The sequence below is a fragment of the Rhamphochromis longiceps genome, linkage group LG7, assembly GCF_057381845.1.
Source record: "Rhamphochromis longiceps isolate RC_006_pf linkage group LG7, R_longiceps_female_GT1.1, whole genome shotgun sequence".
Classification (NCBI taxonomy): Eukaryota; Metazoa; Chordata; class Actinopteri; order Cichliformes; family Cichlidae; genus Rhamphochromis; species Rhamphochromis longiceps.
In genome coordinates this window covers 876,672-1,020,850 of record NC_140563.1, presented here as the reverse complement: position 1 = coordinate 1,020,850, position 144,179 = coordinate 876,672, and the positions used below count along the sequence as shown (strand labels likewise).

Below are 144,179 nucleotides of genomic sequence, written 5' to 3'. Positions count from 1 at the left end.
CTTCATTTCTGCCTTTATGTGTGGACGAGATTATTTTTTAAAACGAAAACGGAAAATCTCCGTTTTCAAAAATACCCGTGTACGTGTGGACGTAGCCTCAGTCTCTGACTGGAAGCGCTAATTCGTCATTCGGCTTTTGTCAGACTAAAGTAACTGTTAAAACTGTTTGAAAAGCTCAGCTATACAACAAGGAGAGATTGAGAATTTCCTTTTAGTTCTCAGTTTATTTGATATTGACAAAAGTTAGTCAGTTTTGTCTGTTCTTCTGTAAAACAAACTAAGATTTATTTTTAGAATTAATATTTTGTTTCTAAGTGGAATTGACAATTTAGTCTGTTTCGTTTGTTCTGTTTTGAAACTTAAACGCTTTAGCGGCTGCCTTTTGTGTAGTTTGCAATATTTGCCTTTATTTATCTGAAAAAGTCTCATGTTCCTTAAGTACATCTACCCTGTTGAACTTATTATGGGAAATAAATATTTAAATAAAAACAAGCTGCTGATTATTTCACATTTTACTTGTGAGCAACGGCACATTTAAATCTTACAAATATAGTTATTTGGCTGATATCGTGATATATATCGTTATCGCCTGAAATGAAAAAAACATATCGTGATATGAAAAAATCTCATATCGCCCAGCTCTAAAACCAAGTTAGTACAAACGTCACTAATGTCACATAACTTTGCCGACATGTGGCCAACAGGAATGTTTAATGTTCTTTGTTATTAAACATTCGCACATAAATAAGTGACATAATATTCAGTATGTCTGTGAAGGTTCTCAGTCATCCAGGTCATCGTAGTCAAAGGAGCTTGCAAAGAAAAGCGTCTGGACTTCTTTAAGTTGCTTGAAGACGTTTCACCTCTCATCCGAGAAGCTTCTTCAGTTCTAAGGTCAAATGGTGGAGAGTCCCAGATATAAACCTAGTGGGAGTAACCCCCACAGAGGGACAAAGGACCCCCTGATGATCCTCTAATCGCCTGAGCCAAGGTGTGAAACTGGGTGTGGGTCCCAATCAGCCAGGGTTTCGGGTGTGTTCATTGTGAAACCTGGTCCCACCTTATCATGCGAATTCCTGAGGTCAGATGGCCCAGGATGTGAGTGGGACACATCCAGGCTGTGTCCCCTGAATTGGGACACAGCCAGGGTCTGCACGCTTGAAGTACGCGCACTACGCGTACTACGTACGGTGCGTACTATAAGTACGAGAAGTGCGGAAGTGAGAGGCTTGTGAAATGGGACGGTATACGCTTCGTCGTGCTGTTCAGGTTGCCTAGCAACCATGATACTAACCGCGAGACACGTTACGTACGCTTTGTGTGACAGAAATGAAGGAGAAAAAAAATGTTTTGTTGGTCATTCATTTCTGTCATGACATCACTTTGATTAGTTGAATATCAGAGGCTGAGACCACAGGACTGTAAAACATGATTGTTGGGCTTCATTTCTGTGCTGAACAGTCATTTAAGATTAGCTAGTAAATAACAATTAGCTAATGTTGTTCATGAGACTAAAGTCATCTCACTGTGGTAATGTAAATATAATATGGCCAATATTATATATATATTTTATATATATTATATATATATATATATATATACACACACATTATATATATATATATATATATATATATATATATATAATGTGTGTGTGTGTGTGTGTGTGTGCGGTTTATCCTTCAAGCTCGGGTCCTCTACCAGAGGCCTGGGAGCTTGAGGGTCCTGCGCAGTATCTTAGCTGTTCCCAGGACTGCGCTCTTCTGGACAGAGATCTCCGATGTTATTCCCGGGATCTGCTGGAGCCACTCGCCTAGCTTGGGAGTCACCGCACCTAGTGCTCCGATTACCACGGGGACCACCGTTACCTTCACCCTCCACATCCTCTCGAGCTCTTCTCTGAGCCCTTGGTATTTCTCCAGCTTCTCGTGTTCCTTCTTCCTGATATTGCTGTCATTCGGAACCGCTACATCGATCACTACGGCCGTCTTCTTCTGTTTGTCTACCACCACTATGTCCGGTTGGTTAGCCACCACCATTTTGTCCGTCTGTATCTGGAAGTCCCACAGGATCTTAGCTCGGTCATTCTCCACCACCCTTGGGGGCATCTCCCATTTTGACCTCGGGACTTCTAGGTTATACTCGGCACAGATGTTCCTGTACACTATGCCGGCCACTTGGTTATGGCGTTCCATGTATGCCTTGCCTGCTAGCATCTTGCACCCTGCTGTTATGTGCTGGATTGTCTCTGGGGCATCTTTACACAGCCTGCACCTGGGGTCTTGCCTGGTGTGATAGACCCCAGCCTCTATGGATCTTGTACTCAGAGCTTGTTCTTGTGCTGCCATGATTAGTGCCTCTGTGCTGTCTTTCAGTCCAGCTTTGTCCAGCCACTGGTAGGATTTCTGGATATCAGCCACCTCCTCTATCTGCCGGTGGTACATACCGTGCAGGGGCCTGTCCTTCCATGATGGTTCCTCGTCTCCCTCCTCTTTCTTGGGTTTCTGCTGCCTGAGGTATTCACTGAGCACTCGGTCAGTTGGGGCCATCTTCCCAATGTATTCTTGGATGTTCCTTGTCTCATCCTGGACTGTGGTGCTGACACTCACCAGTCCCCGGCCCCCTTCCTTCCGCTTAGCGTACAGCCTCAGGGTGCTGGACTTGGGGTGAAACCCTCCATGCATGGTCAGGAGCTTTCTTGTCTTTATGTCAGTGGCTTCTATCTCCTCCTTTGGCCAGCCTATTACCCCAGCAGGGTACCTGATCACGGGCAGGGCGTATGTGTTGATGGCCCGGATCTTGTTCTTACCATTCAGCTGACTCCTCAGGACTTGCCTGACCCTCTGCAGGTACTTGGTGGTTGCAGCCTTTCTAGCGGCCTCTTCATGGTTCCCATTTGCCTGCGGGATCCCCAGGTACTTGTAACTGTCCTCTATGTCTGCAATGTTGCCTTCTGGTAGTTCAATCCCCTCAGTTCTGACTACCTTCCCTCTCTTTGTTACCATCCGACTACACTTCTCCAGTCCGAACGACATTCCAATGTCATTGCTGTATAGCCTGGTAGTGTGGATCAGTGAATCGATGTCTCGTTCACTCTTGGCATACAGCTTGATGTCATCCATGTACAGGAGGTGGCTGACAACTGCTCCGTTCCGTAGTCGGTATCCGTAGCCAGTCTTGTTAATGATCTCACTGAGGGGGTTCAGGCCTATGCAGAACAGCAGTGGGGACAGAGCATCTCCTTGGTAGATCCCGCACTTGATGGTAACTTGTGCTATGGGCTTGGAGTTGGCCTCTAGTGTTGTACGCCACATCCCCATTGAGTTCCTGATGAAGGCTCTTAGGGTCCCATTGATCTTGTACAATTCTAGGCATTCCAGTATCCAGCTGTGGGGCATTGAGTCATAGGCCTTCTTGTAATCAATCCAGGCAGTGCACAGGTTGGTCAGTCTGGTCTTGCAGTCTCGGCTGATTGTTCTGTCTACCAGTAGCTGGTGTTTTGCACCTCTGGTATTCTTGCCAATTCCTTTCTGTGTCCCGCTCATGTATTGACCCATGTGCCTGTTCATCTTAGCCGATATGATGCCTGACAGGAGCTTCCATGTAGTACTGAGGCAGGTTATTGGTCGGTAGTTGGAGGGGACCGCTCCCTTCTTGGGGTCCTTGGGGATCAGGACCGTCCGACCTTCGGTTAGCCATTCCGGGTGTCTCTCGTTAACTAGCAGCTGGTTCATTTGTGCTGCCAGACGCTCGTGGAGTGCAGTCAGCTTCTTCAGCCAGTAGGCGTGAACCATGTCGGGCCCTGGTGCTGTCCAACTCTTCATACTGGAGACCCTTTCTTGGATATCTGCCACTGTGATGGTTACTGGACCCTGTTCAGGGAGGTCGCTGTGGTCTGCCCTCAGATCCACTAGCCACTGAGCATTGCCGTTATGGGTTGCATCCTTCTCCCATATGCTCTTCCAGTATTGCTCCGTCTCCAGCCTTGGTGGTGCTGTTCTCTTATTGTTCCCTTGCCACTGAGAGTACACCTTTGCTGGTTCTGTGGAGAACAGCTGGTTTATTCTCCTGCCTTCTATCTCTCTGGTGTACCTCCTCAAGCGGCTGGCCAAGGCTGTGAGTCTTTGCTTGGCAGTTTCCAAGGCCTCAGGTATGGACAGCTTGCTGTATTTCTTAGGCACCTTATTTGTCGCACCTTTCTGCAACTCTGTTAGTTGGCTAACCTCCCTCCGTGCTACTTTGATCTTGCCCTCTAGCCTCCTTCTCCATGGAGGGTACTGCCCCTTGTGGCTGTTCAACTTGTAGCCAAGCATCTCACTGATCACTGCTGCCGTATTGTAGATCAGCTTGTTAGTGTCGGTAATCGTGGTTGTAGGTATTGCCCGTAGTGCTGCATTAACATCATCTAGCAGACCTTCTGAGGGTACTTCACGTAATCTTGGTAACCGGCTACGGGGGATCCAGGTTTCAAGCTTGGCCATGATCCTATTTTTCAGGTCAGTTCCTCTCGCACTCAATGATCCTTCTCCTATCGCACTTGGGGCTATGTACCCAATCTCAGGTGGGGGTGATGATATCTCCCCCCTGACCTGGCGTCCTGACTCCTCCTTGCCGTAGTATTTGTGTTGTACCTCGTCAATCTCTAGCTGTGAGAGCAGTCCCTTCTTTCGAATGTTGGAACACTGAGCTACTAGTTGTTTCGCTGTCATTGTGGATGTTGGGTATCGAAGAATCCATAGGTCCCTCATCCTATTCATGTAGCCCCTTCCGCCGGGGTTACTTGCGTAGTAGCATTCCAACAACGCCCTGTTTTCGTCCCTTGCCCACCGATGCCTTCTTGTTCCAGTAGCCCACTTTTCGTCAGGGTGCCCTGGTTCCTCAACACCTGACGCGGACCTTGTTGATCCGGGCGACGTCCGAGCCGGCATGCCTTCATATTTATCTGTCTCGCTCATGTCTGCGGTAGGCTTGCTTAGCATAGGGGGTCTAGCCTTAGGACCCTTACTGGATACAGACGCCCCAGGCAGGAATCGAACTTGCGATCCTCTGTTCCAAAGGCGTGTAGTTTAACCACTACGCTATCCAGCGTGTGTGTGTGTGTGTGTGTGTATATATATATATATATATATAAAAAAAAAAAAAAAACACCCAGCACGCCCCTGCGGGCGGTTTATCCTTCAAGCTCGGGTCCTCTACCAGAGGCCTGGGAGCTTGAGGGTCCTGCGCAGTATCTTAGCTGTTCCCAGGACTGCGCTCTTCTGGACAGAGATCTCCGATGTTGTTCCTGGGATCTGCTGGAGCCACTCGCCTAGCTTGGGAGTCACCGCACCTAGTGCTCCGATTACCACGGGGACCACCGTTACCTTCACCCTCCACATCCTCTCGAGCTCTTCTCTGAGCCCTTGGTATTTCTCCAGCTTCTCGTGTTCCTTCTTCCTGATATTGCTGTCATTCGGAACCGCTACATCGATCACTACGGCCATCTTCTTCTGTTTGTCTACCACCACTATGTCCGGTTGGTTAGCCACCACCATTTTGTCCGTCTGTATCTGGAAGTCCCACAGGATCTTAGCTCGGTCATTCTCCACCACCCTTGGGGGCATCTCCCATTTTGACCTCGGGACTTCCAGGTTATACTCGGCACAGATGTTCCTGTACACTATGCCGGCCACTTGGTTATGGCGTTCCATGTATGCCTTGCCTGCTAGCATCTTGCACCCTGCTGTTATGTGCTGGATTGTCTCTGGGGCATCTTTACACAGCCTGCACCTGGGGTCTTGCCTGGTGTGATAGACCCCAGCCTCTATGGATCTTGTGCTCAGAGCTTGTTCTTGTGCTGCCATGATTAGTGCCTCTGTGCTGTCTTTCAGTCCAGCTTTGTCCAGCCACTGGTAGGATTTCTGGATATCAGCCACCTCCTCTATCTGCCGGTGGTACATACCGTGCAGGGGCCTGTCCTTCCATGATGGTTCCTCGTCTCCCTCCTCTTTCTTGGGTTTCTGCTGCCTGAGGTATTCACTGAGCACTCGGTCAGTTGGGGCCATCTTCCTAATGTATTCTTGGATGTTCGTTGTCTCATCCTGGACTGTGGTGCTGACACTCACCAGTCCCCGGCCCCCTTCCTTCCGCTTAGCGTACAGCCTCAGGGTGCTGGATTTGGGGTGAAACCCTCCATGCATGGTAAGGAGCTTTCTTGTCTTTATGTCAGTGGCTTCTATCTCCTCCTTTGGCCAGCCTATTACCCCAGCAGGGTACCTGATCACGGGCAGGGCGTACGTGTTGATGGCCCGGATCTTGTTCTTACCATTCAGCTGACTCCTCAGGACTTGCCTGACCCTCTGCAGGTACTTGGTGGTTGCAGCTTTTCTAGCGGCCTCTTCATGGTTCCCATTCGCCTGTGGGATCCCCAAGTACTTGTAACTGTCCTCTATGTCTGCAATGTTGCCTTCTGGTAGTTCAATCCCCTCAGTTCTGACTACCTTCCCTCTCTTTGTTACCATCCGACTACACTTCTCCAGTCCGAACGACATTCCAATGTCATTGCTGTATAGCCTGGTAGTGTATAGCCTGGTAGTATATATATATATATATATATATATATATATATATATATATATATATATATATATATATATATATATATAATATCACTGACTTTCAGCTTGTTGTGTTTGTCGATATATGACTGACTTTAATTATTAAACATTCGCACATAAATAAGTGACGTCATATTCAGTACTTTTGACAGTTCACTCTTCGGCCGCTCCATCTTATTAGGGAAATTCTACAAACATAAATGTAAATTTCAAAACTCAACCCCATCATTTAATGTGTTTTTGATTGAAATTGAATATTACTTAAACTCTCTTAAATTAACTTCCAATAAAAAAGGTTTATCATTGATTGAAATTCATTCAGAAATGTTTAACGAATGAGCTGTCACAACTTTCAAGTACAAAGTTGTTGTGAAGTCTGTCACATTCCCCCCCCCCCCCTTTTTTTTCTTTTTTCTTTTCTATCCTTTATTTATTTATCCTTCTTATTTCATTGTACTGTATATTGTTACTCTTATTTGCCTTGTATGTCTACTGTACAAACTGAACTGGAATGACTGACTGTTCGCTTTGTAATTTCAATAAAGTTTTGAATAATAATAAAAAAAAAAAACTCTTCGGCCGCTCCCTTCTGTCGTATTTTGCGGCAAAATTATCCACACCCACCGCCGCGCTATGAATTGTGGGATATATGGGACCACGAAGCATGCACCGGACCACGCTTGATATTTGGGGAAATCGACGGCGCATTTGGAGTACACTTCAAATTGGGACACATTTCTGGATATGATCACTATGTTATACACTGATATTAATAGTTGTGTTTCTCTTTCAGAAGGCACAAGTCCCAGGTTCAGGGTGGAGAGAGGTATCAGGCAGGGCTGCAGCATCTCACCTCTTTTATTCATTGTAGCCACTGAATTACTTGCTATTACTGTCATAAACTCAAACATAAAAGGATTAGACATAAATAATCACAAATTAATAATAAGTCAGCTTGCCGATGATACAACAGTCTTTCTAAAAAATAAAGAACAAATTCCATTGGCCTTAGATACAATAAAGATCTTCTCTGATGCTTCTGGACTACGCCTGAACCTGGACAAATGTGAACTCATGAGTATCCACAATTGTTCTCACTCTTCTTTGTATGATATACCTGTCAAAAATGAAATCAAATATCTTGGAATCTGGATAACTAAATGCATGGCTGATAGTGAAGAAAAGAATATTCAGAATACAATTGACAAATGCAAAAAAACTCTGAACCATTGGCTACAGAGAGATTTAACGTTGTTCGGCAGGATAATGTTGACCAAGGTTGAATCTTTGTCCAGATTAATCTATCCAGCTTATTCCCTAGCCATCCCACCAAGAATTATAAAAGACATCAATAAGGTGAATTTTAATTTCATATGGAAAAATAAACATCATTATATCAGTAACAGGGACGTGATAAAAGACTATGAAGAGGGGGGTTTAAAAGCAATCGATTTTGAAATAATGAATGGCATTTTAAAGATTAATTGGCTACGATCTTTCTTGAAAAATGATAATGAGATCTGGTTCTTGATACCATCTCTTATTTTCAACAAAGTTGGGGGGATCCAATTCCTTTTAGTGTGTGATTTTGAAATTTCTAAACTACCCATAAAACTTTCCAAATTTCATCAAGTTTTGTTAAATTGGAAATTAATGTTTAAACATAACTTTAGTCCCCACAATGTTCCATTGTGGAACAATAGGGTGATATTGAATCGGGGGAAATCTATGTTTGTGGAAGAATGGATGACAAAACAAATTTGGTCTGTGACACATATAATGGATGAAAATGGAGATATACTTGAATTAAACAGGCTTAATGAGAAATATGACATGAGTTGCTCGTTCGAGCTCTATAAAAAGGTTTCACAGAATATCCCAACAGTCCTTGTAAATACGATAAAGAACAGTTTTTCAAATATACAGACTCCAAATTTGCATAAAGTTAAACTAGATGGTCTTGACTTGGTTAATGGAAAATGCAATAATCAGTTTTTGAGGAGGTATTTGGTTAACACCTTATATCCAGGTAGGACAAAACATTCACCCGTCTTTAAAGATTATGACAAATCTGAGATCTCGTTGATCAGAACCAAATATTTAACATTTCCAATTCCCCCCAAATTTAAAGAAGTCCATTTTAGAACTACAAAAAATATTTACCCCTCCAATGAATTTATGAGAGAAAGATTTAAATTTGTGTTAGACAACTGTTATATTTGTAAAACAACTTCGGAAACAACAGAGCACATGTTCTATGGATGTGTGACAATCCAGAATTTATGGAAATCTCTCCATGTCCTAATATTGTCCCAGTATGGAAATATTGATTTTTGGTCTTTTCAAAATATTCAAATTGGAGTAATCCTTAAGGACAAAAATAGTGAGTTTTTAATTAACAATCTCATTATTATAACAAAGTATTACATACATAAATGCCGATATGCTAAATCCCCCCCTTCATGGCCTGCTCCTAAAAACGACCTCTCCCTGTTCCGTAAATCTCTTAAGCTAATAAATAAGCCCCAAGCAATCAAATTGCATAGATTTTTAGAAGAGTTTGATTTTTCTTAGCCCCTTATTTAAGTTATGAGTCTTGTTTATGGAACCTCACTTTTAGAGATTTTATGATCCCCCTTGTCTTCTTTATTTCTGTTCCTTGTTTTTCTTTTTTTTAAATTCTTATTTATGTTTGTATTGGTTATTCATCTTTTTATATTATTATTATGTAGATGTGTGAATATGGATGTGTATGTATGCATATGTATATGCATATATATGTATATATATGTGTGTGTGTGTATGTATGTTTACTCTCAGTTACTGTCGATTTCATTGTGGTGTATAGGAGATGTGATTCTGTTCTGATTGATTTAATATGTGGCTTGTCTCTTTGAGATTGTCATTGTTATTGCTCTAAATAAAGTTCATATAAAAAAAAAAAATAAAAATTGGGACAGCCGTCGTCGCGTGGCGGTGACGTAACCGCACTTAAAATGCGTACTTCAAGCGTGCGGACTCTTAATTGGGACACAGCCCCTGAGTTGGGATACAGCCTACGTCCACTGTGAGCGACCATCTTTGAACAGAGGGCGGGGCTTACCACACCATGTTTATTTATTCATGTTTTTGGAAACTTGCCTGTAAAGCAGACTAAATAATGTTGGAGCATTTGTCTAAACACATCAGTATTTAAAATGTTTACCTGCTCTCTTTTGATTTGATATAAACGTCTCAAATCCATCTAGAAATAAACCCTCCCTTTATAGGTACTGTAAAAAAAATCAGCCAAAAGTTATAAATGTTTAAAATGTAATTTAATAACAATTTTTCCACAAACACAAAGTTACATGTGCACTTTCTGAATACAGTCTACAAAAAGTAAACAAGTTAGACAGTTTTCTTTGGCTACAAATGCCACACGAACACGCAGCAGCTGAGAGCCGAGGCCGAGCGTGAAGGTCCATGCCACCGGTGACTTTACGGTCAGCTGAATGAAACCGGCACACTCGTTTTCTCAGACTGTCTGGGACAGGTCACCACAAATGCATGAAATTGGCGTCATACTCGAGTCCTTCTGTTTGTCTTAACTTCTGACTAAAGTGAGTAAATGGCTGCTCACGCAGGTTAGTGATTTAGGTAAACTCCAGCGCACTAGCTGAAGCCCTTCCAATCAGCCCGACAATTTTGCACAAAGTCTGAGGTCACCATTATATTTGTGTTGGCTGAATTCCAATTTCAAGAAGCTGGTGCCAAATGTTGCTTAAAACTGAGTCGTGGATTAATGCCGCTTCAGTGTCTCTGCCTATCTCCTGCTGTTCTTGCTCCAAACGTACTCGCTGGCCTCATTACAGTTATTACACGTGCTGACTGTAAACTTCTCTAGTCCGCTCCCGCGTCCCTCATCCTTCCACTCTCAGGAGGATGCGGTGCCAGCCCTCATGATCCTGAAAAGCGCGTTGACGTTATTGCTTTTGATGGCGTCTCGACAGGCAGAGATCACTTGGTTCTTGGGCTTACCCACTGCAGAGAAGCATACACAGAGGCAGATACGCTTAATATATCATCTTCTCCCCTGGTTCAATTGGAGGTAGTTAACAAACAGTGCTGCTATGTTAAGAAGTAGTGCTTGTCAGACTTACCTCGAAGCCTGCCGGCTCGCTGTATGGCTTGGTTGACAGACTTGAGACAAGCCAGAAGAGCATTGTGGTTGTTTGAGCGGATCTTGTACTCATTGATTAGATCCCGGTTTAGATCATACAGCTCTCTGTAGCGCTTCTTCATAGTTGTCCTACGGTGGAAACGAACAAAGATGTGAGGAAAAGAAGGAAGTTTTTGCAGTTTCATGATAGAAGAACTGACATGAATGAAATGATACTGTAACAGGTTTTATTCTTCTGCGTTAAATCTATGCTGTAGGTATGTCAAGACTGCAAACCCCTGTGCAACCCTACGCCATAACCTATGCCGTTATCTGACGTGCACGTCCCTGGAAATGTAACGCTGCCTCGGTGCAGCGCTTGACTACCGCCATCGTCTCGGTCAGTGCCGTCAGTCCTCTGATCCATTTATGGATTTCTGTTTGCCGCGCTTTTTGAACGCATCAGTGAGAGAATAATAACTATCACCTTAATAAAGGACTCGTATCATTAGTAAATTCCTGAAGCTAGATCACCAAAACTATTAGATATGTTTACCTGTAGGGGAATAAAAACACGAATAAATAAATCAAACTGCTCACAACAAAGAGAGAGAACCCAGGATTTTATTTCTACCATGGCTGCAGTGAATGAAACACACGCCTTTCAGGGCACATACATCCATTCGCTTCCGCTTATCCTTTTAAGGGTTGCTGGAGCCTATCCCAGCTGTCATCAGGCTAACATACAGAGACAGACAACAATTCACACTCACATTCAATTAAGTAAGCCGGAGTACCCGGAGAGAACCCACGCAAACACGAGGAGAACATGCGAACTCTACACAGGTGGTGGAGACGGTGGAATTGAACTCAGGACCTTCTTGCTGTGCAGCAACAGTGCTAACCACCGCGCCACTGTGCTGCACATACAAGTCCAGATAATTCAACAATAATGTAGCAATATGGCTGCAAGTATTACGAAGTAAAATACTGAGATAACTCACATGTCACCCATTAGGCGCGCGTCCTCTGCTTGCACCAGCATGTTTCTAATGTAGTTGGAGTGGTCAGCCATAGCTGCAGTTAGTTTCTGGTGGACAGAATGGAACTCGTCCACCTAGGAAACACATTTAAACGTACAGGTCACCTTAAATTCAGCTGACCTATTTTTGGCCTGTAGTTTAGGAGATAGACTACAGGGACTAAAGTTTTGGTCCACACCTTCTAATCTCAAGAATTTGGACTTTTATTGCTACTGACCCAGGCTGTCCTGAACGTTTGACAGAGAGCAGATGAAACCTGAGCCAAACCTCAGTGAGCGTAGTGTGTAGCTCCTCAAAATATGTGGGGAAGTCCGCTTCTGCTGACAGGTCCTCAATTGCCAGGAAGGAGGCTAATGATTGGATCAGATCTCCTGCTAGGTCAATATCATCAGTTCTTATGGTGATCTGATTGGACACATTACAAATTATTATTGTTCTTAAAATACATATAAACTAATGACAGAGCAAGTCTCTAAGTTCATATAAGAAACAAATGAGTGCTGTGGATATTTTATTGTATTGTATATTTTTCACACAGCAGTGTTGATGTGTACCTGTCCACTGCTGGCCATGCTGAAGGACAACAGCCCCCCACCTCTTAGTGAACTGAAGGTAACATCGGGACTCTCCTCTCCCTCTGGAAGCAGGAAATTCTGATTCAGCCACATCACCACCTACACAAGAACACAATGACACAGAGCCGAGGATTAAACAGGAGACACATTTATAATCATTCAATATACAGCAAGTGTACAAGATAAGATAAGATAAGATAAGATAACTCTTTATTGTCATTGCACAGTCATACATAGTACAGTAGTACAATGAAATTGGAAAAACTGTCCTACGTCGGCACTACATATAACACAACACGACACGATATGACACATCACAACGTAACAAACAACACAACACAGTATATTAACTTATTACAAGGAAGGACATTTCACTGCAGCTGGCTCAAAACAGGATAAAAAAAGTGCAACATTAAACATGTATTAACATACGGAGCAGAATTAGATTTTATAAATGCAGATGATCGTGCGACAGCCTACCCTCTGCTGTCGATCGTTGATGCTGAAGGCGACCCTCCCTGTGGGCTGTGCAGCCGACGAGTCGACAGCGAGGTCGTACATGGAGAAACGAGGCAGCTGACGAGTGATTTCAAACACGTGGAACTGAGTGCTAACGAGGACGAAAAGAACAGGATGACGTGAGAATGAGAGCGGCGTTGTTAACTGCATTAGAAAAAGACTCATTACTCGCAGAGCTTACCTAGTTCTCCCTCCAACAAAGGCTTTGATGTGCAGATCCACTGGTATATCCTTTGGGGGCACAATGGGGACTCTGACACAACCAGACAGGCTTTGAGCACTGGGGTGGACAACGTGACTCTCACCCTCAAATATGCCTTCTGCAAAGATGAGCACTGCACGGATAACAGTCTCTGTAAAAGATCAAGGAGAGACTCAGCAACTTATACGCAAACACTCAATAAACGGTGAGACGCGCTAACCAACTCTACCATTTGGTGTTGAAATGCTGAGCTCCACATGAGCCTTCTGGGTCTCTGTAGCAGCTTTCACTGACAGTGCTGTCTGGAGCTGAGTGTTGGCTGGTATGACTCCCATCCCACTGTGTGTCTCTGACACACCCTGAAATAAGAGCAGAGTTTATGACTCCTCACACAGGCTGAGCCCAGAAATTCTTTCAGAACACACAGTTGTGACTACATTCGATCAGAAACGTTGCTTCCACAGATCAGACTTTTTATTAACATGGATAAATCAATAACAAAAACTCTTTAACACAATTACAAACAGCTGCCTCAAAGGTGCATGTTAAACTGTAGTGGCGCCTGTCTGCAAAGCAGTGTGCTCCAGTTCTAGGGTTTTTATAAAGATCTTTCGTTAACGTTTAAGAAGAGCTTTTTAAATTATTGGTACCATAAATGTAAAGCCACTGTGTGCCTGCTGAAATGTAGAACCCACAAACATCACCAGATGCGTGCCTCTTAAATCCCCGTCAGTTTATTGTGACTGAATAAATCACCTTGGCATTCTCCTCGTAGTTGCGAAGCTCCAGCAGCAGATTCTGTCTGCGCTGGCTGAGCTCTCGAACAAGGTCCTGCTCGGCACTCGTGTCCATGAGATTCCCTTTTAGGTCTTTACTGGCTGGCAGATAACCACGAACTACAAACACATTGACAAGTATAGCAACATCCTCTTATGAGCTCACAGTGTCAGTCTTTGAAATTATACCTGGCTTGTCCGTGTTCACAGAAAACACACAAGGAAATGTACAAATGTCCATTTTCAACCAGTTCTCACACACAGACTTACCTTCTCCTTCTGTAGAGGTGCAGATGAGTTGTTTCTGTCCATCCAGCCTGTAGTCTCCCTCCACTACTCCAGCCACAGAAGAAGAGAAGTTGTCTTTGAAAATGACCTCACCAGTGCGGTCGCTGCGAGCGTCAATCTGACATAAAAAGCACACCGAATCCTTGCCAGTTGTTGTCCCACAAAATCATTTTGAAAAAATCCCATGTTAAAACAGTAAGAAGTAGTTTGTGGATAACAGTTGTGTACTCACCTTTCCATTGGACCAACCAGTGATGAGCTCCACAACCCCATCGGCATTCAAGTCAAATGCAAAGATGCTCATTGCATGATTCTTGGACTAAGTGAGGAGAAAAGAGCACATTACACAGTAGAGAACTGAATTATTTACATTTAATCCCAGCCAAAACTGTCTTTACTCATCAGGTTCAAACTGCAGGTGAGCAATGCACTACTGTCCCTAAATCTTCATGCTGTGAAAGGTAACACTGAGAGGGTTCCATCGTTCATGGACGTCCTACAAATGACTATTAGTCATGTTACAAGTAGTATTTGTTACTACTACACTAATCCCCGTCAGAGACATTTATACTGGCAGACTTGAGCGGAGAGTCAGTATCATCATGGCACTCTGGACCCCCCAGTAAAGGCTACAGGTCGATCAGGTCAAAGACAAACAGACTCAATAAAGGGTTTTACCCGCACGCTGTCAAACATGCCCCACCTCCACCCTGACTCAAGGTCAACTGTGCTGCTAACATTTATTTACATTTTCACTGTAGTTATAAATAACATTCCTACCTGTATTTATAAAGCAGACTTATTATAGTATAATGCAACCGACATTCCTACCTCTTACTCAATGTGCACCACCAACTGTATATATCTGTGCATCTTTTATTCTAAAGTAACTTTAATGTAACAAATCTACATATTGCTAATGGAGAGATGCCAAACTGCCGTCCATTGTTCTTGTAACAGTGACAATAAAGATCTATCTCATCTAAACCACATTCACAGAACAGATACAGTTTGACATTATCTGGTTATAAATGAATTGAAAAAAACAAGAACATTTGGATTAATTAAATGTTTATTGCAGAATAATCTCAAAGTTTTGAACTTTTAGGAAACATAAAAAGTACAAAAACAAAATGAAAAGAAGGAGAGACGCCAAAGAAATGAAGAACGTATGAAGATGATTACGGTACCTTGATTCTCCAGTAGCGGGCAGCGCGGTCATACACACCGACAGTGCCATTAGCCAGAGCATAACCAAACCTGCTGCCGTGCATATGGCACAAAGATGTTACTGTCTGTTGGAGCAAGACACACAGATAAGAAATTGTACAACACATTAGTGCTACAAGTGCAAAGTGTTTTATTATTGCTTCTTGTGCACAAAGCACATTAAAAACATGTAACACAACATGATCAAGCTAGCAGTTACCAAGCTACGCATTGCACCCTCATTTTACCTCATTCTCAGTCATCTCTGACACAAGTTCATCCTCTTTGAACACTCTGATGTCAAAATCCTCAGACCCCACCAGGAGCTGTGAGTACAACAGCAACAACAGCCAGCTTTATTTATATGGCACCAAATGACAACAACAGTCACCTCAGGGCAGTTTGTATTGTAAGTTAAAGACCCTCCAGTCATATTTGTATGAATTAATTTCATACCTATATTTATAACAGAACTGTAAGATGCTCTGTTACTGAAATTGTAGTGTGTTAAGTGGAAAGCTCCCCGACTACTGGGCAGTCAAGACTTACCTCGTTTTTTCCATCTCCAGTGAAGTCACAGAGCACCAGAGACCTGACATTATCTCCAGTGACCTAAGAAGATGTAGTTTAAGATCAAGTGGAGCACAATTTTTTTATAAATATGTGAAAAATATGTAAACATTCATGATTTTAGACCAAGAAAACCAGATTTTCTTACCGTCCAAAAGTGGTCATTGCCCTGATAGTCAAAGCCTTGCAAGGCACAGTTCCCTCCAATGATAGCAAGAGGAGAGGGGATGTCCCCAAGTTTCCCCAACGCGATGGCATTAGCTCCATCTGTCACCTGCACACAGAGAAGAAGCACGTTTAAATACAAGCCAGCTTCACATCGTTTTGGGCAAAGCATTTATAATCGAGCCACTTTTCATTTTGTGACTGTTACTATGAAGTAGGGGTGGGGGGAAAAATCGATGCTGTGTAGTATCGTGATATTTTGTTTGCTAATAATGTATCGATACAGGGACGGCAGAAATCGATATTTTGTTACAAAAAGGTTTTTGTGCTCTGACTTCAGAGCATGTTGATCCTTTTTCTGAGCAAGAATCCTGACATTCCTTCACTGTCCAAATGTGTTTAACTTGTTTTTGGCAGCAATAAACGTGACAGTTTACTTATTTTAATTTAAGACATGTTTTATTTTAATTAAGTGTAAAACTTTTTTATTTAATGCAAAATTATATTTTGTTTTAATTTACTTTCAAATTCTTCAGTTGCTGAAGGGGCTGCATAGTTTTCATAAATTGCATAGTTCAGAATAGCTATAATTGTACCAGATGGTTGCATTCAGTTAAGTTGGACTAGACTGTAATACAAACCGTTCAGTTTGTCAACAATAAAACTGAAACGAGAGAAAGACTGAGTGCGAGACTTTGATATTAGATAAAATTAATATTGGTGAAGTTTACCTTCATGTACAGAATCTGAATATCGCAAATTTTTTTAAAAAATTGCAATAATATCGTATCGTGCGTTAAGTATTGTGATAATATCGTATCGTGGCATGTTTGGTGATTCCCACCTCTACTATGAAGCAGAGATTTTTACTTGTCACAACTGTATAATTAGCTGAGTCAGTCAGGTTGTGGCATCAGCTGGATTAATCAGTAATTCTGTCACTTTTTAAACCAAATTACATATAAAAAAGCTGAAATCAACAGAACTAATTAAGAATTGTTTGAATCCTGATTTAAATATAGAATAACACAAGTCACAACACCCAGTTCCAATGTCTTGATGCATTCTCAATCATCCAGGAAAGTAAATCTCCAAAAGTTGATACATTTCATCTGGACGCAGCGTTTTGTGGGAGAAACGTTTCGTCACTCATCCAGGTGACGTCTTCAGTCTCAGCTGACTGCAGGTCTCCCCAATCTTATAAACAGGACATTTGCATAATGACTGAAACCTCCTGATTCGAGGAGGGGGCCTAAGGGTACATCTGTCACCATCTTACAATGCTGTGATTGCAGCCATTCCCCAACTCTCTGTGAATGGTACTCATGGCCATTGATCAGTGGGCTTTGATCAGTGGTTATTGATCAGTGGTTGTTGGTCAATGGTCATGAGAATTTGCATAATTAAGATTAAGGAACTGACCTCCCAGCCCATTGTTCCTTCAGTGGGCTGGTTTCAGTCATTATGCAAATGTCCTGTTTATGAGATTGACACCTGCAGTCAGCTGAGACTGAAGAAGTCGCCTGGATGAGTGACGAAACGTTTCTCCCACAAAACGCTGCGTCCAGATGAACAGAATCAACTTTTGGAGACCCAGTTCCAATATTTTTCCTGACTTTACTCACCTCTCTGTAAAATATGTCAGCATTGTCATGGACATCATAAGCCAACAGGTTTGTCTGGGATCCCACCAACAGTGTGTCCCCAGTAGTATTTGGTCCCAGTCTTCCTGCAGCCAAACAGGTGACTGCCTGATTGATGTTGAGCAGAGAAATGTCAGAGTCTTGGGCACTCTGGCTCAGTCGGTGAGCCACAGGTCTCTGGCCACGGGTGTGGGGATTGTGAATGAAAACCTTTTAATGAGAAAGACAACAAGAGAGTAGGGAACTGCCAAATGCTCCAGAGAGTCAGCAGTTCTTTTCCACACAGAGCCAGATAAGTTTGGGTAAATGAAATCATCATTTGAAAACTGCATTTTGTATTTACTGAGGTTCTAATTGTCTAACATTAAAATTAGCTATTAGCGTGAACCAGGTAACTGTGACAAGTACGATCAAAAAAGAAATCATGAAGAGGGCAAATACTTGGCTGTTTTCACTCTCATCGGGTCACAAAAACATGATAGTAATTTTCCTACAGCATGGATGATATTTATCACATAACTGTGAGGATTTTGCAAACATTTATTTCCCTCACCTTTCCAGCCTGCGTGGCGGCAGTAAGGCATGGATGAACCCCATCAAACTGCCCAATAGTCACCATGCGAGGGTTAATCTTGTGGTTCAGCTTCAGAGTGAATATGGGGACCAGCATGATGCTTACTCTGGTCTTAATATAGAGATGAGAACTTACTGAGAATCAAATATCTCACACACAAGACGAGAAGGTTGCCTAAAAATAAGCAAAAGGTGATGAGTAACTTTGCCACACTAATGTAATTACAGGCTTTAGCTCAGCCAGCCACAGGCGACTTCCGTTGCCTAGCAACAAGGAGTCGCAAGCTAAAGCTTTTCATCTGGCTAATCTCCCCGTCGTTTGCTCCAGAAGAATGGCATTTAACCAACCATAAGACACCACACCCGACACCTTCACACGTCGTAAGCCCTGCATAAACACCAAGTACGGCATGGTGCTTTCTGCTGAAAGAAATATTGGACTTAAACGCATGGAAAGCTAGCACAACTAGCTGACATTAACGTCGATGTCTTGGAACTCGCAGGAAACAAGTCCAAACTACTGACGGCCCAACAACAAAAGACATCACTAATTTGTGACAAACGTACCAGGCCCACGCGTTAGCAGCAAAACTTCGATTTTTGTTCCAAAGAATCCAGTCGCAAATGAGCTACCTGGATAAAATGATAACACGGCCACAGGAAGTCGACTAGCTGCCAACATCCGGTCTGCTGTTTTCAAAATAAATTACACAACTCAGAGTTGCAGTGGGCTAATGTTGCTATACATGGAAGAAAAATGCATTTCTTCTTCTTCTTTCAACAGATCACCTTCCTTCATCTTAACCTCTTCCTAATATTGTGTCACCTCAACCCACTTCATGTCCTTCTTCAATATATCCACGAACCTGCTTTGCTATCTTCCTCTATTCCTTCAGTTTGGGAGCTCCATCTTCAAGATCCTTGTGCAGAGGCGGGACTGTGGATGTATTGGACCTCTAATATACTCATTTTTAATCTTGTCTTGTCACTCCCACTCATAATCTTACTATCTCAATTCTGCCACCTCCAACTCATCCGCCTGTCTTTTTTCATATTTCTACTGCCACATATCACAACAAGTCTCACTACCATCTTGCAAACGGTCTATTTCACTACTGTTACCAATCACCCCTGACGCTCATCTTAACACACTCTACCTGCCTCACACACGTGTGTGTTCTGTTTCGTTTCTACTGACTTTGATTCCACGGCACACCTCTACCCCTCCAGACTATCACTACAGATAACAATGTTGTCTGTGAACATCATGGTCCACAGAGACTTCTGCCTAACCTCTTCTACCAGCCTGTCAGTCAAAACTATCTCATCACCTGTCCAAATGGGGATCAGATCAGAATTCTGTGCTCCTAAGGACTACCACATGATCGGCCCACGGTGTCTCTACGTTTATTTTATTAGTAGTTTAAAAAATAAAATAAAATCCCACCACCACCAACAACAACAACAACAGGCGTTTTAGTAAATAAATAAATACATTCTGACAACTAAGGATTCAATTCAGTGGGACAATCTCAGATTTTTCATTGAAAAGGTGTAGGCGGAAACTTAAGCTTGTTACATCTGCACTTTTTACATACATAATATCATAAATGAATTACACTAACACACGTAAAACAAAACACAACCATGAAAAAACATCTATAATAACTTTGCCACTTGGTTTTTGAACTTTAAAAATTGAAGAAAAACTTAATAACTTAACTCCTCATCAAATTTTCCACTCAAAATTTGTAAGCAATATACATTTTTTTTAACCACTTACTTCTAAATTTCTATTTTCTAAATTTCTAATTTAGAAGTACTGATAAGTTCTGTGTGGTTAGAGAATAATTAAATATGTTAAATAACTCTCTTCACAGTCACAAAAGTCAAGTCCAACTGCATGAGAAAAGTAATGATTGCTGTTGTTGTGTGTTTTCATAAAGTGATCATCAACAGTCTGTCTTTGTAAAAAAGAAAAAGAAAGAAGAAAAAGTAAGGGCTCGTCCGGGATTTGAACCCGGGACCTCTCGCACCCAAAGCGAGAATCATACCCCTAGACCAACGAGCCAGTTGAGAACCACACCTGCACCTGGAATTTTTAACTATAAAGACGTGCTGTTGAATTCTTCAAAACTTGTGATGTGGCACTTTGGCCTCGTCATTTTAATCCGGTCAAACATTACCCTCTGGTGGTGGACAACAGTATAGCTTCAACTTGTTCCAATCCCGTCCAACCATCCAGTTCGGGGGGGGTGGGCACGTGAAACAGAGTCAGAGTCATCCGGTCGTTAAGTCTGACGTCACTAGCCGTGTCTGGGCCTAAACTCCGCTGCAGGTCCATATATCAAACGATCACTGTGGCATTACTGAGAGTTGAAAAACTGTCTAAAGTCTTTCATCTTTAATAAAATGATCAGCGTTCTGCTCTACCAGGTGTAACAATTGAGTTTAACATCCAGGCATCCATGAAAACGGAATTTATGACATTTAACGGAGTTAGAAGTTAGCAGGGAGTTAGCTCGCTAGCTTCTATCTAAATACAATATAGCATGTCCTGACTGCGGGGTTTTGGAAACAAATTCAAACGTATAGCTCTAATTAGACTAATTAGTTTTGATAAAATGAAAGATAAATATTCATTAGAAACACAGGATTTTTATAGATATCTACAGATGAGGCATTTTGTCAATAAAAAGCTAAAAGCTAAGGCTGGATTAAGTAAACAGCTGCTAGACGTATTTAAAAGGGCAGTTCAAATAAAAATAGAGGTATTATAGGTGACCTCTATAAAGGATTAACAAATATGAAATTACACTCAACCTTATATAGCAAAGCAAATTGGGAAATGGAGGGAGGAATAAAGGAGGAAGAATGGACAACAATATGGGCATATCAATGGAAATGTAGCAGCTCACAGAGCTGGAGGGAATTTGGGTGGAAAAGCCTGATAAGATATTTTATTACACCTCACCAAAAATCTCACTATGAAGGTAAGCCTCCCACTTGCTGGAGAAATTGTGGAAATACAAATGCAAATCACTATCATATTTTCTGGGACTGTCATGTTATTAAAACTTGTTGGAAGGGAATACATGCAGCAATACAAGAGACATTTGGAAGATATTTACCTTTGGAAAGTAAAACTATGTTTTTGGACTTATGCCAGAAGGATGGACAAAGAACAATAAATACTTGTTTAATATTTTACTGGCAGCAGGCAAAAAAGCCATCACAAAAAAATGGCTTTCTTCAGAGAGCCCAACTATGAACATGTGGATGAACATCACAATGGGCATTTACAGAATGGAGAAAATGACAGCAGATGTGAACTACAAGAGGGACCTGTTTGTATCACGATGGAAGAAATGGATAGACTACATTAAAAAACGCAGGCCAGTTTTTGCTTTTGCTTTAGATTTTGACTTTGTTAACTACTAGAAGACTAGACGAAATATTAGTTACATTAATGGAAACAAAAACACACTCCCTACATTTATTTATTTATTTTTCTTTCCTTTTTCCTTATGTATTTTTTATTTATTTATTGTTTCCTGTTTTGCTTCTTTTTCTTTTCTTTCTCTTCTTCTTCTTTCATTCTTATTTTAGTTGTTTAAATATAGGGAAAAAATATATATATGTACTGAAAAATTGCTGAAGTTGATGGTATTGTATAGTGATTCCAAAATGTCAATTAAATAAAAATAAAAAAAACCATACAGCTCTGCTATCACTTCCAACATAAATGAAGACAGAAAACTAAACAGCAGTGACGTTTGTAGGGTTACTGAAGTTTGGCTAGCTGCTATATAATGATGTGCTACATGACCGCTAGCGACACAGCTATGTTAGCATAATATAAACAAGCTAACTTTTTTCCACTCGATAAAAGTTAACGTGAGTGTTCTCGGTGGTCAGGAACAAATGTAATCGCATGGCAGGATGCTGTAAAAGGACCAAACTTCAGCCAGGAGAACACCCCCCCGTCCCCTTCTGGCTGCCTCTGCCTCAATTTTATCCCACAACTTAGACATTCACATTACTCACACTCTCATTACACATACATATAGGATCTTGGGGGTGGGCACGATACACGGAATCCAAAGTACCATCAGGGTGTACACCCCACCCCTGGCGTCGTTGCCCACCTCTCAAGGTTAAATACACGTAGACATTGAGGGCTAGCAGGAGGGACCATGCGCTTACCTGCTGCTCTCTGGCAGGTAGCTCCATGCCCTCCTGGGTTTTAAATGCACCTTAGAACACACATGCATCAACACTACAATGAGCAGGTGGAGGGAGGTTTGGAGTCTTCTCCCACCCCCATTCTCTGCGACCTGCGGAGTCGGGGCGGTCTGCCTCCCCCCACCGCAGGGAAAAGGGTAACACCACCTGGGTCTGGGTGCAGTTCCCCCCTCCAGGGGCAAGGGTACCTAGACCCGGTTTGTAGAGTACGCTTGGGGAGTGTGATCGTGTGTACAGCGTCTCTTTATGTCTGTCTCCACGTTGGTTGAGTGTGGAGTAAGTGCATATGAGAGCATGAGGGGGGGAATGGATGTTTGTGTCTGTGTGTGCCTGTATGTCTGTGTCTATATGTCAGGTTGGGTATCAGACGCCACCTCTCTGGGGACATCTTAGGCCCTCCAAGGTTTGGAGGCCTATCTCCCCCTACCACCACTTCCCCTGCCAGTGGCGGACTCCCTCAGACATCGGTGTGTTGGTGGTTCTTTGTGTCCGGGGATGGGCGTCCAGGTACACACCGGCTCACTCCTTGGCGGCCGCTTATCGGGGCCTGGAGCCTGGGGCTCGCTCGGGCCACTTCGGAGGTGGGGTGCCCCAGGCCGAGAGGCCGGGGGCTCGGTCACTCAGGCACGGCTGGCTGCCGGCGGAGCTCACGGGCACGTCACTGCAACTCCCCCTGGCTTCTGCTCCGCGGCTGCTGAGTGAGCCCTCATCTGGGACTCTCCTCAGCTCTTTCCGGGACAGTGGCGCAGCTGCCCCTCTGTTGGTCTTCCTTGGTCTCTTGTGTTCTGGGGGCCTCTGGATGTCTGGAGTTTTGATCTCCTCCACACCTGCTTCACGCCCTGGAGGACGGGGCTGTGGCCCCCCCACACCCTCTAGCAGATCATTACATGAAGGAACCTTTTAAAAAAACAAAAAACAAGCGCGTCCATGCTCACAGGTGTACACACGGGTGATCACACCCACAAACTACACCCTTTTTGGCTCCTACCTCAAAGCACACTGTGTTCTGTTGATCTTATGTGCTGCACAATAATGTTTAACATTTAGTATTTACTGTCATATTCCCATATATCATTGTGATGTTGTTTATTCTATTACTCTTGTTCTCTTCTGCTTGTTTTCTTTTTTCTTTCTCAGCAGGTGATCCAGGTGATTGATATATGCATTTTTTTTCTTTTTTTTTTTTCTGCCCGTTCTGTTGGTTTTTGTTTTTTGCCCTTCTCCCCCGTCCCTCTTCTCAGCTGTTTCTCTTTCCCTCTTTCTTTCTCCCCTTCTTTCCCCCAGTCAAGTCTGTCCCGTATTCAGTAAGTGAAAATAAAATAAACAATAAAAGGTGAATCAAATGGACCATTACGGCAAGGCTGGGATGGTCAGTTTGGTAAAGTAAATCCGTTGGGCATCTTTCTTTGCCTTTAGACAACAATTCTGATGGCAAAAGAGCCAAACGGGACAGGCAAAAAGAAAAAAAAAAAAAAAAGGAGAACAACTGAGATAATCCATCCACAATACGAGGTTAGTCATTCATATACTGCTGCATGGGCTGGGCTGTAGTTACATCCTAAGGTTTTAAAAACTGAGCTTAAATAAATGATTAGTGGTAATAAAAGCTGAGGGATGTCAACAGTGATCACTGACTGTTTTAGGAGCTTTTTGAGATCAAATAGAAGAAAATACAAAACATTAAACATGTTAACAACACAAAAGCCATATTAAACGCAGACTACTTTAGGCCCGGAAGTAGGATTCATCACTTAACGACCGGATAGCTGGACTGGCCATAGGCGCTAGTGATGGGATTTCCGGCTCTTTTTAGAGAACCGGCTCTTTCTGAATGAGTTGAAGTTATGATCTGTTTCTGAGAGACAAATAACACCAGGATCCTTTTCTATGTAGCTGACAGCTGGTAACTGTGCAGGGGCGGATCTAGCAAAGTTTTTGCCAGGGGGGCAGGTAGGGCATTAACAGGAAAAGGGGGCACAAAGACATACTTTTCTTTCTTATTCTCATTTAAAACGTTTCACTTTTATTAAATAATCATCTGAATCTTGCAACCAAAGTTTTTATATGACATACAATGTATATAAATCATACATATACCAACAAGACAGTGTACATCACTGTCACAACAGCGTCCGTTTTCATTCAAAGGCTTTATGGCTTTTCCTATAATACCTGGTCTCTAGTCAAAATGCCCGGGCCCATTTTTTGTCCCAGTCCAGCCCTGGTCAAAGTAACAGGTAACAATTTAGAAACACCAGCTGACCTAACACCACAAATTTAAACTTAATAGCATTTTAATATATTTGCAAAAGATGCTCACTGCAAATGTATTCTAGTTAAACTGTTGCACCGACACAAATGGTCTACTATATCAGCAATCATATCAATAGTCCAATGAATCACAACAGAAAAGTTTTGACCTCTGAACTTTGGCTTCATAGAGACCCACTGTTGGGCTTCTAAATTTGTGATATATGATACTCTGGCCTCAGCACTTCATCCAGTCCCCTACCACCCCCTGTTGGTGGACAACATTATAGCTTCAACTTCTCCAATGTTTCTATACCACAGAATTATAAACATTCTTAATAAATCAATCAATAAATAAATGGAAACAAAACTTAGGTTTTGGTAGATTTGTCACACTTAAATGTTAATAAAATTCTAATAATAGCCAAAGAAAACCGAATGAACTACAAAATGCTTTTAAAAAAATATGATTTGAGTGAAACAGCAAAGAAACAAGGTCAGTGACGTCTGTCAGTCTCCAAAGAGCTAACGGTGTGTTCACACCGAACGCGATAGACGCGACCAGAGTGTCAGGTTTACATGTAAAGTCAATGGAGAAGCGTAATGAAGCGCGACTGGGGTTCCCACGAAAACGTGGTGGTCGCGTGTCCTAGTAGCGCAACTGACGCGTTTAACGCACGAATAAAAATACACACGTCAGTTTGTGTGGTGCATTTTGTGCATTCGCGCATATCGTGTCAACCGCTCGAGTTGGAAAAATCTGAACTCCAGCGTGAAGTCGCGCCGCGACAACCAATCAGGAGCCTGGTGACGTGGCTCTGACCTAGGTCAAAGGGGCAGGTCCAGCCAAAGCCCTTCATTCTTCATTCAATATGTGCCGCACCCACAGCTATGTAATTGTAGCATCAGATGTACCGCAGCACTGATAACTTTTTACTCGCCCCTTGTGATCACCTGGCCATCCTGGTGTCCCTGAAGAGGCCACACCAGTCTCCAACGGAGCATTTCCTCCTCAGCCTTGTTCCTGCTCTGGAGAGCATGCCGCCTCAGATACGAGTATTAGTGAAATTTCAAATTTAGAAATTAGTTTTTGAAAACAGCTAAGCTGTGTTAAATTTGGAAACATTGGACCCGAGCGATCAGTAGTTTTCTGATGAGGCAGCAGCTCTGCAGGGCAGAAACAATGTTCGTAGTTTTCTCCTCCTTCTCCCTGAAGCTCTAACACTTTAAGCTGGGTCCTTTTTATTCCTGTCTCTCTGTAAATACTTATATTTGATATATTTATGTTTAATGTGTTTCTGTTTGAGAATTTTAATATTATTTCAAATAAAAAAATTTAATGACTAATGTCTCAGTTCAACTACACAGCAAATATTGGCACACAGCTTGAAACATGTAGAATTTATCTCATGTTATACTAATGAAAAAATATACTGCTATATAGGAACATAGTGAAGACCAATTATTTAAAAGAATAAAGAGAGGTTAGTTTATTTTGGAGTCAACCTCCATTTATTAAGAATATTTAAAAACAGGCAGGAACGCTCTTCAGAGGTTTGTGGGTGGCTCAGAGCCGTTGTGGGGAAGTTGCTGGGACTTCAAACAGGCTTCTTTTGGCTGCCAAGACGCTGCCCCCTCCACCGAGAAGTGGGCCCTGAACCTCTCCCTCACCAGGACGGCCTCTCTGGAGGAGTTGTTGGCTGCTACACGACCCAGGCCTGTTTTGAAAAATTAACCTGTGATAAGACAGCATATCAAGATATATTATCATATAACTAAAGATGAACTGTTCACAGTTTTATCTAGCTCTCAGTTTTAAGAAAGGCTGGTGACCCCTGCTATAGAGTCTGACAGCTGCAGGGATTATATACAAATATTCAACTGAATCTATACCAGAATTAAACCAGGTCTAAATAAAAAAAGGACTTTATAAGATAGACCTGAGTATCACTAGCAATCAGAGGTGGAAAGAGTACTCACTCAAGTACAAGTACTGTTACACTGGTTAAGTTGTACTCAATTACAAGTAAAAGTACTGGTGTTAAAAAAATACTTGAGTAAAAGTACAAAGTACTCTTCTCAAAAACTACTGTAAGTATTAATAACTTTTTAACAGACTGTTTTATTCTGTCGTCAATAGCAGGCATTCGACTCGATTCACCAGTATAAATATTTATGTTCAAAGCACATTTCTCAGATGAACAAGGTATAGAAAGGTAACTTGTTTTGTAAATAAATGTAGATATAAAAGGAGGAATTTTGTTTGTTAAAACAATGACAAAAATGTTTCTGAACATGCGTAGAACCGTTTAAACTTTTCCCCATACACTGAACAACAGGCAGGTAAGTGTCTTAAACTCTTAGCGTTTCTGTCACACTTTACTTTCTGAACCTTTTGTTCAGTTTCAGCACGAGCTGGTTTTCTAAATTAACAGAGGCAATCCGACTTCGTTTGGCTGTGAAGAGTAGACCAGCACAGCTAAAAAGTCGTTCACACGCAGCAGAAGCAGGCAGAGCTGTGTTCAGTTTAAGAGAGAGGCTTTTGATGGCTGAGGAGTGCAGCAGCTCCATGGTGTCTGTGGCACAAGCAAGATAACCATCAAGCTCAGCTGCACTTTGGTCTGGAGAAGAATTCATCTTCATCAGATGACTCTCTTTGCTGATCCTCACTCTCATGCTCTGTCGTTTCAAGATGTTGTTTGATGTATGTCAAGGCTGTAATTGCAAGTAGATAACACAATTTTGTTATTTAAATTTCAGTGATTATTCCTGAACACAAATTTAAAATCGGCAAATTCTCAAAAAGGATTGTTTAGTATTCAGGACAGACCATCAATAACTTACAACGTATTAGGTGAAATACTCACTTAAGCATGTGTTCAAATGTAAGATTACACAAAAGTGGGATCACATGAATCCTTACCAGCCTCTATTACATCTGCTCTGTCAGTCCAGGAAGTCTTGAACTTGGGTAAGAGGACTGCAGCTGCAGCCAACTCTGGATCCTCCATCATCGTCCAAAACGCTTTTGAAGGCCATTTTGCAGGGCTCTGATGAGTGGCACGCATGTCATGCTTGATGTCTCCAGCCTGCTAAGTTTGGACAGTAGTTGTTGGATTACTGGCAGGAGCCATCCCATAAAGGAAGTGGACTCAGACTGAAGGATGTTTGAAGCTTTCACCAGTGGCTTCATGGTGGTACAGTACTCCCTTAGGAATGCAACTTCTGCAGGACTCAACCTGTAAGACACAACAACAAAACCCACCATGACTATAATAGGGATCTTCTGATTTAATATTAAGAGTCTGCTCACGTTTTTAACCATACATTAAGGAAAATTCACAAAATTTGCAACCATATTGGTAGGTGTCCAATTTTACTCACATTTTCACCTTGAACTCACAAATGCTCCTGATGGCATCTTCCTCCTTCTCATCAATGATGCGTATTATCCTTTCAATGGCAAGGTAGGTTGAATTCCACCGTGTTGCATTGGGACAGATGATCTGTAGCTCACACTTGTCCTCTACCACTTCATTAGCCAAATGAGATCGGCCAGTTTTGTTCCAAATGGCCTGGCATTTTGCAAAGGTTGCACGGGAGAGCCTCTTGTAGGTGTCACTCATGCTCTCTGCTAGGGCAGCGTCAGATGTTGCCACAAGGTTTAGCAGGTGACATGCACATCGCTGATGAGGCGGGAGTTGATACTCCAAACCAGAGTCTTCATCAAGAATTGCACTTGCCTCATGGTAGTCAATATGGTCAGTCAGGTCAAGAGTTTCTGGGTCTGCTTCATCTTCAGCTTCATCTGCATCATTTTGTGCCCCAAACACGTGGAAGGCCTTGACAGAGTTGGATCCATTATCAGTTGTGGTTCTTACAACTTTGCCTCTAATCTTGTATTGACAATGGATATCATCAAGCGCACCAGCAAGCAAGTCAAATGTGTGAGACCCTCTCAATCAATTCCCGTGGCTGGATTGGTAAAGGGCAGAGAGCTCCAGTCCGACTCAGACGCCAGCAAGGTGGAGGTGGAGTACTGGTTTGGGCTGGTATCATCAAAGATGAGCTTGTGGGGCCTTTTCGGGTTGAGGATGGAGTCAAGCTCAACTCCCAGTCCTACTGCCAGTTTCTGGAAGACACCTTCTTCAAGCAGTGGTACAGGAAGAAGTCTGCATCCTTCAAGAAAAACATGATTTTCATGCAGGACAATGCTCCATCACACGCGTCCAAGTACTCCACAGCGTGGCTGGCAAGAAAGGGTATAAAAGAAGAAAAACTAATGACATGGCCTCCTTGTTCACCTGATCTGAACCCCATTGAGAACCTGTGGTCCATCATCAAATGTGAGATTTACAAGGAGGGAAAACAGTACACCTCTCTGAACAGTGTCTGGGAGGCTGTGGTTGCTGCTGCACGCAATGTTGATGGTGAACAGATCAAAACACTGACAGAATCCATGGATGGCAGGCTTTTGAGTGTCCTTGCAAAGAAAGGTGGCTATATTGGTCGCTGATTTGTTTTTGTTTTGTTTTTGAATGTCAGAAATGTATATTTGTGAATGTGGAGATGTTATATTGGTTTCACTGGTAAAAATAAATAATTGAAATGGGTATATATTTGTTTTTTGTTAAGTTGCCTAATAATTCTGCACAGTAATAGTCACCTGCACACACAGATATCCCCCTAAAATAGCTAAAACTAAAAACAAACTAAAAACTACTTCCAAAAACATTCAGCTTTGATATTAATGAGTTTTTTGGGTTCATTGAGAACATGGTTGTTGTTCAATAATAACATTATTCCTCAAAAATACAACTTGCCTAATAATTCTGCACTCCCTGTAAAGCTCTGACTTGTATTATGAGTCTGAGTCTGTGGTCTGGGAGAGAGTCTGTAACTCGGTCTGCAGAATACAGTAAATAATGACCAATGTTGGGCAATTAATTATATAGTTACTTCTTCAAAAAAGTAACGTTGTTGTTTGTCATACAAACAACAAAGTTTTTGCAGCTGTTTACCTAAAAATGCAGCCAAGGCGTTTTTTAAACAAACATTTCAAACTATTTACAGAACAATCAGCTGTTCTGCATCAAATCTGATGCCACACAAATTATTTGTGCCACTCCAAAAATAATTTCTGTCCACTATGAGATGAAGGAGAACAACAGCCTGATACCTGCAGGCCTGACAACAGGAGATGTATCACTGCTGTAACACCTGTAACACTCAGCAGTCGCCTCATTGTTCTGACACACAACAAAACTATTGACTACACTACACACTAACTACACACTAACTACACACTAACTACACACTAACTACACAAGATTTGCGCTAAACGTCACAAATCTCTCACATCTCAAACACGCCGTCACTCCTAAAACTTCCCCCTCCCTAAACAACTAAATGCCATGTTGCCATATCACGTTTTGATTGATCCACATAGTACATTTGTTCACAGGCTTTCGAGCGTTTTCCTTATAAAACGCCGTTTTTACCGTTTCTTCCTGTAGTAAATATAAACAACGACAGTATTCAGGAAGAAAACCAAACATTGCAGATATTTTTATCATAACTCTGGTTTTACGTGGCCGATCAACACAATTTAAAAACTGGTATAAAGTCCACACTTTGTCCGTCAGTTGTTCCGTCTGTCCTGCTCACATCTCCAATGGTTGTACATGCTGTCATTAACGTGGCTTCACTCGCCGCTTTGCTCGCTAAAACACCGGTGTCGGCACATAAGGACGCTGTCATAGCCTTTCAACCATGTGGATTAGCTGCGTATATATGAATGTGAATCGCATGATTGGCTGGACTGTGGGATAAGGTAAGATAAGAGAGAGAGATAAGATAGAACTTTATTAATCCCTCGGGTGGGTTCCTCTGGGAAATTCGACTTCCAAAAAAAGCACAGCAACGACCGAAGTTAGTTACAGAACTGTTATATATATATATATATATATATATATATATATATATATATATATATATATATATATATATATATATATATATATATATATATATATATATATATATATATATATATTAAACTACACGCCTTTGGAACAGAGGATCGCAAGTTCGATTCCTGCCTGGGGCGTCTGTATCCAGTAAGGGTCCTAAGGCTAGACCCCCTATGCTAAGCAAGCCTACCGCAGACATGAGCGAGACAGATAAATATGAAGGCATGCCGGCTCGGACGTCGCCCGGATCAACAAGGTCCGCGTCAGGTGTTGAGGAACCAGGGCACCCTGACGAAAAGTGGGCTACTGGAACAAGAAGGCATCGGTGGGCAAGGGACGAAAACAGGGCGTTGTTGGAATGCTACTACGCAAGTAACCCCGGCGGAAGGGGCTACATGAATAGGATGACGGACCTATGGATTCTTCGATACCCAACATCCACAATGACGGCGAAACAACTAGTAGCTCAGTGTTCCAACATTCGAAAGAAGGGACTGCTCTCACAGCTAGAGATTGACGAGGTACAACACAAATGCTACGGCAAGGAGGAGTCAGGACGCCAGGTCAGGGGGGAGATATCATCACCCCCACCCGAGATTGGGTACATAGCCCCAAGTGCGATAGGAGAAGGATCGTTGAGTGCGAGAGGAGCTGACCTGAAAAATAGGATCATGGCCAAGCTTGAAACCTGGATCCCCCGTAGCCGGTTACCAAGATTACGTGAAGTACCCTCAGAAGGGCTGCTAGATGATGTTAATGCAGCACTACGGGCAATACCTACAACCACGATTACCGACACTAACAAGCTGATCTACAATACGGCAGCAGTGATCAGTGAGATGCTTGGCTACAAGTTGAACAGCCACAAGGGGCAGTACCCTCCATGGAGAAGGAGGCTAGAGGGCAAGATCAAAGTAGCACGGAGGGAGGTTAGCCAACTAACGGAGTTGCAGAAAGGTGCGACAAATAAGGTGCCTAAGAAATACAGCAAGCTGTCCATACCTGAGGCCTTGGAAACTGCCAAGCAAAGACTCACAGCCTTGGCCAGCCGCTTGAGGAGGTACACCAGAGAGATAGAAGGCAGGAGAATAAACCAGCTGTTCTCCACAGAACCAGCAAAGGTGTACTCTCAGTGGCAAGGGAACAATAAGAGAACAGCACCACCAAGACTGGAGACGGAGCAATACTGGAAGAGCATATGGGAGAAGGATGCAACCCATAACGGCAATGCTCAGTGGCTAGTGGATCTGAGGGCAGACCACAGCGACCTCCCTGAACAGGGTCCAGTAACCATCACAGTGGCAGATATCCAAGAAAGGGTCTCCAGTATGAAGAGTTGGACAGCACCAGGGCCCGACATGGTTCACGCCTACTGGCTGAAGAAGCTGACTGCACTCCACGAGCGTCTGGCAGCACAAATGAACCAGCTGCTAGTTAACGAGAGACACCCGGAATGGCTAACTGAAGGCCGGACGGTCCTGATCCCCAAGGACCCCAAGAAGGGACCGGTCCCCTCCAACTACCGACCAATAACCTGCCTCAGTACTACATGGAAGCTCCTGTCAGGCATCATATCGGCTAAGATGAACAGGCACATGGGTCAATACATGAGCGGGACACAGAAAGGAATTGGCAAGAATACCAGAGGTGCAAAACACCAGCTACTGGTAGACAGAACAATCAGCCGAGACTGCAAGACCAGACTGACCAACCTGTGCACTGCCTGGATTGATTACAAGAAGGCCTATGACTCAATGCCCCACAGCTGGATACTGGAATGCCTAGAATTGTACAAGATCAATGGGACCCTAAGAGCCTTCATCAGGAACTCAATGGGGATGTGGCGTACAACACTAGAGGCCAACTCCAAGCCCATAGCACAAGTTACCATCAAGTGCGGGATCTACCAAGGAGATGCTCTGTCCCCACTGCTGTTCTGCATAGGCCTGAACCCCCTCAGTGAGATCATTAACAAGACTGGCTACGGATACCGACTACGGAACGGAGCAGTTGTCAGCCACCTCCTGTACATGGATGACATCAAGCTGTATGCCAAGAGTGAACGAGACATCGATTCACTGATCCACACTACCAGGCTATACAGCAATGACATTGGAATGTCGTTCGGACTGGAGAAGTGTAGTCGGATGGTAACAAAGAGAGGGAAGGTAGTCAGAACTGAGGGGATTGAACTACCAGAAGGCAACATTGCAGACATAGAGGACAGTTACAAGTACCTGGGGATCCCGCAGGCAAATGGGAACCATGAAGAGGCCGCTAGAAAGGCTGCAACCACCAAGTACCTGCAGAGGGTCAGGCAAGTCCTGAGGAGTCAGCTGAATGGTAAGAACAAGATCCGGGCCATCAACACGTACGCCCTGCCCGTGATCAGGTACCCTGTTGGGGTAATAGGCTGGCCAAAGGAGGAGATAGAAGCCACTGACATAAAGACAAGAAAGCTCCTGACCATGCATGGAGGGTTTCACCCCAAGTCCAGCACCCTGAGGCTGTACGCTAAGCGGAAGGAAGGGGGCCGGGGACTGGTGAGTGTCAGCACCACAGTCCAGGATGAGACAAGGAACATCCAAGAATACATTGGGAAGATGGCCCCAACTGACCGAGTGCTCAGTGAATACCTCAGGCAGCAGAAACCCAAGAAAGAGGAGGGAGACGAGGAACCATCATGGAAGGACAGGCCCCTGCACGGTATGTACCACCGGCAGATAGAGGAGGTGGCTGATATCCAGAAATCCTACCAGTGGCTGGACAAAGCTGGACTGAAAGACAGCACAGAGGCACTAATCATGGCAGCACAAGAACAAGCTCTGAGTACAAGATCCATAGAGGCTGGGGTCTATCACACCAGGCAAGACCCCAGGTGCAGGCTGTGTAAAGATGCCCCAGAGACAATCCAGCACATAACAGCAGGGTGCAAGATGCTAGCAGGCAAGGCATACATGGAACGCCATAACCAAGTGGCCGGCATAGTGTACAGGAACATCTGTGCCGAGTATAACCTGGAAGTCCCGAGGTCAAAATGGGAGATGCCCCCAAGGGTGGTGGAGAATGACCGAGCTAAGATCCTGTGGGACTTCCAGATACAGACGGACAAAATGGTGGTGGCTAACCAACCGGACATAGTGGTGGTAGACAAACAGAAGAAGACGGCCGTAGTGATCGATGTAGCGGTTCCGAATGACAGCAATATCAGGAAGAAGGAACACGAGAAGCTGGAGAAATACCAAGGGCTCAGAGAAGAGCTCGAGAGGATGTGGAGGGTGAAGGTAACGGTGGTCCCCGTGGTAATCGGAGCACTAGGTGCGGTGACTCCCAAGCTAGGCGAGTGGCTCCAGCAGATCCCGGGAATAACATCGGAGATCTCTGTCCAGAAGAGCGCAGTCCTGGGAACAGCTAAGATACTGCGCAGGACCCTCAAGCTCCCAGGCCTCTGGTAGAGGACCCGAGCTTGAAGGATAAACCGCCCGCAGGGGCGCGCTGGGTGTTTTTTTTATATATATATATATATATATATATATATACACACACACACACATATATATAAATACAGAGACAAATATAAATAAAATATACAAAGGGGATAAATAGAATAAATAGGAATAAAAATAAAAATACAAGTGAATTGCACATTTCAAGTATTGAGTCTATTGCACTGTTGACTATTTACAAAAAGTATTGCACAGTGAGGTGAAGAGGCACTACAGCTTAGTTGTTCCCCCCTCCTTTGTCCTCCTGTTTCCCCTCCCTCTCCCCTCCAGAGAGGAGTTAAACAGTCTGATGGCGTGTGGGACAAAGGAGTTTTTAAGTCTGTTAGTTCTTGTCTTTGGGAGAAGCAACCTGTCACTGAACAGACTCTTCTGATTGTTAATGGCCGTGTGCAGAGGATGCCCAGCATTGTTCATAATGTCCAGCAGTTTCTTTAATGTCCTTTTCTCTGCCACTGTCACCAGAGTGTCCAGCTTCATGCCGACCACAGAGCTAGCCCTCCTGATCAGTTTCTCCAGCCTGGATGAGTCCCTCTTTGCTGTGCTGCTCCCCCAGCACACCACAGCATAGGTGGCATCGTTCTGATCCCATACGGGAGCAGCCAGTCACTGACTAACACTGCAGAACGGAATTGTTAAAGTTTTAATGTTAATTTCAATTCAGGTTAGATTTTTTTTCTGTGCGCAGAGACCGTGCCAGAAGTGCGCAATTGCGCACGCGCGCAGCTTAGAGGGACCATTGGTGGTGAGGTCTAGTTTCTTTCATCTGAGGCAGCTGACCAAAATTAAGCACTTTCTTGCATGACAGCAATTTGAAGTAATTCTCTTTATTTTGGGGTGAGTCGATCTCCTGCTTGTCGACTGCAGCTAGCTCAGAATGCTGCTGCACGTCTTTTAACTGGCACTCGTAGATGCGAGCATATCACCCAGTTTTATATTCACTTCATTGGCTGCCCGTGCATTTATTAAGCTGCTTTTATTTGTTTTTAAATGTTTGTCTAATGCTGCCCCTCTGTACCTCTCTCAGCTTCTTCATCCATACATACCTTCCCGGTCCCTCAGGTCGGCAGACCAGCTCCTCCTGAGCGTGCCCAGGACTAATCGTGAGCTCAGAGGGGATCGGGCGTTTGCTGTGCAACACTGTGGCAGCATCAAAACTGTGGAATGAGTTGCCTTTACATGTTAGACAGGACCTTCCTTATCTGTTTTTAAATCACGTCTTAAAACATATTTATTTACTTTGGCTTACAGCAGCAGGACTTGTTGATGTCTCTTCATATGTTTCTTATTAATCATATTATTTTTCAATTTTAAGATATTCTATATGTAATGTAAACTGCTTTCTCTTTGTTTATATTTGTAGTACGTTGGCCAACATTGTTGGATGTAAAGTTCATTATAAATAAAGATGCTATGCTATTCTAAGCAAATATGATATTGAAAATGTGATAAATAAAAATGAATAAAAATAAGACTGCAAGTTTTTTACAGCTGCAAAGTTCACGGGCAGCAGCCTTTTGTGTGTCTCCGTGTGTGCTGCATGAAAAGTTACAAGAAATACATTTTTCAATTATCACAAAATTAACTTTGACACAAGGGGATAAAAAAAAGCAAGGGCTCGTCCTTGACAGTTGACAGATGACTTGACAGTTCATGTACAGTCACTTACTATACTTGCTTTGATAGCGTTTGTCTTCAAACATCTCATTTTGAGTACAGCTTTTTACAGGAGTTCAGTTCACAGGCAGCAGACTCTTTTGTGTCTTTGTCCATTTGAAAAGTTGCAAGAAAGTCATGTTTCTATTCTCAAATAATCCATTTTAACTGAATTGATTAAAACTTTGGGCTCGTCCGGGATTTGAACCCGGGACCTCTCGCACCCTAAGCGAGAATCATACCCCTAGACCAACGAGCCACAGAAAGCAGCGGCTCACATCTGGACTTCTGACATATACTTGTGTGTGAATCCTGCAAAGTTGTGATGTGGCATTTGGTCCTCACTGCTTCATCCAGTACAACACCACCCTCTGCTGGTGGAAAACGTTATAAGTCTTCATCTCGTTAACAGACGCCCCCACTATATGCTGTAGCATTTTTATGGTATCTATGTACCTTTTTCACTAGAGATGTGTAAAAACAGCATTTATTTCTTCAGTTGCACAAACGTAATTATACAAAAAACATTAAAAAGTTTTTAAGGGACAGGAATACACCCCTGTGGATTCCTGCCTCATCCCCGTGGTCTGCCAGGATGGCGCGCCGCTCCTCCGTGACCCCTGTCCTCCACAATCTGAGGCCGCTGTGTCGGACTCCCTGTAAATGACTTTTCAGAATTTCTAGCTGGGATTATACCCAACTACGATCATGTTCTTATTGTGGGAGATTTTAATATCCAATTCTCATGTTTGTTTTTAAATGTTTAAACGGTCTTGCCCCAATTTACCTCTCTGAGCTTCTTCATCCTTACTCACCCCCAGGTCTCTCAAGTCAGCTGACAAGCTGCTCCTGGAGGTACCCAGGTCCAAGAGGAAGCTCGGAGGGGGCGGGGCCTTCTCTGCCCCAGCACATTAGAGAGGCCCCCTCACTGTCCACTTTTAAAACACGTCTTAAAACCCATTTTTACTCCTTGGCTTATGACACAGTCTGACCCTGATTTTATTGTTTTAATCTAATGCCATGATTTTTATTGTTTTAAATGCAATTCTAATTATCATTTTATTCAATTTTATTATTGTTTTTGCTATTTGTGCCAATTTTATTACTTTAAATGTTATTTTAATTGTCATCTTATTTTTTAAAAATATTTCTCTATTTTATATATTTTTTTTTTTAACTTGTTTAATGTATCATGTTTGGCATGTCAAGTGTACAGCACTTTGTGTTCAGCTTGGGGCTGATCTGAAAGTGCTATATAAATAAATTGCTTGCTTGCTATTTAAACAAAACACTTATTTACCGAGTAAAGAGAAATTTCTTGATGCATTCTGATTAACGCACTGTCACAAGACAAGCTGTCAGTTTGATAGTACGGTAATTCTTGACTTGACAGTTCATGTGCAGTCACTTACTATACTTGCTTTGATAGCGTTTGTCTTCAAACATCTCATTTTGAGTACAGCTTTTTACAGGAGTTCAGTTCACAGGCAGCAGACTCTTTTGTGTCTTTGTCCATTTGAAAAGTTGCAAGAAAGTCATGTTTCTATTCTCAAATAATCCATTTTAACTGAATTGATTAAAACTTAGGGCTCGTCCGGGATTTGAACCCGGGACCTCTCGCACCCTAAGCGAGAATCATACCCCTAGACCAACGAGCCACAGAAAGCAGCGGCTCACATCTGGACTTCTGACATATACTTGTGTGCAAAGTTGTGGCATTTTGTCCTCACTGCTTCATCCAGTGCAGCACCGCCCTCTGGTGGTGAAAAATGTGATATCTTCAACTTGAACTTTTAAACGTTCTTTTTTTTTTTCTTTTTTTTTTCTTTCTTTCTTTTCTGTGTGTCCCGTTTGGATCTTTAGCATCAGAATTGTTGTCTTAAGGCCAAGAAAGATGCCAAGCGGATTTATTTTACCAAGTGGATCATCATGGTCTTGCCATATTGGTCCATTTGATTGACCTTTATTATAATTATGAATTTATTTTATTTTCAGTTGCTACAAACGGGACAGACATGACTGGGGGATAGGACAGGGAGAAAGAATGAAAGAAAGAGAGGGAGAGAAAGAAAACCAGAGGGGAGAAGAGACGGTGAGAAGGGGGGGAAGAAAGAAAAAAACAAACAAACAAACAAACAAAAAACAAAACACCTGGATCACCTGTATGGAGAAAAAAAACAGAAGAGAAAGCAAACAACAAAGAGCAACATAATAAAAAAAACAGCACCATCACAATAAACTAGCTAGCAGTAGATATCAGTAGATACTAAATAATAAACGATATTGTGCAGCACGCAAGATAGACAGCGCACAATGTGCTTTGAGGCAGCAGCCAAGAAAGCTGTAGTCCGCGTCTGTGAACACCTGTGTGCACACCTGTGTGCATACCTGTGTGGATCAGCGCGCTTGCATTCCAAAGGTTTCTCCATGTAATGATCTGCTAGAGGGTGTGGGGGGGCCACAGCCCCATCCTCCAGGGTATGAAGCAGGTATGGAGGAGATCAAAACTCCAGACATCCAGAGGCCCCCAGAACACAAGAGACCAAGGAAGACCAACAGAGCCGCGCCACTGTCCCAGAAAGAGCTGAGGAGAGTCCCAGATGAGGGCTCACTCAGCAGCCGCGGAGCAGAAGCCAGGGGGAGTTGCAGTGACGCGCCCGTGAGCTCCGCCGGCAGCCAGCCGTGCCTGAGTGACCGAGCCCCAGGCCGAGAGGCCGGGGGCACCCCACCTCCGAAGTGGCCCGAGCGAGCCCCAGGCTCCAGGCCCCGATAAGCGGCCGCCAAGGAGTGAGCCGGTGTGTACCCGGACGCCCATCCCCGGACACAAAGAACCACCAACGCACCGACACCTGAGGGAGTCCGCCACCGGCAGGGGAAGTGGTGGTGGGTGGAGATAGGCCTCCAAACCTTGGAGGGCCTGAGATGTCCCCAGAGAGGTGGCGTCTGATACCCAACCTGACATATAGACACAGACATACAGGCACACACAGATACAAACATCCATTCCCACCCTCATGCTCTCATATGCACTCACTCCACACTCAACCAACGTGGAGACAGACATAAAGAGACGCTGTACACACGATCACACTCCCCAAGCGTACTCTACAAACCGGGTCTAGGTACCCTTGCCCCTGGAGGGGGGAACTGCACCCAGACCCAGGTGGTGTTACCCTTTTCCCTGCGGTGGGGGGAGGCAGACCGCCCCGACTCCGCAGCAGCAGGAAGGCTCCACACTCCAGACCACAGATGAACGGCCAACTCCTCCTAGCCCCCCCGCTCCAGCAGGTCGCAGAAAATGGGGGTGAGAGAAGACTCCAAACTTTTAAACGTTCTTAACAAAAGAAGTCAAAGACTTTATCTTTGATGTGCATGGTATCCATTATTGCAGATCATATATTATATATCCTGTAGTGTTTGTTTTTCACAATAGTACACGTGGAAGTATTAGTAAAACTGACTATGATGTTAACAAAAGGTAGAAAGAATAAACAGGAAGTGGTCAACGTTCCTGCAAGACCATGGTGCTACATATTACATATAGCAGACAATCAAAACAGGACCACATGTGCAATGTGCAAAAAATGCAAAAAATGCATAAACAAAAATGGTGCAGCACCGGACAGAACAGAACGAGACAGACACAAGACAGTGCAGGAACAAGAGTACAATAGAAATTTGCAAAAGACTTTGTATTGTGCAAAAAGTCACATGTTGTATGAAGGTTTGTGTGTGAGAGAGAAAGAAGAGTGAAGAGGTGATGTCATGTTCTCGGCTTTTTAGGAAACAAACATTTGTTCCACATGACTTTTCCGGTAATTTGTGCCCCACCAGTGAGGCATGCCACACACTTTGAGAATTGCTGCCCTATAGCCCAACAAGCAAAATGAAACCTTTATGGTGCTGTGACATGAGAATCTATTCCAACATAATCTTCTGCTGGTAAAGTTTTTCTTTATTGTTTTTTAATTTCTTAAGACATTGGAGACCTACATAAAAACGATTCAATAAGTCGCTGAGTGGATTTCCCACTATATAGACTATGTGCACCTTAGCATATGCTACTTCCGGTGGGGAAACTCCTGTAGGGCTTCGTTTCCAGTGTGATATTCGCGTCTTGTTTACGGTCGGGTTTTCCAAAAAAAAGGTCAACCAAATGGACGAATCAAGCGGCGATTTACATTTCTCAAGATGTCTTGGGCATTTACCGAATATGTCTGTAGATGATGTTCATCGACTTATCGATATTTTTCCCTCGCACCTCAGAGCAAAAGAGAGAAAGGGTTGAAATTTCTCAGTATTTGTATATAGAGTTCCCTTGTCTTGATGCATGCTCAGTCATCCAGGTAAGTAAATCTCCAAAGGTTGATTCTGTGCATCTGGACGTAGCGTTTTGTGGGAGAAACGTTTCATCCCTCATCCAAGTGACGTCTTCAGTCTCAGCTGACTGCAGGTTTCAATCTTATAAACAGTACATTTGCATAATGACTGGTCAGTTCCTTAATCTTAATTATGCAAATTCTCATGACCATTGATCAACAACCACGCCCAAAACCCACTGATCAAAGACCACTGATCAATGGCCATGAGTACCTACCCTGGAACACCACCAAGTCATTGGTTCAGATATGTGGATGACACCTGGGTGAAAATCAAATCTCAGGACGTTCCACATTTCACGGATCACATTAACTCATCAAATTCACCAGGAAGGATATGAAAAGTGGCAGGTTAGCCTTCTTAGACTGTGAGATTTCCATCAGTAATGGGGGACATCTAAAAGCTGACGTGTACCGTAAACCTACACATACGGATCAGTATTTAAGGTTTGACTCTCATCATCCACTGGAGCACAAACTGGGCGTCATCAGGACGCTACAACACAGAGCGAACACCATCCCCACTGACACAGCAGCCAGGGAAGCAGAAGAACATCAAGAAGGCCCTGAGTAAATGTGGTTATCCCCACAAAGCTGGGAAGGCTCCTAAAGAAAGCTCCAGCCGATCCAGGAGAGAAGAACAACCGCTGCCTAAGTGAAAACCTGTAGTGATCCCGTACGTGTCAGGAGTATCAGAGCAGCTGAGACGCATTTTTTCTAAACATCAGGTCTCTGTGGCTTTTAAACCCCAAAACACGCTGCGGCAAAAACTGGTCCACCCCAAGGATCGGGTCCCCCGACACAAACAGAGTAACATGGTGTACACTGTTAAGTGCAGGAGGATTGGCAGGATTCATACATCGGGGAAACCAAACAACCTCAGTATTAATCATCAGTATTAATTTTAATTTCAATTCAGGTTAGATTTTTTTTGTGGGCAACGCAGATTTTCTGTGCGCAGAGACCGTGCCAGCAGTGCGCAATTGCGCACGTGGCAGCTTAGGGAACATTGGTGGTGAGTGTTCCCAGACTACAGCCAGATCAACTATGCTATGTGATAGTCAGTAGATGGGTTCCAAATTGAAGATCATATGCAAGTTTTGGAGACTGTTTATTACTAATCACTGTGTAACTGCTGTAAATTCACAGTAACTGCCATCTCCTTACAAATGTTTTTTGGATTAACCACACTTATACAGACTGTATAGAACTACCACCTCTAAAATGTTCGTTTGCAGAGAAAAGAGACAGGCAGACTATGCTTACAGGATGTGATGTGACAACACTAATGAAATATTGATGTGTCATATTTGTTCAAGACGTTTTTCTTATGGGCAAAAATATTAAAATCATAATGAACAGGGGTGGTGATTCCTATGACTTTGTGTATATAATTTGGAATTTTTTACAAATGTGGGCCAAAAATAGACACATGATATCATTTCATTCATTTCAAAGGTTTATTTGCATGACGCACAAACAGACACAATTGAAAGGTACAAATGTGTTGTGCCTGAAACGAATTCAAACGTGGTGCAGATGTGTGTCACAGGTTGATCTGGCTGTAGGCTGTGGCACTTGGCCAGAGGTGGCGCTGGTTGACTCGAGTCCATGTTAGTGCACAAAGTAAACTGCTCGCTTTAGTTGTGAAGCAAAAACGCTGAAATCGGAGAAATAAAACGTGCGAGGGAACGACTCGTTTACTCTTTCTGTCCTGTGAACAACATCGGCGTGGTGTTAATTGTTTGCTGTTTTCGCCATCGCGTCGTGCATGAGACAATCACCAGGTAAACTCGCGACAGTTTTAAACATTTTGTTGTTCAACAGCATCAAGACTGACGGAGTGTGTTTGAGACAACCTCACAAGTGTCACAGATGACACATTTGGCGTTTTTTTGCTGGTTTGTCGGTAGCAGCTCCTGAAACGCAAGTCTGCCGCACACCTGTTCGACCAAATCCAGTTAATCCAAGAGCGTCTGGAACACCGGAAATGTACAACCCTACAGCCGGTCTTAAAACAGGAAGTTAGCATTTTGTCGTGCACAGGGGCTGTATCCCAATTCGGGGTCTGCAGCCTTAAAGGCCGCACTTTAAGGCCGATTACGTCGAAGCGACAAAAGCTGTCCCAATTCGAAGGCTGCTCGAAATGCGGCCCTCAAATGCATCCTTCATTTCCCTGAATTTTAAGGACGTGGCGGTGTAGACTTCGTGGCCCAACATATCCCAGAATGCATAGCGCGGCGGTGGGTGTGGATTAGTGATGTTCGATTTGTGAACGAATCGTTCAATACTCAAGAATCACTTTACTGACTCGTGAATCATGATTCACAAGCCCAACTGACTCACTGACTCAACCCTGTTGCTGTTAGCAAACTAATTCCATTAGTAGAAATATATCTAGCTTATAATTAAAATTGTGGGGGGGGGGGGGGGGGGGGACAACAGCCAGTTTCGTAACAAAAGCATTTCTGCTCTGAACTGGAAGAAAAAACCCTGAGTAGAAGCTCACATCAAGAAAATAGCTCTTCGGTTCAGAGTAGCATCGCGCTGCTAACATGCTAACAACACATTTGAGCTACTCACCCCCTCCCTGTGCTGAATCGTAAGCGTAAGCGAATCACTCAGGACTCGCTCACCCCCTCCCTTCCTGTTGGAGGTTCCATTTTTTAGGGCAGAAATACCGGGGTTACTCGCATATCTCACGGAGGAATAAACCATACACACGTTGTTTAGAGTTTTACATCAGAGGGACACACCTTCCTCTGCGCCATCATTTATTGCACACACACTTCCGTATTTATACCTTTCAGGTTAAGAGCACATACATATATGATAGGGCAACACCCCCACTTGCTCTTAACACTATACATTACATATTTACATGATATTCACATATCAACGTTTTATGTTCCAAACAAAATATGCGTAAATTTATCTATTTTCACTTTACTTACAGACTTAGTCATGATGTCTGCTACCATGTCTTCTGTTGCACAATACTTAACTTGTACTTCCTTCTCAGTTATAGCAGACCTAATAAAGTGATACTTGATATCGATGTGTTTACATCTTTGACGGTTTATAGGATTTTTGGACAATGCAATTGCACCTTGATTGTCTGCAAAAATGGTAACTGGTGAATATTGCCTTTTAATGTCCATGCCATTAAGTAGCTGTGAGAGGTATAAGCTTTCTTGTACTGTGGCGGCCATCGCCATGTACTCTGCCTCGCACGTTGACAAAGCTACTGTAGCTTGCTTCCTGGTTTTCCAGCAGATCACTGGCCCATTTTTGGATAGTACAAAACAATAACCCGTTGTACTTCTCCTGTCACTCAAGTCTGTGGCCCAATCTGCATCGCTGTATGCTATAAGATTTAGGTTTCCTTCTATCCTTTTATAGCACAGCTCTTTGTTTAGTGTCCCCTTAAGGTAACGTAATACATGTTTTGCTGCTGTCCAATGATGCTCTTTTGGCTCAGACAGGGATTGTGACAGTTTGCTCACTATCCAACTCAAATCTGGTCTTGTACATGTCATTAAGTAAATCAAACTGCCCACTAATTCTCTATATTTTCCTGAATCAACTGATTCACCATGTGCACCAAAATCATTTTTGAGTTCACAAGGAGTAGAACGTGGCTTACAGTCAGACATTTTGAACTTTTCCAGGATTTTTGTGATGTACCGTGTCTGATTTAGTCTTATCTCATGGTTCTCTTGTATACAGTCAATACCCAAGAAATGTTTGAGCTCACCAAGATCCTTCATTTTAAATTTCTCATCCAACATTTGTTTCACGTTTCTGATAGCGTCCTCACCGTTGGCAGCTATGATTACATCATCAACCCAGATGATAAGAATCACTGTCTCACTCGCTGTCTGTCTGGAATATACACAATGGTCTACAGGATTTTGTTTGTAACCTTTTTCACATAAATGGTCATGTAACATCTTATTCCAGTTCCTGCCAGATTGTTTCAAACCATATAGTGATTTGTTTAGTTTACAGACCAGTTTTTCACCTGTGTCTGACTTTACTTCAAAACCTTCTGGTTGCTGCATATACACCTCACAATCGATTGGGGCGTGCAAATAAGCAGTCTTCACGTCCATTTGATGGAGTTTAAAGTTGTGCTGTACTGCTAATTGCATCAGCGTACGCACTGACGTCATATCTGCAGTCGGCGAAAAGGTTTCTTTGTAATCAATGCCTTGAACTTGGCTATAGCCTTTAGCAACATATCTTGCTTTAAATGTTTTAGTCTGATTTGGGTTCTCTTTTATCACATACACCCATCTCCCCCCCACTGCATTTTTACCTTCTGGCAGCGTGGTTAAAGTAAACGTATTATTGTCTTTCAAGGATCTTATTTCATCTTCCATAGCATCTGACCAACACTTAGAGTTCGATGACTGCATAGCTTCTTCAAAAGTCTTTGGTATGTCGTACATCACCCTGTAACAGTAATCTACAGTCAGTGATGTTTGGTCGTCTTCTGCAGTTTGGACATAGTCTTTCAGGTAATCTGGCCTTCTCCTGTTTCGTTTGGGATATCGTTCAGACTCTGTTCTATCACTCTGTTTGTCTGAGTTTTGTGCATCATTTATGCCATTGTCCTGAATGTCACTTTCAGGTTCCAGGATCATACTTTCATCTGATCTCTGGTCATTCCCTGTTTTGTCCTTTCTAGCGGGGTACTTCAAGATGTCCCCTGGAGTCAAATCATCATCTCCATTGTCATCAACCTGAGTGGTCTGGGTTTGGTGCTCAACTACACTTTTAGTGAGGAACTTGACCAACCTATGTCTAAGAACTCGTCCTGTTTTAGGGTAGTAGATTAGATACGACGGACTGTTTTTATCGTAACCCACAAAAACTCCTTCGTCACATCTTGCGTCTAACTTTTTTTTGTTGTGCCCGTAACCATAGCAAACTGATCCAAAAATCCCCATCCTCGACATGTCTGGCTTCTTTCCTGTCAGCATGTAATAAGGGGTTTGCTTTGTGCGTCTGTTGTAACACCTATTACGAATTACTGCGGCAGTCATAACAGCATAAGTCCATAATCTTTTTGGCAGGTTACTTTCGATCAACATACACCGTGCCATTTCAAAAAGTGTTCGCCATTGTCTCTCGGCAGTCCCATTCTGATGAGGTGAATACGGCGCTGATGTCTCATGCCTTATCGTGTTTTTATTTAACAATGTCTGAAACTCTTTAGATGTAAATTCAGTTCCATTGTCTGATCTGATTCTCTTTACTTGCCCATAGGGGGCGACGTCTGCCAAAAACTTTTCAGTTGCTTTTACGGTGTCACTTTTAGCCTTTAGAAAGTACACAAACATTGTGCCTGAGTAATCATCAGTAAATGCTAACGTGTACCTGAACCCGTCTTTAGCTTCTGGTTCTATCGGTCCAGCTAAGTCAGTGTGCACTAGCTCTAATGCTTCTTCTGCTCTTTCATCAGGCTCTCTATTCCTGGTTTGGATAAATTTGCCTTTTGTACACACTTCACAGTCTTGGTAATGTTTAGCTTTACCTTTTATTTTCATACCCTCGGTAATGTCCTCTAGTTTAACCAAGTCTTCATAGTTGCAATGGCCGAGGATTTTGTGCCAAGTTTCTACATCATGACAGCCATTGCATTCGTCGTTGTCAACATAATGATCAGATGTAACACTGTTCAAATAGTATAGGCGTTCATATTCACTTATCTTAAACCTTGTCCCGTTCTTATGGATAAGCTGGTTGCAGCCCTTCTTGAAGGTTACTGAGGCTCCTTTGGCCGTTGCCGCCTGAACCGAGAAGATATCTTGCGGGTAAGAGGGAATGTAAAGTGCTCCCTCCAGTGTCGCCTTCACCTTTCGTCCCTCGCTGTCTTGTAGATAGACCTCCACATCTCCCCTCTTCAGTGCGACCCCACTCGTCCTCGTTCCGTCAGCTAATTCCATGAAGTGTCTTCCAGGTGTGAATGTCTCATCAAAACTCTTAAATCTCTGAATGTCCGTAATAATGTGAGAAGTGGCCCCTGTATCAACCATTAGGCCTCTCTGTTTCAGCCCTTGATTTCCACAGTCTTTGGCTTTGAACGCGAAACTATGATCTTCTGCATCAGTTACGTGTTTAGCAGTAATCTTCTTTCGTCGGCGACAGTCGCTGTCCTTATGCGTTGAGCTTTTACAGTAACCGCACCACTGCTTCACTTTTTGTTCTTTCCTTTCGGTCTTTGTGTAACACTCACGTGCTATATGACCCTCTTTTCCACAGCTGTAACATATTATTTCTGCATTGTCTCTCTCTTTCTTCCAGTTATTTGCCTTCATCACATTGTCTTCAGAACATGTGGCCTTTTCGGTGCTCTCGTAGCTTCTTAATTTAGCTTTGAATTCACTAAATGTCATTGCTTTGTCACTGTGGGTTACATGTATGGCAAACGGCTTGAAAGATTCAGGCAACCCTTTTAGCACCATTGCAATAAGCAGTCCATCACTTAATGTCTCTTCTGCATTCCTCAGAGCTGTAATGGCAGTCTCAGCCCTTATCATATAGTCTGTGACGCTCTCACTGGGAGTTTTCTGTAGCGACGTTAGCTCCGTGTACAGGCTAATCACACGTGGTGTCCCCTTACCGGCGTAGTGCTCTCTCAGAATCTCCAACGCTTTTCGTCCGTCATCCTTGGCATCTCTCATCACGAGTGAAAGACTTCTATCATCCAATACTTGGATTAGCTCTGCATAAGCTACTTCATTCTTTTCATCCAAGTCCTTGTCTTCTTCCTCCGACTCGCCGGGCTCGTTCAGAATGGCAGCCTTTAGCCCAAGTAGCCGCAGGTATCCCAGGAACTTTGTTTCCCACAGTTCATAGTTTCTCTCGTCTCCGTCGAAGCATAGACGGTTCCACCGGCTTCCCACATCCCTTCTGGGCCCATAACCTGTTGGAGGTTCCATTTTTTAGGGCAGAAATACCGGGGTTACTCGCATATCTCACGGAGGAATAAACCATACACACGTTGTTTAGAGTTTTACATCAGAGGGACACACCTTCCTCTGCGCCATCATTTATTGCACACACACTTCCGTATTTATACCTTTCAGGTTAAGAGCACATACATATATGATAGGGCAACACTTCCTGTGCTGAATCGTAAGCATAAGCGAATCACTCAGGACTCGCTCACCCCCTCCCTTCCTGTGCTGAATCATAGAACGAGCGAATCACTCAGGACTCGCTCACCCCCTCCCTCCTGTGCTGAATCGTAAGCGTAAGCGAATCACTCAGGACTCACTCACCCCCTCCCTTCCTGTGCTGAATCATAGAACGAGCGAATCACTCAGGACTCGCTCACCCCCTCCCTTCCTGTGCTGAATCGTAAGCATAAGCGAATCACTCAGGACTCGCTCACCCCCTCCCTCCTGTGCTGAATCGTAAGCGTAAGCGAATCACTCAGGACTCACTCACCCCCTCCCTCCTGGCTCACAGCTTCTTCTTCTTCTTGGTTGGCAACCAATGTTAAGGCGCATTACCGCCCCCTGGCTGAACGCACAGTGGACATTTAGATGAGAAAATATATATTTGACACACTTAAGGAAAATACTAATAAAATACAAATAAACAAAATAAATGTTTATTACGGAATTTTGATAGGAAATTGCTTAATTTTAGAAATGTTTTTGCTCTTTTTTTCTCTATAAAATAGTAGTTTTTTTTTTTTTAAATCATTCATCTTAGCAGTGGGATTTACATGAAAAGGGAAACAAATTAAGTTTGAGTGAAAATGTAAAATTTTTGCACTCTCTGATCAACTGACTCAGTGACTCAAAACATCCGATTCACTTCGGTGAGTGACTCATTAACACTCGACTCAGTAAAAAGAATCAAATTTACCATCACTAGTCTGGATAACTTTGCCGGAAAAAAACGGTGGATGAGTTGCGCCCGAAGAGTAAACTTTAAGTAAGTACTGAATATTATGTCACTTATTTATGTGCAAATGTTTAATAACGAAGAACATTAAAACATTACTGTTGGCCACATGTCGGCCGAAGTGTGCTCTTCGGCCGCCTCTCATCCGCCGTTTTTTTTTGCAAATTTATCCACACCCATCGCTGCGCTATGCATTCTGGGATACGTTGGGCCACGAAGTCTACACTGCCACAGCCTTAAAATTCAGGGAAATGAAGGATGCATTTCAGGGCCGCATTTCGAGCAGCTGTCACTACCTGATCCGTACCAGAAACCCGATCGGTACCCCGCATGCGCAAATCTTACGTCACTTCCTCTCTTTGCCAACATTGCGACATTCAATATATTTGAATGATACGGTTAGCCCCCAGTTAGCTCCTAGCATTTCTCAACAGCCCTGCCTCCTTTTCGACTGCCCGGGACATTTAAACAATGGATAATCCGTATACAAAGAAATTCATGCTTTTCTCCTCAACAGAGAGCATCCCCCGATTGAGCAACAGCGCCGTAAAATAAGAAGAATGGCGCCTAATTACAGAGTTAATAATGCAGACTTCGTAATATCTCACGTGTAGATTCATCAGCCAGATGAAGTGTTTACTGATCATCATCACTATTCCAACAATCCTCTCCTCACAGACAAGCATAAGCACACTCGGCTATCGCTAAATCAGATTTAACACACGTTTGTAATGACGCTAATTCAGTTTATAATAGGGTTTATTCGCTCGGTCAGCAGGTGGCGGTATCCTCGTACACTGGGGAGTACACTGCCATTAAACGAACAGAAGAAGAAGAAAACATCTGCACATGCGCGGTACGGATCGGGTAGACCCGATTTGTACGGTCAGACTTTACACATGCGCAGTAAGGATCGGGGAGTCCTGATCCGTAACTTTTTTATTTTTCGTTTTTGTCTACATTGTACTGAAATGCTTCATTGTTGCAAACATTTTAAGATATACTTGTTATTCTTAACATCTTAACAGATACTCTGACCTTTTTTTTTTTTTTTTTTTTTTTATTGAAACAAATTTCCATATACAAAACAAGTCAAGGAAACAGACCAGAATTGTAACAATTTACATTATAAAGATGGTGAAGCAAGTCATCATAACTTTACAGGGAGAAAATAAAAGTTTCTAGAGTAAAGAAATAAGGAACATAGACCTTTTGACACAGGCAAGAAAATTAGAAGAGCAAGTATTTTTTTGATTTTACAGTATAGTACAGCAGTTTTTTTGTTCATATTTGAAATAAGCTTAAGTGACTTAAAGTATTGACAAAAGTAATTCAAGAAGACGGTAAACATAGGAGAGGCATTCTTCCACTTACATAAATGAATGAAAAACTTACATAGCACTATTACAAAATTGACAACATCTGAGATTTCAGAATCCAGATTGTCCATAAAGTAAAGAATATCCTTAGATGTGAAGGCAGGTACATTGGAAATTCTGAGTGAAACCCAACAGTGTATTTCAAACCAGAAAGCATTAACATACTGACAAGTGAAAAATAGATGCTCTAGTGTTTCTGGATCGGAAGAACAGAAAGCACAAGAGTCGGCCTCAAAATTAAACCTTTTATGCAGGAATTCTCCAACTGGATAAATGCCTGATATGATTCTGAAGTGTGTTTCTTTCATTTTAGGCGCAAGTGGGTATTTTAAGTAAAAAGAAAATGACTTGTCTTTCAATATGCTATCAAGGTCATGTCTGACATTGACATTGTAGTTGCAGAATACTATTTGCTTAAAGGTATTAGAGATGAACTTATTATTAAATTGTTTGTCCTTTATTGAGGTATTACCTATCGTCAGTGAAGGTAAGCATGTTCTTATTAATGAATACTTTAAAGTATTTACGATAAGATTTAACAACGGTGTGGGTATCGCTTTACAAACCTTATTATAATTATTAAATGAAATCACTATTTTATACTTATCAATAAATTCTTCATAAGATAGCAAGTTTCCATTTCTATCAAGCAGATCAACAACAAAACATACACCGTTATCATACCAGTCTGATTTAAATAAGGACTTCTTATTGATGACTATAACCCTATTATTCCACAACACAGAATTGTGAGGTGAAAAATTGTGGGTGAAAATTAGTTTCCCAAAATTCAAAGCTTGCTTATAGAAACTAGACAACTTAAGAGGAAGCTTAGATATTTCATAATCACATCTGAGCAAAAAATCTAACCCCCCGACCTTATTAAAGAGTTTGTTTGGAATATGGTACCACATAGATTGAGGACAGGAAATGCAGTCTTTTATCCATCTGAGCCTGAATGCAGCAATAATAGATTCAAAGTCTAAAGCTTTCAAGCCCCCATTTTCATAGTCTTTAACTAATTGTGATTTGCGTATATAATGTGTTTTATTCTTCCAGATAAAGCTGAATATAATAGAATTGGACAGTTTAATCATTTTAGGAGATGTAAAAATTGAATAACAGGGGTATATGAGTCTTGAAAGTCCTTCTGCTTTAGACAGTAAGATACGACCTAATATGGATAAATCACGTGTTAACCAATGATTAAATATTTTTTTAACTACATTTAATCTAGGAGTTATGTTATTATTCTCTCGATCATTAGTATTTTTACTGATTATTAAACCAAGGTATTTTACCTCCTCTTTTACTGGTATATTGTTAATAGTATTTTGATTACAGTTGTGTACAGCTAAGATTTCACATTTTTTAAGGTTTAGTGTTAAGCCGGATGCTTTTGAGAATGAAAGGATTTTATTAATTGCAGTAGAGACCATATTTACATTCCTTAGAAATAAGGCAGTGTCATCAGCAAATTGACTAATTTTAAATTCTTTATCAAGAATGTTTATGCCTTCCAGATCTGAAGAGAGTTTGATATAAATGGCAAGCATTTCTGCTGCAACAATAAACAATAACGGGCTAATAGGGCATCCCTGCCGAATGCCACGATGAATTTTAAAACTATTAGAAAACCCCTGATTGAGTGCAATACTACTTGTTATATCTCTGTACAACATTTTCATTACACTAACAAATCTGGGACCAAAACCCACAGCCTCCAGAGCTTTAAATAAAAAATTATGCTCCAAAGAATCAAAAGCTTTAAAGAAATCAAGAAATAAAATAAGGCTATCATGAGGAATTAAATGATTGTAATCCAACATATCTAATACTAAACGGGTATGATGATGGATATGACGCCCTTTTATAAAGGCTGACTGTGTCTCATCTATTATTTGAGTTATTCCTGTTTTTAATCTGTTGGCATAGACATGAGCTAATAATTTGTAGTCACAGCAAAGAAGTGTGATAGGTCTCCAGTTATCTAAAAGGACAGAGTCCTTGTTTGGTTTAGGAAGTAAAGAAATTATTCCTCGTTTCATAGTTGGAGATAGCATCTGATCATTTATACATTCATTAAATACCTCTAGTAATAGATCTTTAATGTCATTCCAGAAATATCTGTAAAATTCAATCGTGATTCCGTCGGGACCTGGTGATTTACCATTCGCCATTTGGGAAACAGCAGCATCCAATTCAGCTAAAGTGATTTCAGACTCATTGAGATTTTTAAAGTGTGAGTCAATTTGAGGAATTTTTCCATGGATAGAGCTAAAAAAAGAATTAGTCTCCGAACTGGAATAATTTGTAGTGTAGAGGGCTGAATAGAACTCTGTGATATAGTTGTTTATAGTCTGTTGGTCTTCAGTCAGGGTATTATTAATTTGTAACTTCATTATAGTTTTTTTTGTTTGTCTAGTTTTCTCCAGGTTAAAGAAATAAGAAGAATTCTTTTCCCCCTCCTCAATCCATTTAGCCCTTGAGCGAATGAAGGCACCTTTTGCTTTGTCTATATAAAGTTCATCTAGTTTGTACTGCAACTGGTTTAGTTCTATAGAGTTTTCCTCTGTCAGATGTGATAAATTGCACAATGAACTTATTTGTGCAGTAATTTCAGCCTGTTTCTGTCTCCTTTTATTAGCCATTAATTTTCCTTCTTCACTAGCAATTTTTCTGACATTAAACTTCAACCATTCCCATTTACTAGTAGAAGAAAAATCCTCCATTGCTTTTACCTCTCCTATCAATGATTTAATTTTTATACAAAAAGACGAGCTTCGTAAGAGGTTACTGTTAAACTTCCAGTGAGAATTCTTCGGTTCTGATAATCTATTATCCGGGGAGATTGAAAGTGTTATGGCACAATGGTCAGTAACAGGGGAGTGAAGAATCTTACAGTTGGATGATAGGGGGAAGAGACTACCAGTTATTAAGCAATAATCCAGTCTTGAGCATTGAGAGCGCTCAGAATTATTCCAGGTGTATTGCAGTTTTTCTGGGTTTAAGTTACGCCAGATATCGATTAGGTTGAGGGTGCAGGAGAAATCCATTAATATTTGGTTAAAATGAGAAGAGTTATATTTAGTTGGAAATCTATCCAGTTTTTCATCTGGTACCATATTAAAGTCACCTGCAACAACGACTTTTTCAGTTGAATAGATGATCTTCCATTCTTCTATCATTTTTTTCAAATCAGAAATCAATTTCCTGTTTTTAGCTCTATTGTTGAACCCATAAACATTTACTAAAATGTACTTAGTATCATCCAACTCCATGTTAACCATTAACCAATGACCTTCCTCATCACCTTTATGATCAAGAACTCTTCCATTAAAACGATGTAGAAAAATAGCCACTCCTGCTGAATGAGAGGTACCATGAGATAAATAAATATCACCGCTTCCCCACTGCTTTCTCCAAAATATATGATCATCTTTACTACTGTGTGTCTCTTGAAATAAAAAACAATTCGTGTTAGGCTGTTCCTTACAAAAAAGAAAAATCGCTTTACGCTTTATGTTACTTCTTAAACCTCGAACATTTAAAGAAAATATTGAAAGAACCATTGAATATAGCTTGAAAGTGCTGTAATAACTAGAGTAAGGCAATGGAACATTTTACCTCCTATTAACTAATAGACCCAGTCAAAGTCAGGGACCATTGAGCAAGTTACCGGCTTAAATTTAGTTGAACAGTTATACCTTCTTATCTAGGTCGTTATAAAGTTCTTTCATTCTTTGATTTGACGACCATCGATGACAGCATATCCGTCCTTCAGGAAAGCTTTGAGCCCTCTGCTCCTTGCCTCCTCCACCCTCGGCCACAGACGTTTGCGGGCTTCTCTGTCTTCCTTACAAAAGTCCTCTCTAAACCGAATCTTCATCTCCTTGCAGAGCTTCGCCTCCTTGGACATCTTCCACACTAGGTCTCGAACAGTTCTCATGGCAAACTGTATGACAATCAGCCTGGGTTTGTCACCAACTCGTCCCTTCTGACCCAGCCGGTGCACTGTATCCACTGTGTTGTACAGCTGCTCGGCGTTCGCAGGAATTATCTTGGTCAGAATTCTGATTATTTCTTCTCTCGTGTTCTCCCCCTCCTTCTCAGGAACGCCAGTTAGCAGCAAAGACCATCTCCGTTTGTATCTAGCATGCTCCAGACACATTTCACGAAGAGCCTCGTTCTCTTTTTTCAGCGTCGCCATCTGCGTTTTAATACGTTTCACATCTTCCACCACAGATTTAACAGCTTCCGTATTAGCATCCACGGACTCCTTTACTTTTCTTACAGCGTCGGTGTTTTCTTGCAACTGGAATTCATAATTCTTTAAATGTTCACTTTGGGTGTCAAATTTACATACCAGTTTTTGGATAGCATTGAGGAGAACTGTGTTTGAAACTTCGTTTTGCGTCTGCGATTCGTTAGCCTTCATTTTTTTAGGATTTGGACTTTTAACTGGTGTGTGGTGACGATCAGCTTGCGGTCTGTCTTGTGATAAGTCGTGCTGCTGTTCCATCCATTCAATATCTTCTTCGTCGCACGCCTGTCGAAGAGCCGCTAGGTGGTAGCCATGATCTTTGTTAATGTTAGCCATTTCGCCGCTTCGGAGAAGGTGGCCGAGAATGACGGAGAGAAACACAGGGAGGAAGTTTTTGAGTTTTAGAGATGAAGTATAACTAGTCTACTTCTAATTCCGGTTAACTTGATTGCGGTCAAGACATAAAGGAGGTTCTTTTCAGGAAAAGCCTCGGAGCCCACTCAAGTTGAACCGCTCACTCCGCCATCTTCCCAGTCCCCCCAGATACTCTGACCTGTAACTATCGTAAAACGCTACGACCGGAAGTAGAAACCTTTCGCGCATGCGGGGTACCGATCGGGTTTCCGGTACGGATCGGGTAGTGATAGTGACAGCAGCCTTTGGATTGGGACAGCCTTTGGCGCGCCGCTGTGACATAATCGGCCTTGAAATGCGTACTTTAAGGCTGCAGACCCTGAATTGGGAGACAGCCACTGTTACACTAGGCAACCTGGGCAGCGCGGGGGAGAGAAAGATGGCGGAATAAGCGGTTGTACAATGTGCGGGTCTGATTAAGAAACGTGATTTTGATGTCCTGTAAAATACTTTACTGACAAACTGTTACTCCAAAGGAAGTAGAACGCAAGCGAAACCCCCTGGAAGTTACTTTGACAGACCTTCAGGCAGACACAAAGATAAACTTAGAGCGATAAAAATGGCTAACCCCAAGCTAACAGGTAGCCTCTCCGACCATGATTACAACCTTGCTGCTATGCGAGAAGCATGTGAGGATGAAGATATGGAAGAGATGGAACTTCAGAAAGAGATCGGAAGACCCATAGGTGACCACACTCCGTTACCAAGTCCCAATCCCAAAAAAATGAAAAGCAAAATAACTGAGAAGCAGGTGAGCATCGAGAATGTATATGAAGTTTTACTTGGCTTCACAAAGAGATGCGAGGAAAGGTTTGATTCGCTTGAAAAGAAGTTGGAAGCCTTCGAACAACGCATTGAAGTAAATACACAGGCGACCCAAAAAAACAGAGAGGAAATTGACAAGCTGACGACGAAGGTGGAGTCGCTGATGAAGGAAAACAAAGAATTAAAGGAGAGCTGTCGGGAGAGTGCACGTTACCGCAGAAGATGGGACCTCAGAATTTTGGGTCTGACAGAGAAGGACAACGAGAATACACGTGAAACAGTGATCGGCATTCTAACAAGAGTGGTTCCTGTATCAGTGGAAAAACTGCAGCTCATGGTTGATACAGTACACCGACTGGGGAAGAAAGACAATGCAGTGAGCAACAAGGTGCCAAGACCAATCATCATACAGTTCAGCATGAGGACGGCAAGGGATGAAGTATGGAGGAAATCCAAAGAGGCCAGGGTCTGCAAAGAACTGAACATAAAATTTAAAGAAGACTTCTCCAAAGAAGACCGTGAAGCTCGGATCAAGCTGTGGCCCAAGGTGCAGGAAGCTCGAAACAACGGCAAAAGAGCATTCCTAAAGGAGGGTTATGCAATAATAGACGGTGAAAGGATCGATCTGTGAGATGCACTTGAAGAAGTCACTACAAGTTAACCATAAAATGTGGGTATGTGTGTGTGTATATATATGTTTATATATACATATCTGTTACAAATACACAAATAAAAAATAGGAGAGGGTCAAAAAGCAAAGTCGTAGTTAAATGTGAGCTGTACAGAGCTAAAATTGCCGCATATATAAAGGGGTAGTACTGTGATAGGGTCGGAGTACTGTTATGATTACATAGGTAGGACACTAGGCTTATTCCCGCTTCAAGCACTTTTTTTTTCTTCTAGTAAGTGCCAAGGAAGCCGTTACTGTTCTTGTTTTGTATTTTGTTCTTGCGTTTTTGTTTTTGTTTTTTCTTTATCTTATAGATGGCTGTTCTATTAAGTTCCTTAAATGTTCGAGGCTTAAAAAAACAATGTCAAACGTAAGGCCATGTTTTTATTCTGCAAGAAAATTAAGGCAAACAGTTTGTTTTTACAAGAAACACATTCTGGTAAGGAAGAGGAAACATTTTGGAAACATCAATGGGGAGATAGTATTCTTTATTCACATGGTACTACTCACTCAGCAGGAGTTATGATCTTATTCAACAAATTTGCAGGGAGAGTTATTGATCATAAAAGCGACGGAATGGGGCATTGGATCATGGTGTTGGTAGAAGTCTGTGAACAGAAAATTATTCTTATTAACGTGTATGGATACAATAACAGGTCGCTAAATAGAAATATGATGTCTAACTTAAGTAAATTAATTGCAAAGTGGAGTACTACATATGGTTCTACCCAGGTGATAACTGGAGGCGATTTTAACCTGGCTCCTAACTCATGGCTTGACAGACAACCACAAAGAGGAAATCAACCAGAACACGATAGCATTATTTGTGACTTTTGTACGACAACCAATATGATCGATTATTGGAGGATGACAAACCCAAATACGAAGAAATATACTTGGTTTAGTCCATCAAATAAAAACGTATGTTCAAGATTAGATTATTGGCTTGTCTCCCAAACAGTATCATCATATGTTACGAAATGTGAGACCCAGTCAACCCCACTTACTGATCATTGTCTGATAAGTCTCTTATTATCTCTACGTAAACAACAAAGATCTGACAACATATGGAAATTTAACAATAGTTTATTACAAAACGAAGACTTCTGTAAACAAGTTAAAGAACTTAAATCAGAAATTAACAATATGAGCATGACTAATGTCAGTAAATGGGAATGGTTTAAATATAGTGTGAAACAATTAGCTATAGAAACGGGAAAGAAAGTGTCTGCCCTACGCGTATGTGAACAGAAAAATCTAATTGAACAAATTCATTTATTATGTGGTAAACCCTGTATGACTGCGGAAGAGTCAGAACGCTTACAAACTTTACAAAATAAGCTAGATGAGGTGTACTTGATTAAAGCTAAAGGAGCATATGTAAGGTCTAGAGCCAAGTGGATTGAGCATGGAGAAAAAAATTCATCTTATTTCTATAGTCTAGAGAAGCGTAGACAAACAAAGAAAAAAATAACTAAATTGAGTAAGGATGGTACTATAATTGAGGAACCAAACAAAATAAGTGAGGAAATTAACATGTTCTATAGTAATCTGTATAAATCAAGAACTGAAAAAGAAAATGCAGATATGTTTTTGATATGATTAAAGATCAGGTTAAAAAATTGGAAGAGGATGATAAAACATGGTTAGAAGAAGATTTGAAAATATCCGAATTAGATACAGCTCTAAAACAAATGAAAAATGGAAAATCGCCTGGAATTGATGGTTTAACGATTGAATTTTATAAAACCTTTTGGCAAGACATTAAAGATTTGTTATTTAATGGCTTTTTGGATTGTTTAAAAAATGAAGAACTATCCCCAACAATGAAAGCAGGATTAATAACCTTATTACCCAAACCAAACAAAGATTTACAAATGCTAGACAATTGGAGACCCATAACACTTTTATGTAACGACTACAAATTATTAGCCTTAGTATATGCAAATAGGCTTAAAAGCGTCTTAACCAAATTGATTGATGAGTGCCAATCAGCGTTTATTAAAGGAAGGCAGATTCATAATAACATAAGATTAATATTAGATATGATTGACTATCGATCCTTTATTAATTCAGAAAGTTTAATACTATTTATTGACTTTTTTAAGGCATTTGATTCAATAGACCATAATTTTTTATTTAGATCTTTAGAACTTTTTGGATTTGGAAACAAATTTTGCAAAGTGATCAAACTGTTCTACAAGCAAATTTATAGTTATGTTTCGCTCAATCCAGGCATAACATCTAGGATAGACATATTCTGTGGAATTCGACAGGGTTGCCCAATTTCTCCAAAATTATTTATTCTTTGCACTCAATTAATGGCTTACCTCATTGTGAACCATTCAGACATCGAAGGAATAAACATTTTTGATATTGAACTGAAAATAAGTCAGTTTGCAGATGACACAGTAATATTTTTAAAGGATAAATCAATACTCGAGAAAGCATTGAATGTCATTTCAATTTTTTCTAAAGCTTCAGGCTTGTGTCTGAACCTAAATGGTAAATGGACTAGTTCTTATATAGCGCTTTTCCACTCTTCTGAGCACTCAAAGCACTTTACACAACTTGTGCATTCACCCATTCGCACAAGCACAACTGACATTCACACACATTTATACTCCGATGGATGCATCGGAGAGCAATTTCGGGTTAGTATCTTGCCCAAGGATATTTGGCATGCAGACTAGGGGAAGCCGGGAATCGAACCACCAACCTTCCGATCAGTAGATGACCTGCTCTACCACCTGAGCTACAGCCACCCAGAAGTGTGAACTTTTGCCACTTTATGATTGTTTGGAAAATAGCATGAGGACGATTCCAGTGAAAAATGAAGTTAAGTATCTAGGCATCTATTTAAACAAAGACATCAACACTAGAGAATCAAAAAACCTAAAAGACAAAATTGATGGCATGTCCAAAACACTAAATCATTGGTTGACGAGAGATATTACAATTTTTGGACGCAATCTATTATCCAAATCAGAGGGCGTCTCAAAGATGGTTTATCCAGCATACTCACTATACATTACCCCGAAAAGCATTAAAAAGATTAACTCTATAATCTATCAATTCATTTGGCGCAATAAAACACATTACATTAAAAAATCACAACTTGTCAAAGATTACGCTAAAGGTGGTATAAAGTCAATTGATTTTCAATCAATGGTTGGAGTATTTAAAATAAACTGGATAAAAGCCTTCCTCTTGAAACCTGACTCCATATGGTTCCATATCCCAAAAAATATTTTCAAAAAGGTGGGAGGGTTGGATTTTCTCCTGAAATGTGATTTTGATATATTGAAGTTGCCTGTGAAACTGTCAGAATATCATAAGCAGGTCTTGTCTTATTGGAAGATGGTGTTTGCCCATAACTTTTCACCACATTGCTCCACCTTGTGGAATAACAGGACAATTACAATTAATAAGAAGTCATTGTTTATTAAAGAGTGGTTTGAAAAAAACATAATCTTTATAACAGACTTACTTGATGAAAGGGGTCAGTTTCTCTCAGTGGGTGTTTTTAATGCGAAGTTTAACATTCAGTGTTCCCTTAGAGAATATGACAAGGTTTGTAAGGCAATCCCCTTACCTCTGTTGAGTTTGATTCAAGGTTATTTGTATTACTCTAAGGCACAAATTAGTCTACCTTCTTTACATCTAAACCAGATTCCTTTGACGGATAAAAACTGTAATAATAAAACCATGAACAAGATATTTAAAAACAAATTATTTCACGACTTTAACAGTAACACAAAACTAAAAGGGAGTAATGTTAAAATAACGAACAAATATACGCACTTTTTAAAATGGCCTATCCCCCCCCAAAGTCAAAGAAATGCAATTTAAAATAATTAATGGATATTACCCAGCAGCTGAAATGCTTAAAAAAAGGTTTGGGTTTGAGGTAGAGCCATGTGGATTTTGTTCACAAAATGCGGAAAGTATTGATCATTTGTTTTTTTCCTGCTCAGTAACAACTGACTTTTGGCAAGATTTAGTAGACTGGTTGAGTATAAGAATAGATGGGATGACCCCACTGACTCTAACACAAGTTTTATATAATAATGGTGATCCATCTAAGGAACTGTCCATGCTACACAAGGTGGTGATAATTATGGGCAAATACCACATACACAAATGCAAATGGAAAAGTAAAAGACCTTCCCTAACTGTATTGAAAATTGAATTAAAATCTTTTTTGTCATCTTTAGAATTACTGAGGGATTCATGTAAAGAGGCTGCTTTGATATGCGACAATGGGACTCAATCTCTATCCTTTTAATGATTGTGTTTTTGGTGTACTAAGTAAGCCACATGTATGTTAAAGTGTTCGCAGAAAGGAAACTGTTATATGTCATAAAAATGGCCTTCATATATTTATGTATATGTATATATGTGTTTTTGGGTTTGTTTGTTTTTTTGGTTTTGTTTTTTTTCCGTTTGGTTTCTTATTCAACCTTTTAAAGATGTTGTTGCACTAATGTTGTCTCCCAACGAGAGATTGTAATATGTGCATATATTTAATTAAAGTATGAAAAAAAAAAAAACCTGGGCAGCGCGACGGAGGCTAGACCGCCCATTTCACAAGCCTCGCACTTCCGGTCTTAGCGGTCTTTAAGTAAGCGGCCCTTGTGGACCATTAAGGCTGCGTACTTTAAGGCTGTGTCCAAATTCAGGGTCTGCACGCTTGAAGTACGCATTTTAAGTGTGATTACGTCACTGCCACGCGACGACGGCTGTCCCAATTCGAAGTGTACTCCAAATGCGCCGTCGATTTCCCCAAATATCAAGCGTGGTCCGGTGCACGCTTCATGGTCCCATATATCCCACAATTCATAGCGCGGCGGTGGATGTGGATAATTTTGCCGCAAAACACGGCAGAAGGGAGCGGCTGAAGATTGAACTGTCAAAAGTAAGTACTGAATATGACGTCACTTATTTATGTGCGAATGTTTAATAACAAAGAACATTAAAACATTGCTTTGGCCACATGTCGGCAAAGTTGTGTGACATTAGTGATGTTTGTACTTTCAGCGTTAACTTAAAGCATATTTAACCCTTGTGTGGTGTTCATATTTTTGTTACTCAGCCAGTGTTCATGGGTCTGGTGGACCCGCTAGAGTTTTGGCTTTCCAAATTAACACTATCAAACAATTTTATGTTAAATTACTCAACAGATGTTTACTTCATCCCAATTACAAGACATATGAACAGCAAACATGGTTAATTTTTTCCCTTTACCTTTGAATCACATTTATGAATTAATGTGCTTCTCGGGTTTTTTTTTCTTTTTTTATAAAATGTTATGAAAAAATAAATCAGTTATAATCAAGTGGAGTGAGTGGAAAGACAACACATTTACAGGTGAAGCAATATGTTTCACAACTAAATGGGATCAGCTGCTCATCAATGGTGACATTAGGCCCAAGGTTGTAAAACAGGGGAAGGTGGTGCACACACTTATCCCACACTGTCCTGATGGCAGCTAGCTTGTCTCTCTGCCGTCGAGCTGGTCTATCGTCTCGGTTATCAAAGCGGATAATCCTGGAAATTTTGTGGAAGTTTTCCAGAGACACTGATGCACGGAAAGGTTCGTGCCGGTTTCTGCATCCCACAGGGATTCTGTGGATTCCCCTTTGGACCTGAAAACTCCTGCAAGGATAAAAACCCCAAAATAGGCCTTTGGGGTTCTTAGATAAATTTGGTCTATCTCCTTCCACCTCTCTCCAAAAACACACCTTCCTTCTAGATTACTGCAATCCAGAATAATTTTCTGGATGGAATCTGGGATGAAAAGCTCAAATGAAGACTTGATGTCCTGCACATGAGTACCTGTCAGCCGTGTTGGCCCTGGCTTATCACAGTAACAGCTCTGCAGGGTGGCTCATTTCTTGGGCAAGAAGACCATTCAATGTCACCAGTTATTGACATCCATATTTCTTCACTTGCTGTCTGGTGGGCTTGTTCTGGTCCTGGAGCTGGCTGCAGATGGGGTACTCATCTTCGTTTTGTTACTAAATGGTGCTTAACCTCATCCTCTTCTTCAAAGTCACTGTCAGACTCTGAATTTTCAGAAATGTGAAATATTCTGAAACCTCTTTGTCAACAACATCATCATCAGAAGCCCCTCTCTCTTCCAAAATCAATTGGATGGCCCTCGCAGCAGATAATCTTTTGCCATCTTGATCAGTTGTGATAAGGAACCATATTGGCAAAGTCTTATTTATAGTATTATGCCCCTAATTTGCAGGTGGGAAACGGTATGACAAAATAAAATTTGGATCCCTCAAGAAAGAGGGTAAAATGTGTGGGAATGTCAGAGCAGACGGTGTTGGTAGTTGAATTTTCAACAATGCTGCAACTTTGTGCGGAGCAGGAGGGAAAGAAAACACTATCAGCAGCACCAGAAAGGAGGAAGACAGAGTGTGGGAACACAGGACCTACACTTTCAACACCTTTATTAGACCTGGGTCCAGTGGACCCGAACACCTTGTATGTAATGTAAATGCGTGGGGGGAGGTACAGTATGAGGTCACTGAAAATTAGTTCGGATTTATGTTCGGATTTATTAGTGCGCATGCGCCAACCAGCGTGCAGCCTGTTACAGTCGCTCCTGCTTTTCTCTTAGTTTAGCTTTTTTTTTCTTACGTATTCTTTTTTTTCCTGACTTGTATTTTCCTCCGTTTTCTATCTCTTACTCAATCATGTGGATTGAGAGAGTTTTTGTTCTTCTGGTGGCCGTGGAACTGTTACTTTTATCATGGAACGGGACCGCGGCACATCTCCTACATGCACGGACTGTTTACTCCAGAGATCAGCTGATCGCCCTGATGCCGGCCGGCTCGCTGGCCAGGCCCGCAGAAGTACCAGCTGAAATTTGGAGGAAAACACATCGGGGATGCAGAGGTCAAGGACAGAAGAGAAGAAAAAAGGTGACGGTGAGACAGCGGAGGCTCGAAGCGAGGAGGAGGTTTAAACCGTGTCTGCAGTCTATCGTGATGGGTAATGTGCGATCGTTGGCAATTAAAATCGACGAGCTCTCAGCACTGGTACGGAGTCAGAGGGAATACCGAGAGTGTAGCCTGATGTGTTTCACCGAATCATGGCTGCACCAGGTCATTCCCGATGAGAATGCTTCCGTGGAAGGCTTCCACACTGTTCGGGCGGACAGCATCGCTAGCGGTAAGCGTAAAGGAGGTGGGCTTGCTGTTTTAGTTAACAACCGGTGGTGTAACCCTGCCAACATAACAATCAAAGAAAGGATTTGTTGCCCGGACACTGAACTGTGTGCTGTTGGACTCAGGCCGTATTATTTACCCAGGGAATTCTCTCACGTCATCTTGGTGGCTGTCTATGTTCCCCCCTCTGCTAACCCCACAGCTGCATGTGACACTATCCACTCTGCCATAGCTCGGCTACAGACTCAGCACCCGAGTGCCTTTATTGTGATCTCGGGTGACTTCAACCATGTATCACTGGACAATACACTACCAACATTCAAACAATATGTGGACTGTCCCACCAGGGGAGAGAAAACTTTAGACTTACTGTATGCTAACGTCAAGGATGCATACAGCTCCTCCTCCCTCCCCCCACTTGGTAGGTCAGATCATAACCTGATTCACCTCACCCCCCGCTATGTGCCAATTGTGAGGAGGGAACCTGTGACCACCAGGACTGTCAGGAGGTGGTCAGAGGAGGCCTTAGCAGAACTACAGGGCTGTTTCGAGGTGACCGACTGGGAAACACTCTGTGAGCCTCACGCCGAGGACATCAATGGGCTTACTGAGTGTATCACAGGCTACATAACTTTCTGCACCGACTCCATTGTTCCAGCTCAGACTGTTCATTGTTACCCAAATAACAAGCCGTGGGTGACTGAGGACATCAAAGCCCTCCTCAACAACAAGAAGAGGGCTTTCAGAGGGGGCAACAAAGAGGAGGTGAGGAAGGTCCAGGTGTTACTAAAGGACAAGATCAGAGAGGCTAAGGACAATTACAGGAGGAAGCTGGAGTGGAAACTCCAGCAGAACAGCATGAGAGAGGTGTGGAGGGGCATGAAGACCATCACTGGATTCAGGCCAACCAACAGCAGGGGAGCTGAGGGAGGTGAGAATAGAGCCGACGAGTTGAATCTGTTTTTCAATAGATTCGACACCACAGTGTCTGCTCCCACCCCCACAACCTCACCTGCAGTCAGCCTGGAATCCAGAGCCACACCACTGTGCCAGCCTCTCTCTTCACATGTTGCCTCCTGTGAGATTCCTGACACCCCTCCCCCACCCATCACCTTCACTCAATACCAGGTTGAGATGCAAATGAGGAGACTTCACTCAGGCAAGTCTGCTGGACCAGACGGAGTGAGTCCCCTTGTCCTCAAGACCTGTGCCCCCCAGCTGTGTGGAGTCTTTCATAAACTGTTTATGCTGAGTCTGAGTCTGCAGAGGGTCCCGGTGATGTGGAAGACATCATGCCTCGTCCCTGTACCAAAGACGCCACGTCCCAGTGGCCCCCAGGATTACAGGCCCGTGGCACTGACCTCCCACATCATGAAGACCCTGGAAAGGCTCATCCTGGACCAGCTGCGACCCATAGTAAGACCACATCTGGATCCCCTTCAGTTCGCTTATCAGCCTCGTCTCGGAACAGAGGACGCCATCATCTACCTGCTCAATCGTGTCTACACCCATCTGGACCAGCCGGCGAGCACTGTGAGGGTCATGTTTTTTGACTTTTCCAGTGCTTTCAACACCATCAGGCCGACCCTCCTGGGTGATAAGTTAGCAGCGATGCAGGTGGATGCTTCTCTGGTGTCCTGGATTGTTGATTACCTGACAGGAAGACCACAATATGTACGTCTCCCACAGTGTGTGTCTGACAAGGTGATCAGCAACACAGGGGCACCACAGGGGACTGTCCTCTCCCCCTTCCTCTTCACCCTCTACACCACAGACTTCAGCCACTGCACAGAGACCTGCCATCTTCAGAAGTTTTCTGATGACTCTGCGGTGGTTGGATGCATCAGCAGGGATGATGAGACAGAGTACCGGGCTGTGGTCGACTCCTTTGTCACGTGGTGTGAGCAGAATCATCTGCAGCTCAACGTGGCAAAGACCAAGGAACTGATCGTGGACTTCAGGAAGACCAGGAAACACTTGACCCCTGTTTCAATCCAGGGGGTCAGTGTTGACATTGTGGAGGACTATAAATACCTTGGAGTACACATTGACAATAAACTGGACTGGGCTAAAAACACCACAGCACTTTACAGGAAGGGCCAGAGTCGTCTCTATTTTTTGAGGCGACTGAGGTCCTTCAACATCTGCCAGAAAATGCTGAGGATTTTCTATGAGTCTGTGGTGGCCAGTGCGATCCTCTATGCTGTTGCATGCTGGGGGAGCAGGCTGAGGGTCGCAGATGCCAACAGACTTAATAAACTGATCCGTAAGGCCAGCAATGTTGTGGGGATGGAGCTGGACTCCCTCAAGGTGGTGTCGGAGAGGCGGATGCTGTCCAAGATAAAGACAATGTTGGATAACACCTCCCACCCACTCCATGACATGTTGGTCAGTCACAGGAGCTCGTTCAGTGAGAGACTGAGATTACCGAAAAGCACCACTGAACGACACAGGAAATCATTCCTGCCTGTGGCCATCTCCCTGTACAACGCATCCACTTAACACACTGTTTGCTGCTACAACTACACGTTTCTTTTCCAAATATTTATTTATAAGTGACTTATGTATGTATGTATGTATATATATGTATATATTGTACTATTCTTAGTTAGTGTATTGTCTGTCTTGTCTTAATGTTGGTTTAAAATGGAGCACTGTAACAAAAAATAATTTCCCCCAGGGATCAATAAAGTATTCTGATTCTGATTCTGATTCACAGAAAATAAGCCAAAGCCAATGAATTTCAGGTTGAAAAAATAATTAATTGTTGAATTTTTCTTTTGAGAAAAACTGAAAACGGGTCTCACAGACCCGAACACCATACAAAGGTTAAATCTATAGATAGATAGATAGATAGATAGATAGATAGATAGATAGATAGATAGATAGATAGATAGATAGATAGATAGATAGATAGATAGATAGATAGAGATATATCTCATAATAATCCTGACAATACTATAATATTGGCCATATTATATTTACATTACCACAGTGAGATGATTTTAGTCTCATGAACAACATTAGCTAATTGTTATTTACTAACTAATCTTAAATGACTGTTCAGCACAGAAATGAAGCCCAACAATCATGTTTTACAGTCCTGTGGTCTCAGCCTCAGATACTCAACTAATCAAAGTGATGTCATGACAGAAATGAATGACCAACAAGACATTTTTCCTCCTTCATTTCTGTCAAACAAAGCTGTATGAAACGTTTCTCGCGGTTAGTATCATGGTTGCTAGGCAACCTGAACAGCGCGACGAAGGCTAGACCGTCCCATTTCACAAGCCTCTCACTTCCGCACTTCTCGTACTACGAGTCACCGCGTGGGCCAAACTTCACCTGCACATGTTTCACAGTGCGCATGCTCGAGTTAGCTTCGAGTGTACTTCTGCGGGATGGCAGCAAGAGCGAAACGAGCCAAGGTAACAGTTTGATCCGGTTTGTTTTTAAGCAGCAAACACGACGCCGCGTGTTTCTGTGTACGTGTAACATGCTGTGGTGCACACGCTGGGTTTACGCAGTCGATCGTGATCTGCTACTTAAAACGTGCCGCCATTCAGCTCACTTTATCACTTAGCATTGATGCAAGGAACACAGTTACCTTCTTCTAACTGTAATCACGTGGCTTCGTTTTAGAAGCGCGTGAAACCACGTGCACGATAGCATTAGATAACACGTGCCTGTTCGTATTGCTGATGTTTCTGCGCTGACAGGTGGAGGATGGCTCAGAGCTGAGCCCTCTGCAGAGCTTTTTACAGTGGTGTGACGGAGTCGGCCTGGAGCTCAGCAGTAAGGTTTGTTACGGCGTCGTGCGACTGCATTTACAGCTTCTTAGTCAGCACTAAGACCTGGTTTAGGACTGACGTTTGTACCTGTAGGTGTGCGTGAGTAAAGAGGGGACCGTGGCCGAGTACGGGATGCTGGCCAAGGATGACATAGAGGACGGGGAGGTTTTGTTCACCATCCCCAGATCAGCTCTCCTCCATCAGGGAACAACCAAAGTTTCTACCTTGCTGGAAAAAGGTGACGTGCAACGCTGCAAAGATGCTGCCTGCCTGCATCCCTCAGTTTGTAACTTTCTCCCTTTTCCTTCACAGAGCAGTCGACTCTGCAGAGCTCGTCGGGTTGGGTTCCCCTGCTGCTGGCTCTGCTGTATGAATACACATCCTCACAGTCCCACTGGAAAGCCTACCTCTCTTTGTGGACAGACTTCAAAACACTGGATCATCCCATGTTCTGGTGAGGAACACGCTTCGGCTCCCATCCTATCCAGAGGTGTGGTGTTACTTCCCTGGTACGATGGCGCGTACATCGGCGTGCTCGCTGGAGTTGTGTTATTTGTTTCCAAACCTGTTTAAATAGCTCACTTAATGAAAGAGCAGAATCCCTTTCCTTTCTGTTCTTCTAATATTTTGTTGAAACTGAGCTTAGTCACATTTCTGCACAGAGATCGGTGTAATTAAAACGTCTCTTCTCAGCAGTGAGCACACAGAGCAATGTCCATGTAATTTCTTTTTTTGCTAAAGATTTTCTCTGAGCCACACACATCAGGTCCAAATGTCTGTCCTTCCTAACTGCACGTGCCAATTTTTGAGCCGCTAATTTGCGTTTGTTTAATTGGCCTGATCTTATTTCAATAATTACCCTGCAGGTAATTATTGAAAGAAAGTGACTGTATCTTTGTTTAGTCTTTCTAAATTATACTACCGTACATGAAATAGTGTTAAATTAATATTTTATTTCCTCTCTTATGGGAAAGAGGAGGAAAACATTTGAGCTGTCCATCCTTTCAGGTCTAAAGAGGAGAGAGGCAGCCTCTTGAAGGGAACAGGTGTGCCGGAGGCAGTGGACAGGGACCTGGCTAACATCCAGCGGGAGTACACAGATGTGGTCCTGCCATTCATGACCAGACATCCTGACCTCTGGAACCCTGGCACACACACTCTGGACTTGTACACACAGCTTGTGGCCTTTGTCATGGCCTACAGGTTAGCATGCATAAATACATAAGACAGTTACAGCAGTGCACGAGTATGTGTGTTTGTTTCTTCTTTCCCATCCCGTCTCTCCATTCGTCTGCAGTTTCCAAGAGCCACAAGATGAGGATGACGACGATGAGGATGAGGAGAAGCCTCCCAACCCACCAATGATGGTTCCCATGGCTGACATGCTTAACCATGTGTCCAATCACAATGCTAATCTGGAGTTCACACAAGTGAGGAGACACATCTGTTGTGGCAGCTTTGCACCTTTGAAAATCATATACTGTAGATAAAAAATGGGAGAAGCCAGCGTGATGCCCCCCATTAGTTTTTGATGTCCAAGACAAGCAAGAGGTGGCGAAACACTCGTACAGCACCTGTCTGTGTATGCTTGGACAGTAATGTGGCCATGATGTATAAAATTAGCTTGAAACGAGGGATTGTGGTCATGAACTCATCAGGAAAGCGTAGAATAGAGTCGCTGTGTTTCCAAATTTTAGTTTTGAACAATGAATTTGCGCAACATTTTTTCAGGATAGCTTGAAGATGGTCTGCGTGCGCCCTATTCATAAAGGCCAGGAGGTGTTTAACACGTACGGGCAGATGGCCAACTGGCAGCTGCTTCACATGTACGGCTTCACCGAGCCGTGTTCCAGCAACAGCAACGACACTGCCGACATCCCCGTCGCTAAAGTCTACGAAGCTGCCGCACGAGGTGAACGATAACAACGATAACAGCTTTGTTTCAAAGCATTGTGACGTGACGGTGTGAACGACATCCCTCATTTTCCCTCCCAGGTGCTCAGTCGGATCTGGACCGGCAGCTGGTTGAGGAGCAGTGGGGGGTGTTGTGTCAGATGACGGAAGAGGAAGCAGCCTTTGTCTTTGGTAAACAAGGCTGCCTTACAGACACAGAGCTCTATACGGCGCTCAAGGTGAGGGAGCACGTAAAAACAGCGCTAGTTATCGTCTGTTTTTACTTATGACAACAGTCGGGACAAACACTTGAAGCAGCGCCGTTTGAGATAAGATTGTTTGCTGATTGACTTTGTTTTCAGGTGCTGTGCATGTCAAAGGAGGAGCTTTCAGAGTTTAAAGACAACGAAGGATGGGAAGAAGACGACGAGGATGATGAGAAGATATCCCTGGCGCTTTCCAACGAGGGTCTTTCCGAGTTAAAGGCTTCATGGAAACGACTGATTTATGAGGCGGCCCATCTGACATTGAGGTCCTACGGAGACGGAGAGGACGAGGAAAAAGTCATGGATGTCGACCGGGCGTTAATGGAGGATAAGGCGGCACTCGCGGGACTGAGCTGCAGGCAGTGGAAGGCGCTGCAAGTACGCTATGGACAGAAGAGCATCCTGCATGGACTCATGGAGCTAACCAAGTCATGAGTTCGGCTCTGACGGGAACCGCAGCCGAGGTTTTTAATCGTATGTGTGCGCCATCGTTTTTAGATGACACGGTTAATAAAACAAATGTCTTACAAGATGGTTTGGGGCTTTTTTGGACTGTTTTCTTCACTATTAATATTGAGATTTCACATTTCATCAGAACATCTCACAAAAACAAAATCAAGTATTAATATACAGAACGTGAGCCGCTTTAACTCGGACTCGCTCCCACCAACACTGACTTCACTGTCCAGTGAAGGAAAATGTAGTAAAACTATTACACTGAGAACTGACCAGGCTCTAACCATGAATGTCGTGTCACGGTACAGCATACATCTGGAATTAGTTTTAAAAAGTTATTTTGGATTTTCTCCAAACCACTGAGGCTCATATGTCTTATCCTCATCAGAAAAATCAAAGAAACAACCGGTTCTGGTATACCCTCCAGTAGGGCTGCCACAAACGATTATTTTGATAGTCGACTAGTCACCGATTATTTTTACGATTAGTCGACTAATCAGATCATCATCCATTGGACGTAAAACTACAGCTTATTGCACCAGCAGCATCTGCTCTTATATAACTATCATTAGCTTACAGCTTTAAGTGTTTAAGGTCTGTGCTAACTAAAAATAAAGACAAGATGATAGTTTATTAAATTTTAATGAAATTTGCAGATTGTTTCGGTGAAGTTTAATAAACTCCTTGCTATCTAAAATATAACAGGACACCGGAGTAAATTCTCCAGCATCTCACACTTCTGATAATCAGCTGTCTGCTTGACGTTTATTCAGCTGTGTAAAAACTTCAATCTCAGACAAACTGATTTACTCAGGAACAAATAAAATACTAAAAAAAAAGCCAAACAATAACATTTTAAGTTATCTAAGTGACTCATATATATTTAACCTGAGTAGCGAAAGACGGCGGTTGGTTTGAAAACGATTTGCGGGGAGTCCGGTGTTCTCACGGTGCTAGTGAGCCTAGCCCCCGGCTCGCTAACGAGCTAGTGGGTAACAGATGTCTCCGAAAACGTCGGAGCGCTTTTGAAAATATGCGGTGTCCTGATAAACTGAGCAGATATTTGAGGTTTACACAGCTACATTCTCGCCTGAAAATATGTTAAACGTTTATTTTGTGACCCAGAAAGTATAATAAGAGTAACATTAAAACTAACTAGCTGCCGCCATTGTTGGAAACTGCGCTGGGCCGCGCTATGAATTCTGGGACACAGCTGCTTCTTCTTCTTCTTCGGGGTTTAACGGTAGCTGGCATCCTTGTACATGCAATGCTGCCATCTTCTGTTTCAGTCCGTTATTACACTCTTAAATCCTGCCACTTATTCCTGCGTCTTTTGTGATCTTACAAAGCTTCAAACGACGCGTCGACTATTAAATCAGTCGTCGACGATTTTGATAGTCGACGTAATCGCGACTAGTCGACAAATCGTGGCAGCCCTACCCTCCAGCCACCCGCAGGTCTGTTTCTGATTGTTTGGTCAGGAACATTCTGGTGGAGGTCATTTCTCCTCTCACTCTCTTCAGATGGTGCTGGGAACAGCAAACCTGGCATCAGCATGTATTGATGTGCTATCTTGGGTCCAGATGTCTCCTGTTAGGCATACTGATCTGAGCCAAATGTTGAACTGGTCAAAAAATAAATGTCAGTGGCCTCGACCTGTAAAATCAGTGGTGACGAACTCCAGGCATCGAGGGCCGGTGTCCTTGATCCAACACAGCTGATTTAAATGGCTAAATGACCTCCTCAACATGAAGTTCTCCAGAGGCCTGGTAATGAACTAATTTGATTCAGGTGTGTTGACCCAGGCTGAGATCTAAAACCTGCAGGACACCGGCCCCGAGGCCTGGAGTTCCCTACCGTTGTGTGAAATCATTCCTGTTTTGGGCATTGGCTCATTGTTACCTCTGGACTTAGGGCTGTTCGATACAATGATATATATCGGATGACGATATAAAAACAGCTATCGTTTATTTTACGACACCACGAAACAAACTGTTTACGGCAATAGTTTTTCATCGTTTTGATGGTCACTGTAGCGGCTATATTAATTTCTTAAAGTTCTCTTATATTTAATATAACCACACTACGGACGGACAAGCGCCTGTTTTTACGTGTTGTCGTTAGCAACAACGACAGTAAAACCATCGCGTGGCTCTGCTTTTTTTTGACGTAAACCTTTCACAATAAAGCTCATGATCCTGTTGAGACTTTTCAAAAGAAACTGAATCACGTGAAAGAATGCAGAGAGTTTACGGATGAGAAGCAAAAGCCGTCAGGTGCTAAAAAAAAACCCCCAAAAAACCCTTAGACTCAAACTTTGAAAGAAAATGTCGGCCGTTACAACTTGTGTCTAAAAATATAGTTTCATGATCTGTTAAAACACTCGACTCCAGGTAAAGGACGCCAGCTGGAAACACTTCACACAAGTCGAGCTGCCCGAGATTCACAGAATTTACAGAAAATGTTACATTTTTGTGATTTATATCGTCAGGACGATACATGTCTTAAATCAGGATATGAGATTTGTCATATTGCACAGCCCTTTCTGGACCTGTTGTTAACTTTAAGACTAAGTCTGTCAGACTCGGCCCCCACCTGTCCAGCACCATCACACTCAGCACCGGGTCTCCACAAGGATGTGTTTTGAGTCCCCTCCTGTTTACGCTCTACACATCCGACTGCTCCCCTACCCATCTCTCAAACACCATCATAAAGTTCGCGGATGACACCACAGTGGTTGGACTCATCTCAAGGGGGGATGAGTCGGACTACAGAGATGAGGTCAACAGACTGACTGAGTGGTGTTCAGTTAACAACCTCCAACTGAACACCACAAAAACTAAAGAACTTATCTTGGACTTCAGGAAGGGCAGAGCAGACCCGGCCCCACTCTACATCCACGGGAGCTGTGTGGAGAGGGTACACTCCATGAGGTTTCTGGGCGTGCAGATATCTGATGACCTCTCCTGGACTGCAAATACTACAGCGGTGGTTAAAAAGGCCCAGCAGCGTCTCCACTTTCTGAGAGTGCTCAGGAGGAACAACCTGGAGGAGAGGCTGCTGGTGACATTTTACAGAGCCACCATAGAGAGCATCCTAACGTACGGCATAACAACATGGTATGCAGGATGCTCAGCTGCAGACAGGAAAGTACTGCAGAGGGTCATCAACACAGCCCAGAAGATCACTGGCTGCTCTCTGCCCAGCCTGGAGGTCACTGCAAACTCTCGGTACCTCAGCAGAGCTGGCAATATCATCAAGGACCACTCTCACCCCAGCAACCAACTGTTTGAACTATTACCGTCAGGCCGACGGTACAGGTCACATAAAACCAGGACAAACAGATTCAGGGATAGCTTCTTTCCCAGAGCTACCACCGTAGTAAATAAGCACAAAAACAATTGAACCTATTCCATACAGTCACTGTCATTATATTATGCTGCTATTCATACTGTCATCATATTAATGCTGCTATCCTGTATATATTGTACTTACTATTGTTTGAGTACTTACGATTGTTTTTTTTGTACTTTTTATATTTTACATTTATATTTATTATTGAAACTTGCACCAAGGGAGTGGCACTCCAATTTCGTTGTACTCTGTACAATGACAATAAAGGCTATTCTATTCTATTCTAAAGCAGCTGAAACTGATTTACAACCCCGTTTGATAACTTAACTTCCCAGAAGTTTTGACTTGATGCTTAAGAAGTGTTTGATCTTTTGAGCAGTGCTCATATACTTAAATCTGTTTAAGTGGTGCCGTCTTAACGTGACACAGCCAAGCCTCATTAACAATCGTGATAGTCTACAACTGGTAGTTTCTCTTTGGCAGCATATACAGGATTTGGCATCAGATTGACCAATACCAAGTCCAAGGACCTTCTCCAACTGAGAAGTTCTCTTTAAACCATCACCTAAACATCTGCAGATCCCTAGATGATCAGTTCAAACCCAACCCAAATGGTTGCCCTCAGATGTGAGGAAACCGGTTATGTTTAGAAACAACTCCAAAGACTCCACTATAAACTGCTGCTGCACCAGCATCACCGTCTACAGTGAAGTATTTGGACTGAGAGTGCGCCAACCAAGAAGCCCGGCTACAAAGCAAAGACATTTATGCTTAACTGAAATTACTAACTGCCCATATGAATAAGCCAAATGTTTTCTGGACAACAGTTCAAATTTAAATGAACTCTGGTCACTCTTTAGCAAACAGACGGCCAGAAACTCGCTGACTACAAAAAGCATTTGGTTCAAAGAGTCCATTTTTCTGGCTTCCTAATATTTAAAAACTAACATGCTTGAAAACTTATTACTGCTAATACAGTTAGTCCCACTTTGTTAATCTTAGTCATGCAGTCCTGAAAGAAGACAGATGAAATAGCAGTTTGAATGCTTTATTTACTGTATGTATGCATACTGCAGTTAAGTAGCAAGAACTAAAGGCAAACTAGAAAGGACTACAAAATACAACACATGGACCAATACATTTACAAAACATTCAAAATGTTACAAAATGGGCTGTATTGGTCCTTCTATTGTTGTTCTTCAATTTGGATCTTTATACAAATTTGTCAAGATACAAGGTTTCCATCACTGCATAATTTTACACGTGCCAGGGAGAGACTTCCAGAGCCAGTTTCAAATGGACAAACCATCAGCAAACGTTCTCCACCAACACACCAGGAGTAGACCCCCACCCCACATGGGAGAACTACATCTTTCTGTCCCACTTGGAGATAAAAGGAATCAAATGAAAGTAGGCAGCTTTTCTCGTCACTCTACCGTTCAGCCGCTGAAGAAAAACAACAACAAAAAAAGCCAGGAAAAAAAGGATGTGTGGGAGGGAAGCAAACAGAGGACTTTGGTAGTGAGTGAAAATATGTTTACATGTCTTTACATGTCAAGGTACATTTTATTTGACATGTGCATTGCTTTCCACTTGTCTACTCCCCTATTTTCCCCTTTTTTTTCTCCAATATTTACATCAAAGCGTCAAAAAAAGTATATTAAACAGCATGTCCCGATCCATCTCATCTCAACTCCAAAGGGATATGACAAAAAAGGGGGAGGGAAAAAAAACCTAACTAGATCCATGAGCAGTAGTCCTTTCATCCACAGTCCAAATGACTATGGTTGCCAGTTTATCCAGTGCCAACAGTAAAGAGGGAGGTGTGTATGTGTGGGGTGGTGAGGGGGGTGGATCAAGGCCACAGCATCTCTCCGGGGGGCTACGAGCTGGCTGGTACACAGGCTAACTGGCACCGGTGCCCTCCATCACCTGCTGGGCCTGCTTCTGTCCCATGCAGCACTGGGCGACAGACTGAAACAGCCTGAGGAGAGACGGGAGGAAAAGACAGCGTCGGTTTAAGGCGCCACAACAACAGCTGCTCCCAGACATCGCATATCAAACAGGCAACATACTTTTCAATCTCGGGCGCACAGTGCACAAAGTCGTGGCTCCAGAACTTGAAGGCAGGATTCTTGATCAGCTCGATGAAGGTGATGAGGAGACCCCACGGGTGAGGCCTGTTCACTATCAGCCTCTCCAACAGAACCCTAAAGAACAAGGAGGAAACATTAACCAAGTATTCGCAGACGACGCTCAACGACATCGTCTGGACCTCGGATCGGTCTCACCTGGTGATCTGCTCCTGGATGGCCTCAGTGTTGGCCTCGGCAAACAAATAGAGCATCGTGCAGCTGAAGTAGTGAGTGTGACTGTTGGGGTAACGCAGCTGATTGGCGATCGCATTCAAGAACAGGTAACGCCCTGGAAAAAGACAAAATCAGAAGCCTGATGATTTGCTTAAGGTCAGATGCTCAACACCTAAAAATCCAGCTCCGTCTGCACTACCAAGAGCCAGCAAAGACATTCGTTATTTGGGTGAAAAGAGCTTTAAACACAGTTGGTTTCTAAGGAGTAGTGTCTAAATATCTATGAAAAGACCTTAATTTAATGCTGCTAGCCTACCCTCAGTGTCCAGGTCCACAGCCAGATTCTGGAAGATGTCCATGTGAGCGGAGTGGGTGATGGTGCTCATGGAGGGGGTGCTGCCCTTATTGTGGATGTGAGCGATTGCCTGTGTCCCCACATACAACACTAGAGCATTGATCAGCTGGATGTTGTAGCGGTTTCCTGGTTCATTAGACACCTGGGAGACAAAAGACCGCCACAAGCTCGTCACACCTTTGTGCTTCTCTTACTCCTGATTTAAAGTAAACGGACACCAAGCCTACCTGCAGGTTACTACGGAGCTCCGACAGGAACGTCACAGGTGAGCGCGTCTTCAGATACGAGTCCAGATCCTTTTTGAACTGTGACGGCATCACGCCTGTGAAGTTTGTGAGAATCCGCGGAGCGATGTTGATCTCGCTCAGCATGTCCACCTGCGGCAGGAATCGATAAAGGACAGGCCTATTACATCTTTCGGTCTCGAACCAACTTGGCTCATATCCACGATTCACACCAAAGCGCTAATCGAACCTTCAGGTTGGGTGTGAAAGGGTCAGGAAGCCTCATGTTGCGTGGAAAGGCACTGAGGATGAGGTTGCGGAGCTGGATGCAGTTGGGTGGGATGACGTCACAGAAGCCGTAATGGTAATCGCACAGAAACTCTGGGAAGTCGTGAAGCAGAACCAGGAGCACTCGCAGCGTGCCCTGAACGGATCATCAGAACAGCAGACGTTTTCTACACATCACTCAAAATACTCCTTGCTTCAAGAGCAACATTAACACTTAAAAGCCAGGATATTGATTAAAATGACCCTGAAAGATCACCTTGTAGAGGATTTGCATAGGTTTGTTGAGCTCTACGTTCCTCAGGAAAGGGGCCAGGTACTTGAAAAGATCAATCAACAGTTGTGCGTACATGGGCCAACCCTAGAGGACAGCATCGGTTTAGAACAAATATTCAAAAACTATTCAAACAAAAACAGCCATGTGATGTTATTTATGTAAGATTTCTCCTTAAAGACCTTCTGCTGCGGGGTGTGTGCAAGCATCCTGGCAATGAAGATGCGATGAGAAATCAGTTCCAGCCAGGCGTACACAAACCCAGGTGCTTTGGTGGGTCTCAGGATGTGGAAGGTATTGCTGCAGATAAAGGCAAACGTTGGACGACCACATGGACCGAAGAAAACATCACAAGAACTCGCCGAACTACAGTTTCTCGGCAGGACGAGGCCCTTCAGAAAAAGCGACTACTTACCAGAAGGCAGTGAGTGTCTGGAAGTTGATGGTTTCCAGGACATGTTCAGGGGCGTTGAGCTCCAGCAGCAGCATGATGAAAATGCGGTGATACGGCAGCTGCTGGAATTCAGTCTGACGAACATCGTGGTCCTGGATCAACACGCCAACTACAATACCGAGCACCTGTGGAGATATTAAGGTTATACCATAATGAAAATGAGTGAAACTGGGCTATAAATGATATATCAGAATAATATTCAGTGTGATGTGGGTGCACCTTGTTGAGGAGGTTGATTTTTGTCACTGTGTTGGTGGCCTCTCCAGAGTGTTTCACCAGCAGGGCTATGAGCCTCACAAAGGCATCCAGGTTGTGGTAACATTTGGCTCTGATGATGGCTGCACTGGCTGCTGGGTTGTGCTGTTGTTCAGCTTGTGCCCGATAGCTAATCTCCACACACATTTCTGTGCACAGCCGGAAGAAGCGAGTGATCAGGTCATCTGTCTTCAGAATTCCCTGCTGGTGCATCTAGGAAAAAGAAAACGGGGATGCAAACATGAGTAACAGTACTACTTTTTAATCATTCCCATTAACTAATAAATGCTGATAAAAACCTGGCCAACAAAGGCAGAGAAAGCTTTGGTGCTATCCCTGCCAGCAGCAGCGGAGTGATACAGGTTGACCCATTCCCTCAGGAGGTACTCCGCTTTCTCCCTCAAGCCTGGAGGATCATCATATTCTGACGCCTGTGAAATCCCAGAGTGCATCATGAAGTTGGGTCCACCGTGGGCCCGGTCAATCATGGCTTCATAGTTGGAGCGAACCACATCCATCAACTGGGGAAGCCTGGAAACGAGGTGGTAGAGGGCGTAGGAATCAGGTCTCAGCACACTACACCTCCAGAACTACTCATGCCATCAGAGCAAAGGTCAAGCTAGGGTCTGCCACCTCAGACGAGCAGACCACAAACACATGTTCAGATCACTGAACATCAAACACATGTAAGCGCAGTGAACAAATGCCATCACAGAGCAAAGGGAAACATTACCGTCTACCAAGATTTTGCACTAGCATCATAAAACTGGCCAATGGAGCTGTAAAGCAGCCCTGAAGGTTAATCTCCAGCCTCAGATTGTAGCTATAATCATTCCACTTCTAATGAATTAAAACTGCTGTGGTTCATTACCCCTCAGGTGCATTAGCTCTGGAGTGCGCACAGGTCCTCATCAAAGTCTCAATTGTGTGGAAGAGGTCAGCTTCTGTGACGTGGCTCACACTGCGTTCATCCACCAGCAGCAGCTTCACCAACTGCATGGCAAATGCAACCGCCATGTAGTGCAGTCCATTTTCCATTGACTGGAGGGAGGAGGGGAAAACATTTTGTTAATTTAAAAACACATTGACAGAGCAACCAACAGCAAAGGAAACTGATTCAATCAGAAAAAGCATGTTTATGCCTCCAGAAGTTTTATTTCACCAACTTACAGAACAGATGTGAAGACCAGTTAATGGCAGTGAACAGACAAAGACACTACCCACAGAAGTAGAAATGTGTGTACCTGTGCTAGGTGCAGGTCATACTGCTGCATATTTACAAGATGGTTCCTGATCAAAAGCTCCACCGCCTCGACGTTGTACTTGTATTCGTCACGGCATTCAATCAGACACCTGCGAACATGAAGCAAGTCAGAGACACTAAATTTAACAGATTCATGGAAAATGTTACAATAGCTTTTAGGATGGTGCAGGATATCCCATTCTGCACAAAAACTGTTCCAACATAGACGCACCTGGTGATCTGCTTATTGCACCACTGTGGGCCATAGGCACGTCCATCCTGCAGGGCTTTAAGCACCAACAAGTGGCACTCCCTGTAGCGAAGCAGCAAGTCGGCATCGGCGCCACTTGTAGCATCCAGAAGACCTTCAACAGCCTGGAGGATGGAATGAGCATTAAGACCTGACCTGTCTAACAGCGATTGTGAAGACAAAACGACATCAGTTCTATAAACTGCTTCTAAGTATGCACAAAACGAGAAGCTACTGTGCGGAAGACGTCTACGAGCCAAAACCAGCAACATTTAGTTATCCCACCTTCTGCAGCAAGCCAAGCGCTGCAATGCCATCCCTGGAGTTTCTAGCCAGAGCCACAGCTTCCAGCAAGCTCCGCAAGGCCTGGGTAAGAGGGTTCATGGCAAGCGCTGGAGGGATGGCATGAAGATGCTGCTCCAGGTCTGCTATGCACTTATCATAGATCTGAGCAACATCATCCGTCGCCCATGCCTGTTGCTGAGATAACATGGGGAAAAAAAGTTTGAGTTAAATGCGGCAACACAAGAAGTATTTAGTTAAATGTTGCTTTCTGAGCAACTCATCCACTGAATATTCATAAATGATGACAGAATAATAAATGATGATCTCTCCATGCTACTCTAACCTGCAGGACATAAACTTCTAAACATGTTATCAGTTCTGTAACACTGTGGTACTTTTCAGCATTCAGCTCTTGTGTTTGGGATGAGTGCGTGGGTCCCTGAAAATAAACGTACCTTCATGGGCTGAGCCAAGAAGCCAGTTGGTTGGGAAAGGTCATTACTTGGCAAGAAACCTGGAACGTTTCTAGCAAACTCCTCATACACAGCCAGCTGCTTAGGGTCCACTCCTCCCACCTGCAGCACAGGCACACCGTTACTCAGAGACTGTATCCACAGATTATGAGTTCTTTTTGTTGCATCTCTTCAAATTAATACAAATTCAGGGCAGGTTTCCATTGTTAATCGTGCGTTTTAAGATAAAACTAGCATGTTACAGTGACCTCACCTTTAGCCTGATCTGCTCTGGCATACGTTCAGCCTGGTAAGTCAGAACAACGGGATCACAATAGCGACGTCCCTCCTGGCGTGCATGCTTCCTCAGCTCAAACTCCTGGAAGAGTAAAAAGGAAACAATGTCAAGAAATTTGACTTAAACGTTTCTACACAGTTACAAAGCTACCGTATTTTCGCGACTATAAGGCGCACATAAAAGTCTTAGATTTTCTTCAAAAAGTGCGGCGCGCCCTATAGCGCAGTGCGCCCTGTGTGTTGTAAGGAGGACATAGTAGAGAACACCATGAGAACGCTAAAGGGTGAAGTGTGGGCGTTGATTGTTTATAAAAGAACAGGTATGTGCGTTATGCAGAACATCGTTGTTTTAACAACCCTGAAAATGGCAAAGAGACACGCTTATGAAGCACAGTTTAAACTGAAGGCCATCAGCTACGCGGAGGAACATGGAAAACAAGCTCCGACAGGTCAAGAAGACGCAGCTGAGTTTCCGCAGACATAAGGCGAGGTGGCCAGAGTTGGAGGAAAGACTCGAGCGGTGGATCATCGAGCAAAGAACGAGCGGGAGAAGCGTTTCGACTTCACCATTCGACTAAAAGCAGTTTCGCTAGCAGAAGAAATGAAAATTGAACATTTCCGAGGAGGTCCGTCTTGGTGCTTTCGTTTTATGAAACGGTGCCATTTTTCCATCCGGACCAGGACTACGGTAGCGCAGCAACTTCCAGCGGATTATAAGGAAAAGCTGGCCATCTTCCGCTCCTACTGCAGCAAACACATCGGGGACAAAAACATCCAGCCCAGCCACATCACAAACATGGACGAGGTCCCGCTCACTTTTGACATCCCGGTGAGTCACACTGTGGAGAAGAAGGGGACCAGCACGGTAGCGATACGCACAACGGGGTATGAAAAGTCTTCTTTCACTGTTGTGCTTGGCTGCCATGCTAATGGACAGAAACTGCCGCCTATGGTGATTTTTAAGCGAAAGACTTTGCCTAAAGAGAAGTTTCCAGCAGAAATCATTATTAAGGCAAATGAAAAGGGCTGGATGGATGAGGAAATGATGAAAGAGTGGCTGAGGGAGGTGTATGTAAGGAGACCAGGTGGTTTTTTCCACGCATCACCATCGCTGTTGATCTGTGACTCTATGCATCTCACAGCCGATGTGAAAAAACAAGTGCAGCAAATGAATCAGAATCAGAATACTTTATTGATCCCTGGGGGAAATTATTTTTTGTTACAGTGCTCCATTTTAAACCAACATTAAGACAAGACAGACAATACGCTAACTAAGAATAGTACAATATATACACATATATATATATATACATACATACATAAGTCACTTATAAATAAATAGTTGGAAAAGAAACATGTGTAGCTGTAGCAGCAAACAGTGTGTTAAGTGGATGCGTTGTACAGGGAGCCACAGGCAGGAATGATTTCCTGTGTCGTTCAGTGGTGCTTTTCGGTAATCTCAGTCTCTCACTGAACGAGCTCCTGTGACTGACCAACATGTCATGGAGTGGGTGGGAGGTGTTATCCAACATTGTCTTTATCTTGGACAGCATCCGCCTCTCCGACACCACCTTGAGGGAGTCCAGCTCCATCCCCACAACATTGCTGGCCTTACGGATCAGTTTATTAAGTCTGTTGGCATCTGCGACCCTCAGCCTGCTCCCCCAGCATGCAACAGCATAGAGGATCGCACTGGCCACAACAGACTCGTAGAAAATCCTCAGCATTTTCTGGCAGATGTTGAAGGACCTCAGTCGCCTCAAAAAATAGAGACGACTCTGGCCCTTCCTGTAAAGTGCTGTGGTGTTTTTAGCCCAGTCCAGTTTATTGTCAATGTGTACTCCAAGGTATTTATAGTCCTCCACAATGTCAACACTGACCCCCTGGATTGAAACAGGGGTCAAGTGTTTCCTGGTCTTCCTGAAGTCCACGATCAGTTCCTTGGTCTTTGCCACGTTGAGCTGCAGATGATTCTGCTCACACCACGTGACAAAGGAGTCGACCACAGCCCGGTACTCTGTCTCATCATCCCTGCTGATGCATCCAACCACCGCAGAGTCATCAGAGAACTTCTGAAGATGGCATGTCTCTGTGCAGTGGCTGAAGTCTGTGGTGTAGAGGGTGAAGAGGAAGGGGGAGAGGACAGTCCCACTGTGGTGTCGAATCTATTGAAAAACAGATTCAACTCGTCGGCTCTATTCTCACCTCCCTCAGCTCCCCTGCTGTTGGTTGGCCTGAATCCAGTGATGGTCTTCATGCCCCTCCACACCTCTCTCATGCTGTTCTGCTGGAGTTTCCACTCCAGCTTCCTCCTGTAATTGTCCTTAGCCTCTCTGATCTTGTCCTTTAGTAACACCTGGATCTTCCTCACCTCCTCTTTGTTGCCCCCTCTGAAAGCCCTCTTCTTGTTGTTGAGGAGGGCTTTGATGTCCTTAGTCACCCACGGCTTGTTATTTGGGTAACAATGAACAGTCTGAGCTGGAACAATGGAGTCGGTGCAGAAAGTTATGTAGTCTGTGATACACTCAGTAAGCCCATTGATGTCCTCGGCGTGAGGCTCACAGAGTGTTTCCCAGTCGGTCACCTCGAAACAGCCCTGTAGTTCTGCTAAGGCCTCCTCTGACCACCTCCTGACAGTCCTGGTGGTCACAGGTTCCCTCCTCACAATTGGCACATAGCGGGGGGTGAGGTGAATCAGGTTATGATCTGACCTACCAAGTGGGGGGAGGGAGGAGGAGCTGTATGCATCCTTGACGTTAGCATACAGTAAGTCTAAAGTTTTCTCTCCCCTGGTGGGACAGTCCACATATTGTTTGAATGTTGGTAGTGTATTGTCCAGTGATACATGGTTGAAGTCACCCGAGATCACAATAAAGGCACTCGGGTGCTGAGTCTGTAGCCGAGCTATGGCAGAGTGGATAGTGTCACATGCAGCTGTGGGGTTAGCAGAGGGGGGAACATAGACAGCCACCAAGATGACTGTGAGCTTGCTGTCATTCAGGAGGCCTGACAAAGGAACTCCAACCGCTGGACATCACTGTGAACCGGCCGTTCAAAGTAAGGCTGCGAGCGGCCTGGGAGCGATGGATGAACGATGGAGACCACAGTTTCACCAAGAGTGGAAGGCAGCGCCGGGCGAGTTACGCCACAATTTGCCAATGGATTGTAGATGCTTGGGCTAACATGTCTGCTGGCACTGTTGTCCGAGCTTTCGCAAAAGCTGGCATCATTTCCGAGGAGCCGCACGGCACGGAAAGTGACTCTGACAGTGAAGAAAGTGAACCTGGCATGTTTGATGGAGATTTAGCGCAGCTGTTCAATTCAGACACAGAGGATGAGGACTTCGATGGGTTTGATTGATGACTATTACCGGTAATAAAAATGTGAGTACCAAACTCAGTTTTGCTCCCGCTTTATTTTTAAATACGCACACTTGTATGCGCCCTATAATCAGGTGCGCCTTATGTGTGTGTTAAATACAGTAATGGCACACATAACTGAGACTGCGCCTTTTAGTACAGTGCGTCTTATGGTCGTGAAAATACGGTACATGTATTCACCACTCCAACTTGGGCCATAGGCCAATGATCAGTTCCATGAAAATCCAAGTAGATTTGTATTTGTGCCTTTTGGGTTAATCCCCTTTAAAGTCTTACCGTGGCTAGTCTCTTGTCCATTTCAGGGCCAGCCTTCTCCACTGCCGTTTTCTGAATGAAACAGCAAGCAAGTTCACAGTTGTCTTGAGCAATTCTGGCTGCAGCCTCTTCCATCATGTCCCTCTGTTGGGGTGTTGGTGCCTAAAAGGAAAACAAGTTTGTTATTTGATGCATGCTTTTCCTCTTTCTTCTGTAAACTAGCAATTTAAATACACACCCTCGTGGAGGCCTTACCCTCAGAGCTGCAGCAAAGCTATTCTTAAGGTTGGTGGCAATGCTCATGAGCAGAGGCTCACGGCAGGTGATCATGGCCATGCCAGCAGTCAGGTTTCTCATCATATGGTGCGCAGCCACACGCATGCGGGACTCTTCAGAATCCAGAGCGAAGTCCTTCCTGATGATCTGCTCACAGGTCGTCATTGCGATTTTGATAGAGCGATCGACCACAGGGTGCACCAGCTCCTGGACGGCACGCTCCACTGACTGACGCACACATTGCTTTAGCTGAGGATGAGCCTGCAGCAGAGGGATCTAAGAAAACAAGAGCAGCCCAAGAATGAGAGAAACTACTAAGAAGAGATCCAAACACATGAAATGATTACTCATTAATTAGTTACTCTCGGTGTCATCAGGTCCCTGAGGGCGTCTAGCGTGCGTAGCTTCATGTGTGCATAGCTGAAGTGTATAGAATCCTGCAACAGTCTACAACTCTGCTCAGACGCCAAAATCATGACGCAGTCTTTATACTTACGTTGACATTTATATTGATGTGGGGAGCCAGGCCTGCCAATGCATACACATTGATGTCATGGTAACTAAACTGCGGGGTGGGCGGCCCGGTCGTTGTACAAGTGGTGGTGGTTGCAGCTGGGGTGGAGGGAGGAGCTGCAAATGGAACAAAGTCTCCTGTTGGTTGAAAATGCTAATTTGATTAAAAAACTCACAAGAAAAGGCAAAACAAACAGCAAGCACACAAAAACCAACGAGCTTCTTAAAGTGTTCTCAAAGGACAAGTGATGGCCCCAACATGACAAGATTACAAGTAACAATAAGATTCTGACATGTTCAAGTATTCAAAACAAAACAAGACTATTCAAGTTTCAGACGTAACAGAAGTAATGCATTTTGTTTCTACGTGACAAAAACAAACATTTGAGATGTTTAAACTACAAAGACAATTTAAAGAGGAATAACATGATCACCTGCAGTAGAGACTGGCAGCATCTCCTCTGGAGGTTTTGCCTCCTTCTTTGGTGCCGATAGCTGCTCCTCGAGGTTCTTTAGCTTCTCCTTGTCCTTCAGCAGGTTTCCTGGCTTCAGCTCGTTGATGTCCAAAGATAAGTTCTTACACAGAACTTCAATCTCAAACTTCAAATTCAACTGTAGTAAACAAAAGCATGGAAGCAATGAACTTCTGATACCTTTTTATTTACCTAAGGAAACGTCAGTCACTTGAACTGTAATTTTATTCATGACGTTAAGTGATAATGACGGTTTAGACAAGTGCAGTTTTCAGTGATAAGACATCCTGCTATGCATCATTGTGCATTTAATCTTAATTGTTAAATATCACTCAGTGCATCCAATCAAAAACAGGAATTATGGGAGGCAGCTCCACTGTTGTTACTGTAAATGTAAAACAACCGGACTGGAGTTTAAGACTACGGTACAAATCCAGATGTGTTTTCTAAATAGCAACACACAAGGCTAACTTATTACCTTCAGGTCATGTTCCTGATGCAGCTCAGCGAGAACATTCATGATGGCCATAGTCCAAGGATTCTGGGGTCTGAAAACCTGTGGACTCAAAAATATAATCACGCTGAGTGGTTTGGACATTTCCCCCCACTGTATATATAGAAAAGTTGGTATATGGGCCATACTGCTTAGGGTCTACTGAGAAGTACACCTATATTTCTCACCATGCTTCGCACGCTGGACTCCAAAACTTTGGCCACAAAGGGAACCACATAGAGCAGCTCCTGCTGGCCTTTCACATAAGCTTCCAGTAGCAAAGACTTTACTTCTAGATCCTAGAAGAGGGGAAAAATAAAAATTAGGCCACTCTGAAGCACAAAAACCAGCAGATAATTTTACGGAGCAAGTAATAAAATGCTCTTACTGTATAAAGGATAGGCTTGTTTTTGGCCAGTGTAATCATGCCTAACCAGTGGCCAAGGTTCTTCAGCAGGGAGCGATCAGAGAAGTTGGCAGCTGCCTTGTCTGAGGTCAGAAGCACCTGAAAGACGCAGGGGAAAAGTACTTTACAAAGGATGACAGTTTACCAGAGCAAAACCAGTTTACCCAACATAATAATGTGACGTGTGAGAAACGTAACTACAAGCGCATCACACTAGGCAAGTTTTTGGCAATAAGACAGCAGAGCTCAATCCGACTTTTGGTAGAGGTGTCAAACATTGCACTGAACTAAATATTCCGTCTTTAAGTCTACCTTGATGTTCCTGTAGGTTTCATTAAGAACCATCTTCACAAACTCGGGGTTTTTCAGTGTGTCCAAAAAGTTCGAGTAGAGGCTGTGAAAGTTGGGCTCGATGCTGACTCGCTTCATCACCAGGTACTGAGACACCCAGGGCATGAACTCCTCTTTCACCGTCTCTTTCAACTCCTCGACCTGACAAAAGAAATGTTCTGCTTTTAAAAAACAGCATCTTTGATTATTAAGGTTGTTCTAATGCAGTAATATTTTGTTTCTTTGTCTTTACCTTCTGAGTCATGTTGGATTGAGAAAGGTTGTTGAAAATAAAAGCAATCTTCTCCTGGACATTCTCCGGAGGTTCTACGATCCTTTCCGTTTGGTCAGTAGCCACCAGCAGGGTGTCAATGTTGGTAGTGTTTATGGAGGGCTGTAGGTAGGAACGGAGACTATTTATTATTATTGTGTGTGTGTGTGTCTGTCTATGTCTATCTATATCTAGATATATCTCTCTCTCTCTCTATGCTGCCGCATGGTGTCCGGTCAAAACTGAACTCACAGGCACATCCTTCTTGAAGTTAGTGGCTGTCGGCCTTGCGATCGTGGACGTCTTAGAGGCTGTGGTTGTAGTCGTGGTGGTTGTGACGAGGGTGCTGGGCTGGCCTGGCTGTGGGGCTTTAAGGCCGGCAGGTTGCTGCGACTGTGCCTGGGCTTGTACTAGAGCCAGGCTCCCAGGTGTGGTGATGGACCCCTGCATCTTCACTGGAGGGTCCCGTGACTGTTGTCCATACTCAATATACTGCACACACAGGATATTTGAAGATGCAGAGCGACAGATTTAATTTAGCTGAATCAAAGGCGCGCTTCTCTCTCCAGCAAGAGAGAGAACTAAGTAAAACTTAATGAATGCTGATAACAGAAAAAGGATCACCACAAATAAATTAAGGAAACCTGATTACCTCTTGTAAATGGTGGGGGAATTGCAAGAAGTGACCAATTGAAGCCAGGTGCTGACAGTACTGAGGGTAGTCCTTTAGCCTAGGGGAGAAAAAAAAAAAAAAAGATGTCAGCTGTAACATAACGCCTTATACTTACACTTGTTTTGCAAAAGAAAAAGCTAGTACCTGTTTTTGAACCGATCTAGGGCAGCAATTCCAAAGTAATACATTTTGGATCCGTACGGTTTTCGTAAGGCTTCAAGAACATATCGGAGGGCCAAACCCAGGGCCATGTAAGTGACGAGACCTTTCTCGATTATTCCACCAAAAAGACAGGCAGTGATATGCAGCTCCTTGTCTGGGTACTGGGGGAAGAATCTGTATTCCTCAAACAGGTTTCGAAGCATGCAGTTGAACACCTCTCGCTCCCGCTTGATGGTAGAATCCTTAAACCTTTGCAGCATTTCCAAGACCTGCATGAGTCCAATGACATCACATATGAATTGTTTGACAAGTGTGGAAAGGATTCTATTTGAAGAGGAATGATATTCGCAGAAAAAAATGTCATGTAACTACTCACTTCATCCACAGACATGGTTGGGTGAGGTGGGTGGTTGTAAATGCGCTGGAAGTAACTGTTTGCTTCGTCATCTATTTCCTTACTAAAGTGCTGGTTTGCTTCGGGCCACACCTGAGAAAGGTCGGCTGGGAACAGAAAAGCATAAGTGATCATTTTAAGTCCAACAATGAATAAGAATGCACTCATTTTCACTATAATAAAACACAAAAGTGTCTTGGTTTATCTACAACACGCAAGTCACATTGTTTGTGTTGTTTAAAATTTCTTCACACACAAGAAAAAGAAAATAAAAATTCCCGTAGGGGCCCTTTCGGAAATGTTACAGAGGCGAGCAAACACAACAACAACAGCTGAAACTGAATGACCTGATTCAGCCCAAAGTACAGGCGACAGCTGGAGGTCAATAACAGCTGAGAAAACTTCTTTCACCGTTAACCTTAAAACACCAACATCTAGGGCTGCGCGATATGACCAAAATCAAACGTAACATTTTCTGTAAAGTCTGTGAATCTCGGGCAGCTCGACCTGCGTGAAGTGTTTCCAGCTGCGCGTCGTGTAGCTGGAGTCGAGTGTTTTAACCGATGCATGAAACGACACATTTTTAGACATAAGTTGTAACGGCCGACATTTTCTTTGTGAGTATTTCTTACACGGCGTGCTGCGGGGAAAAGCCTGTTCTAACGTTTGAGTCTAAGGTCTATTTTTTAAGCACCTGACGGCTCTTTTTTACTTCTCATCCGTAAATAATCTGCTCTTTCACATGATTCAGTTTATTTTGAAAAGTCTCAACAGGATCTTGAGCTTTATTGTGAAAGGTTTATGTGGAACATTAACAAGCGGACACGCGATGGTGTTACCGTCGTTGTTGCTAACAACAACGCATAAAAACAGGCGCTTGTCCGTCCGTAGTGTGGTTATATTAAATATAAGAGAAAGAGAGAAGTTTAAGAAATGAATATAGCCACTACAGTGACATCAGAACGATGAAAATAATATTGCTGTGAACAGTTTATTTTACGACACCACGAAACAAACGATAGCGTGAAATGAAACGACAGACGTTTTTATATCGTCATCCGATATATATCGTTGTATCGAACAGCCCTACCAACATCAATCATTCATGTTCGTCTTTATAGACTGGATGAAAGAAAACAAGTGTCTCTTCATCTTAGAGGCCTCTAACAATTCAGTACTGTAGACAATTACGTCATGTTGAAGAAGCTGAAAAATATTAAAGTGGGGCTGTCAGCAAAAGCAGACAAGGAATGGAAGACTGATCTGTATTTCCTCTCACACTGAAGTCTACAATCATTTTATGTAAAACAAATCACCAATTAACTTGTTTCAGGAATAAAATCTCACGTTAAGGAAACGTTTTGGTGCGGCAGACAAAGTGCCCTGAAAGCCAATTTCTTTAGTAAGTGATTGTTGTCAAAAGCAGAGGAAATACAGTGCTGAGCAGCGCGGGGCGGGGCTCTCAGTCACACCACTACCACCACCACTTACAGGCCTTCATCTTACTCTGCTGAAAGGTTGGTGGGTTCAGGCCCGGTGTGCTCATCTTCCTGGGACCAAAAGGATCAGTGCTCCCTGCTGGCATCCCTAGACCAGGACCGATGCCCGTGCCCAGTGGACCTGGAAGTAACAATAATGTCACTTTTCTGCTTCACACTTGATAGCATGTTTGGATTGAAATACAAAAACCTGAGGTCATACCAGGGAGTTGTGAGGGCAGGCCGGAAATGCTCCCAAAAGGTGTGCTGGGATTAGGATTGGGAAGTGGTGGAAAGGCTTTTGCTGGAGACTGGGGATTATTGAAAGGTGTATTCACTGGGGTTGGGAAACTTATGCTTGGATTGAGGGAAGTAGCTGAGGGCCCCAAATTCAAACCGCCAATGCCACTCAGAGGGTCCATCTAAACAAAGGGACATAAAGTTAAGCAGGCAGGAATGGAACAGAGCTACTAACGTCAGCTTTTTACAGTAAAAGAAAACATGACAGAACTGTTACAGAAACCCAAAACATTGTACACTTTATAAAAGTGTTAATATCAAAATTAGCATCCACAAAACCAATCATGAAAATGTATTTCAAAAGACGTGATATGCAAGATACCTGTACAGGTGAGATGGCATCTAGGGTGCTGGTGCTCGGGGCACGTCCCTTTGGCATTACACCTGGTGGTGGCTGTCGGGCTTTATTCATTACATTGCTGCAATTAGCCACCATCGTCAGGATAGTCTCCGACAACTCCTGGGATACACTGCTAAGGATTTAAAACAAAAACAACATACATGTAAGACAGATGTTACACTGCATCGAACCAGCGCTGGGCTCCACTCGAAGCTCCAAAAGTCCAGGAGCATCAAACAAAAGCCCCTTTTCCTTTAGCACCTACTCGGATCAACTGGCCACAGTTTTCCACTAAGTCAGTCTCTGGTGCTAAAATAGTACCCGCTCGGCCGAGGTTCAAGTGATCCGAGCAGGTACTGAAATGCGATGTCACCAGAGTGCATGCTACTGATTGAGAGATGAGTCGTGAAAGCAGCACGTTCACGAAAATCACAACCGCCATTTTCATAACCTGGCATCGAGGGAAATGGCTACAACTAAGAAGAAAAAGCCACGGCCCGAGTACGATCACCTCTGCTTGTACCTTTGTTGTAGTGTTTTGCATACCAATTACATCACAGGACGCTCGCTCGCGTTGCTATGATGATGACCACGCACAAAAGGTGGTGCGCAATTGCAATGGAAAAAGCAGTCGATCCGAATAGGGGATAAACACCAGGCTTTAAAGTTCCTCACCCAGCACATGACTGCAAGCAGGCCAGCATGGTGGCTAGAGTCTCTGGAGGCAACTGGGCACTTTTGGGCTGGTCCTTATCAGGAGCCAAACCCCCCATAATGGATGGACAGCGCCTCTTCAAGAACGTCACACAAGCTTGGATGAAAGGTTCCTGTCACAAGAACAAGAAATATAATTAATACAAAACCAGACTTTTCATGAAATACGTTTAATGTTACACTAGCATAAACAGGAAACCCATCTAAAAAGACATATCGATTAGCAATCATTAGTTTAAAGACCTACCCCGTGCTCTCTAATTTTGTCAGTAAGCCATTTATCGAGTTTGAGGTATTCACGACGCGAGGCAAGTGCAGCGAGATCAATAACAAAGGCAAACGGAGTACCATTCAGCAGCATTGATAGAGACTGTAGAGAGGAAAAACACATTCATGTTCACATTGGGTTCACTTAATTTGTCTCCATTTATTACATGAAACATTTAATAATCCACCTTTACAACTATAGACACGGACTCTTTAAATCCAATAATCAGATTATGTACAGAGGTCTGTTATTGCAGCAAATACAATGTTTTTAAATATTAAATCAAAAAAAGTTTCTAAGGAGAGAACCGACATGCTATACAGCGTGTACCTTTACCCTCTACCTTAAATTCAGATGAAATGTTACAAGAGTACAAAAACTTTAATGGTCAAGGAGAACGCAGTATTCTAACCAACCTTTAAGTCTTGGGCCACATCCAGGATGCGAGATAACTTTGCTTGGTCATACTGCTCCCCTCTCATGTACCATTCAGCCATCGAATGCATAATTAGCTGACGTATGGAAGGAGACTGTCCCTGCAAGACAGACAGACACAGTTTTGTATGCAAGCAGGATTTTTTTAGTTTTTGTTTTTGAACGACGCACCAAACTAGTAGAAAACTTGAGAAACACTTAACTGAAGACATGACTTGCCAGACAACATGTTACCCAGCAACACTGATCTAATAACAAACACCAACCTGTCCATGCCAGGCATAGTGCAGGATAATGGCGGAGTTGGGGTGATTTCCCAAAAAGATGGGCATCAGGGTGGAGATGAGCTCGTGGCGCAGTGTGTGCCACGAGGTGGTAATCTGCAGTAACGCCAGCACCAACATGTCGGGGCAGTGTTTGATCGGGAAGCTGAACAGCTGCTTCACCTGCTCATACTGGCCCACCTCAGACAGTCGAAGCAGACTCTCCACCAGATCCAGACTTTTCCTGTGAAGAATTACAAAAAGATGAGCGCTTTGGCAGAGTTTTAAAGTGTCGTGGTAAACTTGATTTGAAGTGATGGATTTTTTTTATTTATTCATTTTTAACGTGAACACTTCAGTACACACAGAGGTCCAACTTTGCCTCCAGTTTAAGAGCCCATCAAGGACACCTCAATTACCGTAAATGTCGGGCTATAAGCCGCTACTTTTTGCACAAGCTTTGAACCCTGCGGCTTTTAGTCAGGTGCGGCTTTTCTATGGATTGTCCGTGATTTTTGTCATATCGTAAGACGATTTGTTTTGTGTGTTCCGCTGTTGTACGGCACTACGTTGCCTGGCGGAAGGATCGGGGTTCAAGAGTGGTATGTTAGTCACATGTCCGTCCGCCAGGCAACGTAGTGCCGTACGAAGTAGCGCGAAAAACAAACTTCAAAGTAGCGCTACGCGTTCAGCGGGAGTCGTGGATGATGAGCGGCGATAAACTTGCAAGTTATGCCCAAAAAGCAAGTTATGCCCAACTCCACCGGTGGATTCTGACAGCGTGGAAAAGTGTGAAAACATCCACGATCACCAACGGATTTTGAAGGGCTGGACTGCTGCATGATGGAGAGGAGGACACCGCCACGGCCCTTCTGAGGGTGTTCGACTCTGACACTGACAATGAGGATTTCTTTGGTTTTGAAAGTGACAACGAAGGAGAGAAGAAGAGTGGATGACGAAGCCATCCTGAGCCTGTTTGTATCCGACACTGGAGAAGAGGACTTTGGTGGTTTTAGTGCGTAGGAAGAAGAGAAAGATGGTGGTGAATGACTGACTTTTCTTCTTGTTAAAGCTGTGTCACTGCACCTGAGCCTAAAAGGTAGGCCGAATCTATTTTTCTGGTGTGCTGTAGGTTATTGTTATGTACTACATGTGCAAATATGTACCCATAACTTGTTTTTCAAAATATTAATAAAAGTGATGTCTCCAAACAGCCATCTCTTTCCTGACAATTCCCTTTGTGCATATTCTCTTACATATGATAAGTCAACATTGAAACACCTGCGGCTTTTGGTCAGGTGCGGCTAATGTATGTACAAAACAGGATTTTCCCCTGATTTTAGCTTGTGCGGCTAATATTTAGGTGCGCTCTGTAGTCCGGGAAATACGGTACATTTTTACTGCTTTAAAGCAAAATCTGAAGCCACAGTAAGAAAAATACGCAACGGCACACCGTTCTGCAGAGGCAAGGTGATATTCAATTTCCATACCATGTGGCAATCTCTCTATTGTCATCCTCTGGTGGGGCCTTGAGGATGTCAATGGCCACAGTGTGACAAGGGTAGTCAGCAAAGCAAAACACGTCTGGGTTCATCAGGGAGTGTTGAATGAATGACAACTGGAAAAAATACAGAAAAGATGCATTAAACTACACAAATCTATTCCAACTTGACAAAGATTCCTCTCATAATTTTCCCCAAACACCTGAATTTTTACCCTCTCGATGAACATAAGTTACCTGTCCCTCAGCATGTTTCCAAGGCCGATAGATGAGATCCACAGGAAAACTTTCAATGCCCAGCCCTCTCTGGATCCCATACACCACTACCTGCAGGCCTTTGCTGTCTCGGATTATAAAGCCCGGGTGGTCCAGTTCATATGTCACCTCTTTGAAGTTGAGATTGGGATTCTAGGGTATAGGTTAAAAATAAATAAATAAATAAGCAGTGAAAATTCAGTCATTAAAAAGGATTTTTTATTTTTGTTAAGTTTTCCATCTCAGCGTTTCCTGGAAAATTTCTGGTTTTCAGATGAACTGACAGTTCACTTACCACTTCTTTGACAATGTCGATGAGGACCTCAACGTTCCACGTATGTGTCTGCGAACCATCGTTCTTATCTTTCCCATCGCTCCAGATACCGCTTCCTGGAGCAGAGATAGACTGCAGAAAGAGGAAAGCCATCAATCATCCATCAAAATCTGTGTTTGAGCCACCGTCTCCACCTTTGTCCAGTACCATGGGACAGAGTGCACTCACATTTAAAAACAAGAGAAGAGCAAAGCAGGTACGCCTGGGCTTTGATAAGGTTTCTTTTTAACATTAAGCCCACAGCGTGAAGGCTTAACTAAGAGGGACAGAAAGAGCCGAGTGTCGAAGGTGAACTGCTACATGCTTACAGAACACAGCATCAGACAGAAGGGCTGCTCGGCCTTGTATAACAGGGTACTCTATTCGACTTCATTCTGTCAGTTAAGGCCGACTTCAGCATGAAAATAAAACATGTGCACACGGAGAAGCTGCCTGACATTGAGAAGTCCACAGCTGTGCTAGCCAAATCTTTAACTGGTTGATAATAAAACAGTGTGAACTGCTAGACTGTCTCCTGCACTCAGCAAAAACAACAGCAGTTTGAATCTTCATGTTTGCACTTACAGTAGTTCATGGCAAGTCTGTGTGAAGAGAAACTAACTATGAAGCAAACCAAACAGCGTTCTTACACTTTCCTGTCCCCTCCATCAAATAAAGAGTCTCACCTGTAGTGGGATGCCGTCAGTTAGACCAGAGTGGGTACGAGCCATCATGCCCAGGACCCTGGCTACCTGGCTGGCCGTCACCTCTCTCACCCCATATTGAACGATTATGTTTCTGCACTCGTCCAGACTGAAGAGAGGAAAGAAAAGGTCAATGTTGCCTACAATCCGTCATTACTGAGCACTCGCATGTAATTTCAGACCAGAACTTATATTAGGACAGGATTAAGTAATAACTCACTTTGAGGTTTGTGATAAAGCGTGTTCAAACAATAAAAAGACTGCCAGTTTTCTTTCATATTTATTTAACACAATTTACCAAACACGCAAGAGCTTCTTGGTGCCAACACACGGTCGTTCAAATGATTACTTAGAATTTAGATACAAGACAAATAACTGTAGTCACAGGTTTATTTCTTTTAAATCACTTTGTTCACACAGTTTCAAACAAGCCACACTCACCTAGCACAGAAACCATAGCCAACTTCTTGAATGAATTCTGCAAGAGAACTCTCCATCCTGGTCTTAGCTAACTCCCCCGAGTCAGGTAGGATCCTGTCCATGAGAATGTCCCGTTTTTCAGGGTACAGCAGTGGTGCGAGCACCACAGGACAGCGCTCCTGGGGGAAATCTGACAGCAACACACAGAAAGCGTGGCAGAGTCAGATTGGGAAAACAAAACTGGCCGTTTCACCATATCGAGTCAGTCTGCGTGCATATTTAAGATTTACAATCAGCCCCCCCCCCCCCAACTGATCCTCCATACCTCGGCAAAGTGTTTTGAGGAAGGCGTCAATCTGCTCTTGCCCTACCCCACTGGCTCCCTTCTGTCCAAACAGTAGATGGGAGAGCAGTAGGTGCAGCACCTCTATGGCAATGTCTTGGAAGCCACCTTCTTGGTTTCCTCCAAGATCTGCGTCAACGTATGACCGCAGGAGGTCTGGAAGTTTCTGCTTGATGAACTGAGCAGCTGAGAGAAAAAAAACAGTTTATCATGTGCTTTCCTGTGTACTATGTTTGAAAAAATAAAAATCATTAGGTGCAGCTAATGTGAAACATTTAAGTGATTAAATGTTCAGAAGAATGATAGGGACAGTACGCCATGCCTTCCAGAAATGACTGCAATCAAAGCACACAATGCTCCTTAATGCATCTCCGCAAGAAGCGTGTTTGTGTGCAAAAGAGATGAACTGAAATCTTGAAACAAAGTCAAGCATTGATTTCAGGATTTCTCTGCATTGGTAAGCGTGTGTGTGACAGGTAGAGCTGCCACGATTAGTCGACTAGTCACGATTACGTCGACTATCAAAATCGTCGACGACTGATTTAATAGTCGACGCGTCGTTTGAAGTTTTGTAAGATCGCAAAAGACGCAGGAATAAGTAGCAGGATTTAAGAGTGTAATAACGGACTGAAACAGAAGATGGCAGCACTGCATGTACAAGGATGCCAGCTGCCGTTAAACTCAGAAGAAGAAGAAGCAGTGTCCCAGAATTCATAGCGCGGCCCAGCTCAGTTTCCAACAATGGCGGCAGCTAGTTAGTTTTAATATTACTCTTATTATTCTTTCTGGGTCACAAAATAAACGTTTAACATATTTTCAGGCGAGAATGTAGCTGTGTAAACCTCAAATATCTGCTCAGTTTATCAAGACACCACATATTTTCAAAAGCGCTCCGACGTTTTCGGAGACGTCTGTTACCCACTAGCTCGATAGTTAGCCGGGGGCTAGGCTCACTAGAGCCATGAGAACACCGTAAATCGGTTTGGCTGATGCAAAACGAGGGATTTAGGAGAATGATCAACACCCTAGACAAACGCTACACAGTGCCGTCCCGCAACTATTTTTCTATTGTTGCACTACCTGCTCTGTACACGCAGCATCGAGCAACGGTGGAGACAGAATTTCAAGCAGTACAACATTTTTCGGCAACAACAAAACGTGAGACATTTGTTGTTTTTATGTTTATTTATTGTTTTTATGTTCAATCTCAACTGTTACGAAGTTGATGTGCAGTTAATAAGTGCAATAAATATTTATACTGGAAAAGAAAATCGTGAGAGAATCATGATCTCAATTCTAAGCAAAAAAATCGTGATTCTCATTTTATGCAAAATCGTGCAGCCCTAGCTGGCATAAAGAATGCAAACTGCATACCAGCAGCAGACTACCAGGCTCATTTCAGCCAAGATTTTAAGACAATTCAGGAAGAACAAGCATGAAATGTATTAGTTCATCTTTAGAAATACAAGATTTGTTGGAAATATAACCGTTTGTTCACTTTACTGACAAATACTGCTAGAAAAACACTGTTTATTCACTGGGTTTAAATAAATGAAGGTGTGCTAGAAAAACTTACCAAAGCCACGAAGGTCTGTGTTGCTGGAGTTGAGCAGAGCAAGGCCAAATATAACCTGAGGGGTAAAAAAACAAAACACTTAAAAGGAGAGCCTAATGTTTGCTTGATTTCATACAGAGAATCTTTAGATCAAAATTTAACTTTATGTTCATACAAGTGCCAAAGCTACTATATTGCATTTACATTGTTTTCACTTGATCCTTTACCACCTAGTGTCATCGAGGCCACTTGTCCTTAATTTGTCATTTTTCGCTGAAAAGTTACAAAATACATTCTCATCTTTCAGGAACTACTTAAATTTTCTATTTAGCCCAGAATGGTGGGAGCTACAGTTAAGTAAATCATTGCAAAGTTGACTTCTGTCTGTTCAGACATCAGCATATGTGAAAGCTTTGAAGCTCGTCTTCTCTTCTTTCCAAAACAGTTTGAATTTTGTTTAAGGGAAAAACTGTCTCGGAGTTAGTCATTTAAAGAATGCTTGTAAAATGGGCTCGCTGATGGGCCAATGGTTTAAAATAAAGAAAGAAATAAAGTTGATAGAGCGGGCTTACCTCTTGGACTTTGCTGAGCTTAAGAACTTTGCTCAATTGAGTGAATAAGTGAGCAGATGGCTTCAAACTCTGAAAGACAATTTAAATCAACAATGAAAACCGGTTGTTATCTTGTGTTTCACCTGAAGGTTGAAATACAATTCATTGTTAGTATTCGTAAACACCTTTAACATGTCGGTACAAACATGGGTGTCTCGAGTTTGTCTCTCAGCTACTTAACCCTTTAAGACCATAGAACCAAGTTCGCCAGAGCTTATCTTTATATTTTTCATGCTGTACTGCCAATTTTGGGAGCACTTCAAGTTGCTACGCATCAATACAACCGTTATAGCCCAAATTTTAATAATATGTCTGCATTAAATCCATAGGAACTACAGTGGGGCAAAAAAGTATTTAGTCAGCCACCGATTGTGCAAGTTCCCCCACCTAAAATGATGACAGAGGTCAGTAATTTGCACCAGAGGTACACTTCAACTGTGAGAGACAGAATGTGAAGAAAAAAAATCCATGAATCCACATGGTAGGATTTGTAAAGAATTTATTCGTAAATCAGGGTGGAAAATAAGTATTTGGTCAATAACAAAAATACAACTCAATACTTTGTAACATAACCTTTGTTGGCAATAACAGAGGTCAAACGTTTACTATAGGTCTTTACCAGGTTTGCACACACAGTAGCTGGTATTTTGGCCCATTCCTCCATGCAGATCTTCTCGAGAGCAGTGATGTTTTGGGGCTGTCGCCGAGCAACACGGACTTTCAACTCCCGCCACAGATTTTCTATGGGGTTGAGGTCTGGAGACTGGCTAGGCCACTCCAGGACTTTCAAATGCTTCTTACGGAGCCACTCCTTTGTTGCCCGGGCGGTGTGTTTTGGATCATTGTCATGTTGGAAGACCCAGCCTCGTTTCATCTTCAAAGTTCTCACTGATGGAAGGAGGTTTTGGCTCAAAATCTCACCATACATGGCCCCATTCATTCTGTCCTTAACACGGATCAGTCGTCCTGTCCCCTTGGCAGAAAAACAGCCCCATAGCATGATGTTTCCACCCCCATGCTTCACAGTAGGTATGGTGTTCTTGGGATGCAACTCAGTATTCTTCTTCCTCCAAACACGACGAGTTGAGTTTATACCAAAAAGTTCTACTTTGGTTTCATCTGACCACATGACATTCTCCCAATCCTCTGCTGTATCATCCATGTGCTCTCTGGCAAACTTCAGACGGGCCTGGACATGCACTGGCTTCAGCAGCGGAACACGTCTGGCACTGCGGGATTTGATTCCCTGCCGTTGTAGTGTGTTACTGATGGTGACCTTTGTTACTTTGGTCCCAGCTCTCTGCAGGTCATTCACCAGGTCCCCCCGTGTGGTTCTGGGATCTTTGCTCACCGTTCTCATGATCATTTTGACCCCACGGGATGAGATCTTGCGTGGAGCCCCAGATGGAGGGAGATTATCAGTGGTCTTGTATGTCTTCCATTTTCTGATGATTGCTCCCACAGTTGATTTTTTCACACCGAGCTGCTTGCCTATTGTAGATTCACTCTTCCCAGTCTGGTGCAGGTCTACAATACTTTTCCTGGTGTCCTTCGAAAGCTCTTTGGTCTTGGCCATGGCGGAGTTTGGAGTCTGACTGTTTGAGGCTGTGGACAGGTGTCTTTTATACAGATGATGAGTTCAAACAGGTGCCATTCATACAGGTAACGAGTGGGGGACAGAAAAGCGTCTTACAGAAGACGTTACAGGTCTGTGAGAGCCAGAGATTTTCCTTGTTTGAGGTGACCAAATACTTATTTTCCACCCTGATTTACGGATAAATTCTTTACAAATCCTACCATGTGGATTCATGGATTTTTTTTTTTTTCACATTCTGTCTCTCACAGTTGAAGTGTACCTCTGGTGCAAATTACTGACCTCTGTCATCATTTTAAGTGGGGGAACTTGCACAATCGGTGGCTGACTAAATACTTTTTTGCCCCACTGTACATAAATTGCAAAAAAGTGCAATAAACTACAAAAAAAATGGAAAAAAAAACCAAAACTATTTTTTTTACATATATTTCTAGTTAGAGAAATTTAAGAACTTTATCCCCCAAAACTGTAAATAGAAAAAAGTTGCACAAAATGGTTTCCAGAGGAAATTTGTGCTTCATAGTTTTATTTTTGAGATGCACCATTTTTTATGGACTGCAGGAAAAACCAAAATAAATATCGTAATGCAAATTTGCAAAAAAAAAAAAACAAACAAAAAAACCACCAAACACACAAACAAACAGCATGTGCATCAAAAACTATTTCCAGCAGTTCCAAGAAACAATACAGAAAAGCATAAAGTCAAACAGGACTTTTAAAAACACCAGTATAGGCTTATAAGGCCCTGAAGGTAAAAAACAAAAACTGTTTTCTGCAAAAAATGACAGCACTTCCGGTTTTGGGCAGGTAATGGCGGATATGTGATAGTTCGCGCTGACGTCTATTCCAATGCAGGAAGTGTTTTGAACAGCTGATCGGATCGGCAAAGCCTGTTTCTGGAATATTATGTATTTGTTAGCTTGCTTCCACCAGTGTGTGAATGTGAGAGTGAATGAATAGTGGCATTGTAAAGCGCTTTGGGTGCCTTGAAAAGCGCTATATAAACCCAATCATCATCATCATCATCATTATTATTATCATTATTATTGTTGCTGCAAGTGCTTTTTACGTAGTTTCTGCAAAGCTTTATGTGGAAGGAAACTGACCTAGGACAAGCTGATGGCACAAGATGTAAGTACAACTCCTCCGGTTTCATATGCAAAAAAAATTACTGCGCTAGCTTACGTGGTTGCAGAGCTACAGGAATTTAAAAATAGTTACACAACATGGAGCGTGCCCACTCCGACCGGTCTTAAAGGGTTAAAGCCCAACATGTAAAAAAGTGGTTTAATAGATCAAGAGCTTATCTTACTGATACGCTGACATTTCAGCATCTTTCCTTACCTTCTGGTAGTGCAGGGGATTGTCGATGGCGTAGCACAGAGTAGAGATAAAATTTGGTTTTGATATCAGCGACACACACTCCTGGATCAGAAACTGTGTCTTTGACAGGTTGGAGGAAAAAAATAAAAAAAGTTTAGGGTGAAGAACAAAATCAGAAAACTCATAAAAACAATAACCAGACTAAGCCATTTTAATTAATGTAACTTTCCTAACAGAGTTACCAGTGACTTATGAAGTATAGGTTTCCCCACTTACAGGGGCACAAACAAAGCTGCACAGAGACCGCGGTGAGCTGTCAACACACCAACCTGCATCTCGGAGAAAGTGTATTCTGTTTTTTAATAACGTCAAAGACACAAACAACGTGCATTTCAGGGGTTTAAGCTAATTTTCTGATTATAATAGCAGTGTCCTAAGCAAGGATTCATCTTTCTTCTGCAAGTTTTGTTTGCCCAACTCCACTATTACCAAATATGAAATGTATAAGATTGTCATTAAACAAAGTGTGAAGGAGTTGATGACAGATGCTTGTGTCTTACAGCTTACAACATCAGAGCTCAGTTAATAAGTTACTGTCAAAGTGAAAAGAAGGTACTTGTACTCTTGGACAGCCACCCACAGTGGACTCACACTTTGCTGCTGGAAGCTGATTTTATTACAATAGTTGCTCCAACAGTTTAAAGGTAATTTCAAAGGAAGATGTATTTTCATGTTTTCATGGCCAACAGCTTTCAGAAAATGACAGATTTAATAACAAACGCTAAGTTCACAAAAGAAGAAGAAAAATAAATATGATACTAAACAGGAATTGATTACATCAGCCTTCTACGTATTACTGGGGCTCCAAGAAGCAACAGCAGTCCGACTCTCAAGAAGAGATGTGAAACTAAACCAGAGGTTAAAACGGATCTTACCAAGTGAAACCATTTTACATTTTAGTTTCCATATTGCAACCCCCTAACCCTAATGTTTTGTTTACACCATTTTTATTCTTTCCAAATAGAGTCTAGTTGAAATTCGAGCAGGATAAATTTTTCTCTTCATTTCTGCCAAATTACTGCTGTAAACACAACCAATAATAAGTTAAAGGAAAGTTTCAGGCAACTTTAAAAGACTGATTATTTTCTGAAGTTGTTTGGAGCGAGAACAGAGTTTCTGGTCATCCACTGCTAAAAGCTTACGTGTCTGTTTGATGTTGGATGATCTGATAGCCTCGTGTTGGTGTTGTTCCCAGACCATCATGAAAATGTTGTTCCAGGTTCAACATTGCAAGTGACCAATCACATTGTTGTGACGTTATTCTTTTGCGCGCCAAGCCATTCGTGCATTTATGAAATTCCAATGTTGCAAGGACAATATCAATTCTGCTTACTGTTTATTAAAGGGTCAGGGTCCGTTGATCGGCGGACAGAGGCAGTTTCTCGCAGCTTAAGTACAGTTTTTTGTTTTACGCCGGTTTTTCCCGAAGTCGCAAAAGTATGACGTCACAACATTCTGATTGGTCACTTGCAATGTTGATCCTGGAACAACATTTAGTATGATGATCTGGGAACAACACCAACACGAGGATATCAGATCGTGCTTTGATGTTAGTCATCAAGTAAGTAGATGGCAGTGCAAGGGTCAGAGTCTGTAACTACTGTATTTCTGACACGTCAAACGCCTATATCCTTATACATTACATTAACTGGTGTTCAAAATGGAGAAATTGCAGCCAGCGGTTGTATATTTACAGTTATTATCACTACAGCAAAACAAAAGACCCCCAATGTTGCAAAGGCAGTCTAAGGAGCAAGCACAGACAATTAGTATCAGCCCCATCTCCATCCCTAAGGTCTAATATCTCAACTCTCACAGAGTTCACTGATGCCACATGTGTTCACAGCTGTATAGAATAGAATGCCTTTTACTGTCACGATTCTCACGTACAATGTGATACAGAGCATCTCCTACCCAATGCAAACATGTGGGAAAAGAAAGGGGTGTGAGGTGCACAGTTCTGCAGCACTATATACACATGAACAGTAGTCAAAAAAAAATATAAGTAAAAAAAAAAAATACAAATCTGCAATAAAATAAATAGTGTTCTAAATTTATGTGCAATAAGCCACACTGTAAATAAAGTAACGCATAGTAGTGATGGTAGTCTGTTTGAAGTCGTTGGATTGGGGGGTGAAGTGTGTGGTCAGTGCAGTGTGAGTTCAGGGTGGTTATGGCTTTTCTGTAGTGCTTGAGTGAGTCATGCTCAAAATACTATGAAAGGAATGGGACATTTTGCTTGGAAACAACATCCCCACTGAAATTTAAAAGAAAACAGGCGCTGTTACTTTGTTATTGGTCCTTGTTTCTGTCATTCTAGCGGTAATAAATGTCAAAGAAAAATGCCAAATTCAAAGAAAGCAATGAACATATCCTGTGTAAACATTTAAATTTTAAAAACACCATGCTGCCATTTGGCAGCCAATTTCTTATCTACATGCTCCATGGAGCATGTCTTTATGGATCCAGCAATTTTTCAGGATCAGGCCTTAAAAAAAAAGAAAGAAAAAAAAATACCCTTGCAGAAACTGAGGTATTCTTCCTAAACAAAGTGTGTGTATGCTGTGAACAAACAGCCACCTTGGAGGATGTCAGTGAAAACATATCAAAGGGTAACAACAAACAAATTTAAAAACATTTAATTAAAATGCCACACCGCACCTCCTTAGATCCCCCATCAAAATCTTTTCCAAGTACGAAGAAGTTGAGATAAGCAATGGTTGAGCAAACTGAAGAACAAACACGAACACTCGGCCACCATGTTAAAGCTAAGTGTGTTTTCCACCTAATGGCTCTGCGCACATCCCTTCTAGTAAGACGAAAACCTGTCAAAACCCACTCAAGAGTTTTGTTTTGCTCCTCTGGCAAAATTTAGCTGCAGCCTTATATGACAACAGCACATATGAAAATCCAGAATTCAAACGTCTCAAATTTAAAGTTACCTGGTGAAAGTCCTTGCCACTGCTTTTACCATCGCCACTGAAATCCACATGGGAGAAGAGACAGCGTAGTAGATGCCTGTCTGCCTCAGGACCGTGACGATTTACAATCTGGGAGAGCACATGAAACACACCAAAATGTCAGAACATGTCACACAGACCATCACAGACACACTAAGCCATATAAAGTTCAAGTTTTCATAACAATGTGGCCACAAGTGAAACATCAAAATGGCAAGACCGTGTCCTCTTTGCTCCTCCTTTCACCGAGGGAAAAAGAGCACTGCCCAGCTGATCCAATAGTATCTTGAAAGTGAGCCAACTTAAACTTCTCTGATACGCAGACCCTGATCAACATTGGGCAGTCCTAGCGTATTAGCATCATAAAATTTACACACACACAGCTCTCTAAAACAGAAGAAAAATGCAATTTTTTGTTTAATTAAGGTTTTAAACATCTACAACTTTAAGTGAATAGAATATCTTGTGGTGTTTAAGTATTCCAAGATATCTGTTTGCAAATTTAAAATTAAATAAATAACGGTAAAGACTTTTCGCTACCACTCACATGCTGTATTTCCTGCTGGCTGGCTCGGTAGTTTTTCTTTGTTAAATTGTCCACCAGATAGCTGATTTGAGACAAAGCCAGCGAGAGCGAGTCAAGATTCATTGCTGGTTGGGGCGGAAGCAGGCGGCCGAGCACGGCGCAAAATCACCATTATTCCCCTTTAGTCACTTCAGTGATAAGTTACTTCTGCTCCCCCCCCCCAAAAGGTGTGAATAATGTTGACTTCCAAGGTAATGGTGGGTGGGTGGCTCCCGGTGCTAAGTAGGTAGAGTCTTTCAGTTTAAAATCAAGTTCAGCATCTGAAACAAGAAAAACAAACACAAAAATCACTTTGAAATATAAGAGAGAAACTTACTTTTGAGCTGCACTAAACTTTATGTGCAGCCTAGGTGCCACTAATGAGGCCTACTTGAATGACAGACCCAACAATGCAGTGAATAACTGCATGGCTACTTATCTGCTAATAAATTCAGAAACAACAGTGAAAGAAGTTACTGCCACACAGTTTGGTACAACATATGCACTAAGATTGTATAGGGTTGCATAAACTACACTAGGCCTTAAAAACACCGTAATGTTTGGAACAGAGTCACTCCGGTTTGGTCACTTAATGAAATGCCCCCCAAAAAAGTACGTGGCGTTAAAAGCAACCAGCCCTGAGTTTACAATGAGAAAAGGACAAGTGTGGAAATCACACACTGAAACAAAGAGCAGGCTAACGTAACTTACCAAATCTTGGAGAGTACCTATGCGCAAGCATGAGACATTTTTATGAGCGTTAACAGATTCATAATTTACCCAAACGTCTTAATATGCGAATAAAGACAACGTTTAAAAAATGTCAAGATTCAGGGACTCGGTTCATGTAGCAAGTAGTGAAACATGCCAAATACTCGAGCTAACTATCACCATGACGCTGATAAACACTTGCTACGGAGCAGTTAGCCCTTATGTTCACCGAATATTAGCTTCGTATTAACATAAAACATGAGATGTATTATTGTTTACTCAGCCAAGTCTAAACGGGAATTTAAATCGGATCGATACCATTAGTCGCTGATTAAATACCAACATTAACCCATTACCAGCCCCGGGTGCGAGAGTACAGGCTAATGCTATCTCATTAGCAATGTGAAGCTAACGGCAACGTGAGTCCCGTTTCATGTTGGTTATTGTTATACAGCAGAATCGAATAAAATGGCATTCCTTTTACACATTCAGATACAAGTTGTTTATGTAAGCAACTACTAAGGTTTGGAACGCCACATTTGGCCGGAAGCCTGAAGGCCGCGAGCGCAATACTCGGACGGGTTTTGCGCGATCATGTCAGCTAACGTTAGCACTAACCTTTTTAACGCTAGCCTCGCTCTCTCTTCGGGCTCCGACTAGTTTATGGAATCGCTAACACTTTACTTAAAACTGCTATCTTCGGACATAACGTAAATCTCACGTGTTACCTGAACAAATACACGTATACAGCGGTACCTTCGCTACACGAAAAACTTTGCTAAATTATGGAATTTTTACTTTTTTGCGTTCACCAATATGACAGCTGTTTCTCAGCAAGTAGACCTCCCCCGCTCCGGGAGCTAACGGCTATTCTCCGTATTAATATCGCTGCTTTTGTGCCAATTTCTCAACCTAAAGCAATCCACGATCATTTGTTAAATACATCACAAGCCTCACCGTGCTCTCAATAAAGTAATTCAGATCCTCATCTCTTTTTGTTTCTCGGAACAAACTTGACGAAATGGAAGGGTTGCCGTGCCTTCAATTCAGTTTGATTTTCAAAATAAAATGGCGACTATCACCGCCGCGGCGCGCTCACGGTTCGAGAGAGACGAGTGCGTGAACTTATTCGCGCGACACACACCTGAAACCGCCACATATTCAGTCAGTATTTTATTCATTTAAAACGATAAAAGAGAAGAAGTTATATACGACAAACAATGAAACTGGCGATATTAAAAATATCTAAATAAAAAGGTTTGCTGTGCAGATTTTTTCCCCCTAAACTAGGAAGGAATACATTTTAAAGGGACCTGCGCAAATTTCACACGTGAAGGTGAGCAGGCTGGTGCTCTGCAGCCTGTGCTTTCTGTTTCTTTTGTAATGATGAAAACGATGTCACTGGGGTTGTAAATTCAGGGACATGGCAGACGATTTGGGTTTCATTAGGTTGTAAATAAAAAAGGATGGTACGGCTAAACAAAAAAAGATCCCACCTATAGCCTGCAGGGTTGGCCAGATACCTACAAGGTTGGTCTGACTACAAGCAGGCGGAAAGGCAGTTTGGTGTCAGCGTCAATGTCAAGAAAATAAATGAGATATAGATTTCAGGTGGCACAGAAAGTGGGGAAGCAGGTGTGAAAATGGTCTCCAGCAAGGATTTTACCTGGAGCCAAAACACTTCCTTCCTTCCTTCTGCAGATGTGTGGTTCGTGCATCACTATGTGGTGTGGCGGCTGCTCTGTGACAGGGAAGAAGACTCTACTGAGGGTGATGAAAGCTGCACAGAGGATTGTTGCCAGCAGCTTCACCACCACCACGGACATCTACATCAGCAGATGCAGGAAAAGGACCTGCTGTATCTTGAAAGAGCCTATAGTCACCCAGGACACACACTATTATTGTCCCCCTCCCCTCAGGCAGGAGCATCAAGAGTAGAGTTCCCAGACTAAGAGACAGTTAACACGGTTGAACTTTGGTGGTGCTTTCTATCATCTGCTACTCCCAACCAAAAGCAACAGATATGAGCAATCGCCTGTCTTTGTGCTATTTGCTGCACATGTTGTAAACATGTTCAGTTCCTTGGTTCTGCAAATATTCCTCTTGTGTTCACATTGTTGTTGATCAGTACAGGTGTTGGAATGACAATAAAAATCCTTGAATCAATCCTCAAAGTTTGGATAGCGTTAGTTATCTAACTATCCAATAACATAAATAGAATTATATTGAAAATATTAAACAAGATAAAATCAGTTTTTATTCATAGCTTGGTATTCTTAAGGTGAAATCTTACCAAGTCTTGACATAATACAACATGTTAGCTGTATAGTTGTCCAGAAATGGTAAATGGCCTGTATTTATATAGCGCTTTACTAGTCCCTAAGGACCCCAAAGCGCTTTACACATTCAGTCATCCACCCATTCACACACTGGTGATGGCAGCTACATGGTAGCCACAGCTGCCCTGGGGCGCACTGACAGAGGCGAGGCTGCCGGACACTGGCGCCACCGGGCCCTCTGACCACCACCAGTAGGCAACGGGTGAAGTGTCTTGCCCAAGGACAAAACGACCGAGTTGGTCCAAGCCGGGGCTCGAACCGGCAATCTTCTGATTACAAGACGAGCTGCCAACTCTTGAGCCACGATCGCCCACAGAAACCTCTTTGGGTGCTCCCATCTTGACTGACAGGTATTGTTTCCTTCATCAAAACCAACATTCATTCGACTGCCAAGTATTCAACATCTTTTTTTTTTATCGAGTCCTTGTTTTTTTGTCTAGAGTTTCACATTTTGTTGAACACAATGAATTTGAATTCATGTTTTGAAACACACTTGCTCGGGGACTCAGAGATGCTTTCTTTCTAGGAGATAAAGGAGGACAATAAATCCCTTAATGAGCAGTTTTAAGATCAACACAGGAAGGAAGTAGGGGGGAAAAAAGCTTGAAGGAAAACACAAGCTTCTAATAAATCATCAGTAAATATAGGGCTTCATACTAAAGCTCATGTGGTAACCCTGGAAGTCCTTCTGAAAAAGAAAATGGTTGAAAAAGAGGGGGGGCAATAAGGACAAAAGCTTCGAACTGGAGATGCAGTGGAAATTAAGAAGGCTCTGCTCTGTGACAAACAGTTTAAACAACAGGAGGCGTGCCAGGAAAAGAAAAACAGGGGTGAACTCTGAGTCAAGTCACGATAGCACACTTAAAATAATAGTTGATTCTCATGCCATCATGAAGACATATCTTCATTAAGGTAACTAAAACATACATATGTATGTTATTAGAAAAGGTCATAGATAGACTTTTCCCCGTGCTGAATAACAGCAAATTTGAAAACAAAATTGGCCAAGAGACACGTGCCAAGGACTGATGGACTTTGATACAATTGCCAAGGGTAATTTTTAAAATGTTGAACCTCACTGAACCATCAGTTACTGATGATATGTCCTCAAATCGAGATTTGGAGATGAACGGAATATAATGTGATCATTGTACTGACGTGTGCAGCTGTCTCAAGGTATCTTGAGGGCTGCATTGTCAGTCGTAACCTATATTAACCTTTCCAGAAACAGGCAACGTGGGACTATACACACCCAAGTCAGCTGCACAACTCAGTGCAGCTGATTTGGAGTCTCCTGGGACGGTACTGTCAGATACACCCTGGATAATAGTTTCAGGATATGGAAACAGAAGAATATGGAGATCCAACCTGGTTCAGTTCAATTCGCTTTTATTTATACAGTGCCAAATCACACCAACAGTCGCCTCAATTAGGTTTTTTTATTGTAAGGTAGACCCTACAATTATACATACAGAGAAAAACCCAACAATCATATGACCCCTATGAGCAAGCACTTTGGTGACAGTGGGAAGGAAAAACTCCCTTTTAACAGGAAGAAACCTTCAACAGAGCCAGGCTCAGGGGGGGGGGCCATCTGCTGTGATTGGTTGGGTTGAGAGAAGGAAGACAGGATAAAAGACATGCTGTGGAAGAGAGACAGAGGTTAATAACAAGTATGATTCAATGCAGAGAGAAGAAACACCCAGTGCATCATGGGAATCCCCGGCAGCCTACGTCTATTGCAGCATAACTAAGGGAGGATTCAGGGTCACCTGGTCCAGCCCTAACTATATGCTTTAGCAAAAAGGAAAGTTTGAAGCCTAATCTTGAAAGTAGAGATAGTGTCTGTCTCCTGAATCCAAACTGGAAGCTGGTTCCACAGAAGAGGGGCCTGAAAACTGAAGGCTCTGCCTCCCATTCTACTTTTAAATACTCTAGGAACAACAAGTAGGCCTGCAGAGCGAGAGCGAAGTGCTCTAATAGGGTGATATGGTACTACAAGGTCATTAAGATAAGATGGGGCCTGATTATTTAAGACCTTGTATGTGAGGAGCAGGATTTTGAATTCTGGATTTAACAGGAAGCCAAAACAGGAGAAATCTGCTCTCTCTTTATCTTCGGTTGTCTTCCTTATCTGTAACCACAGATGGCATGGCCCTCTCCTCCAACCCACAGTACACAGTATGGTCGTCACATCTTTCGAAGCATAACCAAACCCATTAACGTATTTGTTTCTAAGCAATCAAAGCTTTCTCTAAAAGATAAAAAGAACATGCAGGTGTGCTTATGATTCACTGAAGATCAGACAGGCTATTATCTGTAAAGCCACAGGCAGATCATTCACCTGGATTGCTGAGTGTTGATTAAAGTGAAAAATCCTAAAGTGGTATCCTCACAGATGCTTCCAGCTTCCCTCTTAATTAAACCAACCCAGGTATTGGTTTTTTGTTTGTTTTTTTGTGATACTCAGTTTTCACTTTACTGCTGTCACTTGAGTGAACCTGATATGCAAGGTCAGGGTTTGTTTGTGGTCACTGTTTTTTACATGGATAATTTTGAAAAGGAGTACTGCTAAAAAATGTCAGCGAAAGAAAAACTAAACAGGTAATGAAGAGGAGAGGAGGCAAATGAGTGATGTGAGTGACCTGAATGGACAGGATTGTAAAGGAGAATATCAGAGAAAATACTCAAACTGAGTTATTTGGACTCAAGTATGTTTGGACATGTGCAGTGGGAGGACAGTGCATGTATTTTACAAAGGATGGCGAATACGGAGCTGACAGGCAGGAAGAAAGGAGGAAGACCACAAAGAAAGGAGGACTTGCTGTGAGTTGGTGTGACAGAGATGCATGCTAGTGAGATGGAGGGAGATTATTAATCTGAAGGAGCAGAAGAAAGAAGAAAAACAATATGACAATAAACAGCAGTGTACAAATGTAAATGCTGTACTGAAATCTGTATTTTTAATTCAACTAATTAATGGAGTTATATGTCATATATTTATTTACTAATATATGTGTTTCACGATTATTATCACTTTATATTTCATTTTTTTACATCCTTAGTTATTAATTATTTGTCAAGTTTTAAATTTAACACCTACATTTAGTTAATTTGTAGTTTCGTTTCTGCCTGTTTGTTTACAAATCACTTTTAATGTGTAAACAAAGAGCTACAAGCTGCTAGGAGTTTCAAAGGCGCAACCATTAATGTTATTAGAGGGTCGTCCAGCAGGGGGTGATGGTGCACCTACACACTGTGAGAGCAGTAAAGCCAGAAGAAGAGCTCTTCCCCTCCTCGTTCATCACCACAGGCTGTATCTGGTAACATTGGCGGAATAACACCAGGAGAGCGTCTTTTTCTGGGTGTTTTTAAAGCTGCCTTTTGCTGAGGTGAAGTTTAAAGGCAGGCAAAATGTCGTCTTGGGTGAAATCACCTGCGGGTGGTCGGCGGCCATCCGGTAACCCTAACGGAAGGTGAGTTTCCAGGCTAGCGAGGTTAGCATTAGCTGCTAGCTCACAATAATATAGAAACGTGAAACGCTGTCAATTAGCGGCCCTATAAACCGCCACCTGTGCTGTGTAGTGCTCCACAGCCGCGTGTGTTTCGGAGGGCAGCTCCATACCCAACCAGAGAGGAGAGGACCGAAGAGCTCAAGGATGCCCTGGACAGGTACCAGCCTCGGGCAGCCTTTTTGTTGTCGGCAATGGTTTAAAGTGACCAAAGCTTTATTATGAGTGATTTACTGTGCACCTTCACTTCTGTGTGTAGTGCTACACGTCATTCATGGTTTTGTTTTAGATGAAAGAAAATGCACCGTCTTAGTAAATAAAAACTGCATTTAAAGCCTCCAAGTTGCTATAAGTCATATTTAATAGTTCCTTATAGCTGCCCAACTCTCTTTATGTCAGCACTGGGGAACATCTTACTTCCTTCCCAGCCAGACTTTTCTTTCCTCCCTGAAGGTAAATCATGAAACAAATAATTCTAGGATCTTGTTTACAGGTTTAACTGGTTAGACCAAACTTTGAATGCAGCTCTCCAGTTTGAGTACACTTACAGTTTCAGCTGCCTAGCGAGGTTGTAGACTCATCTTTAACACAGAAATCACTTTTATTTGGGTAAGTTCATAATTGCATGTGCAACAGGCAAAGCAGGTACTGATAGAAGCTTGGTAGTTTGGAATCATAGATGTAAAATGAACTAAAGTTACCTGAACATTAATTTTTAGTGTGTGTTGTAAAACTGTTAGTGCTTAGTTAGAGTATATAAGCTGAAAGCAGCTGTTCTGAGCTCTGTGCAAACTGCACTGACTTTTTTGCGGCCATGTCACCAGACTAGTATAGAAGTAACGTGTTACTGCTGCTTCCTGATGAGAAAAATATTGCACACTGTTCACTGTAGAGCATGTGCTATATGGATGGAAGAATTGGGGCCCACCTTTTATCTTTAAGTGAGGTGTCACAGGTGTGTGCTCCTGGCTGTGGCGTTCCAAACATTTGTGACGGGATGGGTCATTCAAACGAGTACGCTGAATTTGAGCGTCGTACTATAATAGGATACCGTCACTGCAACAGTTTCTTCTCTCCTACATATTCCACAGTCAACTGTAAGATGTGTTTTTGTAAAGTTTAGCAACCAGCCACTCGGTCACGAACGTAAAGTTAGAGAGTGGGGTCACCGACTGCGTTCTGCTGACTCACCAACTCCACATTTCCAAACTTCTCAATGAACATCTGTGCTGACATGCCACTGGAGTTTCAGGGTTTGGGTTCTGGCAGCTGAGCAGCTCCCGTGGGTCTAAAGTGTGGGTGATCCCATACTTTAGTCTCTATTCTGTACTTTGGGACAGAAGACGGATGTAATTTTACTGTCAACTATGACAAAATCAAGTATTTCAACACTTTAGCTGTGAATCCTTTGAAAGTGTGAATGTCAGAATATGCTGACGTAATGTTTTAGTAAGACATCAGGAATACGGTGTTTGCAACAGTCTACTATTGTTTCTGTGTTGTGAGGGGAAAAAGCTGTTTGAGTGAAACTTAAAACTTTGATGCACTGAATGTCGGACGCACAGGCTCCTTCGTGCACTTGCTCTCTGAGTCTCACTTTCAGAAAATCTATTTTTGGATATTTATATGCTCGTCATATTAAGGTGTCGTAGAGGAGGCATAGAAATACCTCCCATATTAAACTGTTATGACACTTTTCACTGCTTTTTTTCAGTTATGAAGAGCTAGAGCAAATCCAAAACTACAGTGGAAGTGTGAAGTACGAGGGCTACAAGCATCAGCCAAATGGTGAGATTTGTTTCTTTGTTTTGTCCGTATGAGCAAAATGGATACGCTTTACACAAGACATGTTTTTAAATACTCTAAAATCTTAATTACACATTGATCCAAAGAAGAAAAGAGTGCAGTAATATTTTTGCCGCTTTTCGAGTCTCTTTCAACGTCACCGTTCTCAAACTTCCAGCCAAACCAGAGGGTGGCACTCCAGCAGACAGACGTAAAACGCTGTATCAGAAGTTCTACAGACAGGTGCAGGAGGAGAGGAAGCCAGCCGACTGCGTGGTTCTCTCTGTTACCAAACAGTGCCTGTGAGTATTTATTCATTGCCAACAGAATTTGCTGGTTTATCCTTTACTATCAGCGTGAGGAGACTGATATCATTCAGTGTTTCCCCACACTCGGGCCGACTCATATTATCTTTTGTTTTTCTATCTTCCTCAGTCTTATATTAAAACCTTAGTTGATGCTAACAACCTTTCCCCGGCTGGTGTTTTCCCTACCGGTTGGCTTGCTGGCCAGGTTACTGTTGTAGTGTTTCTCAGTGTCATTGAGTCAACTGCACCGTCTTGGACTGCAGCTGGCCACAGTAGTCGTCCTCCTGCTTTGGAGCTCTGCTGTGAGCTTTAGGGTCACTTTAATCAGAGCCTGCAGCAGATGGAGGACTGGTTCTTGTGCTGCTGTGCTAAGCTCACAGAGACCGCAGAACAAATGAGTGCTTCCAGCAGCAGCTGCAGACCATGACTGTGGAGTTTTGGTTCCCTGCAGGATGAGACTTATTGGATGAAAGCTGTTTTGATGTGTCAGTAAGTATGAGGCAATGAAAGTGTTAGGAGCAGAAGGACTTATAACTCTGTATCAGATCTTATCCTTTTATTATCACCGTCAGTTTTTTGCTTGCCTTTCTTTACTTTCTTGGTGTGCTGTGCAGGCTGCAAATCGTTTCAGCTACGAGGCTTTGTTCACATTTAACGTGCTGTAACTTCAAATTTGTTCTGGCTACTCAAGTTTAGGTTCTTGTTCCCTTTGGAAAGTCTTTTTGTTGATGTATTAACAGTGTTTCACACGCAGACCCTGTGTGTAAGTGTTCATATAACCACATTTCCAATGCAGATGTCTGCTGTGAAGCTTTGTCACCATGGCAACAAACAAAAAAACAACAAAAACCAAAGTAAAAGCCCACAGGTTTTTTTGCACACGTAGTTTTCTTCCTGTGTTGTGTTGAATGATTGTCTGTTAAATTAGTTGTGATAACTGACAACCACAGACGAAGCAACGTGAACACCAGCAAAAAAACACCTCACTTTGTCACTCACACAAACACATTTACATAAAGTTGGAACAGCTGTTTGTTTTTGGTGTCTTGATCAGTCAGTAACGAAGATTGTATTCATTTATGCACAGTCAAAAAATGTCATGTAGCACATCTTTAAAATTCAGTGTTCAACTACACACTGATTTGCATTGAAGTACATTAACAGATACATACATGTGAAGGTTAAACATTCTTGAATACACCTTTCACATATCAAATGTGCCACTTGGATCACGTTCTGTTAAAATACTCTTTATTTTATGCTTTTGAAAAACTGCCACAGTTGTAAACCAGTAATCAATCAATCAAACAAACCTTTATTTGTCACATGCAAGTTTGCACCTGCAGTGAAATTGGACCCCCCCACCCCCCGACCATGACATTCTACACATGGTAAAAGTCTAACAGAGTAGCGGTCAAAGCACACTAAAAAACTTGCACTCCTTATGCTCTGCAAGATTGCAACATCATCAGTCAATTTTCACGCACTTCTACACTAAAAGCAACGATTAATTTGAATCACAAATATGGCCGCTTAGGCTTGATTTAGGCCATACTCCTGTGTTGAATGGCACAGCCATGCACCCTATACTGGGTATACAGACGTGTCCAAGAAGACTTGCTGAAGTTCAAACTGAGCATCAGAATCAGAGAGAGTGCTGATTTTAGGGGACACATTTAATGTGGAATGGTTTCCAGCACCTTGTTGAACTTGCAGGGTGTACTTAATAAAGTGTCCTACTAGTATAGTCACAAGGGTGTCAACCACTGGAATTGGTTCAGCACAGGAGTATAACTCAAGCTAACTATGAGACTCAGTTGATACAGATGGACTGGCAGTTATAAAATGCTTATTGATAAGTATAAATTGATGCAGCACTTTATTTGACTTTCTCAGTATCCCAAAGACACTAGGAAATACTAGTATTATAATATTTACGGTACAAACATCTCATTAAGAATAAACCCACAATACAACACTAATCACACCGATGAGAGATTTGAAAATCTGTGTTAGCTTCACATAAAACACTGTTTTTGTTGGGAAAGCACATTTTAAATGAAGGAGTCACCCTTTGCTCCGTCACAGATTTAACTCGGGGTATCTCCTATACGAGGTGAGTCGCTTAATATAGAAATGTCACGTTAACAAAGTGTTTCTCTTCCTCTCAAAGGGATTACCCCAAATCGCTAAGCCAGTGCTTGCAGGAGCGTGGCCTGTCAGTGGAAATGCTCTACCTTCAAGCGGAATCGGGCCTGACCCGGGCCCTACAGGATGTCCGAGCAGAAGGCTCCCCCTTATGTATTCTGGTGGAGCAGACAAACGTAGCTCTGTCCTCCTGCACTGTTATCATATTCTCAGAATCCCTCAAAAGTAAGTTCGTACCCCTCGTATTCCTTCAAACTTACCAAACCATCCCTTTTACTAGGCTCAGTTCAACAGTCTGTAGATTCCACATCTTTAAACACGAGGTCTAAAACAAATTTCTTGTAAAACCAAATAAATTAAAAAGACACACTACCATTTAAAAGACCACTATCTAAAGTTACACAAAGCTACAGTTCTTCAGTCATGCATGCATTTAAAAACTGTGCCGAGTCTATCATATCTACATGTTAATAGCTGGATCTTGGCAAACGATCCTTTGGCTAGCACATGCATATACTTCACACAACAATACATGACAATACATCCCAAAAAAACCAAACCAAAAACTAAAAAACGGTCAATTTATTACAACATGTGTTTCATTTTATGGGTCATCAGTTCTGTCACTAACTGCTATCTTAAACCAAATAACAAACCAGACCAAACCAACAATCAGACTTCTTTGGAAGACGGCACAAAGGCAACGTTGTAGCTACCATTCAGACTATTTGTTAGCTTACACACCAACTTCACTTCATCTTTGATTTTTGTGCGATAACGTGAGTGTTACTCTTAACAAAAACAAATAAACCAAATCTGTATTATTATCAGACGTATGCACGATCTGTGCCAGGTGCCAAACGCAAGACCTGGGCTTGAGGTCAGGTTCAGCTGCATATGAGGTGCAGTCGAGACGTTTAGCAACACAGACCATAAAAGTATTTCTGTGTCACCTCAGTCCTGTGGGAACCAGATGTACCAAGTGTCGCAAAACTACAACGTTTCAGCTGAAACTTCATTTCAGGGAGGACAGAAAATTCTCAGGATGGTGTGAAGTAGGGCTGCCACAAACGATTATTTTGATAGTCGACTAGTCACAGATTAATTTTGTAATTAGTCGACTAATCAGATCATCATCCATTGGACAGAAAACGTACAGCTTATTGCACCAGCAGCATCTGCTCTTATATAACCATCATTAGCTTACAGCTTTATGTGTTTAAGGTCTGTGCTAACTAAAAATAAACACAAGATGGTAGTTTATTAAATTTTAATGAAATTTGCAGATTGTTTCGGTGAAGTTTAATAAACTCAGTCGTCTGCACTTTGCTCCCTAAAATATAACGGGACACCGGAGTAAATTCTCGACCATCTCACACTTCTGTTTAATCAATTTTCTGTTTGACGTTTGTTCAGCTGTGTGAAAACCACCCAGTGGATTAATAAAGTTTTATTTTATCTAATCTAACCTAATCTAATAACTTTAATCTCAGCCAAACCGATTTACTCAGGAACAAATAAAGGTCTGTCATCTCGGTTGTGGGCAAAAGACCTGGAACTGACAAATAAAGGCTATCTCATCTCATCAACAAATAAAAACACAGAAAAAAGCCAAACAACAACATTTTTAAGTTATCTAAGTGACTCATATATCATGTTTAACCTGAGTAGTGAAAGACGGCGGTGGGTTTGAAAACGATCTGCCGGGAGTCCGGTGTTCTCACGGCTCTAGCGAGCCTAGCCCCCGGCTAACTATCGAGCTAGTGGGTAACAGACGTCTCCGAAAACGTCGGAGCGCTTTTGAAAATATGTGGTGTCCTGATAAACTGAGCAGATATTTGAGGTTTACACAGCTACATTCTCGCCTGAAAATATGTTAAACGTTTATTTTGTGACCCAGAAAGAATAATAAGAGTAACATTAAAACTAACTAGCTGCCGCCATTGTTGCAAACTGAGCTCTTAAATCCTGCTACTTATTCCTGCGCCTTTCAGGATCTTACAAAGCTTCAAACGACGCGTCGACTATTAAATTAGTCGATTAGTTGATAGTCGACGTAATCGTGACTAGTCGACTAATCGTGGCAGCCCTAGTGTGAAGATTGTATACAAATCCTTTCACAGTTCCACAGCGGCGTGTATCACAGTTCAGCTGACCCAGTTTTCTCCTTCGAACTCCTACGGTCGGACTCCTACTGTAGGACTGCATTTTCACATCTGAACCTGGGAAGCAGATTTGCTGTGAATGTCAAAAGGAGACCGTGACCATGCTCCTGATGCCTGTGGTTTCTCAAACTGAGAAATTTTAGGTCGAAGCTGAACAAGCAGCACTTTTTAACAGAGAGTAATCCTCGACTCCAAAGCCTGAGCTGAACTTTGGATCTGCATCAGATCAGATACTGGCTCTAAATATGATCACGAGGAGGAAACTGGCTACATTTAAATCAGTTATGATTTTATGGACCTTTATGATCTAACCTCGTAACTGTGGGGATTTTCATTTTTATCTTTTGTATCCTCCTGGACGAAGCGTGCGGCCGGTTTTACAGAGGCATGACCCAGGCTCTGGATAAAATCAAACTCAAGTTGTAATAATGTGCAGTTTGCTTTAAATCTGCTTAATATGACATTTTATGCTTTATTAGCACACATACACGACCTAATCTTTATAACACAAATGTTAAACACATTGTTAGGTGAATTCAACCAAAATTAGATCAATTCAACAAACACAATTGTCTGTCCTCAGAAACAAAGCTGAAAAAGCGTCACCATTCATTATATTTAGAATAAAATGTCTGGATGCACATTTAGATAAATTCAGTACTTACTAATCAGGTTGTATTAAAGTTACTGATAATGCACGTATTTGCACAAAATGCATGTCCCTCAGTGCCACACATCCAGCAATCCAACACCACCCCCACCCCCCGAAGCATTACTTACCAAAATACTAATTTAATCAGCTGATCCCAACATTGACATCAAAACGATCTCAGCGCGAGCTGAAAGGGATCTTTTTTTCACCTCTTTCTCCTACCTCAGCCTCATGACACTTCACCGTTACCGTTCCCTTTCCCTCCTCAGTCCATCGAAACATGCCCAAAGACCAGGCCATGGACTTTGTTCTAGCAGAGTACAACCGTGGACTGGCTAAAGAGCGACCCCCGAGGGACCCAGCAGACATTGCAGCCGAGGCGTCGCAGCTGCTCGATGACTTTCTGGATCGAGAAAAGATCGCGCGCCACACCGTTCCCTCTGAAACACGTCAGCTCCTCGTACTGTTAGGCGAGGGTGTCCATCTGTACCCCGAGGAGTTGGAAACCATCTCGGAGTACGTGCGCTCTCGGCAGGATCACGTACAAGGTGAAACGATTACACAGCAGTTCCTACAGAAGCGCTGTTTCAGCTTTGACTTCTTGTATCAGCTTTGCTTTGTCCTTAGGTCATATATCTCTGTTTCACCTGCGTTTTATCTCTTCAGCTTCCAACAGTGAGGGTGAGAAAGGGATCATGTTACCTCCAGGGTTGGGGAAACCACCTCCTCTGCTTCCGACTCCATCTGGGCCACCACAGCCTCAGCCTGCATCTTTAACAGGGGGGCCCATGGGAGACCACGCCTCACCTTCACCTGTACCCCTCTTGCCTTCACCAGGTTTGGGTTTTCCCTCTTTGTGTCTTTTTAAATCTGTCAAACCTTTAATGCTGTGAGGCTGTGAAGCATGATGAAAAGTCCTGGTGTCCTACTTTGGTGAGAGTGCTAAAACCTACCACGGCATTGCTAATCATGAACAGCTAGAGGCTGATTTGCTTCTTTTTATTTTTAGTTGCTCATCCCAAAACCAAACCTCCTCCGCTGCTCTCCTTGCATCGCCTTCCTGGTCCGTCGTTAGGGGGCCCAATTGTCCGAGGTCCCCTGTCGTCACACATCCCTTACGGCGGTCCCGGTGTGCCTCGTGGGCCCCTGCTCCACCCTCCTCCTGTGTTCCACCCAGGCCCCAGAGGTCCCACTAGAGGAGCCCCTCCCACTCTAAAGAGTGCTCGCCCTCCACTTCTGTCGTCTCCAGGTTGGTCTTTGGTTTCTTTTGGGGTTTTTTTCTTTCTTTTCTTAAACTTTTGTCCTAAAGTCGTGTTTTTTGCCTCTTTGTTTTCTCAGGTGCTCCTCTTCTTCGTCAGAGTGTCCCCCGGCATTAGGAAATGAGACGCACACACACACACACACACACACAAATTTGCAGGTTATGAACAGTGTATCACTTCATGTTAGAGCAAAAGCATCCTTTTTTATGTTTTTTATCTAAATTTAGCTGGAAGATAAATGAAAGTTGATATGTCTTCAGCTCACTGTGGGTGGTTTGAGTGGTAATGTTAAGACCCCCCCCCCCCCAAGGCATCGGTGCCTTTTTTATGTTTTGTCCGTCAGGGTCTGTAACTGTTGGTGAGTGTTGCACAGGTCCATCAGGTAGTTCGTTTAGCTGATTGCACAGAAATACAGCCACGCAGTAATCAATACCCAATCACGGCTGCAACAGGACGTCTTCTGTATTAAACGCCACGAGCCTACTTGCTGTGTACAGTTTTTCAACATGGTGCTTTGAATTTCTCAAAGTTTCTCTGGACAACAGATATTTCACTTTATAATGGTTTGTTCTTCGGAGCCGTATTTCTGGTTCAAATATAACTTGATTCATGTGTAATTTTATTTGTGCCACAGAGGAAAACGGTCACTCTGAAGGACTCTGTATGATGCATGCAGTATCTTCATGGCAGAACACAAACACGTGTATTTGTTAAATTGCATTTCCTGCACTGTGCACAGTAAAATCGCTGTTGTGTACAGTACATTTCAGTAAAATAATCGTCCTTGTGACGTTGGAATTGCAACTATCAGCTTTGTTTTGTTACCCAGGCTTCTGACAGAGTCCTTCTATCAAAGCACAAGACTAAGCTCCAACTATTTCCCAGCATAAATGAAAGAAATGCGACTCTCTTCATTATAAGTCCAGTGACCACATATTTTCTGAATGGCAGGTCTGATGTGAGTAAGAAGGCTCCACAGGTTTGGTTACACGCTGTGGGTTTCAGCCTTTAAGCTTAATATCTGTTAAATATGTGATGCAGGCAGAGCACACGAGTCTGGAACAAACAACTACTTATCATATGTGGCTTTTTTTGTCATTGCTAGAATTTCTAGCACACTGTTGTTTTGTTGCTAATATTTATTAGCATTACTGAAAAGCATTTATCTGGTTAAGAAGCCTTTTTCTGTTGGAGCTGCGGGAGGCTGAGGCCTCACAAAGACAAACACTTTGCTTCGCTTTTGTAGATACTGTAAAAATGTTTTTTTTCTTCATGTTTTTGAACCACTGTATGCTTTTCCCTTTGCTGTGCGGCGTGCTGATCTTGAACAGGTTTGGAGTCCCGATTATATTTTCAAAGAAAACATTTATAAATGTTTTGAGACGTTTTTCTTTTATTACGAATTAAAATGAACATCTTGATACAAGTTCACCAAACTGACGCATCTTTCTGTAAGAGTCTGAATAGATGTTAGTGCTCAAATTCCTAACACATACGTATTGATCAGTCTATTTAAGTGAATAAAACATAAAAGTGAACCCTTTGTGTATTTTGTACAACGAGCTGCTGCAGCAGCGAGTGAGGCCTGGACAGGCTTTGGTTTCGCTGCATCGGTTTTTAAAGTTGTATGAGGATTTTTTTAAGCTCCAGTTGAAGCGCTCGCGTGGATGGAGATTTCTGGACTCATTTTTATTTCCATACTGGAAGCTTGCCTGAGCTGCTGTACAGTAACACACAGGAAACAGCTTCCAGGCTTCATGGTAGCGAACTGCATATTAAGTGGCACAGAAGTAGTTGTGTACATTTGTATTGGTGATTTTCTGTCGCGTGTTTGCTGTAATGTTCTTTTGACATCTTAGTGTAGTTTTAAACACCAGAGTCTCTACTTTGCTCTTTTTATACACAGTCATGTTGCTGACCTGTTGCCAGTTGTTCCAGCTGTTTGTTTTTACTGCCACCTGCTCGTCTAGCCTTTATCAGTTTATATATGTTCATATATTCTACTGTGAACAATCAAGATTATTATATATGGTTTTAATTTATTTACAGTCCTATGCAAAAGGGTTTCGGCAGGTGAAAGGTGCTTTCAGAAATATAAACGATTGTTTATTGGCCCCAAATGTATTCTGCAGGACAACGACCCAAACACACAGCCAAAGTCATGAAGCGCTATCTTCAGCGTAAAGACGAACAAGAAGTCCTGGAAGTGATGGTACGGCCCCCACAGAGCCCTGATCTCAACATCGAGTGTGTCTGGGATCAGAGACAGAAGGATGTGAGGACGCCGACATCCACAGGAGATCTGTGCTTGATTCTCCGAGATGTTTGGAACGACCTACCAAGATTCTTTATTTGTCACGAACATAGTTAAAAAATGGTAAATGGCCTGCATGTGTATAGCGCTTTTACTCAGTCCCTAACAGTGTTGGTCAAGTTACTTGAAAAAAGTAATCAGTAACTAATTACTGATTACTTCCCCTTAAAAGTAATCCCGTTACTTTACTGATTACTTATTTTCAAAAGTAATTAATTACTTAGTTACTTTTAAAAAACACGATTTACAACCTGAAGAGGTGATAAAGCGATAGATCTTTCAGCCCAATTCTACTTTTTCTACATAATCCATCATACAAAATGTGATCAGATGGAAAAGTCTCTTTTTAAAACTTGTTTTATTAGTTTTATTCTTTTAACTTTATGCTTCAAACAAAAATTTAATTATCTGCAACATTCTCTGACTGGAAGAAATTAGTTTAACATTGAAACCTATTTTCTGCACATTCCAGCACATAAAATAAAATATTTGTGTGTTTACACTCAGTCTTTCAAATAGATGCAAGTAAAACACAGCAGAAAATAAATAAAGTCAAAGACTCAGCGGTCCTGTTGCTCTATTTTCACCTGTAAAGCAGGAGTGGGGTAGGCGGAGGGTTACCCTGGTGCAGGTGTGCCGCGGTCAGTGGAAGAATCCGTGAGTTTCTCTGTGAGTTTCCCATTACGTCGTAGCTACTCGGTGCTTGTTCGGAAGTTTAGGGGTTTTTTCGCTGTAAAAAGAAGTTTTCTTCCCACGCACAGCGGACACTAATGTTTTTGTCACTTTTTATGGAATCAAACTCAAAGTAAGGTCAGTGCTTCCACGCTTTAAACGCTGCACGCTCATACTCTCTCTGCACTCCATATATGATCCATTGTTGATCTGCACACAGCTGTTGTCACGAACGTCGCACTCGCTTACGTCACTGTCATGAGACATTCTCGCAAAAAATCACGGTTTAGTAACGCAGTAACGCAGCGTTCCTACGGGAAAGTAACGGTAATCTAATTACCGTTTTTGCAATAGTAATCCCTTTACTCGTTACTTGAAAAAAGTAATCGGATTACAGTAACGCGTTACTGCCCATTTCTGGTCCCTAAAGACCCCAAAGCGCTTTCCACTACATCCAGTCATCCACCCACTGGTGATGGCAGCTACATTGTAGCCACAGCCACCCTGGGGCGCACTGACAGACGGACACTGGTGCCACTGGGCCCTCTGACCACCACCATCAGGCAAACATGGGGTTAGTATCTTGCCCTACAGTGGCTACAGCCACCCCTAATAAAAGTACAACACGCAGGTGACCTGATACGCTCGACTGTGCAAAAAGAGAGAGAACATTATATTCAGTGAGTGAGTTACATTATATAAATAAAACAATCTGGAAATTTACAGTTCAAAATCTGAGCATTGTGTGAGTGGGGTGTTAAAGTGTGCTGTAGTGAAGCCAGAAGGCTCAGCCGTGATATGAGAATGTGGTAACAATGACAGGAGAGAAGCTCCTCTTCAGCCTCTCTGTTGCTCGGGTGGTGTTGCACCTTCTGCCTGATTGCAGAAGTTGGGACAATTTATTGCTGGGATGGGACGGATCCTTCAGTATGTGAGCTGCTCTGGACCAGCATCTCCTGGTGTAAATGTCCTGTAGCGAGGGCAGAGCAGCCCTGCAGCAGCGTTCTGCTGTATGGATAACTTTGAAGAGCTTTTTGGTCCTTACAGCCGAGTTCCTTCAAAAACTGTGTGCCAGTGTACTATTAGATTATTCTGTTATTATATGTTACCTTATATATGTAATCAAAGTAGTTGAATTAGAATACTGCTGTAGATCACATTATACCCTTTAATATAGAGTGTGTGAGCTGTATGTAGTTTAGTTCTCGTTATACTTTTGAGTTAACAGAACATATTCACTTATTAGTTTATTAGACAAGTGTGCATCACTCTGTATCCTTGATCTGCTGTGAATGTGTTACATGCTTAATTGTTGAATCATGAAGAGAAGATTGTAAGCAGGAGACTCTGTGTCTAAGATAGGGGAGATAGACAGACCACATTCCACACCCCCACCTTACAGAAAGCAGAGAGACAACTGCCGAGGTCATAACTTAGGCGCTGTAACAGAGAAAGAATGTGATGTTTTGGCTTTTACGACTAGATGGGGGCCACTAGAGACTATAAAAAGCTGAGCAACCCGTCACCATTTTGAGACTTGCTGTGACCCTCTTCAGGCATGTCTCCCCATCATGATGGTCCTTATGCTCTTAAGTGTTGAATTGTATGGAAATAAATGATTGTTGATTGAGCATAAATACACCGAGTATTGTCCCTCCTTCAGCCCAAAGATTCAAAGAATTGGGAGATTTCAACAGTACCTAGAAGAAGGCCAAGGCTGCTCACACCAAATGTGGATGTGATTTAATTTCTCCTTCTTTCATTCTCTGCATTTTGTTGATTGATGAAAATAAACAATGCTTTTGTTTTTGAAAGCTTTCTTTGTTTACAGCATTTTTTCCTCACCTGCCTAAAACTTTTGCACAGTGCTGTATTTTTTTAAATTATATTTCACAACTTTTTGCGGGTACTGGGGCATCAGATGTTACACACTCTATATGTTCAACCAAACTAAGTGGACAAGCAGCCTGGTGTGTGCACTCACGCACGCTGTTCAGAGGTTTCATTAAGCGATTTTGCAATAAGATGAGACTTTATTGATCCTACGCAGGGAAACCTGTGCGTTACCACAGCTCAGGTACAGATAGCAGAAGAATACAAAGAGTATACCAGAATACAGTCAAGTAATACAAAATAAACAAGATAATACAACAAGGACTTGCAACAGTAGCTGAGGTTCTGAACATGTTATATATTTTCCATCTACTATCCATATGAGGCTTGTGGAAATATGCAAGTATTAAATTTCAACTATTCTACTCTTACTGTGTAAGTAACAGATAACTATAAGTATAGACATGTACATGCACACATACATGTACAAATACATATACACCAAATATGTAGACATATGCATGCACACATCCATACGTCACCACTTCATGCATAATGCATCAATAGCAAGAGATTTGGGGCTTCAGTCATTTGAGGGATGTTTTTCTTTTCTTTTGTCAAAATAAAAAAAATCTAACGTTACCTTAATCCCGTCATGTGACACTGCGAGGCAATATTGTCCTCTGAAAGGAGAAAAACATCAGTTTCCAAAGCTGCAGGTTAAACTGGATTTTACAGCCCAACATTTTAATTCAAAACATGAAACTGGAATAAAATCGACTTTCTGTTTGAAGGAAAAACGATGCTGCTGCTTGGATTGTATCGTGTGTGCTTTTTTGAGTTGACATGAAGCGTAAACCTGTAGAAATCCTGTGACGTTGCACCTTTTCACCTCTAGATGGCGACACAGACCTGTTCTTTTATTTGATGTCACAGCAAAAGTTTGTCCTGTCAAATTGTTTATTCTTATGAAACTTGCTAATTTAAACACTCCTGAAACACAAAGTTTTCTCTGACAACACGACTGTGTGCCAAACCGAGTGTGTGACCAGCATTTTCATTCATCACTGTGATGCTGGCATCGTGACTGCAGTTAGTTGTTGAGCATCTTTACAGTCAACATCATACTACCCAGAGTCAAAGTAATTATATGTATAAATAGAAAGTGACATCTGCATTACTGCGTCGTCCTAGCTTTGCATGAATGAAGATGTTATATCGTGGCACGATCTTCCTGCCTCCTCATCTCTCTCATTTAACAACAAGGATCAGGTTTTAAATTGGATGGAACTGGGTGTGGATGTGACGGAGTGCTGCGTTCCCGTCTCTTTCCTGTTCCTGAGAATAAATTGTTACTTTTCTTACTGTATAAAAGTAGAAAAGAAAAGAACAACTTGTGAGATACTTGCTGTGTAAGTAAAAAGTGCATTATGATTATTTCACTGATGACATTATATGTGGGAGTCAAATAAGCTGTGACACAAACACAGAGCAGGAATATGGCTGAATGTGTCTGATACTCTCCTCATGGTGCCTCCACCCCCTCTCCTCCAGCTGTGGCTGCACTGCTGTGAGGAGCCCATCAACTCAGGAAGTAATGGACAACTGTCTTCACCTCATTACACCAGCCTACACACAGACTCTGATTGGACACTGTGTGTGTTTGAAGGCAGTGCACTGTCAAGTAGCTCAAATTCATATTTCTCGTGTCTTACTTTGAAGAATTATTCCAGCCTTTGCAGAAATGTGTGCAGGAGAACATTTCTAAAGAGTTTGATTTAGCAGACTGTGTTTGATTTAAGTTTTCCTTTTAAAAAGCAGCATCCAGAGAACTGACAGCTTACAGATACTTCAGATTATCTGTCATAACTGATGTCGTTTTTCATCTGTGTGGGTATCATGTATTAATAATACCTTAAGCACCTCATGAAAAGGGCTTTTTCTAATAACTGTGCAGTTTCATAATTTAATTGTGCATCATAATTCACAGTATCCTTTGATTGTAGTGCAGTAAAATAAAGCAGAGTTTGCAGTGACTGTGGTTGAGTCAACCTCTGAAGGGAACAATTACTGTCCCTGATTTTCACAAACACGTTTGTATGAACATTTTTCTCATTTGCTGCACTAATAAAAGTTCAGTTTGGGGTACATGCTGCACTTTCCTGAGATTAACATTTGTGCTACATCCCAGTTTATGGTTTACAACACTGATGAGAGGCCAGATGACAGAAACCTTATCATTACTTAAAATAAGAATAGTGCTTGTCATGGTGCCCGTGTCCGCCCAGCCGGCCCCCAAGGCTGCATGTGTTCTGTACTCTTTCTCCCTCTCTCTCCGCTCTGCCTGGGCGGAGCTCACTGCGGGCTCCCGCCCTTGGCCCACACACCTGTTCGCGATTAGTTGTCATTACCTGTCCGCTATTTGAGGCTGGGACAAAGACCTTCTCGTCGCTGGATGATTGTGACACGTTAGTCATCCTCTCAGCTCCCGCGAATCTGTGCTGAAGTGTTTTGTACCTTGTGAGTAATTTCCCTCTCCTGTGCGATAGTTTTCCTCCCCGGACCTGTGACCTTCCTGCTGTGCGAACGTGTGTGAGTTTGGATGTGAAGACGAGAACGAGTGTGAGAGAGCTTCCTCTTGGACCTTTGGAACCCTGGATTTCCCTCACTGTATTTATTCTGCGCTGCTGTTGTAAATAAACTGTGTTTGGAAGCATCAACCTGCTCTGCGCTCGAGTCCCTGCTGTCGACCGTGACAGTGCTGAAGCCTGTCACTCTGGTTTGGTTCCTACCTATACTTAATTAGAGCTTCGTACATCTCTGCCATAAAAACACATTATTTTAAATAAGCTGTCATTTTATGTAGAAAATGATCCTGCTTTAAACTTCTTTAGTTTGATGTGTATTTTGTGCTGTTTGAAACTGAGCCCGAGGCGTCGTCGTCACAGTCAAAAGGACATTATTGAATCCTTTTTGAAGGCTTCCTGCAGCTAAATAAATATCAATTAAAATATCAAAATAAATACTATTCAGTTACTACAAGCCATCTGGTCGCTTTAAGTACAGCCACATGGTGCGTGAGGATATTATTAAAAAGCCATGCATTTAAGTGCATTTATAGATAAATACAGAAAGCTTCACACTCAGCTTTATTAGCAGATTTCATTTTTCTTTTTATTTCTGATTTACCATTTACATTGTTTTCTCGACTAATTAAAATGAAAAGAGTATGGCTTTAGTTTCAGTCACTAGTTTCTGGAGGTCGCTGCTGAGCTTGCTGGGTCAGCACATTAATGCAAAAGCTGCAGCAGACCTGCATACATGGAGTTTGTTTCTAATTGGAGTGCACTGTTGTGTCGGGGGGGGGTTATGAATATTATTAGTTTTACAACATCCTTTTTGTATCTAGTATTCAGTAGCTGACATGGTCAGCAGATATTGTAGTTTGAAGAGCGATGTGCTGCTACAGCGCGCCGGGTATCCGCTCCACCTCTGTATATGACCTGTCAGCCAATCAAATATGACATCGATACGTAAAAGACAATAAAAAAGGGAAAACACAGAGAGCTTGCGATCGTCTGCTCTGCCTCGCCGTCCTTTAACAGCGTTCCTCTTATTTGTGACCTCAGCCTTCACGCCCAGCCATCTGTCGTATCATTTGCAGTGTGTTTGCCACCAGGCTCTGGTCATTTAAGTAGAAAACAAGCACCCAATTAAAACACTCTTCTCTTCCTCTGCTTCCTCTTTGATGTCTGCACGGTCCACCCCCCAACTTTCCTCGTTCCTTTTCACTTATCACCCTCTTTTCCCCTCCCCACCCATCCACGTTCTCTGCTCCCTACTGGATATCAATCAGAATCTATCACCAGCACCTCTTCCTGCTGCCTTTGTGTCAGAATTCACAGGAACTTCATCAAATGGGAAACTGTTTCATTGTTACATTGGACCCTTACTGTGCGTGTGCGCGTATGTGTGTGTGACAGAGACAAAGAATTAATGGAATGCACACACACCTCCTCACCACCCATCATCACATGACGGCACCACACACACACACACACACACACACACACACACACACACACACACACACACACACACACACACGCACACACACACACACACACACACACGCACACACACACGCACACACACACACACACACACACGCACACACACACACACACACGCACACACACACACACACACACACACGCACACACACACGCACACACACACACACACACACACACACGCACACACACACGCACACACACACACACACACACTCCTATCACCGTCATCACTCACTCACTCACACACACACATTTATACACACATTAGGGTGTTAATTGTTGTGATAACACCTTCCAATAACAAGGCTCTAATTATCAACATGTTTGGCTGTCGGAGTGTGTATCTGGCACTTGTGTATGGATCATGGGGTGAGCGTGTTTGCATGTGTGCCAGTGTGAGGTGTGGCACCAGGGGAAGAAGGTTTGATGATTTTGAAATATGCTGCGTCTGTGCATGTGTGTGTCTGTGTGAGGGGGTCTCCGCTCCCATGTACGGAGCGATGATGTCTCCGTCTCAGTCCACATTTGCATATGACAAGGCCTCTTTTGTTGTTTAGTTAATTGCAAATGCTTTATTTGAGAAATGACACCAATGCAGCGCATGCATCAAGAGCACATTAGAGCAAATTACCAGCTCTTTCTCCCCTGAGGCATCCTCTCTGGCCTCAAGTGCAGGATTTAAAGAAAGGTGCCAACGTTTAAGGTGCTAAAGGTCCTGGAAGATAAATGCGGTGGGCTTTAAGAACATAACCTAGTAAGTATGAATATTTGAGATGGGGCTTGTCATCTTAAGGATACGTATGGATTTCTTTGCAGTCTTAGAAGCATTTTTGAGCATTGTTGCTCAATCTATCAATGCAGCAAAAGTTGCAATGCAGAGAGCTTCTAGTTCACATCCATTAAAATGTGTCTCTGTTAATGTATAAAAAGAATTGATATGTTCCTAAAACCCATTCTTGAACAACTATAAACAGGTGTGCAGCGTTTTTGGTGCCAGACTTCCCTCACTTTTTTATCAGGTACCTGCAGGATCATAGACCTACTGCAGACTAGCACCTCTCTTTATTCTAACCCGAGGCTATCTTTGCCTCAGCCTGTATTCGGGCAGACATTAACCCTGTGTGCAGAAACGCAGCTCTCCATGACCACTGTGTCGATGCAACATGGTGCCGATGGACTGTACTCTCGCAGAAGAAGCAAACAAAAAAGAAACAGAAGAAGAAAATGCAGCTCTGTTAGAACAGTAACAAACCAGTCCAGTTTATTCCAGCTCACATTCATGCTCAGCATCTTCAATGAGTTCTTCTCAGAGAGACGGGGAATATGCGAAAACAGCTTGAAATGACCCTTCTTCCTGTTGTATGCAAATATACTGTATATGCTGTAGAGCTAAAAGTATAACTAAAAGAAGACAGTAAATAATTTCACAAAAGTCAAACCCGCTTTACAGGACTGGCCTAAAGAGGCTGACTCTGCCTGGCTACCTGACAGAGTGCCTGGCTAACTGGAGGCCAATTTGTTGGCTGTTTAGCTAGTAGGTATACTGAGTAGGCAGCTGCTTGGTTTCCTGGCTGGCTGACTGTTTCACTGGCTGCTGGGTTACTGAGTGGGCAGCTGGCTACTTGCCTGCCTGACTGGCTGGCTGTGTGCCTGCTTGGAAAGCTGGCAGTCTTACCCGTGTCCCAAGCCAAGCCCCTGCGCCCCACCAGATCTTAATTGGGTTAAGTTTGCCCGCCACAGATAACATTTCTTCTTTCTTCTGAGAGTATGGAAACAAACAAAAAAAATGGTCTGGCACTAATGACGCTCCTTAACGGGGCTCTTTTCTGTTTAGGTAGAGGGAAATTAGGAAAAAGGGGGGTGGGTTCCCTGCAGAGGCTGATCAACGAGGGAAACACGGCATTGTTAGAAACGAAGCACTCAATGAGAGCGGAGAGTACGAAGAAAGAAAAGAAAATGGAAGAAAGTCAATTTGGTTTGCATTTTAGTGCTGCCACTGTTTCTTTTTAACACTCTCCCATGACTGAAGGCACAGGAGACGGAGACATGTCATTGTGTGTATGCATGCAGATTACACACACACACACAGTTACTTTTTGTTCAAAACAAAACCAAAGAAATGCTTCCACTTTCGCCTGAACCGGGAAATTCAGCAGACAATACCAGTTTACAGGTCTGCACAGTTCACAATAATATTCTTCATTCTTCTACTAGAACATAATGCAATATAACTTGAAAAGCACAAGAATATTCTGTAAAAATACATCATTTCATTAATTCCAATATATATGAAATTATATATATGGGAAATATAAAGGGGTGTATTCATATAAGACACCCTTGGGTTGTATTTATATAATAAAACACAACTTGTTAGAAAACTGTGTAAACAACTGCAGATTCGGGCCCCACTGTGACGTCTCCACAGCTGCAGTATTCTCCTGAACCATAGATTTTGTCACTCTAAAAACTTCAGCATCGGCCATTGTTCAGAGGAGAAGGATTGAAATCCTGTGTTTTTTCCACGAAGTCCCGTCTTTTTCAAACTGTTGCCTCTGTGTGATCTTTGAGCCTCTGAGCTTCTTTACTGATATGTCATTGAAATGGTGGTAAAAACTAGAGATGGCATGATACCACTTTTTTATGTCCGATACCGATATCATAAATTTGGATATCTGCCGATACTGATATGACTCCGATAGTGTTTTTTAATCAATAAAACAGTTTTTCAATATCTTGCTGCATTTTGTATAAGTTCATACTCAAGTTTAAAAAACAACGACAACACTAACGCTATTCTGTTATACCTGCATGCAAAAAAAATAGTTCAGTTTCGCAATACTGATCAAGCTAATAAACTTAAACCTGCACCATCCTCCCTATTCTGGTATTTTAAAGAGTAAGCAACCTAACCAATAGGGCTCCAACTCCCAGCAACGAAAAAAAATAAAAATAAATAAAAAATAGGGAACCACCCCTCACGCTCCACCTCATGATGCTTAATCGACATAATCAACCTTAATTTGATGCAGTGTGGAAAAAAATGCACAGAAATCAATAATTTTTCAAGAAATATTAAATAGATTCAACATCTTTCTTCAACAGAACTGCACAGATGGAAAAAGTACTATAGCTTACTAGGGTATATTACACTTAATAGTTACTATATACAGTAATGGACTTTATACATTTTACATCATATTAAAACTTTGGGTGTAAGAGTCAGATAATTATTTATTAAAAGCTCGACAGAATAAGAAAGAAAAGTATGTCTTTGTGCCCCCTTTTCCCTGTTAATGCCCTATCGGCCCCCCTGGCTAAACTTTGCTAGATCCGCCCCTGCACAGTTACCAGCGTCAGCTACGTAGAAAAAGATCCTCGAGTAGAAAGTAATAATAAATAAATTCTAACAACAGCTGATCAAGCTTAAACGTGCTGCTGTTGTTCAGCCGCTGGTTTCCTCTTTCTGGTGCAAAGTGGGCCAAAAACAAACCAGAGACACGGACTCGCGACAGAAAAGCCGATCAGCTGATCATTGTTCAGTTTCACGATTGAAGTCGCAGCAAGAAGAGAGAGAGAGAGGCAGTCACTCCAGGTATCGGTTGTTAAGCTTAACGCAGGAATGCTTTACAAACATTCAGAGATGAACTTACACACTTGCTTTACTTCTCTCGGGGATCACTTCCTCGGAGATGAAATGCCGGGTTGGTAGCAAAGCTCCAAATGTTCAACCAGACCGCAGACAGGTCTCACAGGCCACAACCGCTCTATCACGTGACGCACACTGCTCCGACATGCTAAGATTATGAGGCGAGTTACCAGTGTTGTTCGTGATATTTAATGGATCGGATTACATTTCTTTATTTCCCCCCGATATCCGATCCAGTAATTTAGGCCAGTATCGGACCGATACGATACTTAATATCGGATCGGTCCATCTCTAGTAGACACGATCATCTACTCATGTCTCGTGAGCACTCCTGTATAATTAAAGTTATCAATCCATCCATCCATCCATTCGCTTCCACTTATCCTTTTCAGGGTCGCGGGGGGCGCTGGAGCCTATCCCAGCTGTCATAGGGCGAAAGGCGGGGTACACCCTGGACAGGTCGCCAGTCTGTCGCAGGGCCAACACACAGAGACAGACAACCATTCATACTCACATTCACACCTAGTGACAATTTGGATTATCCAATTAACCTATCCCCACAAGCTGCATGTCTTTGGACGGTGGGAGGAAGCCGGAGTACCCGGAGAGAACCCACGCAAACACGGGGAGAACATGCAAACTCCACACAGAAAGACTCCGGCCTGATGGTGGAATTGAACTCAGGACCTTCTTGCTGTGAGGCAACAGTGCTAACCACCGTGCCACCGTGCTAATTAAAGTTATTATACTATATAATTAAAGACGACACAGTTACAGCCTTTAATGTGCACTCTGTCAAATGACCAGCACGGGGCGACCTCTGGTTGATAGAAGAAGGTATGAAGAAAAAACAGCCCCTTTAATCATTTTATTTATGATCAGAATACTCCCCCCCCCCCAATCAATTTATGGTTCGTTACTTTCCATTTGAAGTCGTTTAATACAGCATTATGCTCGTTTTATACACTGTAGGATAATAAATAATGAAGCACTATTTCCTGAGTTGAATCCTTTGTGATTCTCAGTTAGCTCCACCCCATGTCCATTACACTCATTGTCCAGAAAGTAGGCAATGTTAAAAATGTTCAGCTGTTAAATAGACACTAGTGTGTGACGTCGCAGCAGCTACCTGCATCTTTTGCACACAGTTTATGTTTTCAACTCAAACCTTCACTCTTCCAGGTGGAGAACCACATCGGAGTCGTGATATTTTAAAGAAGACAAAAATACAAAAAATATTAAAAATACTGAGATTTTAGAAAATGTGCTCACTCTTCTGTTAGTCTGCTGATTATTACTCCATAACTGACATTAAGTTAGGTACAGTGGCATAAAGTGTAAGGCAGCAGAGAGGCAGCTCTGATGAGTGATGAATGTAAGAAATCTTATAGAGGAGGCAGGAGGCCTGAAGGACGGGTGAGGGAGAACACACAGGTGTGTTTTTGTGTGTAAATACATACACATATGTCCTGTTGCTCATCTATAATATAGTCTGTAATCTATAAGCCTGTGGCCCACTGACTCCTCTCTCTGTCTCTGCTCTGGTGTGAAGTGCACGTCTTTGCTGCTCGTCACTTCCTGTGCTGAGAGGTGTGGGCTGGCAAATGTCATCACATTTGAATGGCACGGAGCTGCAGTCGACCTGCTGAACTTCACTGCCTGCTCATACATGAAAATGTTAACCACACTGTAATAAGACAGCAAAGAAGCGTCTGTCTATTGATCTATTTTCTTAACTCTATCGATTTCATCGTGTTTTCTGCGGTGTTACAGAAATTTGAATAGTGCATTAAACAGAAACAGACTTTGGGACTTGTTATTCTTTTTTTCAGCTCAGTGTTTCTGTCTGAAACAAGTCTCCTCGACCACTTTCAGTGACACCACGTAGAGTTAAGAGCGAGAACAACCTGAAACTGTGTGTTTACAGCTAATTCATATACGGCCTCATTGTTTGATGCTTTGGTCATGTTTAATGTGAGCGTCAACCAACACGAAGGTGTATAAATGACAGAAGAATAATGAAAAAGATAAAAATTTAAGGCAGAAAGTTCTCCATCACCATCACTGCTGCGTTTTCTCTTCTTGTTGAGCTCCATATAAACTCTGATACCTCCTCAAAGACCTTGGCACAGGAGACTGGGTGTAAATTAACAGGCTAAACAAATATTAAAAGTAATGTTGATCTTTCTTCTGTTTCCACACTGAATATTTAATGAGAAGCAACCGCAGGCTAAAGGTTCTCCCTTGTTTTCACCTTCCAATTGGATAATGAATGCAGCCTACACACGCACGCACGCACGCGCGCGCGCACGCACGCACACACGCACGCACACACGCACGCACACACACACACACACACACACACCCCACATGCTATCGCCCCCTGTCAGCTCACACAATCACAAACACACATTTCAGTATTCGTGTGTGCAGCACATGCAGCCACATATCAATTATACTGAAATAATGCAGAAGACTGCATTCTGTCCGTGCCACTACTGAGCCTATCTGCATAAAAATCACTTTAGACGGCAGAGTGCACACACACACTGTGCACGCGTGAATGCACGTGCACTTTTTACCTTTGGCATTGTGCACCCAGCGCACATTAAGTTGAGACAAAAGAACACGGCTCAGTATTAGTATTTAAATCAGTTATGTGTCTAATTATTCCCTATAAAAATAGACGCTATCTAGGGCAAAAGCAACGAGATGGAACACTGTTGTCTGCAGAGGGGAGACCTAGTAGAGCTGGCGAGAGTTCAACGCGGCAGAAGACAGGCAGCGAGTGAGACGGGGGGGCTGAGAATGATAAAGGGAGAGAGGGAGAGAGTGTGCTTTAGGCCACATAAATACAACATGAACTCTATCCACTAGTGGCAGGCAAGCAAGCAGCACAACGATCCCGTGTTCGGGAGCAAGAGTGTGGAGGATGGGGCGCTCCTCACCTCGGCAGTCTCGGGCTTTGACTCCTGTGAGACGCAGAGTGGTGCTCGGGACACCGAGTGTGTGAGAGCTCAACACAAAGGGAGGGTTCACGCTGATGTGGAGACGGCGCCGTCAGCCTTTAGCAACGCCTGCACTTAACTAATTGTCATTTTTGCTACGGATGTATGAAATGTGAAAAAACGAGTGGATTAGAGAGAATTTTGGGTTTCACCAACTCTGTGGCATCGACAAACTCATTGAACTATTAGTTTGGGATAATTTTGGGAAGAGGATTCAGCTGAATCTGACAGCCTGATAAGCACTTGGTTTAAAAATTGTAATCAGCCATGCTACCCTCCAGCTGCAACCTAAAGCCAACTTTCAGCAATCCCTTATTTCCCAGGGGCTGCTACAGTGGATTCATCCACGTGCTGGACGTGACATTGATGTCGGATGGCCTTCCTGACACCACTTATCCAGACTTGGGATTGGTACTTGAAGTGCTTCTGATGCCCTGAGGTTGGGTTCATGTCTCCACCCAGTCTAAAACTGGGAATTGGGCTTAGCACACCACTGGGTGATTGATGGTGGCTACATCCATCTTTTATGTACAGTCTATGAGACAAATGCAGAAGGCAAACCTGAGTCTCTGAGAACATGTGAGGTCCATGGAGCTGTAAAGGCTGTTGACTGGTTTTGATTTGAACCTGTGAGCCTACAAGGTCGAGGAAAACACAGTTATCGTCTCTTTTGTTGCACCGTTACAGACATTTCTCTATTTAATTAACCCCGTCATGCCCTTTGTATCATATTTGCTACATGAGTTCCTGAGACCTCTGTCTCTTATCAACATGATCAATACTTGCCATAATTTGGACAAAACTCTTTTTTTGTCTAAACATTGTTGTTAACAAAAAGTTGCCAAAAACGCCCAATCTATCAAATGTGATACAAAAAATATATAATAATATATAAAAAAGATATCATACATAAGATGATACAGCAAAAACATTTTGTGGATTTTGTTATGAGGGTTAATAAATAAAAATGGCTACTACTCTATGGGCTGGGTGTCACAGGGATGACTTTTAACACTACCAATAACACGTCCATTATTCGTTACATACATGAGTGTTGAAGTAATCCAGAGTAAGCGTCTTCATTCTGAACACAGTCATTGTAACAGGATACAGGCCAAAGGCTAGTTGCACATTTACATATATTTTCATTTTGTATTTTTGGAGTCAGAACAAATGTAATCTGATTGTTTTTCACGGCTGAATGATGACATGAAGCAGAACGCTGACTTTGAAATATGTCGTCCGGTTCCTCATTATGTGATGAACACAAAGCAATGGAAGGAACCTCCTGCCCCACACTGACATATTTAGCCTGCTTCATGACCTAAGAGTAAAGTCAGATGGTATACTCGCTGTGGCTCACTGGCACCCCGACGTCCCCGTCAGGAAGCCTGGAATCACCCTCTCCTCCCCCGTTTAGGGTTTGGCTGCGTGAGATGATTCATGTTTGTATATCGAGGAGGTTCTCTGTGGTCTGACTGGCATTAGCTTTACATTTGGTGAAATCTGGGCCCTTTCTCAATCATATTAACATAATTTGACTGCACTTTGTGTAAAACTACACCGATTCCTTCCTGGACTTCCTCACACCTTTCGGACTGACTGAGCGGTGGGTTTGTTTGTTTCTCTGTGCTTGGATGTTGTTGTTTTTGAATTTTTTCCTGTGTCTTGTGTGATTTTATGTCTTTTTGAACTTTAAATCTTATAAATAAACACTAAAAAAAGAGGAATATGCAGTGTACCTGAACTTTGCAGCAATATCACAGGGCAATTGCTTTAACCCTTGACAACATCAATCAGGATTTTTTTACACTTAGGTGGACAACATACGTTCTGACTTATGAATTTGACAGACGAGTCAATAATATACACTGTGTGTTGTGTTCGTGTGGAAGTATATCATCAACACTGACACAAATACAAGACAACGGCCTTTGAATGTGTCCACTGTAGCGACCACCACGCATGAAAGGGTTAAGTTTGTAAACTTCGACTGTCCAGCCTGCGGCGCACGCTGTGACGACAGCTGCCGACGTAGCGTCTTTGTCACACAGACGGACCACTGTGAGAACTGAACTGAGACTCGAGTGCAGAAAGTGGAAGAGGTTCATTACAATAAAACTACAAATCAGAATGACAGCAGTGTAAATCTCATTTTGTCGTGTGAGTGAATAAGTTGAATATCAGACGGGTTAAATGTTTCTACTCTGAGAAATGTAACTGGTGCCGATGACATCCTTGTCGTATTAACAGACGGTGTCCACAGTATTTCTCATCCCGTTAATGTTTCCATTTTTTCACGCAGGCCACTCAGATGCTCAGGTTGATATCAATAAGGAAATCTTTTCGACTGCACTGCTTAGAAGCTCTAAAGCAGCACATGACAACAAGCATGTACAGTTATCCTTTTCCCTCACACAGACACCGCACCGGTTTGTTGGACGAGTGCATCAAAAGTGGGTTTTTCTCGTTGTTTCACAGACACAATGTAACCACGGTAACCTATACAGAATGCATTTATGAAAAAATGCACATAATTCTGGCACCTACATTTCTGCGTCATAATCTCAGCGCTCTCACATTCCACATGGCTGTGAAAGCGACTGCTGTTGAGGTATGAAATCTTTCAGCCAAATCCACATTTTGTGGCTGTAATTCTACATCTGCCCCCAGTTTATTCCATTGATGTGCTGTCTGTATCAATTCCCACCGCACGTCTGTTGGCCGACTTATTCAGTGGCTGCTACTTGATGTTCTCTTGTTGTGTATATAAAAAAGCCAAATCCGTGTGGAGATGACAGAGGGTGTAATCGCTGGCTATGTGAATCAACAATACGACTCTTAGAAGCTATTCAGAGTGGGGCCTGTCCTTGACCCTTAAGGAGCTTGTAATGTGGGCTTTTTTCACACTCTTTGTATTTACCGGCAGAAACGAAGAGGGGGGACAGGGGTGGAAGGAGGACCGACCGCTGAGCGAGGGCTTTTGCCCCTCCGTGCCAGCAGCCGTCACCCTGGGGGAGCTTTACGTGCACATACACACACACGGGTCTCCTGGCGTGCACTCGTTTCATTTGGAGGGAAGGGTGAAGGTTGGAGGGTGAGGAAGAGGGAGACGAGGGAGGGTATGGAGTGCACAGAGATGAGAACTCCCCCCGCCCCAAACCCTTGCAAACCCCAGCGGGGGGTCAATCTTAAAGGCTGCCCTGTCTCTCCATGGGAGGACGGGGTGGGCTGGGGGGCAGGGAGGCTCAATCTGCGGTCCTGCTGGTCAACACAGGGAGCTCCACGTTACCCAGCTATCCATGACAACCAGAGCGAGAGACGGGAGAGGGGAAGTCAGAGAGAGAGGGAGAACATGGAAAAGCTCAGCTGCGGTCAGAGAGCGCTCGGTTGGAGCACAGAGCCAAGAACAAAGCACCCAGTGATTTTCATTTTTCCCTCTTTGTCTGCCGTACATTGTCCACAGACATGTCCCTCTTTTCTTCACTGGAAATAAAAGGAGCTCCAAAGAAGACACACAAACACAGACCGACGCACACACACATTCACATCATTGCACACACTCGTGTGGCTAATTGAATTATGTCTTTACAGTAAGTCGAATGACTTATTTTCACCGCGCGAACGCAGAAAAAGGCCATGTGCGTATCCTAAACACAACCACGTTTGTTTCTTGTAGGAAGCAGCTCAGCAGAATTTGAACCTGCGATGGAGATCCACGCCTTTGTGAACACAGCAGACATTTAATTTCACAAAGTCTCCATTGGAAGTGTGGAAATGTGCTGCTGTAAAGACATCAGCACAGAGATGAATGTGAAAACATTTTATGGTTGAATGAATGAATCTGCCTGGTACGCTCACGCTTCTCTGTCATAGACGTAGACCTTCCAAACACGCCTGCACTGACAGGGCGGTGGCACGTTTAACGATCACAGAAGAAGCAAATGTTCAAAATGAACTTAGCTGCAGAATCATGACGTCACAGAAAAGGCACATCGAGAGTGAAAAACAATCAATGTCACGAGACATTACTTTACTCGTCCAGCTTCGTGTAGGTGAAGTCAAAAACATCAGCACTGTCCTCAGCTGGCTAACATTTTATAATCAACATGTCAGAAGAACACTGCTGCAAAGTGATGTCGTCACGGCCTTGTTTCCTGTCACCTTGGTGACGTCACGCAGCCACCGGTACTGATTACCCCTCACGCTATTAGCCTCGGTTACTCGGTGCACCTCTTCCGGGCTTCAATCCAGCTCCGTCTCCTCCCTCTCGACTCTCAGAGCCCCCGGTGTAGTTGTGCCGCTCGGCCACAGCTGGGCGCTGTTGCCTAACTCTCTCCACGCCTCCTCTCTCTCTCCCCGTCAGCACAGCCTGCCTCTCTCCTGCCTCTCTGCCTCAGCCAACCCGGGCTGTGCCGAGCTGCTCCCTGCGGGATCAGAGCGCTCCCCCGCCGGGACCCTTCTCTCACATCCCCCTGCTGGGACGCGGCTACATTTCCAGCCAAGCACTGCCTGCCTTGGCTTTATTATGTGTGTCTGCGCCGCAGCCCCGCCAGCAGAGGCAGGCAGAGGAGGAGGAGGGAGACTGGTAGCCAGAGTCAGGACAAAGAAAAAGCAGGGAGACAGAGGCTAGCGAAGGGTTAGACTCATAGAAATACTGGGCTGCTGTTAACACCGCCGTTAGGACACTGGGAAATATTAACAGAAAGAAAGCGTGGGTTGTAAAAGCAGCATTCCCCGCGGGGTGGAGATGCAGGGGAAGAGCGCAATGTCCATGCCACCAGACCACCACTGCCTAGTGTAGACTATCAGGACGGAACGCAGAAGGCTGCTCGGTTCCTGGAGGGAAACGCAGAGCGAAATAGTTTCGATAAAGTCAAACAAAGCCCGTCGAAGACGAAGCGAGCGCTGGGGAAGAAGCCACGGTCCATTTCCAAAGCAATTTCCCAAACATTCTCACCACCTCCGGGGTTCCGCGCACCCGAAGGTTCCCGCTGTTACTTTTTCTCCCCTCTAAACAGCTCGGGACCTGCTCAGGTGTTTGCCTCGCGCGTGGGCGGCAGCTCGCGCCCTGGTCCGTCAGTGCGCTCGGGCTTCACCGGAGAAGGCGAAGCGAGAAGACGTTTAAAAGCCGCTGTCGGCGTCGCGGCAACGACGGGAAGTTCTCCCCCGTTTATTCTACAGGTTGCGCGAGCCCCGGCCACAGCGGAGGAAGAGCCTCGAAGCCCCCCCCACTCAGCCCCGGCGTGTTTGGACCAAGGGCCGCTTCGCTCTCAGAGACTGAAGCTGCCGCATTGCAACAGGCGGAGGAGCAGCGGCGGAGTGCGGGAGGACGGACAGCCGGACCGTGTCCGCCTGTAACGGAACACAAACCAACTCAAGAACGAAGAACGCAGCCCCGGAGCAGAGATGTCGAGACGCAAACAGGCCAAACCTCGCTCCGTGAAAGGTAAGAAAGTGTGTACGGGCTACTTCATGTCCACGGGCACTGTGGAGGAGAGGAGACCGTGACCGAGATGCCTTCTGTTGGATCGTTTAGTCCGCGTGTAGTTTTGCGACACAGGCTCGGTTTGGATTTTGGTTTTTTAATTGCATGCAGCTGCTGGCTACGGCAGCGTTCAAGTGAATTTAACCGGAACCTTCCCATCAGCTGAATGTGCTCCGTTGGTTCTGACACAGTGTCCGGTCCACGCGATCGCTGGTCTGTTTCTGACAGTGGGATGTTGTGATTGGCTTGATTAATAATATGTAATTTAAAAAATCAGCTTGTCCTGAGATGCTGCTTTGTATTGATATATGTGACTGTTTGACCCAAATCAAATCACTCGGCCCCCACTCTGCGTGTCCTCGGGGTCACTCGTGTTTATTTTCATTACTATAAAATTGGCTCAAGCAATTTTTTCTTGCACATTTTCTCTTCAAATGTTTCAAACTCCAACACCGTAAGAGAGAGAAAGTCCACGGTGGTGTGTGTGCGTTTGCACTGTTTTATATAATAGCAGGCTTTACTGAGATGTTGAACAGATACTCAGGCAACATGTGAAGCTGGAATTCAGGGTTTGATTTTCTAAAAGTTTGCCAAAGTCTTTATTCTGTAAGATGGATTGAAAGAAAAAAATCTTGCTTCATTTTGCAAGAGGAGGCCTCAGTTTCCCCCATTATCATAAAAATGGTATTCATTGCTGTGCATGGGTGAGTGGGCATCGTGCATGGGGGCATGTGGTGTCCTTGGCCTCCGTGTTTCCTTTATGGGACCCAGATGGGCAACGGGATGAGCTGACCATGTGGTCGCCACCCCCTCCCCCATCTCCACCACCATGCAGGCCTTTCCTTTCTGGGACTGTCTAGGAAGCGAGTGGGTTTCTGACAGTGATTCGAACCGGGCGGTTAGTTTGATTAACAGCACGACTTTCACGGACAGATTCCAGCCTCTCCTACAGGTTCCCAGGATAAGCCGGTTTCATCGGAGGCAGCGTGAGATTAATTTGTCGATAGCAGGAGGGCCACACAGGATGTCCTGACAGAACGCGTGCTCGCTCGAGGGTTGTTTCTGATAATGTGGGTGATATGTACAGGGAAGAAAAATAAGCCTGCTGCTTGTCATTCCATCCAGGGGAGCAGGGTTTATGTTTGGAAGACGAGGTGATCGTCACTGTCCTCCAGATATCTACTCTGAAGCCTGTTTCGATTTTTAGTTGATGCTTGCGGCCCATCTCTGTCGCTATAATACAAATGGAACTGTTGAGGAATAACTACGCCTATCCAATAAAAATAATTGGATTTTGAATTTTATAAAGGAAGCTTTCCAAAAGTGAGGCTGGGTTTGACGTGTGCTTGTCTAGTATGCTGCAGAAAACACTGCATGTGTGGTTTCGGGTCTGCACCTCTGATTCCCAACTTGTCCACACATTGGATGATAACACCATTAAAACAGTTTGGAGAGATCATTCTGGCGTGGCAGGTTTTTATAATAAATTTCCCGTCACTTGTTGATATTTCTTGTCTTTTTACAGAAAATTGCACTGCATTAATCACTCTGTGAAACGTGGGTTGAATACGGCTGTAGTGTTGTTGATACTCGGCACAGTTGGCCAGCGACTACTGCTCCATCGTTGCATTGTGTGTGTTTGTGTTTGTATGCATCATGCACACGAAGGCTGTGTGTGTGTCGCTAAGGCAGCCTGGATAACCAGAGCTTAGCTTTAGTCAGGCAGCCAAGCGAAGCCGAGCAGAGCTGAGGCTGACGACCACCACAAAGGTAACACGGCCCTTGTACTGTAGCTCGCATAAGCACCGTGTGTTTTGCGTACTCAGTCATCTGTGTGTACATGCATGTTGCTATCTCCCCTCCACACCTTGCCCCACTGACAGCTTGGCAAGACCGGGCATTGGGGGAAAATGGAGAAAAGAGGAGGCGAAGGGTAAAAGGTAGGAAAGGTGTTTGGGGCCAGTGCAGTGGCACATAGCAGGTGAGCGGGCAAGAGGGAGGGAGTGATGGAGGCCAGGATGAGGTGAGCATCACCGGGGGATTATCTGTGTTTTCATGTTCTTCTGTCTTTCACCTGCTCACCCAACTCTGACTGGCTGGCTGGCTCTGACTGGGGTTACTGGCCAGCCAGGCATACCGAAACAGCAACAAGGAAGGACCAAATCCACCTTCTCCATCTCCTGCCAGCCACCTTGTGTTTTTATTTGCCATTAAAATAATAAAGAAAACTTGGATCCGATTGCCATAAATAGGATTTGCTCACAGCTTTGCTTTTCATTGTACTTTGTAATGATAGGACATGTTTGTCACACGCACCCATATAATCAAACAGTAATATTGAAGACAACCAGTAAAACCAGTCCTCGTGTTCCTCTCTGATGTAACACAGCCACTGTGTTCTTGCTTGACCAGCGCAGCCTTTAAAGCGATTAGGCCTCGTTAGAAGTGAGGGGACTCGACTAATTGGAGTTTGTTAATTGAACGCGGACTAATGGTGTGACGACGGGCCGTGAAGCTCGCGGGGTGAGAGAAAAAGGAGGAAGAAATGAAAGAGAGCAGCTTTGCTCTTATCAAAATGTTATTTCAGTGGATTAATCCGTTTTTAATGTGTGTCTTTAGCGAGGCTGCAGAAATCTCCTCCTCTTCTTCTTCTCTGTCTGCTCCAGCAGCCTCGCTGTCCTATCTCTCCTCTTCCTCTCGCTCAGCTCTTAGCCCCTGGAGTCTCTCATGCATTATGTAGTGATGATTATTACTTAATTACACATTAATAAATCCGCTTCATTTGCAGGACATTAAACGGGAGTTGAGCGCATGTGACAGGGAGATGGAGGAGAGCGGGAAGATTGGAAGGGGTGGGGCAGGGGAGAGAAGCTCTTACTTTTGGTCTGTACAGAGCGTTGTTGCGGTTGGTCGAGCCAAAGCAGCGCTTTGACCGAGAGGGCGAGTAGTGAGGTCGGGCTCGGCGTTGGTGTGCGCCGAGCTAAGCTCTTCTAGGCTAATGACATCTTTTCCGCCCCATCTCCTCCTTCTCGTTTTCGTCTGCCTTTCACCAGTGTGTAAACCGATCTTCCATCTAATAATTACTGCCTGTGTTCAGCTGACTGACATCATATTGACACTGTAGCTGGAAGTTATTGCTGGATCCTCCTCTTCTTTGGGCTGCCCCTTTCAGGGGTCGCCACAGTGGCTCATCTGCCTCCCCAGCAGCTCTGCATGTCCACCACTGCAGCTCTGCATGTCCTCCACTGCAGCTCTGCATGTCCACCACTGCAGCTCTGCATGTCCTCCACTGCAGCTCTGCATGTCCTCCACTGCAGCTCTGCATGTCCTCCACTGCAGCTCTGCATGTCCTCCACTGCAGCTCTGCATGTCCTCCACTGCAGCTCTGCATTCGAGATCCTTTGTCCGGTACATCCACTGTCCCTCAGCCCCGCCTTCCCAGCATCTTTGATTCTACCACCTCCAGCTCTGTTTTTGTGAGCGCTGCTTTCTCCCGACCGTATATCACAGCAGGTCTCATTCAATGAAGATAAAATGTTCATCACAGTTTTCCCAGACACTGCAATTACTTTAATGTAACACGAAGAAATGCTGCAAATCCACCCACCGGAGAGTCTTGGTGCAGGAAGCGCTCGGCTTTTGTGCTCAGAAAAATGACTTAAATAATTCATCATCAGAATGGCTTCACATTATGTTGATTGACTAATCACAGAACGGACTAATGATACGTCTTGCTTCAATCACGCTAGTAGGGGATGCATAATAATTCCTGTAAGTACATGGCTTAAGTGTAATGCGAAACTCTAGGATGGTAATTATTCATTGCCTGGAGTTAAAGTTATTGTCAATTAACTGCTCAAGACTTGAAATTAACAGCTGCCAACCCGCCGATTTGTGACTGGAAATGTCACTGAGGTACGAGGCAGTGAGCTCGTTTTTGATCATCCTGCTCCCACAAAGGCAAAACGAAAGCACCAATAAACAGCAGGTCATGTGATCTAACTACACGCTGACCTTTGACCCGCAGCTCTTTAGAACCTCGTTGTATTTCTCTCAAACCTTTAAAAACATTTCCTCTGATATCAAAATGAACCCTGAATATTTGTCAAGGTAGAAACCGCATTTTCCTGACAGCGCTGTTCGCTGACATTACGCACTCGCACTTTGGTTAAAGCATCGTCTCTGCCAGCAGTGTCGGTATGAAGGATTGTGTGCTGTGTGTATAATACAGTACACTTATTTTCATCCACTCTCACTTTCCCGTCTATTTTTCTTTCTCCTCTTCCCATCTGGCTTTGACATTAGAGCACTTCTACTCTTTGGCAAAGCTGCAGACTTTCATGGGGCGACTGGCTCTCATAAAATTCAGACACCCTGCACATGTGACCTGAAAACAACCATGTTTTTAGCTTTGGTATTAGATCTGCTTTGTTTGTTTGTTTCTGTTTCTAACAGTACAAAATAGTCCAATCAGCGTGTATACAGCCACACTGAGTTACTCCTGTATGAAAGCCCGTCGTGGCTTTGCATTAAGGCTTGCTGAACCATTAAATAGCTTTCAGAAAGCTTTGTTAAAAATTCCATTGACTGCTCGGCGGGGGGTGGATTTGAGGTTTTGGTGGTTGTTTTTTTTTTTTTTTGTAATGGGACAAAACAAGCTAATGTAATTGGTGATTGGTGGAGCCCAGCAGTAGCACGCGTTGAATGTAATGGGCTCATGTTGATTTGCACTCAATTAGAATCAAATTACAACACAATTGAAAGCTCACAATATAAACAAACAGAATATCCCTTTTTGGTTACACACAGAACAAAAGTGCAGGTTTAAAGAATAAAGAGCACTGAGGGCTGGGCTCCCTTTAGCTTCAGTGTCAGGACTGCTCAGGACACTCGAACAGAACAGAGCTCGTAATCTTACATGTGACTGTAACCTGTAGCGTTACTGTAATTAAACGTGGTTATTGTCTGTTTTCACGGTTAATTTTTTTGTTCCACTCATGAGACTTCTGTCCTTAAGCGTGTTCTGGTGATGAATGACTTCATAAGTCTCAGAGTATAGGAACCGTTCCTCGTCAGGCTGAGCGGGAAATTTGGGTTTAGTTGAAATAATGGACGAGAGAAGGTCATGTCATCCGGTCGGCTCGGTTAGGTTTTTATTGTGTGTGTGTCTAGAAAGGGTGAAGTCCCTCAGCGAGGTGTTTGTATGCCAGCGACAACTCCTTATCAGCGGCCAGCCTGGTGTGTGTGTGTGTGTGTGTGTGTGTGTGTGTGTGTGTGTG

At 43.0% G+C, this 144,179-nt stretch overlaps 5 protein-coding genes and 3 non-coding genes across 17 annotated transcripts in view; 3 read left to right on the top strand and 5 right to left on the bottom strand.

The window, feature by feature from the left end:
* Nucleotides 1-9,891: 9,891 nt before the first annotated feature.
* bbs2 (Bardet-Biedl syndrome 2) lies at nt 9,892-18,983 on the bottom strand. 3 transcript variants are annotated; one of them, XM_085411525.1, is made up of 18 exons: nt 18,868-18,983; nt 18,281-18,412; nt 17,710-17,937; nt 16,068-16,193; nt 15,899-15,961; nt 15,598-15,675; nt 15,331-15,435; nt 14,373-14,459; nt 14,123-14,258; nt 13,833-13,972; nt 13,306-13,435; nt 13,056-13,227; nt 12,836-12,965; nt 12,335-12,454; nt 12,048-12,185; nt 11,742-11,854; nt 10,739-10,887; nt 9,892-10,619 (listed from the first exon to the last, which is right to left on the bottom strand). In XM_085411525.1, exons 2-18 carry the CDS (start codon nt 18,395-18,397, stop codon nt 10,513-10,515), a joined length of 2,139 nt encoding a protein of 712 aa, XP_085267651.1. In that variant the 5' UTR covers nt 18,398-18,412; nt 18,868-18,983; the 3' UTR covers nt 9,892-10,512. The 3 variants fall into 3 exon arrangements, with proteins under 3 accessions (XP_085267651.1, XP_085267653.1, XP_085267652.1); XM_085411527.1 differs by having other exon boundaries at nt 18,281-18,475; nt 18,868-18,974; XM_085411526.1 differs by lacking the exon at nt 18,868-18,983 and having other exon boundaries at nt 18,281-18,861.
* A 1,316-nt stretch (nt 18,984-20,299) lies between these two features.
* On the bottom strand, nt 20,300-20,371 carry trnap-ugg (transfer RNA proline (anticodon UGG)). Its single transcript has one exon. It is a non-coding gene; the product is annotated as a tRNA-Pro (tRNA).
* Nucleotides 20,372-36,113: 15,742 nt separating this feature from the next.
* On the bottom strand, nt 36,114-36,185 carry trnap-agg (transfer RNA proline (anticodon AGG)). Its single transcript has one exon. It is a non-coding gene; the product is annotated as a tRNA-Pro (tRNA).
* A 1,327-nt stretch (nt 36,186-37,512) lies between these two features.
* Nucleotides 37,513-37,584, bottom strand: trnap-agg (transfer RNA proline (anticodon AGG)). Its single transcript has one exon. It is a non-coding gene; the product is annotated as a tRNA-Pro (tRNA).
* A 28,675-nt stretch (nt 37,585-66,259) lies between these two features.
* Nucleotides 66,260-69,389, top strand: setd6 (SET domain containing 6, protein lysine methyltransferase). The gene is made up of 9 exons (XM_085411524.1): nt 66,260-66,335; nt 66,627-66,707; nt 66,792-66,936; nt 67,011-67,152; nt 67,707-67,901; nt 67,996-68,128; nt 68,430-68,610; nt 68,694-68,830; nt 68,954-69,389. Exons 1-9 carry the CDS (start codon nt 66,309-66,311, stop codon nt 69,290-69,292), a joined length of 1,380 nt encoding a protein of 459 aa, XP_085267650.1. The 5' UTR covers nt 66,260-66,308; the 3' UTR covers nt 69,293-69,389.
* Nucleotides 69,390-73,699: 4,310 nt separating this feature from the next.
* Nucleotides 73,700-104,803, bottom strand: cnot1 (CCR4-NOT transcription complex, subunit 1). 5 transcript variants are annotated; one of them, XM_085411521.1, is made up of 49 exons: nt 104,647-104,803; nt 102,961-103,259; nt 102,396-102,503; nt 99,415-99,513; nt 96,438-96,506; nt 95,887-95,941; nt 94,293-94,496; nt 93,989-94,157; nt 93,530-93,656; nt 92,826-92,936; nt 92,513-92,683; nt 92,265-92,392; nt 90,778-91,018; nt 90,493-90,612; nt 90,056-90,178; nt 89,770-89,921; nt 89,077-89,227; nt 88,678-88,876; nt 88,483-88,596; nt 86,959-87,083; nt 86,565-86,851; nt 86,400-86,478; nt 86,000-86,239; nt 85,730-85,870; nt 85,459-85,638; nt 85,129-85,245; nt 84,929-85,039; nt 84,726-84,803; nt 84,209-84,386; nt 83,758-83,912; nt 83,241-83,537; nt 83,007-83,147; nt 79,328-79,432; nt 79,057-79,176; nt 78,602-78,796; nt 78,299-78,441; nt 78,068-78,176; nt 77,695-77,864; nt 77,123-77,354; nt 76,788-77,036; nt 76,530-76,693; nt 76,297-76,414; nt 76,100-76,201; nt 75,806-75,979; nt 75,559-75,708; nt 75,293-75,473; nt 74,959-75,091; nt 74,743-74,877; nt 73,700-74,651 (listed from the first exon to the last, which is right to left on the bottom strand). In XM_085411521.1, the coding sequence occupies exons 2-49, from the start codon at nt 103,060-103,062 to the stop codon at nt 74,573-74,575; spliced, it is 7,131 nt and encodes a 2,376-aa protein (XP_085267647.1). In that variant the 5' UTR covers nt 103,063-103,259; nt 104,647-104,803; the 3' UTR covers nt 73,700-74,572. The 5 variants fall into 5 exon arrangements, with proteins under 5 accessions (XP_085267647.1, XP_085267649.1, XP_085267645.1 ...); XM_085411523.1 differs by having other exon boundaries at nt 83,758-83,891; XM_085411519.1 differs by having other exon boundaries at nt 86,000-86,249; nt 86,401-86,478.
* Nucleotides 104,804-109,301: 4,498 nt separating this feature from the next.
* Nucleotides 109,302-122,483, top strand: LOC146664438 (uncharacterized). Its single transcript, XM_085411518.1, has 9 exons — nt 109,302-109,504; nt 109,614-109,700; nt 111,255-111,328; nt 111,504-111,627; nt 113,807-114,006; nt 116,868-117,146; nt 117,265-117,435; nt 117,608-117,847; nt 117,937-122,483. The coding sequence occupies exons 1-9, from the start codon at nt 109,443-109,445 to the stop codon at nt 117,972-117,974; spliced, it is 1,275 nt and encodes a 424-aa protein (XP_085267644.1). The 5' UTR covers nt 109,302-109,442; the 3' UTR covers nt 117,975-122,483.
* Nucleotides 122,484-137,783: 15,300 nt separating this feature from the next.
* znf423 (zinc finger protein 423) overlaps nt 137,784-144,179 on the top strand; it is a 138,750-nt gene continuing 132,354 nt past the window's right edge. For 2 of the 4 annotated variants that reach the window (XM_085411512.1, XM_085411514.1), the window contains exon 1: nt 137,784-138,861. In XM_085411512.1, coding sequence (XP_085267638.1) covers nt 138,822-138,861 — 40 coding nt within the window. In that variant the 5' untranslated portion in view covers nt 137,784-138,821. The remainder of the gene's footprint in view (nt 138,862-144,179) is intronic. The other 2 variants (XM_085411513.1, XM_085411511.1) reach the window with 2 other exon arrangements.

Excerpts from the sequence above, each read along its gene's own strand:
- setd6 (XM_085411524.1), top strand. The coding sequence starts at position 66,309 with ATGGCAGCAAGAGCGAAACGAGCCAAG. Across the intron at positions 67,902-67,995 it reads GCCTTTGTCATGGCCTACAG|TTTCCAAGAGCCACAAGATG; the intron begins GTTAGCATGCAT and ends ATTCGTCTGCAG. Across the intron at positions 68,129-68,429 it reads CTAATCTGGAGTTCACACAA|GATAGCTTGAAGATGGTCTG; the intron begins GTGAGGAGACAC and ends ACATTTTTTCAG.
- cnot1 (XM_085411519.1), bottom strand. The coding sequence starts at position 103,062 with ATGAATCTTGACTCGCTCTCGCTGGCTTTGTCTCAAATCAGCTATCTG. Across the intron at positions 89,922-90,055 it reads ACAAAATTAGAGAGCACGGG|GAACCTTTCATCCAAGCTTG; the intron begins GTAGGTCTTTAA and ends TTCTTGTGACAG. Across the intron at positions 87,084-88,482 it reads CCCACCAACCTTTCAGCAGA|CCGACCTTTCTCAGGTGTGG; the intron begins GTAAGATGAAGG and ends TTCTGTTCCCAG.
- LOC146664438 (XM_085411518.1), top strand. The coding sequence starts at position 109,443 with ATGTCGTCTTGGGTGAAATCACCTGCGGGTGGTCGGCGGCCATCCGGT. Across the intron at positions 109,505-109,613 it reads TCCGGTAACCCTAACGGAAG|TGCTCCACAGCCGCGTGTGT; the intron begins GTGAGTTTCCAG and ends TGTGCTGTGTAG. Across the intron at positions 111,628-113,806 it reads TCTGTTACCAAACAGTGCCT|GGATTACCCCAAATCGCTAA; the intron begins GTGAGTATTTAT and ends TTCCTCTCAAAG.
- bbs2 (XM_085411525.1), bottom strand. The coding sequence starts at position 18,397 with ATGCTGGTCCCCATATTCACTCTGAAGCTGAACCACAAGATTAACCCT. Across the intron at positions 15,962-16,067 it reads GCAATGACCACTTTTGGACG|GTCACTGGAGATAATGTCAG; the intron begins GTAAGAAAATCT and ends ACATCTTCTTAG. Across the intron at positions 13,973-14,122 it reads CACCTCTACAGAAGGAGAAG|TTCGTGGTTATCTGCCAGCC; the intron begins GTAAGTCTGTGT and ends ATGTGTTTGTAG.